Source organism: Neodiprion lecontei, chromosome 1 (assembly GCF_021901455.1).
Source record: "Neodiprion lecontei isolate iyNeoLeco1 chromosome 1, iyNeoLeco1.1, whole genome shotgun sequence".
NCBI classification, from domain to species: domain Eukaryota; kingdom Metazoa; phylum Arthropoda; class Insecta; order Hymenoptera; family Diprionidae; genus Neodiprion; species Neodiprion lecontei.
In genome coordinates, this window is record NC_060260.1 from 20,985,372 (window position 1) to 21,109,689 (window position 124,318).

At 39.0% G+C, this 124,318-nt stretch overlaps 2 protein-coding genes and 1 long non-coding RNA gene across 9 annotated transcripts; 1 reads left to right on the forward strand and 2 right to left on the reverse strand.

Moving 5' to 3' along the window:
• Positions 1-13,809: 13,809 nt before the first annotated feature.
• On the reverse strand, positions 13,810-89,327 carry LOC107223144 (SET and MYND domain-containing protein 4-like). 7 transcript variants are annotated; one of them, XM_046731717.1, is made up of 7 exons: positions 89,264-89,327; positions 86,246-86,522; positions 67,163-67,865; positions 62,659-62,945; positions 50,071-50,354; positions 45,684-46,161; positions 13,810-14,362 (listed from the first exon to the last, which is right to left on the reverse strand). In XM_046731717.1, exons 2-7 carry the CDS (start codon positions 86,430-86,432, stop codon positions 14,340-14,342), a joined length of 1,962 nt encoding a protein of 653 aa, XP_046587673.1. In that variant the 5' UTR covers positions 86,433-86,522; positions 89,264-89,327; the 3' UTR covers positions 13,810-14,339. The 7 variants fall into 7 exon arrangements, with proteins under 7 accessions (XP_046587673.1, XP_046587664.1, XP_046587683.1 ...); XM_046731708.1 differs by having other exon boundaries at positions 86,246-86,508; positions 89,264-89,320; XM_046731727.1 differs by lacking the exon at positions 89,264-89,327 and adding an exon at positions 88,430-88,628 and having other exon boundaries at positions 50,071-50,162; positions 86,246-86,508.
• Positions 23,671-24,585, forward strand: LOC124292956. Its single transcript, XR_006902913.1, has 3 exons — positions 23,671-23,872; positions 24,190-24,243; positions 24,328-24,585. It is a non-coding gene; the product is annotated as an uncharacterized LOC124292956 (long non-coding RNA).
• A 10,913-nt stretch (positions 89,328-100,240) lies between the features above and the next one.
• LOC107223146 (probable prefoldin subunit 4) lies at positions 100,241-105,624 on the reverse strand. Its single transcript, XM_015662742.2, has 4 exons — positions 105,449-105,624; positions 105,258-105,362; positions 104,801-104,917; positions 100,241-102,403 (listed from the first exon to the last, which is right to left on the reverse strand). The coding sequence occupies exons 1-4, from the start codon at positions 105,485-105,487 to the stop codon at positions 102,251-102,253; spliced, it is 414 nt and encodes a 137-aa protein (XP_015518228.1). The 5' UTR covers positions 105,488-105,624; the 3' UTR covers positions 100,241-102,250.
• Between the last annotated feature and the right edge of the window lie 18,694 nt (positions 105,625-124,318).

The window sequence follows — 124,318 nt, forward strand, 5'->3', positions numbered from 1 at the left end:
CTAAGCAAGTAAGAGCCATCAACAAGGACTCAATTAACCTTTCTAAGGGGGTTAAGACCACACGGAAGGTGACGAAAGGCTGACTGTGCAATGATGGGGGCACGGAGGCGGAGGGGGTCAACGAATTTTCATCGAGTGTAAATGAGGCGGCTCAAGCAGGTTTGGTTTCACTAATCTCATGGTCTGCCATGTGAATGCACAGTCCATCGTCTGCCATATTGACCAATCCAGGGTCTATTTTCAGGAAATTCAATATAGGGTGATAGGAGTTTCAGAAACGTGGCTGAGGTCAGAAATCCCAGATGCGATGGTCTCACTCCCCTCATACTCCTTACTTCGTCACGATCGGATGGGCCGGCGTCGTGGCGGAGTCGCGCTTTACGTGCACGAATCCTTGAGAGCTCGGATAATTGGACGTTCTATGTCGGCTGATTGCCGCGATGGTAATAAAGCGATTCCGGAATTTATTATGGTAGAGGTCTGGGCTGACAACCACGCTAAAGTCCTTGTCTCTGTGTTGTACCGTCCACCCTACGTAGACCTAATGTCTGACTTTGACGAGTTCAAGGAGTTGTACCAGTCGACTATGTTGAGATACAACCATGTCGTGACTATGGGCGACTTCAATGCTGACCTTCTGGCAACATCAGCCCGTACGATACAGGTGAGGAATATGCTAGAGAACGCCGGGCTTACCATCGTGGAACATGGTTCCACCCATCACCAAGGGACAGTCGACACTTGGTTGGACATTATCGCCATCGACGACACGGAAAGCGACACACGAAGCTGGCAGTTTCGTTCTTGTCGAATCATGATCTGCTCTTCATAGAATACTCGTACCAAGTCCCATCAGTGCTCAGTAAGACAATCAAGTATCGAGCCTGGGACTGTGTGGATGAACGTGTAGTTAGGGAGATATTACTCGAACAAGATTGGGCAAGATTTTTCGAAGCGGTCGACGTTAATGAGCGTCTCCGTATCTTGGAGGGTGCCATTCGACGTACCGTAAACCAGGCTGTGCCAGTTAGAACCAGGATTGTAACTGCTCCGCCAGCTCCGTGGATCACTGAAGAAATTCGCACAATCATGCGCACTCGGAATCGAGCCCATAGACGGTTCCTACAAACTAAAGATGAGAGAGATCGGATAACATCGAGAACGCTACATAACGCCACACAAATTGCTATTCGGGCGGCAGAGGCTTACTATTACGAGACTAGACTTGTTGGACTGCGTGGACGTCACGTCTGGAACGAGCTGTGGAAACTTGGTATGGTCAAGGGTCACGAAGAGTCCACTCTATGCTGCCCTATTGAACGAATCAATGACTACTTCGGATCAGTACAGCGCCGTCACCTCAACCGAGGTGCACCAACCATTGACGACATCTAGCAAGAGCCGCTTGAGTTCGACGACAGCCGATTGTACTTCTCGTATGTGTTGCCTGATGATCTAGCTAGTTGTCTGTCAGATGCATCATCTAATGCGAAGGGTTCGGACGGGATTTCACTTCGAGCTGTGAGGCTTTGCCTACCAGTGATCTTTCCGGCAATCTTGGACGTGACGAATCACTCTCTGGGGCACGGGGTATTTCCCGAGGAATGGAAAAGTTCCTTGATTCGGCCGATCAAAAAGGTACGCAGCCCAGTGACTGAGGCAGACTACAGGCCCATCTCCATCTTGCGTTGTCTATCCAAGGTGTCGGAGTTACTGGTCTTCCGTCAATTGAGACGATTCCTAACAGATGGAGACATGCTTAACCCACTGCAGATGGGATTCCGAGCGGGGTACAGTACTCAGACCGCGTTGCTCAAACTCACAGACGATTGTAGGAGAGTCATGGATCGGAGAGAAGTAACAGTGGCAGTCTTTTTCGACTTCTCAAAAGCATTCGACCTGGTTGATCATAGAAGACTTCTACTGAAGTTGAAGGGGCTGGGTCTGTCGTGGCATATCCTGTAATGCTTTGCCTCATATCTCTCGGGTCGAAGGCAATCTGTGATGGGTGCAGATGGCGAGAGATCATCGTGGCTCCAAATCGCATCGGGAGTACCTCAGGGTAGTATTTTGGGCCCGCTACTCTTCTCGCTCAACGTGAACGACCTGCCATCCGTGCTACACTCCTGCGGGCACATCTTCTATGCAGACGACCTTGTTCTGTACGCGCACGGGACCAGGGCCGATCTATGCGCAATCTTGCGGCGTGTAGCGGAGGACGTGGATGCGGTGTCTGATTGAGCTACAGGCAACTTACTAAGCCTGAACGAGTCTAAGACAAAGGGAATGGTCATTGAAAGTGCTTATTATGTTCGAGATATTGACTTGGTTTCTATTCAGGAGGTACGCGTCAACGGTGTGCCAGTGTACTTCGTTCAGTCGGTGCGTTACCTTGGGGCAACAATTGAGGATGAACTCAGGTGGAACGGGGATGTCACTTCGGTCGTTAAGTCGGCAAACTCTTCCCTGTACCTCCTCAGACTCAATAGTCGGCTCTTGACAGTGAACGTGCGTCGTTGGCTCGTGCGCGCCCTGGTCCATCCGCGCTTTGACTATTGTTGTGCTGTACTTGTCGACATCTCGGGAGTGCTAGATTCGCGCCTGCTCGTGGTTCTTGATAATACAGTGCGATTTGTGCTCAATCCTAGGAGACAAGATCCTGTAACCGCGTCACGCCGAGCGCTAGGGTGGCTTCCAGCTTCCCTCAGGTGACTGTACTTTGTAGGTTGTCTCGTGCACAAAATAATAAACCAGAACCAGCCCCCTTACCTTGTTGAAAGGGTTCGGCCTACAGCAAGAGTCAACCTGTGACTAGTGCGGGAACATACAAATTCACTGGCGCCCGTCCGTTGCCCTACAGACTTCTTGCAGAAATTATTCGTTGCTACTGGAGTTAACCTCTGGAATCGTCTACCGCCAGGAATTACTGGCTTGGTCTCACTCGCAGTCTTTAAGACGAGTCTCGCAGCCTGGTTGGCTGAGAGAGATGTACGAGGGGACATATGAGACATGTGATCCAAGTGTCGGCCTGATCGCCCCTGAACCTTATCCCACTGTTGCCCCTGATACAACCAATATTGGTATAAACATATTATAATTACCAACGTCAATCGTGCCTCAACACCTTCTCTTGACGTTATATATTGTTTGTGCGGCTGAATGTATACGTATATATGTATCTGGTTCACGTGTATAGGGGACTTGTCCCAGGAGCACAATTATAATTAGCGATAGTGATATCAATTGGCATTTACTTCTGAATAATAACCTTAACTACTTACAAACATCAAACAGGTACTACTCTGTGATATTTTCTCATTAGAGACTATATTTTTTCTAATTTTTTCTAATTTTTCTTATTCTTATTTTTATTTTTTAATTTTTAATTTATCCAATTTTGAATTGTTAAGTATAAGTGATATTTCTCTTGCTATACTATATTTTTCACGGCTGTATAGGGTTGTACCCCGTAGCCTTAATAATAAATTCAATCAATCAATCTCTCTCTCGCTCTCTCTCTCTCTGGAGAGATAGATAGATAGACAGATATAATATTTATTATTCAAATTTGAACAAATGTTACAGATCAGTTGTGACAAGAGTGGCAAATAAGACTCTCTAAATAAATGCACTCAATAAATGCACTCTCTCTCACATACTAGTTTACAGTTTACAATTAACGGTTAACTGGCAGTTAGGATGAAAATTCCAAAAGGATAATGACGAACATAGCATAGCTAGAGGCGGGCGACCCGGCACTCAGCGGCACATACCACAGACCAGACCCCAATCAAGCAGAATTAGCAGTCACGGCCTGCAGCGCAGCAAAGTGTTTTTTCAGTCGAGATTTGAAGGTTGTATAGGATGGAGACGATTTGACTGCCTCAGGTAGAGAATTCCAGATGCATGGTCCAGAGACTACAAAGGAGTGACTATTTGCATCCGTCCGATGTTTAGGGATACACAGCTGGGAGTATTGCTGACTTCTCAGCGAGCGTCCGGCTTCGTAGCTGACCAGCAAATCTTTTAGGAAGTACTGCGATTCATGATGGAGAAGCTTGTAGGCCAAGCAAGCCACCGCATGATTCCTGGAATCAGTGACAGACAGCCAGCCTAGCCCGCGTCGATAATAAGATATGACCCTTCATATAGGCGCGTCACGAGGGAGATTCTAAACGTACCTTATTCCTTTGTTGACGAGCCTCTGCAGCTTTATATCGTTGACCACGCCAGCTCCCAGGAGGACTGGCGAGCAGTGAAATACGAGAGGCAAGACGAGCGAACTGACCAGGTTTTTGCGAAAGTTAACGTCTGTGTAATTACGGAGTTGTTGTAGTTGGTAGAGGACTCTGTTGTCCTTGGAGGTGACTCCTGCGATATGATTGCGAATAATGAGTTTAGAATCCAAAGTAACACCAAGGTTTTTGACTAAAGACTCGCAGCGAATGCTGATGTTTCCATCTCCCAGAATGGGTAGATCGTCGAGGTTGATTTGGTTGATCAGCCGATTGTTCCCCAACAGAATTACCTTAGTTTTCAATAAATTGAGTCGCAGCTTGTTACTGGATGCCCAGTCCCGGATGGATTTGATGTCACTGTTCAGCTCCTAAATGCATTCGGCCAAATCAGCAGGCGGACAAGTGACATAGATTTGCAGGTCGTCGGCAAAAAGTAGGCGTTTGGCAAATCGTATAACCGACCCAAGGTCGTTGACGAACAGTGAGAACAGCAGTGGATCCAGTACCGATCCCTGCGGAACTCCCGTATTGGTCGAGGTCCAGCCGGTCAACGAACCGTCCTCACGCTTCACCGCCTGTCGCCGCGGCGCCGGCCGCCAAGATAGGACGCCATCCAGTCGCCAGCCCCTCCAGAGAATCCCAGATTACGCAGATTTCGGAGAAGTATGTCGCGCGGAACCGTGTCAAAAGCCTTTGAGAAATCGAAAATCACAAGGATAGTGACATGGCGCCTGTTCATACCAAGTCTAGTGTCGTTGAGGAGCTTTAAAAGAGCCATGGTCGTGTTATAGCCCGGTCGAAATCCACACTGCCACGGATCCAGGATTGAGTATCATTTGATGTAAAATGATATTTGGTCAAAGATGAGGCGTTCGAGAACCTTACTGATGCAAGAAAGTAGAGAAATTGGGCGACAGTTGCTTGAGGTTTTAGGTGAAGTAACTTTGTTAATTGGTACTATCACTGCCCTCTTCCACAGGGTGGGGAAATGGCAGTCCGCAACGGACCAGTTAAAGAGACAGAGAGAGAAAGAAAGTCGCATGGAGCGGGCATACCTCCCGTCCGCGCTACTCGCACGCACACGCACAAGAGAGACGCGATTTGTTGAGTGACATGTAACGATTTCTACTAATCATCATCACCATAACCTGTCAAAATACACTATCATTTTCCTAACCCAATTATTGCAATAAGCAGTGAATGTACATATCTGCAAGTAAATATTTCACTCCGAAAAATATGGATTCAGGGGTACCATTGTGACATACCTCCTTGTTCTGAGTTCATACAATCATTAACCGGCTTTAGTTCTGTTCCTTCCTTTCTCGTGAAAAAACCATCCAGCTTAGAAGTTTTAGATCATATTTCTTTCTCCTTTTTAGTTTTTCCAAAGCGCGCTTTCGATATGCGAATCCGCTTAACTTTCTCCGTCCGTCACTCATCTTTGTAAAATATTAAAATACTTATGCTCACGATCAGCCAAACGGAAATTATCTATAGGTTAGATTCGTATTAACGTCAAATGTAAATAGAACTATACAAAAAGAACTTTGCGAATCGGAATGCAGGTGGCAGCATGAGAAAACGTGGTCACGTGGAAGACAGTAACCTGAGCATTTTGCAGCGCGCAGTTTGAACTAAAATAATGATCATATCAAACAAGTTGTAATCGAGCCAAAAACTTTCGGCAACGCTATTGTGTTACGAGACGAAAATATACAAATATAAACAATCCAAGTCTCCATATCGAATTACATTCGGAGTTGAAGAAAAAGCGTAAGGAATTTCGTTCCTGACGGAAGTTCCCCGACCACACACGTTTATTATTAAAAATATGTGTAAGATTTTAAACACTGAAGCTATTTTCACAATTTTGTACATGAAACTGCAGTGTTTATAATTTTTAACAACTCTCAACAATAAAAAAAATCATTGTACTTATTTTTATTTATGAATACACGCTTTTTGAAGCATTTTTAATAACGCGAAAAAATTTTTTTTCCCTCAAGCCCCAAATTTTGCCGCCCTTGGAAATTTGCTGCCCTGGGCACTAGCCTCCTTTGTTCCTAATCCAAATCCAGCGCTGGGCATATTCGATTAATGAGTTTGGTTAGCTCCCAATACGCGTGGTGTAAATTCGAGAAGCTGACTAATAGAATCGTTAGGTTCAAAATTTATGATGTGGTTACATTTGATTTTGCTGCATAGAGTATTATTGCTGGGCCTTATTCTGATTTCAATTTCGTAGCTGCCAGTAGATATAGTGACTTCTTTATCGGCTATGTATTGTGACTACTTTATCGGCTATGTATTGTGACGTGGATTTTTCCCGTACCTCGATCACTCGGAGAAAATGACTGAGAACTTACCGCGTGCACAATAATTCGGCGTCCCGCGATGCAACTTGGATCTAAAACAATATCTCGAAATTCTGTTGGACACCTGGGGTGATTAACACGCCTCGAAATCGTTAATGCGCTATACCTCGGCAATTAACTCGGGAGCTCAGTACCGCGGAGAGAGCGAGAGACTCGACATCACCACATTATTTAACAAAATTAAAATAAAATAAAATAATATATTTCATGACAGCGATAATACAAAACAAAAGAAAAAATAATTCAAACTTCGCCCTTCGCGATTCAAAATCAAATACTTAGATCTAACAAAAAAAACAACGAACTTTAGAAAACATTCAAGCCTATGTGCGTTAGTCGCTGCCTTTAATAAGAAACAATAACACAAAAACCCAAAAAACAAAATCTGACCCGACGCGCTAACCGCGATCGTTTTTTAGTAAATACAGCGCTAATCGCTAAACTTAACAATAAACCACTAGACAAACACTAAAACCAGATCTCACTCGACGCACTAACCGCTATCGTCCTTGATTAAACTATAGCGCTAACCGCAACCTACTAATACGCTAACGGGCAAAATTTCAAAAACCAATTATAGCTCGACACGTTAACTGCAACTCTAATTATTATTTATAATTACATGCTTCTTAACGCTAATCGTATGACGCTGATGGTAACGCATCCGAGCTCAATTCGTATCCACAATCACCCAAAGTTAACAAGTCGCTCAGCTAAACCGAGCGCTCACGCACGACGATACGCGACCTACACGAGAGGTGACACTTTTACATAAGCTGACCCGACGAGACCCCCGTGCAGCGGAATTTGGCTACACTCAATTGAAAAACCGTGACTCTACTCTATACCATATATGAATCAAATTTACTCTACGCGTTATCGCGAGGCCATCAGACAAGGAGATCGGCAAACAAATTTCGAGTGCTCCACTAACTCAATCCTTAACTGGACAATTGTTGATCGGTGCGCCGATCTCAATAGCCTTCGAAATATGTTCGCGATGAATCAATAGCGCTTACCGCTTCGCAGCCTACCAGGAACTCTCCTACACCTGTATCAGCCATGACGCACACAATTGACTGTTTTATTATTTTCCTTTCAAAGACGCAACTGTCGCGTACTGTCGCCAGGACGCAAGTCTAAATTTCTGATCCTTGGTCGAGGAGTAACCGAGTTTCGAGATGCTCTCCGGAGCGAGAGACTACTTCGACGAGAGTAGTAACTAGCAAAACCGAAACGCGTAGCATCGCACATCCACGGATCGCGACACATCGACAGCAGTAATCCCAACTCCTAGCCAAAGCACGGAGGGAAATGCTTCTCAACAGGCTCTCATCAGCCAAGCAGCTTCCAGCAATGTCGCTCGCGCAGACAATGTTCATCGCGTCTCGGTCTTGCTAGCTACTGCTCTCGTCAAAGTAGTCTCTCGCTCCGGAGAGCATCTCGAAGCTCGGCTACTCCTCGACCAAGGGTCAGAAATGTCTCTCGTATCGGAATCTCTCGCACAACGCCTCCGACTCTCGCGTTCGCGTTCATCCATTTCGATCGTCGCAATCGGAGCAGCGGTTTCGCATTCAACGAATGGTGTAGTTACAATGACTCTAATCTCACGCATGAATTCAGCATTTTCGTGCATCGTAAACGCATCGGTATTGCCCAGACTCACTGGGTATTTACCATCCGCAGAAGTGTCCAATGAACAGTGGTCACACCTTCAAGGACTCGAACTAGCCGATCCAAACTTTGCGAGGCCAGGAAAAATAGAAATCGTTCTCGGCGCCGATGTCTACGGCTACCTCCTCGAAACAGGAGTACGCAAAGGGTCGATCAACACACCAGTCGCGCAAGAAACGAAGCTCGGTTGGATTCTCTCAGGGCCGATCTCAGCGGATATACAACATCCGACGACTCCAGCTCACAACTTTCAATGCTCACCTGACCGCGAACTTCTCCAGGTTCTGCAACGATTTTGGGTGCAAGAACAAGCATTCGCGGTATCACCAGATCAACTCGCGCCTGAGAACGTTCAATGTGAAGAGCATTTCGCCATGACTCATTCTCGTAATCTAATGGGCGGTACATCGTTCGATCACCTCTCAAAGCATCAACCTCAGACCTTGGCGACTCACGTGCTCCAGCTTACAAGACTCTCATGCGTATGGAAACACGTTTCTCCACCAACGCGGAACTGCATAACGCATATCACGAATTTCTCGATCAGTGTGAAAAACTCAGTCACATGTCTGGAGCGTCAGATAAGCCTCAAGACCCCCAAAGAGTGTTCCATCTTTCTCATCCTGGTGTCGTTCGCGAAACGAGCTCAACAACTGAACTCCGCGTAGTCTTCAACGGGTCTCGTGGAACGAGCAGTGGATTCTCTCTCAACGACTGTTTGCACGTAGGTCCGAAAGTACAGACAGATCTCGCAGACGTCATACTTCGCTAGCGACAGCACACGTACGTCTTTGACATTGAAAAAATGTACAGGCAGATTCGCATTAATCCAGATGACTGGGATCTGCAGCGCATCTTATGGAGACCTTCCTCGAACTCGCCGGTTGATTCGTATGACCTCTGCACGGTCACTTACGGTCTGGCCAGTGCACCATATCTCGCGTTAAGGACCCTTCGTCAAGTCGTCACGGACGAAGGTTATCGGTTTCCTCGCGCAATCAATGGAATTCTCTACGAAACCTACGTCCACGACGTCTTCTCAGGAGCTGACAGCATCGAAGAAGCTCAAGAGAAGATTCGCCAAGTAAACGCGCTCCTCCAGGTGGGCGGATTCCTTCTGCAAAAGTGGAACGCCAATCTCGAAGAAATCCTGGAAGAAATTCCGTCATCGCTGAAAAAAATAGTTTCATTTCTTTCATTTGAAAATTAGTCTCTATCGTGCTGTTGGGTTAACGTGGCAGCCGCGAAGTCAATCGCGACTAAAGGCACGGTATTGTCTCGAATCGCTCGATTGTACGATCCACTCGGATGGCTCGCATCGGTAGTAGTGCGTGTAAAAATCTTAATGCAGGAACTCTGAATCGCTCAGCTCGGATGGGATGATCCCCTCCCGAATCATCTGATCATCCGATGGAAAGACTTTTTCTCTCGACTCCAAAATATCCATGCGTTCTCGGTTCCTCGATGGATCGGACTCTTGTCAACCGCTTTCGCCGTCTAACTCCACGGTTTCTCGGACGCATCTCATCCTGCTCTCGGTGTGCTCGTGTATGTTCGGTTAATGAACGATTACGACGATATACGCGTCTCTCTCGTATCAGCGAAAACAAAGGTTGGTCCTTCGAAGCACGGTCCGGCATCAGCTGAACAATCTCGCTCCGCGCGCGTCACAACCCCTCGGGTCGAACTTGCCGCTGCAGTGTTGTTAGTGCGACATCTCTCTCACGTACGAAACGTTCTCCGTCTCACCTACGTTTCTGTACATCTTTGGACAGACTCAATAACAACAATGTATTGGATTAAAGAGAATCCATTGCAGTGGAACGACCTTGTTCGAAATCGCGTCGCGCTGATTCAAGAGTGCATCTTTGACGCCCAATGGCATCACGTAGCTGGTGAAGACAATCTCACAGATTGTGCTTATCGCAGACGCTCTTCTCAACAACTCAAAAACGATCATCTTTGGTGGAACGGTCTCGTGTGGACAAAACAACATTCGCGCTTTTGGCCATTAGCAACGCCTTCCGTCGACGATGGCATTGACCTTGAAGAAAGAAAAAAGGTCGTAGGAACGACACTTAAAGATCCATCGTCTCAGTTATGGGATCTCATCGAACGCTACTCCAGCTTAACTCGACTCATTCGAATCACTGCGCTCTGCAAACGTGTCAACGAACGATTCCGCAACAGAAAAGTAATATCGCTCTATCAAATTTTCGCGCCTCACAAACTCGATGCAACTCGTCTCTAATGGGTCAAAGCAACGCAACAAGCCTACTTGACCTCGGATATTTAGCTTATCAGCGCTAACGAAACGCTTGCTCGATCGAACCCACTCTCTCGACTCATCCCGTTCATTGATTCGTCTAGATTACTCGGCGTTTGCGAGCGGCTTCGCAACTCGCTTCTTGATCCAGACATGAAGCATCCACTGATTCGAATGAGTACTCACGATGCTGGTGATCAACCAAACTCATCTGGCAATATTACATGGATGAACTCAAGTAACTCTCGCAACAATCCGACGACCATACTGGATCATCGGTGGACGAACTCCGGTTCGCTCTTACATCTTGCGTTGCGTAAAATGCGCTCGTCAACGAAGCGTGACGGCTCAACAGCTGATGGGTCAGCTACTGGCATCACGAACTTTGCCATCTCGACCCTTTTCTCACTCTGGTGTAGACTACGCCGGGCCCATAACCTTGAAGATGCGGAAGGGGCGAGCAGCAAAGACCTACAAAGGTTACATTGTACTCTTCGTGTGCTTCGCCTCATCAGCTATACACCTCGAGCTAGTGACAGACGACTCCACAGAAGGCTTCCTTGCAGCCTTCAAACGACTTATCGGCCGCCGCGAAATCTGCTTATCACTCTCAAGTGACTGCAGCACAAATCTCGTCGGTTCGGACGCCGAACTTCGCAAACTCTTCAGCGCATCATCTCGCGAACTCGAACATCTAGCGAATCTCCTCACCAATGACGGCACAGAATGGAATTTCAACCTTGCATCCGCTCCTCAGTTCGGCGGAAATTGGGAAGCCGGCGTGAAGTCAGTGAAATTCCATTTGAAACGCGTAATCAGAGACGCAGTACTCACGTACGAAGAATACTCCACGCTTCTCGTGCAAATCGAAGCTGTTCTCAATTCGCGACCTCTATGTCCTCTCTCTGACGACTCAGCGAACATTGAAGCTCTGACTCCTAGGCATTTTCTCATCGGAACAGCTCTCAATACAGTGCCAAAGCCATCACTGAATCATCTGCCAGAATCAAGGTTATTGCGCTGGCAATTACTGCGACAGGTGCTCGAAAGATTTTGGCATCGATGGTCTACAGAGTATCTACAGCGACTCCAAAGCATCTCGAAGTGGCATCCGACCAATGACATTCAAACCGACACATTCGTTCTCGTCGCGGTCGAACGATACATGCCCTCAAAGTGGCCTCTCGCGCGCGTTACGGCAGTGCACCCAGGTGCAGACGGTCTCGTTCGGGTTGCAACTGTGCGCACTCAATCCTCTACGCTTGTCACGAACGCCGCATGTACATACACATAAATTTATTATTATGCATTCATCATTACTTATTAATATTCGCTTTTAAAGTAGACGAGGATGCATAGCCTTAATTTCATTATTAAATTCACATAATTTAACCATCTTATAATCCAGTTCGTGGCACGACGAAAGCGCAGCGGCGCAGTTGACCGCTACAACGTCAGCGTTCCCGCGCCCGCCAGATCCCGGGTGTAATCAACACCGGGATGAGACGAGCGCGAGATCACGCGCCTCGAGGATGAGCCTTTATTCAAAATTGTAAATTCAGCAAAAACCTCGCTCGCTGTCCGACGCTCCAAGGGGTGTCGGACGAGCGAGCGAAGGCAGTCCCCGTTAGAGACAGCTAAGAACGACATCTACGGAACCCGGCTCCTTCAAAGCTGTTGTGTGAAGAGTATCAGACTTAGAATCACCGACGATTAGAGTGGGAACCCCTCTGATTCTACAAGCGGTATTCCAAAGCATCTCGCGTCGCGGCGTTAGTCGTTGAAGTAGTAATAAGTGTTGAACCTCGAGCCACGAACTAAATAGAGCTGTGTAGTAATAAGAATAGTGATAATTGAGAGAGAGTGAGAATTCGGAGTAGAAACCACCAAACGAGTGACTAGATGTATGAACGAGAACAACTAGGTTAAGAACATTTATGTAAGCTTCCTCGTCTCAGATATTTCACCCGCTGCTTTCGCTTGCTATTTTCAGTTGCATTTGATTCATTAAAACTTGATCCCATAGTAAACATTCTATTACATTAATATCATTAAATCCTCCACCCCTATTCCCAAGGATCGCCTTGTAGAGGACGATCACCTCTTATCCACGCAAAAATAAATATAAACCTCTGCGTATAACTTAGAGGGTGAAGTCAGTCGCGTGCGAGACCGCTCCGCACGTGACACGCTCACCAGACCTATCGTCAAGGTCTTACCGTTATCTGTATGAATTTCTATCCTCTGTATAAATTTAACAAAATTTCTTGCAAATCCGATGCAGCTTTGTCTTTGTGAACTACTGTGCGTTGACAAGGCGAGCAGAATGTTTCGGTAAATGCCTCATGTACGAGTATGTCGCGATATAGGTATGTATCTGCAATGTATCTCTCACATGTTCTGAAATTTAAAGTCTCGTTCTCACACGTGTTGCAACATCTGTCTCGCTCTTTGTATTCTCTGCTTCTATCGTCTCTATGTTTACTTTTCTTATGTTCTCTTCTTCGCGATATTCTCGCATCAGCTGTAACCCTCAGTACTGCTCTAAGCGCGGAATGAAGTGAACCCGACAAAGTGAATATTTCTCTTTATTTCGATCTCCACGAATTCTCAAACCCCATTTCCGTTTCGCTAACCTTCTAGGATTAAAACTATTAAACTCTCGCTATCTCTAGACACATACTTATCATCTTATCAACGTATTCGTTCATATCTTCGCAGTCCGCCAGTCACGTGGATATTAATTGTTGTAACATACCTAATTTTTCAGCCGTATCTTGTTCTAATGTTTTTCCCCAGCTGTCCCACGCTGCTTTCGCTGTGCTTGCTGTTTTCAAATCACCGAATAGTTTCGGATCGACTGATAAACATGTTGTGGAGAGGGCTTGTCGATTCTTTTCTGTATTGTAGCTGTCGTCGTCGGCCTTAATGTCTCCACTCGCATATTTCCAAAGCTTTTCGTGATATAATAACATGCGAATGGCGAATTTCCACTCTTTGTAGTCCGCTGGTTGAGATAATTTCTTGATCAAGAAGATTGAACTCCTTGAATTGCTGGATTGCTAATCCATGGCTCGAAGAGTGCTCGAAGAACATGTGTTCGCTGAACCTCACTTCTATTTGATTCTTACTCTAAATGGAATCCACTAATTTCACTTTTACTGTTCTTGCGTTCCTAATTGTTTTTGTTTCTCGGGGCCCATAACCTGTTGGATGTGGGTGGTTCGGGTATAAACAAGGTAAAATAAGGGGATAAATGTTTGACACGATGCCGTTTATTTTTGGCGTGTACAGAGAACAGAATGGATACAGAAGAAAAAAAAACATAATGAACCGGTGTGGCGGTACGACATGACGTTATACATCCAGTTGGCGCCAATGAGCTTAAATTAAAATGACAATTTTTGCCATTCCAACACGTTGTCTAAATAAAAAAAACTCATTGCGCATTAGAATAAGTCATTCAAATACGATAAAAGTAAGTACCATTAAATGAAGTAACCTTAAAATCAGTATGAACACAGTTCTAGTAAATGCAGACATTGAAATAGGGATGTCAGTTACACATATATTTTTGAGGATAGGGATTAAATACGTCTTCAAGTTATAATATTGACTAAATAAGTGGACATTCAACCTTATTTAAAGTTTGCTATCCGATTTTCACCTGGGATGTTATTACGTATATGCATTGGTAGCCCAACATCATGTATCAAATAAATAAATACATCCACAAGTATGAAGAATAGTCCCTGACGACTCCACGTTTCTTCACTCCTTGTACTAGGCAGCAGTTAAGTCTACACCTGGAAAAAAGGATTTATATAATCTGTTTACTCTAATTCTGATTACACTAAAAAGTGCATGCGGCCCTAACGAAACATTAACCGTTGATAACAATATGTGCGGATTCGATTTTGTTAGTCCTACTCAGATTGGGAGACCTATATACTGGGTGGACCATTTTAATCTATTATGGGAAATATCTCAGATTCATGGTTGGATACAGAAAAATGTTTGAGACAAAAGTTGTTGAGGTCAAAGGGGGTCAACTTTTGGTGACAACTTTTACTTTGAACTTGTTTTTGAAGGTCATTTCAAGGTCACGGGGGGTCTTATGAAGGTTAAATTTACGAAAATTGTTAAATAATGTGTGTTAGCTAGGCATAACGGTTGGAAACATCAAAATGTTTTTAAAAAAAGTTGTCAAGGGTGGAGAGTTTCACATTCTGGTTGCAATAACCTTGACCTTGATTTTGGATCTCAAGCGCCCCAGTGAGAGGCAAGGGGATTCACGTTAAACAAACACCCCAGTGAGAGGCAAGGGGAACTCACTGTAATAAAGCACTCTATGACCTTGATTAGCATTTCCAACATGCATTCTCTTATTTTTACCAAATCGGAGATCAAAAGCAGGGGTTCTCGCTTGAAAAATCACTTTGACCGTGACATAACCTTGAGATCCAAATTATTTCACACAAATTCAAGGTCAAGGTTATTGCAACCAGAATGTGAAACTCTCCACCCTTGACAACTTTTTTTAAAAACATTTTGTGTTTCTAACCGTTATTCCGAGCTAACACACATTATTTAACAATTTTCGTAAATTTGACCGTCATATGACCTTCCATGACCTTGTTCGTAAAATTTTCTGCACTTTTCAAATCCGGAGTCAAAAGTAGGTCTTCTTATTTAAAAAAATTATCTTGACCTTGAAATGACTTTCAAAAACAAATTCAAGGTCAAAGTTGTTTGTACCAAAAGTTGACCCCCTTTGACCTCAACAACTTTTATCTGAAACATTTTTCTGTATCCAACCATAAGTCGGAGATATTTCCCATAATAGATTAAAATGATCCACCAGTATACTATATGTACATGCTTTGATAATGTCCATCGCACATAGCCAATGTTAATTTTTTAAAGGGGTTCTAACGCAAAAGAGTTATAAAACGTTAACAATTTCCAAAATTTTGTGGTTTGGAGGGTAGTAAAAGTCAAAATTTGCAAAATTGTCTTCGTTAGTATATTCCGAACGGAAGGACGCATTGAAAATTCGTTCCATAGAAAATTATTCCATAATCATATGAGAGCCGTATATTTATTGCAAGCTGATTGCACCAACTGTTCCAATGAAATCGTAGTCATCGTTATCGAAGATTGCTTGCAAGAAAAAGAGCTGTGAAGTTTCAGGAGGTTTTGTGCATGTTTTCAAACTGATACTAAAACTAAAAATATTGCTAGATACTAGAAGTAAAAGACAAAATATTAATTTTTATTGTCCCATACAAAAAATAACAAATGGCTGACACTCGAAAAAAGAAAGACAAATATGTGCCACTGCAACGTTGTTATTGCTCGTATGAATTGCAAGTTGTGGCAACCAGCTGGTGGCGGCAAAATGAGGTTCAATTTCGAAGTTCGCAACTAACCAAAATAAAGATAATGGAACAAACAGTAATATGTTATAGCCTAAGAATTGATAAATAGTATATTGTGTTACAAGTGCGTAGGGCTGTGCGGGTACCCGAAATTTCGGGTACTTGAACTCGGATTCGGGTCGGGTTTTTTGGCAAACCCGAAATCTTCGGGTAGTCCGAAAACTTCAGGTAATCCGAAAACTTCGAGTAATCCGATACATCGGGTAATCTGAAAACTTCGGGTAATCCGAAAACTTCGGGTAGTCCAAAAACTTCGGGTAATTCGAAAACTTCGGCTAGTCCGAAATTTTCGAAAATCTGTTTACTTTAGAAATCCCGGTATTTTTGGAGAAGCGAAAATAGTCGCGAACAAAATTTTCGAAAACTCAGCAATTTTAGGCAAACATAACATTTTTGAGGAACTCGGGAATTTTAGTAATACGAGTTTTTCGGGTAACCCGGAATTTTCGGGCCACTCGAGATTTTTGGGTACTCCAATATTTTCGGGTACCCGACACGAAAGTAATCCATTTTACCCGACCCGACCCGAAGGATTTCAGTACCCGTACACCCCTACTGAAGTGCGCAAAGTTGGTGATTTCTGACAAGTGTGAACGCAGTATAAGACAAACCTACCGAAAATATTTATGTGATAAATCATAAAATGTTATGGAAGAATGCAGCGTGTAATTTATTATATGTTTCATCTTCTAAATTCGATAAAATATGGGCCTTTTCCTCTTACATCAATTTTCTGACACAAATCGACACTGAATAATTTCATTGGTCGGATCTAACGGGATTGGACGATGAAATTACTCAATGTCGTGTTGTGTCAGAAAATAAACATAAAATAAAAGCAATCCACGTAAGAAATCAAATCTTAGTCAACTTTATGATTGATATGTGATTTATGATCTAGTAAATCTGATGTTTTGTGCTCTTGTAATTTATTCCACGATTTCTTATATATTCTATTTATAGTAATACCGTGATAGAGGAATAATATTTTATTTTGGAGCAGGGGACAAGTACAGTGCGTGTTAACAATACGAGATTTAGCTCAGGGCTAACTTGTTGTTAAGCAGATTCTTGCATACAGACACATGTTACTCATCACGCATACTTATCAGTAACACACTCCCTTAATGTGAACATGTTGAATGGTTACATTACATAAAGAATAGTTCATTGTAGTCTTACATTTTTTATGTATAAAACGTGTTTCGTAGAGAAACCAAGATCGTAAAGACACTGTCACAACTGAAATTAGCCTTTTTATATTTCACATACTGATCACAGGGTTAAATTCATATTTATTATTTGAGAAATTTATCCGATAATCCTGTGTTTTCTGTAAATTGTTGTATTTTTCTTGGGCCCACGGCTTTAGTGAGCATGTCAGCGATCATTTCATTGGTTTATACTGGGTTCAGTTTAATTTCTCGTTTATCGATTTTTTCTTTGATTGAGTGGTATCGGACATTGACGTGTTTTAGGTTGTGACTAAACCTTGCATTATCGGAAAATTCAATTGTACTTCTGTTGTCGCACATAATCATTGTTGGCCCTTCGTCTTCAAGTTCGAGTTCCTTGATATTTTTCTGTGCCATAAGGTTTCATCTACTGCATCCGAAAGGGATGGATGTTCTGCTTCAGTACTGAATTTGGCTATAATTGATTGTTTTATTAAGAGCCACCCTCACGGAAAAAAATCCCACTTGAGTGTAAATTCGTACCCCCAACTCATAGATAATGCTAATTTCCCATAAGGCAAAAGTTAGGGGTACGAATTTACACCCAATTTGGTTTTTTTTTTCCGTGAGGGCACCGTATTGCACTTCCCTGTATCGGGAACACATATACTGTGATCGACGTAAAGTCTTATAACAAAATAATGAGAAAAGATTCATAGTATCATCGAAAAAAAAAAACATTGAATTTTTTTGTAAGTTCAACTTTGACCTCGAATAACTTTTGAAGGAGTGTGACTATCGAAAACTTTGTAAGGACTTTTTTTGTAAAGCGTCAAATTTCTTACAAAAATATGCTTTGGTCCGCTAATTCAATGAGCCGTTACAAAAATACGAAATTGCAAAATTTTAAAAAATTTATTCCTGTGTTATTTGAACGGGAAATAGAAATTCCCGATGCGCGACCTCTTAATAATAATATTAAGGGCTCTGCTTTTTACAGGCGTCTTTTCACACCTTCTCGAAAGTTTTTATGTGAGGATTTTGAAAAAAAAAATTAGCCGTTTTTTTTTAATCAGCCTAATATATATATGTTTGTAATGCATTTGTTTTGTTTGCATTGTTTCAATTTTGTAATCCTATTTCGTGTATTGATTCAACAGATACAATTATATTATTTCATCTTGAGGAGGGCCCTCACCTTTGGCCGAAACGTCAACAAGTTTTTGTACTTCATTATCACGACCTTCATATCCAAGAATCAATCCCCGTACCAGTATTATTATAGTTCATACTAAGAGTAGTGCTATCTATCGGGCGTCCCTACCAACTTGTTCTGGAAGTCGAATGGTTCGTGTGCAGCTCTGATCGATGAAGACTAGGAGTGCGCGATATTGGAAATTAGATACCGATTTTCGCTACGGTTTTCGTATTCGGTAGTTTCGGTTAACCGAAATATCGAAATTTCCCTAAATACCGGAGTATCGAAATTTCGGTAGACTTTAATCTACAAATATCGTCTGAAAAAGACTAGGAAAAATCTGTATTGAACTGTACCAAATACTGGTAATATAAGTACTCACTAACGAAATAAACAGAGGGTCTTATCAACTGGACATTAAACCACCGGGGTATTTAATAAATCAAATTCATGCAAAAAAAATGCTGAATTATCTTTATTGTCACAACTAATTTAGACTATTATTACGTCTTACAATCTTATGATTTACAGTCTTATGTTTTAGAGTCTTATGTCTTATGTATACATTGATATGACATGTTTGTTCACCGCAAGGAAAACAAGTTGGTCTACATGCTCAGGTGTTAAACACGATCGGGTATCAGTGACTACGTTGCCTGAGCAACTGAAAACTCTTTCAGATGGTACACTACTTCCAGGAATGCACAGATACTTTCTAATAAGCAAACTGAGAATCGGAAAATCTGAAGCATGTGATCGCCACCACAAAAAGGGATTTTCATTTACAGTACTAGGCGAAACTTTTATGTATGCCTCTACCTCGTCAGTAATCATTCGCTGTTAATGAATAGTTTCGTTCTTTGGTTGGGACTTCTTCGGGTAACCGTGATTTTGGTTTCAATATAGCAGCTAATCCAGTTAGCTTAGCCCTTGCTAGCGGTACACTGTTCTCTACTTGAGCTATCAAAGAATCATCACGGGCTGTTGTGATAACGCAGGCTTCAGATTTTATCATGTCGATCACAAACTCCCGCCGCGTCGTATTCTCTAGTTTGAAACGTGGATTCAAAAAGGTGGCTTTTTGTAACAAATTTTGAGCTTCCGGTTTTTAGTATCGTTCGTGCAAGGGAGCCAGAATTATTGACTTTATATCGTTAAGAAGATTAGCCTCGTCATTATCATTATTATCCGCGTCAGTGTCTAGGTCTACTTCCTCAGTTGTTGAAAGACACCCCTCGTTCAAGATGTCTTTGAGTTTCGAAAATACTGGCCAGATTGTAGAGGATGTGACAAACGTTTCACCACATAAATGCTCACACAACCCTCAACATGCTCTACGACGTCAATCACACGCGTTAATAAATGTACTTCGTTTGCTGTTAATGAATAGTTTCGGGACTTGCTCTTCTCAGTTTCAGTGAAAAGTGTCACTACAGCCATGTGCTGACCAACGATTACTTTCAACATACGCAAAATAGACCACCAACGATTCTCGCAAATGGAAGGAATGTTGCGTTCTGGAAGGTTTAAACATTTTTGAATATCGCGAAGATTCCTTTCGAGCTGCCAGCTGTGTGATATAGAATTTTGCATTAAACGTGCTTTTTTTTATCGCGTCTTTGATGTGGTCCGACTTGAATACTTTGTCGATACCCATATTGAGGGTATGCCCGAAACAACTGATATGGTTCCATTTCAACAGATGCATACATTTCAAGATGTTGGACGCATTGTCCGTTGTGCATCCACTTATCTTATTCACGTCCATATTCCATTCGTTGACTATATCTAACAGCGCATCGCGCAAAACTTTGGCTGTGTGATCTGCACCCAAGTTACGGCACGCCAGACATAGTCGCGATATTTCCCAAGTATTGGTGTTGATAAAATGTATTGTAACAGTTATATATGGATCTATGACTGTTGATGTCCAGCAATCGGTCGTCAACGTTACATAATATTTTTCTTTCAGAATGAATGCAGCTTTTGCGCGTCTGTCACCATACAAACGAGGTACTCTACTCTCAGCAAAAGTTTTTTGACTTGGCAAGATGTAATTTAGTTGCACTTCTCGTATCATTTGCTTGAAGCCCTCGTTCGCCAGCAACGTTGCCGTACTAGTTGAGGGCTATGTTTGGTCTGACCGAGGATCGGTTTCGTCTGCGACAGATCCATCGGTCACTGAACTACAAACATAAAGCATATACCTATATTTTAGGTACAACGATAGTGATTCGTAAGAAAAAGTAAAATTTCGTAGTATTAATTTTATTTCTAGCAAACATGTTTTCAGTCATTAGCGACTAGCGAGTAGTTTGAACAATGAACTAAAAATAGGTTTCTTACCTTGAAGATATATTTCGTTCCATTCCACGCTTTTCGTTCTGCAATTCGTAATATTCTTTACAATGCTTGTGCGAGAGGTGAGTCGTCAAGTTCGTGGTGTTTCCATATTTAAGAGTGATCGCTTTGGTACAAAGTTTACAAACAGCGATGCTCTTTTTATGTTTAAAATATTTCCACACTAGACTACGCTTTTGCTTGGGTGGTTCACCAGACTCACCAAGGCCACACATGACTATTTCACTTGAACACAAATGAGCGAAACGTACTAATCGTAAGAATTATGATGTGTGCTTGGCGAGCACCGGCCGCTAACTACTGTGTGTCAAATACCCTTGTGAAAAATAGGACAGAACTACTCGCAAGTATGCACAAATCTATCCTGTCAAAACTTGCATCCTTTACGTAATAGGACGCCAGTAAAACTGGCAGGCGTCAGACAGCAGCACAATTAATATTACACTCTCTGCTTTGCTTTCTCACCTTCCAGTATGTATTGGAGCTTTATTGTGACTTACGGTATTCGGTATTCATATCCAGCGAATATCAGCTCAATATTAAGGGAGCTTTCCAGTGTGAAATTTTCAAAAAATCGATTTTTTTTTTTTTGCTTTATCGAATAGTATACACTCTTCCGAATATTCCCTGAAATTTTCATGCCGAAATTCAGATTATTTCGGTTACTGTACAGCATTTCTTGGAAGAAGGTAACGGAGCGCTACAGCTGCCGCGTCGGCCGTCTGCCCGTGCGACCGTCATTTCTATTGTCTCGTTACTACCTGCACGTACATGAACTTGGTTCGCCAATTGTCGAAAATGTGAATTCGGACTATTGCATAATTTGCCGTTAATTAGCCGTAAATTAGTCGCGCGACTGATTTTTTTGTCGCACTCGATTTTCAAAAAAAAAGCGGTGTACGGGCGCAAACACTCAAAACAATAACGAGAGCTTCAATCACTGTGTATGGCAACTAGCCCCAAAGCACGTATTCTGCGGCAAGCAGATAGTAGAAATCGCTACGCAGTGTGCTGTGTGCACCTTCAATGAAGGTTACGACCCAATTTTAAAAATTTTGGAGACGATGGGATGCACGATAGGGCCGAGCGCCGCAGATTTCGCCGCTAAATACAAGAATGCGCGCATCACCCAAGCAAACCGCCGGGCGTCCCTGGATAGCAAAGAGGCGAGGACAGCTCGTCGGATTGAACAATCCATTGAGCACGATCTTTTCGAAGAAGCAGAAGGGATATTGTATGGACCTGGCATCGCTGATTGACCGTAAGTAAACGATTTACCTAAAATTTCCTCACTTGAAACTTTGAACGCGTTTTTCTCGAAACAGCATTTTTCAAAACGGTGGCCAACTTGGAGGGCAGAGTTTTAAAGCTATCGAGTTGAATTTTTTACACAATATTCTTAACGTCATTGTTTATCGTGCTATGGAAGCTTTTTTTTTTTTTTTGACATCTTCCTATTTTTTTGTAAAAAAAACTGCCAAAAAAAAATGCTAAAATCGATACTTTTTGTTCAAACCGGCGCCATTTTTGCAAAAAAAAAAAAAAAGAAAAAAGCTTCCATAGCACGAAAGCCAATTATATACCGATCAATAATCTTTTTGTGTTTTTTGTCTCAGATCAAAATTGTGACCCCCAATGTGGCCACCACATCCAAGTGCATTTTCTGCAACAATTGTTTCATCATTTTTATAGATACTAATTAATAAATAAATCGATCTTTAAAAAATTGTTTTGTATTCTTCAATACCCAATTAATATACAAAAAAAAAACCAGACCGATTAGATTATTTTTTCTTTAAAAAAAAAAATCGCGAAAAACAGCGATTTTTCGGGCTGTCACACTGGAAAGCCCCCTTAACTGTCTACCGATTCTCGATATTCAGTATATACCGGTTTTTCGGCATTTCGGTATTGACCGATTTTATGATATTTCCGTATCAGTATTGACAGCCGATTCCCATACCGATAGATTTCGAGGAAGGAGATACCGAAAAAAATTCGGTATACCGAAATACCGCACACCCCTAATGAAAACACATGCCCCACACACGTACAAGGAAAGCCGTTATTGGTATTTGTTAGCCCTCCATGTAAGGATTCAGGGTACAGCGAGAGCCTGCATTATGAAGAAGACACAGTTTACACAGTACGTATCTTTTTCCCTAATAGTTTAGACTGTAAGCTACGTATTAACACTTGGGTCCGGTTGTTCACTTCACCGTAGCATGGTGAAGCCATATTTGTTTACAATCTGCACAATCTAGCAAGATGGAGAGCTTAAGAGTAGAGTAAAATGAGGATATCCGCACGCGTATATTTTTGCGCTATCAATGCTATGAACAAACAAAGCCGGGATGGATTATCCATTGATTTCAGATACCTAGTACGTACAAAAAGAAGTTGAACCGGCGGTCCTGGTCCCAAGATTGTTCTAGAGTTGACGACGATAGCACAGACTATGTTCTTGATTATTGCGATCAATAATAAATAACATTCCTGTAACTTTTACTTGAGGTCATGTGTAACTTTGATTTGTGCAATAAATAATTTCATTCCGACTTCAGATGAATAGCCATTTCAATCATTTTCCTATGGTCCTCATCTTACCCGCAATTTCGAACAAAATAAGAATTCCTGCACTCGACGATAAAATATATATTTTTTTTTATTTGGTCTGATAATGAAACATTAAAAATTGGCCTGTTAACGGTAGCCAGATAAAGGTTCGCAAGTGACTGGTACAGGTAGGCGATGACCCATCACGGAGCAATATACCAGGATAATATCTTGAAATTTGAAAATCAACTGCCTATGCGCCAAATAGTTCAATCTCATCTGTCGGCGAAATCTTCCCGCACCGATATTTTTGTCTACGAAGCAGGCGGCCAACGTATACAAAATGTGACGAGAGCTGTGAATCTCTCGCGCATAAAGTAGCGGTTAGAGGTTGTTATATTAATAGTATCGTTAAGCAATACCGTAGTCGATATTAGAAGATATTTGATCGACGCAATAAAGGAATTAATGGAAAAACAAACATCAAATGCTACAGAAATTGGGTTAGTTATTTATTAAAAGAAAAAATCTGAAGTTAAACGTGGAACGTCATTAACTAGTGGGAGTCTGCACAAACTAAGGCAGGTAAGTAAGAACAATGTTTATCGTAAAAAGATTCTTTGTTTACGTAAAATTAAAAATAAATGGATTGTTGAAACCCAGTAGAAGGTAAGTCAGGAGTAGATTTTTTACAGTGCAGTGCTCTGAAAGTCAGTAATCAGTTTCGATGAACATGAAATAAACAAATAAACTCAGTAACAAAGAATCAAAAAATTATTCATCTTAAATACGAAGCTTAGGAGTACAAAAAGTAGCAATTCACAACAGACGTACCTGACGCAATACTCTCTAAGACCCTCGTGAACTCCGTTGAACAGTTGATAGGTAGGAAATATTTTCAGGTAGGAAACAATCCATTCTCAAAGCGAGACTAAAGTTGTCAGGCATTGAAGTATGTAAGTAAATTTGTAATTCTGTGATCTTTGAGTATTACAATATTTTCACAAGTATTCAATGATAAAATTCGTTTCTCTTAGCAGGCTTGAAGTTTCAACTTTAGTTGACAAGAGGAAAATCATGCCTCACCTGATGCTCAAAACGTTTTGGTGGCAAAGACCCTGGCTTCTCGATAGGTGTTACCATTTCAACCATCGAACCTGGTTGTTGCGTCAGACAACAGGTGCCCGAGTGAATTTGTTCAGGCTATCACTGTCTTATTAGCATCGGTTGAGGCAAAGTTGAAGAGCGCGATACAATACAGATCACGTGGTCTGAATATTCGATCATTGTACTTTTATCGAGCCAACGGCAATAAATTTGTTATTTAACCGTTACTGCTAATTCATTCTACCGAGGAATCACTCCGTATAGTATTGTAATCCAAACAGTATTATTAGCCAGTATTTGTTTTTCAAATTTTTTACCATTTAATTTTGATATTTTATTTTGAAGCTTGCTTTTACTCTCTTTGGCATTTAATTCAAATGAATAGTGTTTCAAGTCTTGTATTAGATAGTAGAGATAAATTTTGCTAGGCAAAATGAACTGATCTAAATCTGTAAATGTTAAATAACTTCTGTTTGAAATGTCTTTACAGTCGGTCTCAGTTAACGGTGTCAGCTGAGTAGTTTATAGTTGCAGCCATAATACGTGCTTCAGCCTCATCCAACCCCAGCAAACTCTAAAGAATGCATTTGCTTACCAGTACACGTTGCCTTGCAAATAATCACTTGGTCTATAATAGCATTCACTTGCTCGCTAACTTTTTATTATGAATCTAGATCACGGAGTTATCCTGCATCTTAGCGAAAACTTAAAACCAGATTCAATTTCGCGCTCTTAAAGGGATCCTACGTTGAGACTGAAAGTTTAAGAATCTATTTATTGCAATTATTTCTGCATTTCATGTTAGCACTGTCTAAAATAGAAAAAATGTCATCCGGATGTTGGAAATGGAACCTGGAACACAGAAGTTATCCAGTGGCACGAGGTGGAAATCAAGAATTTTATAATGGTTCCTGCGACACAGGGATTCTTTTTGAATATCCATGTTACAAGGTGATGTTGGGAGCCCTGTGAAGTAGATATCGGATTGAATTGAGTCTATTGGTCCTAAATAACAGCAATTAGAAGATTATTTCAGAACATATTTTCATGACTTTGTTGAAAATTAGATATTCATTTGTTTTAAAGGAACAAGGGACACAATCTTGAATCCGATTAGTCAATATCCAATTAGTCATACCTAAGACGTGTATCATTTAAGGGTTAATAAATCAAATATTACTGAATATTCAATTTTAGTATTGGGTCCCCTTTACTTATTGAATCGGATATTGACGGAAATTTGTAAGATGAACTCTGGTAATCATTGGAAAATATTCAATATTAGTATCAATAATTTATTGATCGGAATGAATACATTGAGTATAAACTATTAGTAAATTTGGTTGAACTAAATGCCGAAGAGATTCACGGTTTTGTTCCAGATAGTAAAGTATTCCAATTTCTTAAAAGATGGGTTTGATGTCTTTCATTTTCAAAAGTCATAAAATTGAATGTTACCTCCTAAAATTATGAGAGAGCAAGAGTTAGTTAGAAGATACGTTTCACGTGATTTAAAATCGACAGAAACTCTGAAACTTACTACTTCTTTCGCCAATCAACAAAAGTGGCAATGATCTCTGTAGGTGTAATGAATTGGATGGAGGAGCAGATATCAAAGAATAGCAGATATGCAATTACTGTGGCTAATTTTCTGTTAATAGAAAAAAATTTCATTGATATTTTTAATGTATGAAATCATAAAAATGAATGAAAAAACTGATCCCACCTACCTACTTCGTTTCTTCCAAACGCCCAACATTTAAACAGATTTCTTATTTCAATCAAAGAAACGAATTTTCAAAAAGTATAAGCATTAAATTCCGACCGTTATTTGAAGAATCAACTTTCCGACCCAATAACAAATGCTTCTCAAACCTTTCCGAGTCACTACCTCAATTATTTAAGATTCTAACCTCAAAAATTCGTATCAACTACATCGCTGCCAGAAACGGAGTTTGTCAGCTGAAACTCGATGTGGCCAGCCTGTATGAACAGCCGATAAAACTCGCGCATACGCAGTTGATTTTCATGTTTCAAGATATTGTCCCGGTATATGGAGGACCAGCTTCTCCAATATAAACTGTCATTTGTTGCATTAATGTGCGGCCAAGGAATACAGTTGAATAGGCGGCCACCAGAGTACGCGACGAGCGGAATGGTGATAATCTTCAATCAAAAGCTATGCAACTCAATCGTTCAACGATACGATAAAAGTGTTTGATCGTACGTGTGGTCAATTTGGAGGGGTGCTGTATCCTTCGATACATCATCAGTAATGTCATGGTAATTTACTACCGTGGTAATCTTTACCACAAAAGCAAGGCTAGAACACCAGTTCTTTGATAATTGAATCGACCCATAATTTTTCTTAAAGATTTTAAGTACCGTTGATTTTAACAGGTAAGTGTATTGCTTTCATCGACTTTTTTGACCGAAGCTAGAGAAATATTCAATGGCTCAATGAGAGATTTGTTCTTGTTATTGATTGATGTTTCACTTCCATTGAATTTGCATAAAATGGCTCGCCGTGAAGACTGATTATAGGAAAATCAGTATAGCTAATTGTATTTTGTATACAGTGCATTCCATGACATCACGATCAAGATTCTGGGTCGATGTATCAGATTGGCTTTATAATATTTTGTAGGCAGGTAAACGACAAAAAACGCAATCGCAATTGTTTTTTAGAATTTTTCGTCCAGCGTATCGGAAGTATGATTGAAAAACTTAAAAAAAAAAACACTCTCTGAAATATGTAAAAATTCAAAAAAATCTTATAAAATATAACAAAATTTTTGAGACTGTTACGAACGACCCCTTTCAAACACGCGACACGCGCTAAACGTCAAGCTGCTTGCCTAGCGCTTTCCTGCGAGGGTCTCTTCCCCGTACACAACTGGATGAGTCAGGGAGTGCATAACCACCGACAAAGTGGCACAATAAGTACTCTGTAGAATAACGCCCCACCACCCACGAAACCGAGCCGTAATTTTGTCACCCATCGACACCTTCGAGTTAGTCAAAATTGAGGAGTGTGAGATCAACGAGATCACAGCCTGGAGATAAGAGAGTGGTGCACCCCACCGATCGAACTGGCCACTGGAAAGGACCTTCCATCACGCATAAAGGCTACATGGAAACTCAGGATTTCTTAACGGAACGGCTCGGCGAATCCGTGGTGTGTCCTAAGAGTCACCCTCGCGCTACCCAAGGTGGCCTACGCCTCGACTCACCTTTTCTAAACCGTAACGTGATACTTACAATTAGTTGTCCTGAATCTTTTTGTCATTTGTAATAGTTTAATTTATTACCCTAGTCGTCCTAAATCTCTGTTTGTCATTTACAATAGTTTACTTGATTTATTTCATTAAACAAAATATAAACCATTGTGCACAATTGGAGTTCTATCGATTCGTCTTGTCCGTACAACTGAGATCCTGTCACCCAGAATACTGTACTTTCATAACAGCAGGTGTGTTTACACTTTATAGAAGCGAAGCCCAAAGTAATCTATTTCTAACCGCTCGGCAATAGATTATATATTCTTTTAGGTATATTCTTTTAGATCACGCTGGACGAAATCCTTCAGATCATGGTCTGCACATGAGAAGACCTATTAGAAGATGGATATTTCATAACTTCAGAAAATAAACAGGAGAAATTAGAAAAAAAAATAATTAGGGGAAGGGGGGGGGGGGCAAAACGGGGTAGGTGAGCAAAATGGGGTACCCCAAAAATTTCGTAAACATTTTTTTTTTCGAAAACTTCGTAAGTGGTCAAAAATGTCTTCTAGCATCATTTTACACTATTAAAAGCAAAAAGAAAAACATTTGTATATAATTTTTGCGAAAAAATACAAATAAAAGAAATGGAAATAACAAGAAAAAACTTTTTTTAAATTATGTTGAGAGTAAATTTTATTACTAACGTTAATTTAAAAAGTAATTATTACACATATTTTATTTACTTGAAAAAAAAAAAATTACTTTTTTTAGGGGTACCCCATTTTGCCCGCAAAAATTAATTTTTTTTCTCACTGGAAATTGAAAATTGACATTATTTACGTTGTTTGCAACTAAAAAAAAGAAAATTTAATATGTTTACGTTCACAAAATTTTAGTATTTCCTTAAGTACCCCGTTTTGCCCCCCCCCCCCCCTCCCCCTTCCCCTATAATTATTATTGGATCGCTTTTCAGAAATAAGAATAAACTAAAAGCTCGTTAAAATACCTTTCTGAATAGATATTTTCCGACTCTTAATAGTTCATGGAAAAGAGGAACTCAGATGTACCTTAATTCAGCTTTCTCGGTAAAATGTATTTTCTACTCGGCATGAATGTCGAGTGACACGGTGCCAATCTTTTAAACGTTCTCAATCTACTACCAAATACCCTATAAAATTTACAGCGAAATTTAAGATGTCGCACTGAATGAAAAAAAAATTACATTTATTACCGCTGAAAATAGTCCTTTTGATGCCATCAAAGATATAACATACGAGTATATTGAATTAAATAGTTCATCATAAAACGTAACTTTTTTATGTTTAATTTCTTTTTGTCTGACTTCAATCGTCCATGATTTATGAGCTTAAACAGAAAAACCAATGCGCAACAAGTTAATTAACAAATCTGAAAAAATTCACAGAGCGTACCTTCAAGTAATACTACTACATAGCCCATTAGAGACCAGGTCCGAGAAGATAAAAAAATAGTGACTGTAGTAGGAAAGCGCAATACTCATCGCCAGTCAGCATGCGCATTTTTGCCTTTTTTTTATCCAATGAAATTATACACGTTTTTCTCGTCGCGTAAGATCAATTTTGTAGAAAGTATTATTTTTTTTGTGCTTTTCAACCGTCAGAAATGACATTTGAAATTTTTTCATGACTTGAAAAAGTCAATTGCGTAATTACTTTTCAGCATTCGCAATGTTTTTGACACTGAAATAGAATAACTACGCGAGAAAAGAGAAGTTTTTCTTGTAATGTTTAATACATCATCCTTAACCAGCAATACGTCTCAAATCATACTGCTCTAATTTCTTCCAAATTTTGAGATTCACGGCTTTTATGCACCTACTTACGAAGATAAAACTCATAATGGAAAATATTTCGAAATTTGGGGGATATCGTATGTAGTGACATCACGAATTAGTTTATTCGGGCAAATATTTGCAGTTACCCAATGGTGGCCTATGAGTGCGGCGACGATCTGTTCCTTCACCGGAAAGGGCTTGCAGTACGCACAGTAATTTTTAAAGCAAACACTTACCTTATATGAGAGCTAGCTCATCAGGAAGAACAAATCCAAAAAGTGACAAGTATTGAAAATTTTCCGCTGACAAATAAGTCGCGGTGAGTTCTACAACCACAATAAAGTGAAGCGCAATATTCCAGAAGCACTACCAAAAATTAATAAAACACTACCCAGAAGATTACTATTAGTACCAATTTTATGTAAGATGTTACAAAGCCACATTTAGCAATATCTGTCAATCTGTAATTAGTTAGCGAATAGTACAAAAAAGTGTCCCACGACTAGCTTTTTTAATATTAAGAATATAATCAGCAAATAGATTTTCAGCACTGTAAGCAACATTTCTTGTATGCTATTCAACACCGCATAATGCGCATCGCCAAGACGATCATCCCAAACTTGAGTTAGCTACAAGTGCCAAGCAATTGATGCGGAGGTTTTGCCGACATTAATAATATAAGATTCCAATCCAATTCAATACTTAAAAAAAAAAAATTCACATAACACACTATCTAAAAAAAATATATATTTACAATATTTTTATTTTATAAATTTTCAGAACTGACTGATCTTGACATGAAATAAGGGAGTTATACGTTATTCGAGGAAAACATTTAAAAAATTTATGTCTCCAGTCAATGCAAAATTATCAAGGGCACGTCAATTTTGCGAAACTGCATTTTTTCGGAGTTTGAAATTGCTTACTTTGTAAAGAAGGATATTGGGAAGAAAATAGTTTTTAGTAAATTTTACAAATACAAAATTAACCTCACTACTTTTATCGACTACAAAGCTAGACTTATTCTGAAAGTTGTTTTAAGGGGGCGCATTTACTGGAGGGGTTAAAAAAATCGAGTTTTATAACACTCTCTAACAGTTATATGTCTTAAGTATGTTCCCTGCAAATTTCACATTGATATCTACGAAATTGACATAGTCATGAAATTTTATATGAAACGTGTTCGACCCACTGAGATATGATAATACTAAAACGCTAACCGCACGGCTTGGTATACGATTGGCTTTCCAGAAAAAGATATAGCTCGGAGGTGAAGTGCTGTCCTTCTTGCACTGTACATTTATTCAAAAAGCTTGTACACCGGAGATCAGTACCCCTTTCGTACATGTTTTCTTTTGTAAATCAGTGACATTACATTTTTGCTTAGACTGTCCCACGCATGCGCAGTAGGTAGTAGAAAGAGACAGCACTGCACCTCTCAGCTATCTCTCACTGTAGAGCCCCCACCACCGCAGTGAGCGTTCCAATCATGGAGACTAGAGTTAAGGACGTTGCCTACTCCCGGCGGAACTGCTGCTTGCAGACGTTCACGCGATGCAAGTTTTCTCCGTCATTTATAAAGATATCGAACTTCTATTACAAGCATTTTGAGGGCGAAGGAGCAATCTGTGTCGTGTATTTTTCCGAATTTCAAATTTTTTTTTCAGAGTCGTAGAAAACAGCACTGAAAGTGAGCAAAGTTCCCGTTGTAATAAGACAAGAACGAATTTTTTTTTTTCACAATTCTACGAAATACTCGACACAGATAAATTCTTCACCTTTAATTCAGGACTAAGAGCAATAAAATCGAACTTAAGAGATGCGAGAAAACTTGCACGAGCTTGCTTGCTAGCGCCATCTCTGGCTTAAGCCGCCCGTCGTACGAACTAACGGCCGTAGCAGCAGTCTTCATTTAACACGTGCAAACCCGTAATTCAAACCGCGAGCCGTGAGCGTTATTCGGTGTGTTCTTCGTGAGTAAATATTAGTAAAGCATCTAAAATCCCTTGATAAGTGTTCATCGGTCATTCGCTATGACTAATATAAGGAAAGTGTTATGGAAAAGTAAGAAAAAGGGCCAGGGTTGGAAAAATTTGGCGGCTTATCAGCGGGAGAGGTTGAGATAAATATAATGGCATCAAGTTTGCTTACATACACTTGATGGTTTTCATTTTCAGACCGACTAACTAACATGCACGTTTTATTAATTCAGAGCACCGTATTTTCCTAACAATCTCTTCGAATTATTATTTACCGTCCCTTTCTCAATGTGTGTTTTGTCAATCTATTCTTCGGAAAATCATTTTCCATCTTTCGTCCACTCACGATTACAAACTTACCGATGACTTTTACCGCACACTGATCTATCTAACTGACTATTTGATTGTGATATTAAACATCTACTGGCCAAGGTCAATGAACAATACACTAATGAATTGAAAACATGACGTGCTATCGAAGACATTGTTGCAGCTTGAAGTTTCAGTGCCAGCCACGTTCGGTACGCTACATTCACGTTTCGAAATGAGCCAATTATTCAACTCGATGAGACCTGAGACTTGACTCCAGCACTGATTCAGCTTTATCAGTTATGTTCGGGTCTTCTCCACATTACGAAAAGGAAGTGGTGCTATTTCGTAGTTTGGATGCCGAAAGGACTGATCTTTGACAAAATTATTCGCGACGACAATTTTTGGAAATTGAAACTGTAAAATAAATTAGCTGACGTTTTTCATTTCTGCCTTTTGCCAGCAATAGTACACTCCAGACGTGCTCGACAACTTCCGATTCGCGACCCTCCTCAAATAAATGAAGCTAGAAATTCTGCGGTCGAATCAAAAAACTCAACGACTGATGTTTCCATCCGTAAGAAAAAGAAAATGACAACCGACAGTACTAACGAGTGACTATACAGAAGTTTTTACATATTTGTATATTTTTCCTTTCATTTATAGATAACTATTTCACAATAATGTCACACACAGAAAACTATTCTTGATTCAAGAATATTTTATTTCTTAGATCAAGAGTATGTTATTTTTTTTATAAAAATATCACATATTCTTGAATGAAGAATACTCAGCACTTGATTCAAGAATATTTTAATTCTTGATTCAAGGATTGTTTTCTTTGTGTGTAGGCCATTTCTTTAATTTTTTGTTTCACAAATTAACCCTCGCATGTATATCCTGCTTGTTAAATTTTCATTTTTCAGTTACAGCCCATTCGAAATTTTGCACGGATACAACGTGCTTTCACATTATGTTTTCAAGTTCAGAAATTAATGAATTTCTGAATAATGATCTTTCATATTCGCTTGGTGAATGTTTGCATCTTTCATTCCATAATATTTATTAAAACAGTTTATTTTGAAGATTCGTTGTATTTCTATAATAATTACTTGTTATACCAATGAAACGTTATAACGGAAAGCGAAAAGTATGGTATTCCACGCGATGGAATGTATATATTTTATTTATTGACGCGCCACTACTTTTGATTATGTTTTGTCCCATAGATTTTGCTGATTTTTCAATATGCCTTATGTATCAATTTCTAATATACTCCTGCATGTATAACTTAATTTTTTTGATTTACTAATTTTCTCTTGAATATCTATCGATGTATGTAACACTTTTGGTTTTTCCTGGCATGGTTGAGAGGTTGGGACGGGATAGAGTGGGTCTCTTCATCGCAGCGACTCCCACGTGGTGAGACCTGGGTCATTGATGGCAATGTATTTAGTAGGTATGCGCGATTCTAGATCGATCAACTCAAGAATCGAACTTTTGAGTCGAAAAATAGATCTTTTGTATTGATACTTTACTAATCGATTTTTTCTAGAATCGATTCCAAGTTTGCAAGGATCGGATTAGGTTCTTAAATCTTCAATTAAAAAAAGTTTTGAAAGTCTATTTTGGCGTTCCGTATTTTATGGATAATATAGGTTTGAGAATACAAAAGAATCGATCAATTTCTAGCGCTTAATAAATCTAATACCACAACTAATAAAAAAAGCTTCCCACCTAGTCGGCTGGGTTTGTGTAATATGTACATGAGAACTATTGCTGTGATAAACAAATATGACCCAAAGCAAACTATTGTTAAATATCAAAACTGTTGAATAAGTACTACATTTGTGTGACACGATTTTTAATCTCCAATATAGACACCGGTTTCCAGTTCAACTAAAAAGTAAAAATAACGATCAATCTTCTAAAGATCAATCTTTTGTATCCGATTTTTTGGATGAATCGGTTTTTCCAAAATCAATTCGAATCGATTCTGAGAATCGATCTTTTGCTTGAGATCGCCCATCCCTAGTATTTAGTCATGAATTAGCTAACTGCTGTTTCGGATAATTTCTCTCTTAATATTTTTCACTTTACTGCAACGAGTTATGCAATAGATCTCTTGAAAACACGAAGATTATTCAATGATTTCTGTAACTTATTATTATTTGCATAAGCAATAAATATTTGAAATAATATGTATACGTGCCAACCTCTCCTTGGATAAACGTATCATCAACCACGCCAAACTCATACGGGCTTCCAGTTATATTCCTCGCACGTCAGAACTTCAGAACGTTCAAGTGCAAGCGGCCTGGTCCCAACGGAGTGCAGAGTGGGGGGCCATAGCACGCGAGGGGCATAGACTTAAGTCCTGCCCACTCTTCCCCTTGGTCGCTTGGCTTGAGTCGCGCGTGAAGCCAAAGTTCCCGCGCGAGCTCGGTAGGCAACGACCGTAAGGAGGCCGAACGCAATGCTGGCAAAATGGATTGTGAAAGTGATGAACGATCCGCGGATTGTACCCGCCTGGCAGCGCTACCACTGCGGGCTCCGTCAGCGTAACCAGGCGCTGGTATCGCTTGCGGACACATCCTGAACTACAGGATCTTTCATCACTTTCACGATCCACTTTTCAACGATTCCGCCACATGCGTTCGGCCTCCTTACCTCGAGTCTCTATGGTTCCAATATTATTATAATTCAGTGGTTCGACAGTTTGAGTACTGGAGATCTTAAGACAATGGAAATTGATCACTCACGAAGCTGCGACTGCCACAGAGAGCCACAGAATCGACGACCGAAAGTAAAGTTATAAATCCCTCATTTTGAGGTAATTTTTAATTAAGAGTGGTTGCAGCCAGTCGCTGCTACCGTGCGGATGTGATTAATTACCTTCTATTGCAGACAGATTTTAATTCACTCTGAGACCAACAGCTGCCAACCCGGTTGAATGATTAAAAATCAACTATACACTTCACCGTCACGATAATGTTAGAACCACACTCAAAGCTTTGAACGCGTTTTTCTTGCAATACTGTTTTCGAAACCGGTGGACACGGTAACTCGAGAATCGCTCTACATATAGATCCTTATTAAATTTACACAAAATAAGCGAAGCTACACTTAGACGTCATTGATGATCTTGTTTTTTGGAAATTTTTTAGTAATTTTTGGTACTTAAATTTCAATTCGTCGCCACTATGTAAAAAAAAATGATTAAAAATATTGGTAATGGTCAACGACATGTGAAACCTAGTGACTTGAATAACTCGTTTCGATAATTGTTGACATAGATTGCTCATTGTCAGACTGGAAAGTGTCCACCGCCGAACACAACAAAAAATACCTTCCGGGGACTGGCTTGTATTTCTTCGTTGCTTATAGTTTCTGGGCTCTTTTTTTTCTACGCTGAAAATGTACGCTCTCATAGGTTATGAGAAAAAAATCTCAATTTTGACTCGTTTTTCGAGCCGCCAGGTAGATGTTTTCCCATAACAACATGGGATACCATAACTGGTTTCGTGAATTTTTACTGCTATACAAAATACAGGTATAGTTGGTAACTATGAAAAATCCACACATTTCCGGAAAACATTGGATTCTATACCTATGGCCATAAAAAGTATGCCTCGTACTGTTTGCAAGGTTGAAAAATTTTGAAACTCGGAGCCATAGCCGTCATTATCTGTTAAGTTTTTTACAAAAGAAATAATTTTGATCGAAGAGTTCTATTGCATTTTAATGTCAATTAAAATACTTTGATTGCCAAAAGTAAATTCAAGAGATACAAACCAGAACGACGTCAATTGTATCATTTCTTAATAGTTTCTTTTTTTCGGACTTTTTTTCGGACTTCACCCATTTTCTAACATCAAGTACGGTTTTTCTACAGAAAGAGAAATTCGAATTCCATTTACCATAAAACAATTTTGATTAAAAAAATTTGTTCCGTCTCCAAGAATTTGGAAACTTTTTTGTCGTATTCTACACACTATTTCACGTAGAATAACATCATTCCGGAAATCCGAAAAATAATATTTGATTGAAAAACATTACATAATTAATAAAATTTAGGTATTAGTCTTTCGACATATACATATTGACTGACAGATATACTTTGTATTGCGTCAGCTATTTCAAAGCTATACAACGGATTCCCGGATTGTTCATTAGTTCTGTTGTTTCTCCCTTAGATATCTAGTCATGACAGTAATGTCACGACGCAATCCTGAAGTTTGCTCTGCATTGATCCGATCGTACAGATGATGTTGGGGTAAATCAAGTAATCTAACTAAACCAATGCGTACTGCTACCCGTCTATTTCTCCTGCATGCTACATCTTCCACATTTCTTATATTAACGCTATAGTCTCTATCCTGTCCTTTTGTCCTCATCCAGCCTCACCCTAAGCTAATTCCGTTCCCCTGACTCTGAATTCTCACACCTTTTCTGCACCCATATACTTTGTCTGAAACACACTCGTATCCCAACTTTCAACAACCACACATCTCATTCAAATATCTACTCTTAATAAAAACTTATCTCCAGATTATACATATTTCATTACATTCGGCAAATTATCTTCAAATCCATTTTATTTAATAAACAACATTTCGATCAACATTAATCAATACACACCTCAGCAGAATCGCATACCGGTCACACGGGGTGAAATTAACCCAAAACGTAATATTTTGCTTCGAAAAGAAGTTCTAAAATTCTAAAAAAAATATCTATGTATTGTTTAACGATAGCGACAAAAGCTCTCTCAGTTTTTCTCGTCGAAATTAATTGTTTAAATATTGCAAAACATCAGCAAAGTTAAAGAAAGTACCAAAAATGTCGGAGAAATTATCTTTATTCCGCATGAAGAATGGGGCCACAAGGCCCATCTTTAAAAGAGGTTTTCCTACTGTTTTTGGAATTTGTTGTGGATATTTTCCAATTGAATATGAAAATTTAACTACTTATAAATTTAGCGACACGAATAAAAAGGAACCTTAGAATCCTTCAAGATATATGTTACGGCCTAGACAAAACTTTTTTTTTGATCTCTCACTTCATAAAATCATAGTTTTGAAGATATTATTGAACCTCGTGAAAGGAAATCGCCATGCGATTTTTTTAAGCGGTGCCGTATCAAAATTTTGTATTCCTTTTATAATAATAATTGTTCTATTATATAATAATTGTTGTACAGAAAATATATTATCTCCCTCCAACCGTTAGAATTGGATTTCTGACATGTTGATTAAATGGTATATACAAAAATACAATGCGTCAGCGCATGAAAAAATTACAAAGAGATTTCCTTTCACGAGGTTCTATAATACGTTATAAAACATGTTTTCATGAACTGGGAGATCGAAAAGAAATTAAAGTTTTTTCTTGAGACAGTCTAATGTTTATGTATGTATATTTATGTCAATGACTACTTCCCAGCGTAACTAGCGCCCGTCACTATTTATTGACTTATTGATTTAATTCAGTTATTGATGTTTAGTAAATTCATTGCATTTAACAGGATATAGGAATTTTTCGTGGGATAAGGGGGCATTGAGTAGAGTTTCACCCCTAAGTACCATGGTCAAGGGGTGTGGATACCTCAAAAAATGATAATCCTTGCAGAATAAAGAACCTTAATTACATCGCCACACAAAAAGAAAAATTTTCTGGTCTGTGTGTCGGACTATTTATTAAATGTTTTTGTGGTCACTGAAACCAAACTCGAAGTCCATTTTACCCTATCTCATCAGGTTTTTCACAAAATCTCAAAAAGTTTTCCCAACCACATAAAAATAAAAAATGATTATGGCCCGGGTGTCAAGCCATTTTGACTCTATAGTTTTGGGGTCGTTAAAACCGAATCCGAAGTCCATTTCACCCCGTCATGTCAGGTTTTATACATAACCCAAATAAATTTTACATTCGAAGCCCATAACCCCATAATCATTCGACCCCTTCGCCCCTTGACCTCATAACCTCTTTACCCTATAACCTAAAATTCCAATAACCACATAACCTTAAAAATAATATATAACGAATAACAAATGTCAAGTAGATAGGATTTCAATCAAACGTCAAGTTGGAAGGGCTCGAATGGTTATGGGGTGAAGAGATTATGAGGTTATATTAGGCCTAGGTTATACTCGTATATTAAGTATAACAGGCTAATTGGACACGGATTATAATTTTTTTTTTTTAAGTTTATAATGTCTTGATTTTGCGTCAACCGCAACTGTGTAGGACGTATGTCTTCTTTCCTTTCTGTAGAATTTATTTGTCTCGTTTAGATGCAAAAATGTCTCGACTTTGGTTGCGCGATTTACTGCTGTCGATTCGCAAGATGGGAGGATGACCCACCGATTCCAGCAGTTGGTCACGGGGTGCCTCAGGCCGGGGGTAGCGACTAGGCGTTTACCGCTTCTATCAAGGTATATCCGTGTCCCTTATCTATGAACTATTGCGTTGGTCGGGCTATACGGCTGTACCCCGAAATGTCGTACAGTCGCGCCTTGTGATTATGCATTCGTATACATATACTCTAACGTGATATTTTTGATGTCCGTTACGAACGACTCCCTGAAGCTTGGACGGAACTTAAATTAAAGGTTCTTCCGATATCCAGTAGGCCAGTATTGGCAAAAGAGCGCCAGAACTGGAATCACGCATCCGCAATTCCGAGATGGGACACTAGCGAGTCCCGAATAAGATATTTCATGCGTTTTGTTTCTTTTGTTTTTCGAGTTTCATCGACATTAAGCAAGAAGTCGGCAACGAAATCGAGGAAATTGCGGAATCGCGGAATAGCGACGATCTCGAAGGAAGGATGTCGAGGCTGCGGAGGGAGAGCCAACGAAGATCCCTGCATCGCGGGAATACAAGGCGGACGCGATTCCCGCTGGTGGCCGGCGCGCCGCAGCCTTCCCCGCTCACCCCGCCAACAGTTGACTGCCGAATTTGCGAAGGACCGACTAGCGACGGGGGAGCACCATCCCGCTCACCACCGAAGCATCATACAGCTGCGCGGAGGACGAAATTGCGATCCAGCGTCAAGTTCTGCGTCGCGATGCTCCGACAGGAGTGCGTGGAGTTGCACAATCTACGAAATTGATGACGGATCAATTGTTGCGTATTCTTGTGAAAATGACGTCACGTAGGAAGTAGCGTACCGGGATCGGTGTTGCGGTAGGTCGTCAATTTTGAGATCACTCTAGTTCTGGCGATCGTGCGAGATAGTCGCAGAATCATAAAGTTTCGATAGCGAGTTCGCTTTTTGGAGTCTTGCGAAAAATGAAACATTACCGTAAGAACACGAAGGGGTTGGAAAATTTTTTGCATGGATGTGGAACGATAAGCGCTGCTAATATTCTCGTGATCGAATTTCTAAGTTAATAAAGTAAAGGCCTGCGGGATAACGGATAGCTATTTTGGATTTGCGTTGTGGGAAAGTACTCGAAATTCGTTTGCCGATTCTTTTGCTTGGTGACTGTAGCCTGAGTTTCGCGTTATGGAGTTGGGTAGAATTTGCTGGGTTGAGAATGTTGAGTAGATTCACAGTTTTGAATTGAGTCTTTGTCGTTTTTGAATTTACGTACAGCCTGAATTCCGCTGTACAAGGTTGAGTCACGGTATCGTGTTTTTCAGTGTCGCCTGTCGTGTATGTCGCAAATTGCTGAAGTGAAATGCTCGAATTAGCGAATAGCGTTTTTGAGGACTTTGAGAAAGTTTTGAGTTCGGATACATTGCAATTGCAGTTAGTTGAGTTTACGTTCAGTTAAGAATGTGTTTGGTTGAGTTTGCGTTGAATTAAGATTGCGTTTAGTTCAGATTTGGTTTTCGTTTTGTCTACTTACATAGCGGTTGAGATGAGAAGTTCGTGTTATTGAGTTTTGGTTGCACTTGAATTACGATTGCGTTTAAGAATTTGATTAGTTGAATTTCGCATAATGTTGAGCTAAGTAAAGAATAAGGTTCATCTTAATTTAAGTTTTCAAGTTTAGATTTAAGTCATCTCGCGGTGGTGTCGAAGCTCCGAGTCAGGTGATATTGAGAACGCCGTCTGTTCGGTAGCCCGGCGGCGCACTGTCGAGAAATTATTTATAGTTTCAGTTTCGAGCAATTATTGCTGTAACGTGAATATGTCTAGATATCGAATTGAACGGTGCGCGTTTGAGATTTGTAAATATTGAGTTAGATTTTAGTTAGCGAGCGGCAAGCTCAATAGATTAAGAAATAGCGTAGGTTACGAACGATTTACTGTTATTTGATTTTGGATCGCGAAGAGCGAATTTTGAATCATTATTTTTTTTTTGTTGTATCGCCGCTATTACAAATTATATTATTTTATTTCATTTTTGTTAAATAGCGTGTTGTTGAGGAGTGTCTCGCTCTCTCTCCAAAATTACCCCTCCCATCTACGCGGTACTGAGCTACCGAGCTCATTAGCCGAGGTTTAGCGAAAGTAACGATTGTTAGGCGTGTTGACCACACCAGGGACTCAACAGAATCTCGTGATATCTTTTGTAAGATCTAATTTTTTTCCAGCTTACATCGCGGGCCGCCAAATTATTGTGCGCGCGGTGAATCCTGGGTCACTTCTCCGGGTGGCGGAGGTACAGTGAGGTACAGTAAAAATTGGCGCCACAGTACGTGTGAATGGTTGGTGTGCAATACCCGCACGAAACGCTGGCAAGGTTGCACTGACCGAACCAACGCTCTGTTGGAATTCACGGATCAACACGTGGAACGTGATGAGCCAATACCACCTCTCACGTACTTGCGTGTGTGTGGTGGCCCAAAGCAGCTCTCGTGATTTGATCGACGTATGCTTTACTCCAAACCTTCAGGTATCGCTAGTCCCGTCGCATTGACAGCCCTCAGCACCCGAATATGATTCGTTAAGCCGAGTGACCGAACCCGGTCAGTCAATACCAACCACCATGCCCCGATGGCAATACGATAACCGGCCTAGGTCTCTAGTGCGTGCGATTGGCGTCGAGCTCTCGATATCGCTAGCAAAGTCGCAAGTTGACGATGAGTCAACGTGGGGCGTGCCTTGTGTGGTATATGTTGCGGCGAAACGTCTGAGCACTACACACGGTGTAAGAATAAGAGGTGGTCCGACTGGCCCTCGGTCACTGTGATTATTTTGTCTTAGTACGTCGGAAATCCGCCAGGGGCCTCATGCGTCAGTGAGGATGAGGTAAACAATAATGGCGGCGATCTAACAGACAGTATTCACGAAAGTTTGACGTTTGCATGTGGAAAATCAAATCTGCTGCTGAAGATTACATGGGTACATTAATATTTGACAAAAGAAAATAATTGTATGATGAATGTGTGTGACTATAGCGACAATATATTAGTGAAAATGAAATGCATGATGAATCGAAAGACCAAAGATTGAATAAAATTCCATCGGTACGCTTTCTTGATAAAAAGAAAACGGTAATCACACTGAATCAATCATGCAAAGGATGCACAATAATAAATGTGTGGGGTAATAATAACGAAAGTTGACAGGCAATTCGGGATCAACGTTTGGGTTTCTGTCGTTTACTCAAAAGGTAAGAAAATGGTGAATTGTTGTTTGCCCGATTGTCGAAGCGGATGTCTAGGAGCTGTCGAAAGAGTCTCCTATATTTCAAAAGTGATCCAGTGCTGTGAAACAAATTAGCGTCGATCTTAAATTCAATCATTTTATTTGCGAAAAGCACTTCAACTATGGCGTACCTAATTTATATCAGGTGATAGTTGATGATGCTCTAATAAATTGTTAAGTTCTCGTTTCCATGTGATTTGCATAAGGAAGAAGTCATTGCGTACTGTCTACATTACTATACAGTTATGCGAATGCATCAAGCAACTAATACAAAAAGTCGGGAAATGGTAAAGACTAGTGGGGTAAAAAAGAAGCAAGCCAAACTATACTGTACATAACAAGAAACGTTAAATTTTTGAAATGTATTTTAATATGATAATAATAATATTATACATAATGCGTAACTATTTTATTATTACCCCACACATTTATTATTGTGCATCCTTTGCATGATTGATTCAATGTGATTACCGTTTTCTCTTTATCAAGGAAGCCTATCGATGGAATTTTATTTAATCCTTGGTCTTTCGATTCATCATGCATTTCATTTTCACTATAATATATTATCGCTATAGTCACATACATTCATCATACAATTATTTTATTTTGTTAAATATTAATGTATTCATGTAATCTACAGCAGCAGATTTGATTTTCCACATGCAAACGTCAAACTTTCGTGAATACTGTCTGCTAGATCGCCGCCATTATTGTTAACCTCATCCTCACCGACGCATGAGGTCCCTGGCGGATTTCCGTCGTACTAAGACATAATAATCACAGGACTCAACACAGGGATTATAGGGCAGTCGGACCACCTCATATTCTTATACCGTGGCACTACATAGCGTGCAGCCATGCATGCGTATATGAGTGATTGATGGCAGATCCCCTGGGAGCGTTAGTGGTACTATAATAGCAGCGCTGAACGTCAGGGCATAAATGATCCTGTATCGCGGTGATCTAAATGATTAGTCTCGTTGTTATGGAAGACTATAAGGACAGGTTATTTTTATTCCCAACACTATGGCTGTATCAGTACAGAAATAATAAAAAAGAAAGAAATGCGAAAGCAAATTAAAGAAATAATGACATACTAGATAATAAAAAAATATTTATATAAGGAAACAAAAATAAATAAATGTGGCCTCATATCGGCGCCAATTACCGAAATAATAAATCTTGATAGATTATAAAAGTAAATGTAGTTATAAATTACAAGTGATAATCCAATACTAAGTAGTTAGTATATTTCTAATTGATATTAACGAGAGAAGCATTAGGAAAGAATGAGAATCTCTAACGGGAATAAAAGAATTAAATTAGTTAAATCAAGTTTTCGATAACAAGATTGAATGTGAAACCAAATCAGCTAAAGAGCTAGCCTCAGCTGATTGCTTGGTTCGACGGATTTAGCGCTTCCGAAGGAGAGCGCGGAAAGAGAGTGCCGACCGTCGTGCCGGTACTTGTTTATACTTATACAGATTTGGCGGTTTCCCCCTCTTTGTCAGCACACCAACTCGAGCGCGAAGTATGCTATAGCTTTTCTTTTTCCCAACTTATTTCCGCCGATTTGGCTATATCTACAGTCAAGATTCTTTTTATGTTTCCAGCTTTCTCACTCTCCCTTATTTTAATCCTAATTGCTACGTTGGCCTATATGCTTTTTGATCAGTTTTACCGCGATTTAATCTACTTCATATCTAAGGCGTTGGTTCTGACTAGAGGAAGGCTATTATCATGGACGCGGGATGACGACTGGAAGGAATCGGCCAACATCGGTCCAGTTGTCGTTTGTTAGTCGACTGATTTGAGAGAATATGGATAATATACAAGTATTGTAATGCTCGATGCATTTCGGGCGTTAAAGGTTATGTCAAAAACCTGACATGATGGGATGAAATGAATTTCAAATTCGGTTTCAACAACTCCAAAATTATATAGTTAAAATGGTCCAACCCACAGGCCAGAATTATTTTTTATTTTTGTGTGGCTGTGAATACTTTTTGAGGTTTTGTCAAAAACCTGACGTGATGGGGTGAAATGGATTTCAGCTTCGGTTTCAGCGACCCCAAAAACAGATGATAAACACGGTTTGACCCTCAAGCCAAAAAATTTTTTTTGTCGTATCTATGTTGTGAAAGGGAGCCCCTCATGCTCTGAATGGTGAAGCGCTACTGCACTGTGGATCCTAGCCTAGCAACCTGTTAAATCTTGAATTATATTTTGTATGTGAATACTCCTATTACGTTAGTCCTGTAGTTCATTAACTTTAACAACGAACTTAGGACCTGAAAATTTCTTGGGGTTTCAAAAATTTATGCATTTTAGGAGCTCCATGGGATTCCTATAAAATTTCATAACACTTTGTTGAATTTTCAAAATTCTACGAAAATTCAAAATATTTTTCAAGCATCGCAGTTATGAAAATACGTCTATACCTAATAACATACTGCATGATGTATTTTTCTCATGTAAATTGAATATATCATGTCAAACTTGTTACACGATCGGGGAGTCTTACGGCTTGGCTGAAATGAATCCAAATACTAAGAGTATTAACAATTTCAGATGGAACACATATTAAAAATTGTCAGTTGAGCCATCACCCGTGCCGAAAAGCGTATCACTCTATATGAACTCTGCGAAGCAACTATATTATGTACCTACATATAAAGCATGTTAAAGTTATAAATAGACAGTTCCACGTGTGAAGATTTAATCAGGTCTCAAGAAAATTAATTATTATCAGCCAGATTATTATTAAAATATGATAATCCATGAAGACTTATATTAGTTTGCAAAGTATCGAACTAGTTATGTAAATTACAAGGATTAAGTTGAACTACTGGTGATGTGAATCCAAGCTATATGCTATTTTTCAATAGATCATAATACCCTTATATTAATACAACACATATATTTTTTTCTGTGAGCAAACAACAGTCACCCTTTCAGGATAGAAATTTGTAACTTCGAAAGCAATTTTTCAATGGTTGATTTACAAAACAAATTTCATTTTATTTTTAACTTCTACAGGACCGGAAGCCGATACATCGCCTCGAAAGTAGTGTTATTTTTTCCACCATCCAATTCCATGATATTGACAGCTAAGTCTAGATCTTCAAACTGAAAAGTAAAAAAAAATCCCAAGGTCCTGTAGGGGTTCAAATTTTTTTTTTTTTTGGTATATAAAAACTTCTAAATAAATCGCAATTATGTAAAGTTCGAATAAGAACAGGTTTGTTTTTTGTTTTCAAGAGAAAAAAGTCTTATGATTGAAATTCATAAAATTTTAGGTGTGTTTCCACATATCCTAACTCCTGTAAAAATTACAAGTGCTACCAAAACATCTCGAATCTTAATTAGAGATGTACAAATCTAATTGTTGAATTCTAAGTGTCGTGATTAATTAGAATAACGGTGTGTAAATCATTTGACAAAACGTAAGTAAAAGTAATTTACGTGTAACTTTTCTTGACTGTAGATACAATGAAGAGAAAGAAAACTTTGTGAATGTAGACGGTCAAAAACGATTTATTCCTGCCGCTAACGTTTCGGTAAATGCATGAGGTCGACAATCATCAGAGCCTATAAAAAAATTGTAGCAATGCAATTTTTAATATTTGAGGAGAAACTAAAATATAACTAGCAAATCATATAGTTGTCAAATTTTACCCAGTTATGATAGCAATCTACATTAACTCAAGGTAAAACAATATAATATAAACAATTTTATAACAATTTACAATCGAAGGAAAGACCGAAGTGAGTTAGAGGTTATGTCACCGCGTGGTTTTAAGTTATACGTACGAAGTCATATTATACAATTAGTAGAAGTAGATAAACAATGAATGACGAAATTATCTTTAAGTTTTTTTTATAATTTTTAATGTTTTGAATAGTATGTATAATTTAAAACCACGTAGCGACATAACCTCTAGTTCACTTCGGTATTTTCTTCGATTGTATTGTTTAACCTTGAGTTAACGTAGATTACTGTGATAACTTGTTAAAATTTGACAACTTTATGATTTTTTAGTTATAATAGTTTCCCCTAAAATATGAAAAATTGCATTTACCGAAATGTTACCTGCAAAAATGAATCGTTTTTGACCATCTACACCCATGAAGTTTTATTCTTCTTCGTTAGTGATTTACATCACGATTGGCTGGAAATAATTAATCAATGTTCGTGGACGAATAATGGGCACTTTAGGGAAAATACCTGAGACCTGATTGTTACTCATTGCGGGGAATTATCTACTTATATTCGCATTGAAGCAGGATCATATTGAACACCAAAATCAATTATCTATCACGCCACGTAAACAAGAAAAAATTCACTTCAATTTACCTAAGTAGTAGCTTTTCAAAAACTGAACTGCGTGGATCATTTCTTCGCACGGCTTTGTCGTTTCTTCGTGTAATATTTCTATAATACTTTTCACCGCATGAATGTCATACTTATTTTTCAATAGTTTCTTCTTAAACGGCTTCAGTTTTTGAACCAAATCCTTGTTCTTGGTTATTGATCCAATGTGATTCTCTAAAATTTCTTTGTATGTTGGCCAATCATTGTAACATGCTGGGCATTCACATTCAAAAAAGTATTCTTCCATGATCCTTTTTTTTCTCTCATTTCGTGGCATGCAGCCGTGAGCAGTGCCGTAGCAAGTAAAAATTTGTTCACCAACGGCAATAGGTTCTAATGCTCTGGTTATCATAGTCAAGCCCTCGAAGTGTCTAAATGTATTTGGTGCGCAAGAATGATTTTGTAGGCTGTGAAGCACATAAAGACCCGAGCCAGATTTGATTCCTGGGTCTTGCTGGATCTAAGAGAAAATATGTTCATTAGCTATGTGAGTCATTAATTGATTTATTTTTCAAGCTTTTATTGCAGAATCTTTCACAGGAGTTCGGAAAATGGAAGTATGCGGTATGTGGCTTTGTGGGAAAGTTGACATAAAAATAAAAGTACTTTTTCTATGGAATTTAGTTAGTATTAACTCGGAATGTTTTATTCCACATAGAGTACTCTTAATTTACTAGAGTTTATTGAGGAGGTTGGCTATTGCTTCTGATATTCACCACTGTAACTTCGGAAGTCACTGATTAAAGTTTGCTCCTATTAATGCATTATTTTCGAATGACAAACAAGTGATCATTACCAAGATGTTCAGCTGTGAAATAGAAATGTCAACTTCAGACTACAATGTAATTACTGTCGTAACAATACCCTTCACCACTTCACTATATCATGGCGCGGATTATGTGCCCCAATAGAATTCAGTCCACCGCGGAATACGGGTGGTCAACCGCTACGATTTTATAGACAAAGTCAACGTCGACAGATCCAAGAACTGCCCTGGGTGGGGGCGGGGCGTACGCCTATTGTCCCCGATTCAGTTAAATCGTATCGTTTATACCGTCACGGGGTATTGATATCAATATGAAGAAGATGTTAGAGAGATGAAGCGGTGGAGAGTGAATCTGTTTACCATGTTCTCTAGAGGATAACATAAAAAATTTTTGTTATATCTTGAAACATCGGTCATTTTTATAAGAAAAACTAGAGACCCCATCTAAAATACATAAGTAACTAAACCCTCACCTGTATTCGCTTTAACAGTGGCACGGTTATCTTTTCCATTAGTCTATGATTCCTAACACTTAACATGTACAGTAAGTGATTTCATTTCTCGAAACTGATCCACTTTACTATTTTTTTGGCGAATACTAGATTCTTTTTGAGTCTTCAACCTGTTCTCCTTAACTTGAAAGGTGTCACTTTCATTTTAATTCTACTCACATACAATATACTGCATTTCATCTGCCATTTCCACACCGAAAGTAAAAAAGTATAAGTAAAAGCATAAAATAACAACAAGCGTAAGGGAGACCGACGTCGGTTGAAACAACATTAATAATTTAAAAACTAAAAGAAATAACGGAGGAGATACAAGAAGAGAAAAGAGTGGCTTTCGTATCGGAACGTGCCCGTTTAAGTCAGGTGGCACTGCGAGTCCAACATACGCGGGCAAGAGGGGTCATTGTGTTTTTGTATACAAAACTTAGACTCCAGATCGGAAAAAATATGCCGAATGAATCTTTGAAATGCAGCTTAATGAATATGAAAATGTACCGGACAATAGTTCTATCAATAATGGAATGAATTTAATTTTAGAGAATCAGAGCAAATAATAAAACACTTTTATCAGATTGTGCTTCCACGCTAATATTGATTTAGATTTTCTAGCATAAATCAAACGTGGAATTTCGTAAGTACAATCCATGTCTTTTGTGCTTGTCAAAAATTGGCCAACTTTCCGCATCTATTGCTATGACAGTAAAGGTTAGATAGGACCTGGTTTCTAGAGAATTTTCACCACCTTCAATTTTGTATTGAACCATTTTTACCCCATAAGCTCAGAAAACGAGATATATGTAAAACTAATGGCTTGTTCCATTTAGCCATCGCAGAGTTCGGAGCGAATCTCGGCGAAAGGGGAAAATGTAAAGTCTTGTTAATGGTATTCAATGAAGCGTTAGAAACAATAAAATCTCGACCAACAGTTTTTTACACTTTCGGTTAATTTTTTCGCCCTGTGACTGGTCTAAAAGGAAACGATACAACAACTTGAAAATAATGTTCAGAAACGTGAACGTTGCAATAGATACAAACGAACTTACACAGGCATGAAAAGAAGAACATGACCAGAAAATGAGACAATAGTAAACATGCTTACGCAATAATAACATCCTTAAAAATAACAATAACAAATCATTACTACTCCCCCTTGATCAATAGGAGCGAAAAACAACAAGGAAATGTATCATCAAGGTTCGAACGTTTGCACGAAAAAAAGTGCATCCCGCAACATATGCGTTACAATTTATCGTACAAATATGCAATAAAATCTGCTTTTTTGAATCTCCTGCATGCGTAAGTAGTGGTTGTCCAAGGCTGTAAAAAACTGAAATGCTTTAACTATGGAGACAACCATCCAACGAATTGCATTGGCTGTACTATATTGGCAAATAACTACAACAGAAACTATTTTCCGTACTATCCATAAAAAAGTAAGTCTAAAAATAAATGAGCCTGTGGAGAATCGTAATTCAGCACTTTCAAACCAACTGGTCAAGAATTATTTCCAATACACCCAATCAATAGACAACAAACAAGAAGCTGGCACATCGGTATAGACGCAAACTAACATCATATTAGAAGGTATAACGCCATAAACAAATGTAGACAACGGACAATATACTGAATATGCTGATAGAATCGCAAAGATGTCATAATGTTTAGAAAAATAAAGTTTGTAATCTGGAAAATGAATGGCTTACTCCAATAGAACCAAAAATTCAAAGTATTTTTACACAGCTATAACATAAAAATAGACATTATGCCGATCTCCGAATCTAACTATTCCGATAAAATGAAGTTACTTAAAAGTACCAAAGTACTATCTATAATATCTAGCATCCAAACGAAATTACTCATGAAGGGATTGCTATAATTATCAAACGAACAACAGGAAATCGAAAAACAGTAATCAGATTTTCTACAAGAGATCACCGTAATGCAGCATTAGGATGGAAGAATGAAACGATGGGACATTTTTTCACAGCGATAGGCTACCACTGTCGAAGGAGGACGCGGAGGTGAGGATGGTGGTAACTATAATACAAAATACTGACAGTGGGGATCGTGATTTAACATAGACCAACCCTTACCAAGTCCCAGAGGCCGTCAATTGTATTCATACATATCCATAAATAATAAAAATCCGTATCATACCCTACACAGCCCAATGAAAACATTCTTCAATCGTTTATTTCTTATGAGTTGACAATTTGTAGCTTTATTCCTATCAAAAATATGTTAACGTAATAATGTAGGCGGGGAACTAAATATTTCCAGACAGTAAGAAAATGTATCTAAGGCATTTGGAAGGGGCTCTGCAGTGGGGTATTCACTTACAAATGTATTCATCTATGAGTGATTTTCAGTTCCTCAATTGGAATCGTTTAAACTAATTTACAGCTTGGGATTACGATTTAACTATTCGTGCTATGATATTGTTGAGGGACAAATAGTACTCAATTAAATAAAATTAATAAAAACATTGTATCCTCAAAACGTGATTCCCATGTGATTGCACTCGACGCGAACGACGGCCATGTTTATTGTGCCAATGTCATGCATTCGCATAGTAACTGCTCTGATTTTGAGCCTATTTCGTTAACATTTTACTGTACCTTCAATCTCGTTTGTGGCTACCTACGACTACTTCACGTACAACTGTGACCAAGGCACCAATCCCATTTAATGAATCAACGAATCATTTCTCAATTTTCAAGAATTTAGTGGGCGAATATCACTCGTAGGTATGAATCACCATGGGAACCCCTTTAACAGCTTTAATGAACTAGGGACACCGAGACCGAACAGCGACGTGTTTTTGAAACACCAGATTTGTAGTAATGACAGTAATTTGACATATTAAGAAAAACAATGTATAACTTGATAGGTTTTTACAAAAATAGTAAAAAATCTTTCTGAGTGTAGGGTAGAAATATCAGCAACGAATTTCAAACTCTCATAATAGTTGTCAACAAAGGTTATAAAAAACTAACTTATGTAATAAATTCCTAGCATTTCTCATGATGTTTAATCTATGTTCCAGCAGCCAACCTCCTTAAATTTAATAAGTACTCGAAAAAAATATACTCACCGAGAAACAGTTTGAAGACATGATAACACAGGCCCTTAGCATAATTGCACCGCAGAATGGGATGTCTGCATACATTGAGACGTCTTTTAATTCTGCAAGTGAGAATTTTTTTTTGAAAAAATCAGTTTCTACAGCAAGTAACAAAACCGCCAAAGAAGAAATGCAAGCAAAGGCGCTTATTCCAATTAACGGCCTTGATGTCATGTTCGTCGCAAGACTGAGTGCCGACCGGCTATTGAAGCTATCCAACTTTCCATCGTCTGTGAAACCAGCTGTCCTGCTATCTATGCATTCAAAAAAAGATAAATTTTTTTAATGTCAGTTAATGAGACCAATTCCACCAATCTGATGCTATATTGAACATGGCCAACAAACAAGGCGAACAATACTTTCTCTGTACTTCAACAAATGCTGATGAGAATGTGAACTTCAGGGTAAGTTCGATTGATTGTACAATTATGTTGCGTGGTCTTGTCCTCTAGATCAATAGGTAGATGTTCAAAGTTTAATACAATTTGTATTTGATACGAGCTTAATTATACCGTATATGATTACACCGTAGGCTCTACAATTGAAACAATTTTTTAACACCTGTTTTTTAGCAAACATTTAAGACATACTTTGTCTTTTAGTGTACACTTAATAAACAGAATTGATAATAGACCTAACTACGCTAGCCTTTTCAATCACAGGTTGGTTATAAAAACGAGGAAATACGCTTAATTTTGACGTCCAGCCTGCAGCTTCACGAATCGCCTCGATGTCCACAACTTTACGATAGCAGCGTGTCTTTTACTATGTGATCAAAAATTGGTAACTTCGATGCCACTTTCCGTCATTTTAGTCCGGTCAATTCAGACATTTCGAAAAACAATAATTCCGACAGATCTGAATTTTGGTAGAGACCTTGGATTTACTATTATAAAGAAAAAGAAAAAAGTCGCCATCGATACCATATGTGCTAAAAAAGTTATTCAAAGTCAAAGGTCAAAATTTTCGGTTTTTTCGATTTTTCTCGTTAACGGTTAATTTTATCAAAAAAATAGCTCAGACCAAAATTGTAGATCATAAAATTATCCAAAAAAATGGTGTCTATATTTTTTTTCCTAAGAATTATCATTTCTGAGATATCGCGATTCTAAAAATCGAACGAGTTACATTCTGCACGCATATTATATATGTCACGGATATACATAGTATATGTATAGTATATGTACTGTAACGTGGCATTTTTACTGCGCGTTCCACACGGCTCCCCGAACTCTAGACGGACCATAAACTTAGGGAGCACGCGGAGCAGACCGCGGCTCATTTCGAAAATCGCACGCACCCGAGACTCTAAGAGGGGACCATTGCCGGTTTAGCGAATAAGACTTTTCAGGATTTTTGTTTATTTTTTTTTGGGTGGCGAGTGAATGCGGCTTCAGACAGGGGATCGGCAGCAAAATCGAACGACGTTACTGGATGGCAATCGCGGCGGATCGCGACGAAAGGAGGGCCTCGCACGAGGCTACGGAGAGAGCGTCAACGGAGAGCTCTGCCGCGAGGGAATCCAAGGCGGACGAGATTCCCGTTGGTGGCCGGCGAGCCGTAGCCCCCCCCCCCCCCCCCGTCGCCCAACTGACGACAGGTACCCTCGCGAAGTCGTCACCACGCCACTGCCAAGCTACGGGGTACCCGAGACTGGCCAGCCAATCAACACCCCGCGACAGCGGAATTCAACGATAGCGATACGTTAGATTGTAAGAATTGCGTAACGAGAACCTCAATTCGATCGGGAAAATTTTGACTATGGATGGCGCCTATGTTCGGGGCATGTTCGAATTGCGGCTCCGATTTGCAGGACTCGTCACTTGAGTCCTGGCGACATTTCGCGACAGTCGAGTAGAATAGAAATTTAGAAAGAAAAAAAAAACCTCTTAAAAGTGTGTGTGCCATGGCCGAAACCGGAGTTGGCGAGTTCTTGGTGTGGTTGCGAAGCGGTAAGCGCTATTAATTCTTTGCGAACGCATTTCGAGTGCAAGTAGATCGGCGCACCGGCACCCGGTTGGCCTAGCCCTTGTTGAGTTAGAGTAGTACTCGAAATTCGTTTGCCGATCTCCTTGATGATGACCGTAGCCTGAGTTTTCGCGATAACGCGTAGAGTCAAGTAGATCTGTAAAGTCTCGCGTAGAGTCACAGTTTCGAGTGGGGAACAATTTCGGTTCGAAATTGAGTGTGGCCAAATTCCGCTGCACGGGGTCTCGTCGAGTCTGCGTACGTAGAAAGGGTCACCTCTCGGGGGGGGGGGGGGGGGGGGGGGTCGCGTGTTACCGTGCGTAAATGCTTGATTTAGCGGGAAGGGTTGTGAACTTTGGGGAAATAGGGACTACGACTGGAGCTCGGATGCGTCATAATACGCTACACACTCGCACGATCAGAAAAGCTTCCTAGAGTTATTAATTTGCTCGCGATTAGCGCGTCGAATGACGTCTTTTTGATTTAGTTTACGAATTTTTGTGCATCAGTAAGGTGGCGACTAGCGTCCGTAAAAATAAGATATCAGCTAGATGTAATCACGATTGCGATTAGCGCGTCGAGTATGATCTAGATCACGTTTTTGTTTAGCGGTTTATAATTAAGTGACGAGTAGCGTCGTAGTCGAGGACGATCGCGGGCAGCGCATCGAGTCCGATTTTGTTTTTGGTTTTTGCGAGTTAGGGTATTATTAAGACGGCGACTAGCGCACGTAGGCCGTAGAGGTTTCCTAGATTTATTCACCTTTTTTTTTATTATTTGGTTTGTTTCTCCCTTTCTTATTTCTTTTGGATTAAATTTAAACCTTTGTATTTGGAATCGTGAAGGACGACTTGCGCAGTCGTAGTATTATTTTTATTTTTATTTTTTTTTTGTAATATCGCTGACGAGAAATATATTATTGGAATTTTATAGTGATTTGGCCACATCACGCGTTGGCTTACTTGTGTTGCATTTCTCTCTACCCAGAAATTACCCCTCCCCTCTCCGCGGTACTGAGCTATCGAGTATATGGTCACGGTATTTCGCATTACCGATTTCGAGCCGTGTTAATCACGCCAGGCGCCCAACAAATTTCGCGATATTGTTTTAGGTCCAGGGTACATCGCGGACGCCGATTTATTGTGCACGAGATAAGTTCTCGGTCATTTTCTCCGAGTGACCGAAGAGCGGGAAAAATCCACATCACAGTACATAGTGTATATGTAGTATATATACTGACATACATAGTATATATGTCGCATCACCATATTGTGTCATTGTTACATTTTGATCACCGGTTGTATGACGTTGATGGATCTTCGAGTATCTAAAATATATATAGTATATATTAGACTGGCCCAAAAAAAAAAAAACTATTTTTTTTTCGATCTCCAGCTTCATGAAATCATTTATGCGGTAAGCATTAGGAATATTCATGAAAGTATTGCACGAATATGAATATCATTTCTGTGATATTTTCAGAAATGTTTCAAGTGACTTGAAAACGCGGAATTTATCATCATCTTTTTGATAATTCATAATAGTCAGTCAAAAAAATTAATGGGACGGGTTTACGTTCTTGTGGCAGTAAGGATGCAATTGTTATCCCCAAATATTTGACCAACTATCTATCATAGAAGAGTGTAAGCTTCTTTTTTTTATTTTAATTTCCCATGATACATTCTACTGACAACAGAGAAGTGATCGGAACCTGAGAAATGTAAAATTATTTAAACAAAAAATACGACCGACTTCAGAACAATTAATTAATATACCTTTCCTCTGAAGAAAAGATTTATTATTTGATATATTCTCGGTCCCCGCACCCCTCATGGGGCGAAGGGGTACAGGTTGAGCGCCAACCGAGCCGCGTCTCCGGGTGGTGGATGGGAAGACGGCCAGGGAAGACTCCGCACGCCCGTGCCCGAAACCGGGATGCTGGTTGGCATGAAAACCCGCCCAAGGAAACTAAAACCCCGGCCGCGGACCAATTTCCCAAGCCAAGGTGTAAGCTGTCGCGCCGAGGGCTAGATGGTACTCTGGTCACAAGTGTCGCGAACGATGCTCTTGGGGTACCGGGTGCCCCCCCCCCCCCCCCCCTCCCCCCGCCTCCTCATTGCATTAGCCTCATTCCCACAGAGCCTGCTATGGCAGCGGACCGTCCTTTCCTGCTCACTCGTGAGACACCGATGGAGTTAGACCAAAACAAAAACCCAGATTTAAGGACAACGCCCAACGAGGGGGTCTCTACGGAGACTAACTTGCCGATGACAACAATGAACAACGGAACCAGTGGGATGCAGGCGGACGAAGAGACTTTAATCTCTTTGACACGTAGCGTTCTGTCGGTCATGACGACCGCTGGGGCTGGGGGGTTGGAGGGATCGGCACAGCCTGGGACCGCCGCTCCTCCAGCAACAGCAACAGCCGGTAGGGCTCGCCGCAGTAGGGCGTTAAAGAGGAGGGCTAGGAAGGCCAGGCTAGCCTTTGGGACCTCCTTTGAGACGACCCCTGCGGGAGACCCTCCTTTTCCATACCCGCACACCCCAGGACGGGCGGCCCATCTTTTGGGCAGCTTGATACCGAGGTGCAACAAGAAGATAACCAGGCGCCATCGGAGGGAACGGGTCTAAAAAGATCCAGGCCCTCGGACGGCACGCCTCCAGAAGTCTACTGGGCCCCCAAAAGGGACCGAGAAGAGCTCAGACCCAGGAGTTATGTGGTGGCGGCCAGCGGGGGCCGGAGGGTGGTTATTACCTCCTCGGGCTACCCCGGGGTCACTCTAGATTCCAAGCAGGGTGACCTGGTGGTGCGAGCGCTGGAAGGAGGTTCCGCGCTTTGAACAGTGCCGGCATGACCAGGGCGTCCTGTGGGTCACATGCTCAGACGAGGGGGTGCTCACCTGGCTGCGCCAGACGGCCCCGACCTTGACGCTTCGGGCGAAAGCTTCCCTCGGTATTCTGGAAGGGAGCAACTGCCCAGGCTCACAAGAATGATGGTCTTCATCCCTAGTATACCAGTGGAAACGGAGACCATCATGAGGAGGCTGAAGCGCCGAACGCCGGTCTCCCGACCCATCCTTGGAGGGTCTGGGACAGGATGGACTGACTCAAGTCCGTCCATCTGGTGTTGGGCGTAGACGCCAAATCGAGAGAAGTGCACGGAAGGGGGGGGGGGGGGGGGGGGCAGTTCGGCTTGGGGCGTATCTCTTTCAAGAAAAGCCGCCCTATGACGGAGACGAGACCGGACGACCGCCCGCCAGGCAGCGAGGTCGGGAAAGCGCCGCGGGAAAGGGCACCAGCGCTGCGAAGGGCAACGAGGCCGTCACGCGCCGCTGCCTCGACGAAAGACGTGGATCCCTCGGGTTCGAGAACAAGGGGTGAGAGGTCCGCGATCCGAGGCACGAGGGATGCCACAAGAGGAGGTGGAGGAGGCGGAGGTGGCTGTGCCGCGAGGCCCAGGGGTTGTCCCCCTAAAGCTCACGAGCTTACAATCAGTAGAGCCTGGCGGAAGAGCGTGCAGGCAGGTTCGCAAAGGACATTGCCGGGTGCGACCTCCACACCGGCGGAGCTGCTACAAGGGCACCAGCCATCTGGCGACCCTGTGGACAAGGAGGGGGGGACTCGGTAACGGGATACCCTCATCCCCCGAAATAGCGAAGCTGACATCCCACGGCCCGATGACCGCGTGGAAGATCAAGTTTTCGCAGATTAACTTGCAACACTGCAAAGCGGCCTTGGCTATCCATACCCGAAGCCTGGCCGTGGAGCAAACAGACATATCAGTCATTCAAGAACCATGGATTAACGAGGGACTTGTTTGAGGACTAGATAGAAAAACCGGCATGCTAGTGTGCGAGAAAGGCGTTGCTGGACCCGGTGGCGGTCTTCATTAATGGCAGGCATCAGGAACTAAGGCTGAGCCTATTCTGCAGTAGAGACCTGGCAGCAGCCTTGCTCAAGCAAAACGGGAAAAGGGTGAAACCATCGACCTAGTCGTGTGCTCGGCCTAACTTCCCTACGACTCCGTGGAACCACCTCCCTCGAAAGAACTTAAAAGTTAGTCAGGTACTGCACCGACAAGGGGCTGCACCTCGTTGTGGGCTGCGATGCGAACTCATATTACACGGTCTGAGGCAGCTCTGACACTAGTCAGAGGGGTACACCTCTGCTGGAGTACCTATCATCAGTCGAGCTCGACATACTGAACAAGGGCTCAAGACCAACCTTCATCACTTCACACAGACAAGAAGTGATCGACCTTACACTCTGCAGCCCCATGCTTCTGGAACTCATCAGAGACTAGCGGGAGCAAGAAGAAGACACACTCTCAGACCACAGGTGCATCACGTTCTCCCTCGCGGCGAAACCCGAGTTGGATTCGGCGGGATGCGCAGGAATCCCAAGGCAACAGACTGGCACTCCTATAAAGAGGAACTGGGTTCGAGGCTCCAGGGATCCTGCGGCCATTTGAGCAGTGCTAGCTTGGTGGAGAGCAAGGTAATACACCTGCAATCCTCCATAATCCAGGCGTTTGAGGCAGCGTGTCCCGCAAAGCCCAAGGTAAATAGGTCCGAGGTCCCCTAGTGGAACAGAGAGCTGGGTAAATTTAGGTCGAGCTTCCGAGAACTCCTAAACCAGGCCCTTAAGACAAACAAGGACACGGACTGGGTGGCGTATAAGGCTGCCCAGAAAGAGTACATGCAAGAAACTGATCGAAAGATCAAAGACAGAGGCCTGGAAAGGGTTCTGTAGCGAGACCGAGGCCCTACCACTAGTGGCCAAGCTCCGCAGAGTCTTCTCGTCAGACCCATCAATCAAGCATATGCTTGAGGTCCACTTCTCGGGGTCGGGCCCGCCAGTTCAGGGACTGTGGAACTGGAAATCGTTGGGAGAGATCATCATGACGGCCAAGATCAGGTGGGCCATCCACACCTTTGACAGGTTTAAAAGTCCGGGGGCGGATGGGATCTTCCCAGCCCTCCTTCGAGAAGGTGGCGAAGCCGTGATCACCAGGCTGAACAAAATCTTTAGAACGTGCCTAGGAATACGCTACATACCCATGAGCTGTAGGGAGGTCAGGGTCAATGGACATTATGGACATTGAAGGGGCGTTCGACAACACCTCCTTCGATGCAATTTGTGAGGCTGCCACGAGTTCAGCATAAGTGCTATGCTAGTCGACTGGATCAGGCAGAAGCTATAGACCAGGACTGTCACCACCAATCATGGAGGTACCGAGGTCAGGACCCAAGTCGGCAGGGATTGCCCACAGGGGGGTGTACTCTACCCCCTGCTTTGGACCATGGTCATGGACGGACTACTTACGGGGCTCGACAAGATGATGGTGACAGCGGTGGGATATATCGCCGACGTGGCCTTAATCCTCACAGGCGCCCACCATCCTTCTATGACAAGCAAGGTGCAGAACACACTTGACTTTGTTCAGAACTGATGCACATCTCAGGGACTGAGGATCAATCCTAGAAAAACCAAGATGGTACTCTTCACTAGGCAGCGCAACCTCATGATGGGACACATCGAGATCTTTGAGTCGAGATTAACCCTGCGTACCGGGATGCGCTGGACGCAGACGTCGTAAGATCAATGCTGACTTGGGACTGCATCAGTCTTCTATCACGGCTGGCAAAGAATAACCGCATAAGCTTTAGGTATATGGGTGCCTGGGCACAGTGGCATCTAAGGCAACGAGCTGGCACACAATCTAGCCAGAGAGAGAGAGCCTCACGCCGAACAAGCGACGAGGGCTGCCTTGCTGGCCTATCACCGGGGCATGTAAAATGCCTATCTAAGCAATCGACAGAGACCTGCTTCACGGAACTCTGGAGTAGAGCATCGGGCATGGTTCATACGAGGGCCCTATTCCAAGGGGCATCGCACACACTAGCAGCCACGCTCATCAATCTAAAGAGGACCGAGCTGAGAACCGCGATGGGTCTCATTACTGGTCACTGGTACACGGGTACGCGCCTCGTACACTTGGGGGTCAGAACGGAGTCCCTGTGCCCGAGATGAGGGGAAGAGCAGGAGACTCCCCTCCACCTCATCACCCGGTGTGGTGGGCTCGAGGGACTGCGAAAGCAGGCCCTTGGAGCTAGCTACACCGGCGAGGAAAAAATTGCGGAAATAGAGGTGAGCAGGCTGCTTCAATTGCCAAACTGGCCGGCCTCACGTCGGTTCCTACATACTAGGGTGCCCCAACGGGCCTAAGCATAATGGTCCAGCAGGACTGAGCGCTCGATTACCTCCGTCTAACATAGAATACAATACAATACAAATTTGATATATTATTTGATAAACGAACAAAGACTTGCTGAGGCATAAAAATCCTCACGGAGTGGAAGGAAAAGCTCAAGCAAGCCAATAGATAATAGCAAATTTATTGATTCAAAAACTCAGGTAGAATCCGATTACATAAAAAGGTGAATAAACCATCACAAATCAGACACTTTATTTCCAAATTAATCTATCGTGGTTGGAATAATCATTCGCGTGATGAAGCTAACTATGAAAACTCTTTTTAACTATTGGAGAATACATCCGCCGCAATATTGTCGCAATACAAAATGTGCGCTTGATGCCGGAACCATGTTTTTTTCTTAGTCAGGTCGCCGAAAAAAGGATTCACAGGTGGCAAAAGCCCAACTTATTACAGGATTGCAATGTCTCGAGAATAAGGACAAGCCCTTGTCCCGTACACGCAGAGCCAGATCTAAGAAAAGACAGCGGGCGCTAAAGCCCCGAGGCCTCCACAATATGAATTTTGATGTATAAATTGTTAACAAATGGTATGCAAAAAGTGAAAGAAAAATAACTCATGAGAGATCCTAGGGCTTGGGGTTTTTTCCTAATCTCATGACAGAAACTGGCAATACCTAAGTTGTTCTTGTATTCTTATTGTAATAAGGTTTCGGTAACTTGGCGAATGTTTTTAACTTTCAAGATATTTTTGCTTGGATTCCTTCACTTTTTGTAAGTATGCGGCAATGATACTGCTGTACTGAAGTAACCAATCAACTGACTGTCAGTAAACCACAACTATTGTACCTGTTGAAATAACAATACTGCTGATCTTTTTTTCTAACAACTCGAAAGTGGAAAGTACATGATATGTCCGAGAAATTATAGTTCGATTTTGGGTGTACGATGCGTTCTGATAAATAAATCAAAAGGAGCATGTGTCAACTGTGACTGACGTTAGATTATTCATCAGATGTTTATGAACCTCATCGATTTACGATCACGTTGCTAGTGGATTAGAAATTTACACTAATCACTACGAAAATTGGACAGAATATAATTACAGATATGAGAAAGTAATTAACGTGATGTAACGTCAGCTTTTGTGTTAACGACGTTAAGTTTTTTTTAAATTCATATTATTTTTATACAATCAAATAGAGATTGATTCTCTTTTTTTCAAATGGTTTGGGGATGTATACATATTTTTCATTAGATGATAAATTTTTTCTGTCTGAGCTGACAGAAGGCTAGTAAATGAAATTAAGATTTATTTGCTATGCGTTTATTCATTTGTACAACGTAATATAATATAATACGCTTTATAGAAAACTGTTTTGCTAACGTTGATTCAACGTAATATTTGCCCAGTTTTGCTTGCTTTTCCAATTTTTCTGCCAACAGACATTGTAGATTACATTGTTGTTTTATTCGCAGCTGGAAGTAGTAATTTCATCTCCATTGATAATGCCGTTTTCTCATCTTATGCGTCAGGTAAGTGACTCCTTGTTTTATATGTTAACCCATACGTATAGTTGGCGGTGATTCCAGTTCATATTTTGTGTATTTTCACTGGTTCAAGTTGTGTATATTATTTCTTTTGAATTTTTCTGAAGTAGATGTCATCATATACAGCCTTGGAGTTTTCAGTGTTATTTGTCATAAATAGCCGTTTTCAAGTTGCACCCTGCATGTTAGTGATTTCTCGTAACGAGTTCGTAGTATATAATCCAAGACTGCGATCAAACTAACATGAAATTCATTTCCAGCATTGTTTTTGAGTGGTAAATATATGTAATAGTTCACTAATAATTGATGAAACACATGTCGTATAATTGTAAAATATTCGACATTGCATTGGAACCATTAGTATTAGAGTAAACAATAGATTGATTTAGATAATTACAATTGGTCAACATATCGCAATAGCAAGGAATTACATGTAATATTATATCAGCACATGCAGATCATGGTTGGAACTGCAGCAAAAGTTGTTTCATAAAGATACAGGCCAGTGTGCAAGGTTTCAAATGATTGGTCAGTGATATATGAATTGTAGCGTACGTTATTTGAATAATCTGATAGATAGTATATCTCACCAGGTATCAAACGATTTGATCAGATTTTACAAAATATCAAGTGATTGAATTGACTTCATAGATTTTAAAAGACTTAATATCACTCTGAATTATGTCAGCATTTACAAATTGATCTTACAACAAATCAACATACTTATTTTAAAATATTTCACTAGTTTACATAATATCAGAAAATTTCAATTGATTTGAACGATTTCGAGAGATTTTATTTCAAACGATTTAAAAGATTCTATAAGGTTTCTTATTACTTAAAGTATTTCACAGTATATTTATTTGGTTTACTCTTGCAATGAAAGCTACTATTTTTAATTGCGTTCTGTAGCATAGTCGAGTATTTTATTTTGCAATGAAACACTGAATAAATGTAATCTAATGAGAATCAAGATACGTAACATACCGTCTGATTTAAGGCATCATATCTATTCTTCTACTAGCTACGGTTTGCATTGATTTGTCAGGTTCATGGCGAACGAACAACCTTCTCCTGGACATATTTTTGCTAGCCATTTATGCGTGACGCAAATGTTTCTGATTGTTATTTGGGCTGTTTTGCAAATTCGTAACGATTGCAGAATATCGCATCATCGTTGGTTTAATTCTGTATCTACACGTAGCTCAAAGAATCTGTATTGTGCAATCACAAGAGCCCGTAATATAGATGTCAGTGATAATTAACATCAATCGGCATAAAACGATGGTCGTCGTACTTTTTCACTCACGACACTTGATCACTGTTTCACTCATTCACTTATTTTATAAAATAATGGGCTTCACCGACTTTTACCAAATTTACAAATTGATTTCAAGATTGAATAACATATAAAAAAAAAAAGAATTTACTATAAACATTTTTACGATCGGCAGAGTGACCGATCCGCGTGGAGGCTGGTGTCACTAAGAAGGACACTGGACAATGTCTCAAACTTTGTATTAGGGACCTGATAGAGAGGCACTCGAATGATGAAAAGTGAAAACATGGTCTACGCTCTTGTAGATAGGTTTGGAAACGAAAGGTGGTGGAGGATGCCCTCATTTTGAGAGCATGTTTTGTCGTTCATACTGTGGCCGTCGAAGGCGCTGATAGGTAGGGTTGTATAGAAAACAAACGTTCATAACCTTATTTTGAGTATCCGTCAATAAGCCGTTAACCACGGTTCCAGTCTGAGGTAAACAATAATACCGACAGTTGACCAATGATTGAGTAATTATTGAAAAGTAAATTTTGTTGAGCCAATTACATGTATTCATTCAGCCCCCATACCTTGGTAAAAATTATTGTACAGTTTTTGGGAAGATCGTTAGCAACGATCTAGTTTACAATTTACTCGATCGCTTTGAAACTCATATTTTGCATAGGATAGCAGTCGTCAATTCCAAATTCAGATTGTGGATCAACAAAGTACATGAATATAAAATACCACACACCTGCACACGCGGCAATCAGACTACCAATTTGGCCTCAAAACGAGGGCCTCCTATACCATCTGAAACTCGAGATCGTTGTCAGATCTGTATTCAAGACAGTGTTATGGCCTATCCAAATCTTGTGGTCTTAGTGACGTACGGGGTACTGGTACAGCACTCAGATGTTTTTTAAAAACATGTTACACGTTATTCTGAGTATTGCGCAGCTTGAAAAATTAGAATTCGTCCAGTCATGGTCAAAAAAAAAATTCTTAATTTGCTCGGTAATTTCACGTCGAGAAAATTTCTTCGCAGTGAAGTTATTGCGTCCTCAAGCAATACGGATGAGACTACGCACGCACTCAAATAAAGGTGTTCACGGACGGTAGTAGCGCTGACTGTGCATCGGCAGGTGTGATGATACTGCATCTAACGAATCAGGCCCATTCAAAACATTCGAAGTATTTCTGATGTTTTGAACACGAAATAATAATGTTAGCTTCCACTGAAAAAATATTTTTGAAATACCCAATTGGATTTTAGAATTTGAAATTTATAAAAAGCTGATAACATAACAAAACACAAATGAAAATTCTAATAATTATTATAAATCATAGCCGATTGCCTGAGCTATGAGAAAATTTGCTCTTAAAAAAAAGAACCTTATTTCTATTGAAATTTTTTCTGACTCTAATCTATAAATGACTTTCTTTTGTTATATTATGAAAACCTATAGATTGAAGTTTAATTTGTTTCTACTGTCAATAATCTATTGATAAGGCTTGGGAGTTTTACGAGTATATTCAATGCAGCTGGAATTCAAATACCTGAATTGGATTCTGCTATTTCCGTGTCCTTCCTCAGCTCGTCAATCAGCATACCATTTTGCGTAACCATGATCAGTAATCGCATAATTTTTGTCAGCATTCGTATTTTATCTTCGTCAACATTTAGTAAATTCGGCAGAAGAGATATGATCCGACATTCGATTTGATGTGCTGCAGCCCAAGCCAATTTTTGACAATGATTCGAACAGTACAAAGCCATTGGACAGTTCGGGCAAGCAATCAAATTGTAGCATTTAGAGAGGCAATGATTACAATGCGTATAGTACCTAAACAAATTTTTTAATATATAGTATAACAGGAAAATCATAAGTTTCGTTTTCCAACATCCGCTAGGAAAGTTCGCTTTGTGAAACCTATGTAGCGTGCGTGAAATGCCGCATTCTCAAAAAGTACGGTAAAATGTCATTGGTGCATGCGCACAACTAAAGTGCTCGATTTTACACACAATCTTCTTTCGCCAATGCGCAATTTCAAATATCTCAATTCGAGGCATTGTATCATTGAGCGCCAGAGTACCTTCATTGCTTCACAAACCAAACTTTCCTTCACAGGTGTTGAAAAAAAACGTGTGCAACATGTGCGGCGCGACGATATCTGACTAGTTTGATTACAGCGCTCGCCTTGGCTCATGCTGCATCCACACAACACTTGTGAAATTATAGAATTCCCTTCTGCTCGTACCATCAACTTCACACTCGCATTCATGCAAATGCTGTACTCGCCTTTGCGACTTGCGCTGCAAACTTCACACTCCTCGGAACCGCCCACTTTCCATATTTGTAACACGATATACTATTATTTATCCGCCATAAGTATGATTGGAAGTGTGCTAAATTTGAATAAAATGTGTGCATCATAAATTAGTTCACCAGGTTATTTCGTGCAATGGTTCTATAGAATTCATTCTACGTCAAACCAAATACTCTTAAAACATCATTATTTTTAATTTGCCTGATATTTTTTTCATGTACTCTACGACCGTAAAAAAGATTCTTGTTCTATGAAATAGACGTAATATCCGTATAGGGTGTTTTTTAGTAAACGCCACAGTATGTACATAGGGTTCTCAAGGAAGATCCGCGAAGTGTCCGCCTCTGATTTTGATAAAACTTGGTAGGTCGGTAAATTAGGTCCTATTATGCAATAGATTAGGAATTGTCAAAAATAACATTAGGGGGGGGGGTAGTTCACCCCCTTAAAATTAATTTCAGCCGATATAAAAAAATACGGATCTTTTATTTTAGCGTACTTAACATTACTACGAAGTTTTATCAAAATCGGAGGCGGACACTTCGCGGATGTTCCTTGTGAGTGAAGGCGTTAGAACCTGTTTTGTGAAGATCGCTATACGATTGCAGATGTCACGCGGTTCACGCCGCGCTCTCTTCCATATGATGTGACTCCGTTATTATTTTGAATTTTGGTCTTAAATTTGTACTTTCAAAATGTGAAAGAAAAAAAAAAGTTGATAATTTTTTATTCACCTATCGGAATACCCCCCCCCCCCCCCCCCCCCCCCCAGTGGTAGGCAACTCAATTTACTGCGGCGTTTACTCGGAAACACTCTGTATTTTCGATTTCAGATTATGATTTCAAGTTTCACATTTGAATGTATCGTGAGCAGCCGATGCATCAAGAGTTTACAATAATTTCCGGATTCAGTTCGGCTACTAATTGTGTCAGCTTCCTACGGGGCTTTCATAGGAAGCTGCCTGATTTAATGAGTTAGAAGTTAGCTTCAGAAAAAAAAAAAAACAAGATACAGATATCTTTCTTAAAAATTCTATCCGAGTACCTAATATTGATGTATATGATCTAATGATAAAAATATTTTCAAAGGTAGAACGTGCTGAAATTTATGGTTATATTTTCATTATTTTTATATATGATTTTGAAATGGTCATACGAAAATTCACTTCTTGGACATGAAAACCTTAAACAATCCTACAAAATTTAGAATGTGTTGTTGCAATTAGGACTTGTGTAAAAAAATACAAAAAAAATTATGACTAGTAGGTTAAGTTGAGTTCTGATAGCTTATCATACAATTGCATAAATAACAGATATATGTGGAAGAAATTGTTGTTGGATTAATTACAATCTCTGGCAAAATGAGGAACTGGCGCTGTTTGCTGTTACAGTTCCTAGATCGACAGTTTCATTTGCATGGGGAAAATTTAAAAATATAAAAATGGTAATAATGTCACCAACCTAAGCAACAACCCGCAAAGTAGTAAATGTAACGATAAATTTTTCCATGTAGAATACAAGCATTTAACCACTATAATCGGACAAAAATTAAAAGTATTCATGTTGAAATTATTCAAGTTTGGCTTTATGGAAAATCACTTGTGACCTTTACTAGTGAAATACTCTTTAATTGCAACATTATACTGCAGATGTCCATTGATGTCAAAGTGATGACGCCTCGTTCCTATTACTTCACATTACTTTACTAGTACTCTAGTTACGACAAAAATACGCCAACAGGTTAACTACTGCTGTACTCTGATAGCAACACTCCATTAAGGTATATATTTTCACACTTGACTTTGGTTTGGTACCAAAATTTTATAATTGAAAGCCATTATTGTTCTTCTTAGTGTTACGTCTGGCGTATTGCTCGGGCATACCTTTTTCGAAATCAGAATATAACTAGGACTCTCAATACGTGAAGTGTTTTTCAAAATTCCCTTTCAACGCTGTAACGAAAGCTACAGCCATACATAACATTAAAATATCGTATTGCCTAAACTGACGAGTTCCACCCCTCCTGGCAAAAGTCACGTAGAGACCAGCAACGATCCCTAGTCTAAGGTTCAACTTTGTTTCTTATAACTGGTACCAAGAACTGAGACGAGAGACTGCTGAATTAGCATCAGCAGCGCTCAGCCTAAAAATATCTCTCTTTTTAATTTAAACTTATCATCAATAATTAGGATAACCCACTAACTTTGGAACCACGAAATTAAAATGATTCTCTGTTAAGATGTATGGATTAATGCGTGAGAATTATCTTAAGATACTTTTTGTCAACATCTTACACGTGTAAGCGACGAAATTGAGAATCGTCGGAACACCGTCGAAGAGCGCGAAGTAACGCTGACCGTGTAGATTTGGGCACCAGGATGTCGCCCTCGCACATCATTGGCTAATTACCGTTGTAATTTATTGCAACTGCAGCTCTTTGAACGTGAAATATTAACAATGTTTTCTTAAACATACAATTCTTTACAATCAATATTTACAAGTCTACGTATTCTACGCTGTTCGCTCGAGTTCTTTTTATTGGCACCTCTGGTTCATCATCGCTCTCGTCACTTAAATCATCTTCGATCTCGTCCTTAAATTCTATTTGACTATCATTGCTGCTGTCATCAGATACAATTAATAGTTTAGGAGATCCTAGTAGAAAACCTGTTTTTCAAAACTTTAAACGCGTGTCAAAAATTTAGAAAGTCAAATCTTTGGTTGGAAAGTAGTAGGCGTTCATGTGGGCTATAATCGTTACCAGAATCCGCAGGTCTCATCCCTTCTGCACGCCGTGACATAAAACTGCCCTTTTTTCTACCCGTTTCTTGGACTAATTTAAAGATAAGTTAATTCGAGTAGTCTTCTAAAACATCATTCCAAATTTTGCATAACGTCGTATTAAACAAAAACAAGTGACCTAGCTGCAGATAATAACCTTGGCTATTCAGAGAGACACTCTCCTGTCTACAGCTCGGCCCCCAAATCATATTTTTGCCGGCTCAAATCGGAGCTAAGTAACGCATGTAATTCTGCGGATCGACTGATCCGTAGCGCAGGATTGGACTATTAACATAAGTTACATGTAATCTAAAAAGAGAGGTACCATATAATAATAACCGACCAGAAGTAGAAATAATAGTCGTTCAGGACAGATGTTTTTAGCAAGCATTATGTTTAGTTATATATTATTCATATATTATTAAAAGAACCCTACGTTTTGAAAGAAGCGTAAACGGTTGAATTCAATTAGTTCTACAGCTTCTCTGTATTATAATATGAATTCGTCCGTCGACGTTATCTATGTTTAAATTCAGACATTTTATGATTATACCTTTTTTGGTTTTTCTTTTATACCATTCATTCATTTCATAATAATCGTTTGCAGAATATACGTTATCTTCTAACAATCAAAATCATATTCAACCATGTATTTTGAACGATAACCTATCCCATTTCATTACAAATTAGCCTCAACCATTTAAACAATTCTCACAGACTTGTATAGGACTAGGCAACAACGTACCCACATTACCGGCTTATCGAGAGGTAAGTCTTTCTTAGTTTTAATTTTTATTCATTGTCGTTACGTGGGAGGATCTTTGATTATTAATTAATCATTAACTACCACCGCTCAGTACACTCTCACCCCCACGTAACATTAGTATGTGATTTTGAAAAATAATGCCGTCAAAGGAGACCTTGAATCACTCATACTCATTTATTCCCTCACCTTTCTGCATATATAACCGAAGCAAATGGTTTCTCTGCTGCAATAACATCCCCTGGCTTGAACGCTTTAGTAGCAATCAGGTGTCTTCCAAATTTTTCAGAATACGTAATTTGTACTCCGTCACTAGCCGATGGAGCCTCTTTACTTGGACCATATGCAAGTTGCGGCAGGCCTTCATTCGCAAGATATTCGGGTATTTCTATATCTCTTGAGGTTTTGCAATCCAGACTGTTTATGGAGCAGTTTTTTACGTCACACGTGATATTACTTTCAGTCAAAGATCGTTCTAAAGCAGCCATCTCAAATCCCATGTCTGGGATTAACGTGAATTTTTCGCATACATCATTTTCCACACTGCTGTCAGATGCACACTTCTCTTTAGGTTCGGTGTCCGAGCTGTGATTATTTTCTATCCTGTTCATACCATGTAATTTGCCATTTGATTTGCTCGTTCGTTTCATGACTGCTGACATAGCATTTTGGCCTCTTTCTTGTAATTTTTTTTTCTTACTCGCTGGGTAGTCCAAAGACAATGCTGCGTTAATATCTATTAGACACTCTTCGTACAATTGTTTTCTGTACAAGGCGGCGGAGCGGTTTGCATAGGCATAAGCCATTAGCTCAGGGCTATCTGCGTAGGCTAAGCTCTTAGTATAGCTCTCAATAGCTTCAATATCTTCTCCAGATACAAATCGTTGGTTCCCTAAGTATTTTAAAAACAAGTTTTTCTCAATACGAATACATGAGTATGTTATGCGGTAAATGTCAAAATTTTGGTGACTGAAAAATTAACGAGGGTACCAGGAATCGAATCCAGAATCTATGGATGCTTATAGTTCGCCTGAGATTTGCACTACTACTCCACCTAACCCTGGAGACTGTGCCCTTAATTTTTCTAATCACCTCAACTCTTGAACTTAATTCGTGTGCTGTATTACATTACATTTAATTAATTTTTCTTATTCTACAAGGATATTATATATTATAATTGTACTTATTCTACAATGATATTATGATTGTTAGATAAAAGTAGTATTATGATTATTAAATTATAACCGTATTGTCATTTAGTTGCGAACATAGATATATTATACGAGGTTCACTGCCAAATGACGATGCGAAAGATTGCTAGAAATTCCAGAAGGAATGTAACGTTAAGGTTGACGAACAATACCTCAATCGCTCGTGCTTGGTGATTTAAGGTATTGCTGGTGCTAAATTCATGGCTGGGCATGACAGATTGGACGGAGTAGTACATTGTGCACCGAGAGCAAAAACGAGCGGTTGATAAGCGCAAACGCTCGTTTTTTCTCGAGGTTTACATACTATTTTCTTAAGGACGTTGCCTACTCCCGGCGGAACTGCTGCTTGCAGAAGTTCACGTGATGCAAGTTTTCTCCGTCATTTATAAAGATATCGAACTTCTATTACAAGCATTATGAAGGCGAAGGAGCAATCTGTGTCGTGTATTTTTCCGAATTTCAAATTTTTTTTCAGAGTCGTAGAAAACAGCACTGAAAGTGAGCAAAGTTCCCGTTGTAATAAGACAAGAACGAATTTTTTTTCACAATTATACGAAATACACGACACAGATAAATTCTTCACCTTTGATTTAGGACTAAGAGCAATAAAATCGAACTTAAGAGTTGCGAGAAAACTTGCACGAGCTGAAGCATGAAACAGCGGATTTTCGCCGCGAATAGCGATTGCTTGCTGGCGCCATCTCTGGCTTAAGCCGCCCGTCGTACGAACTAACGGCCGTAGCAGCAGTCTTCATTTAACACGTGCAAACCCGTAATTCAAACCGCGAGGCGTGAGCGTTATTCGGTGTGTTCTTCGTGAGTAAATATTAGTAAAGCATCTAAAATCCCTTGATAAGTGTTCATCGGTCATTCGCTACGACTAAGATAAGGAAAGTGTTACGGAAAAGTAAGAAAAAGGGCCAGGGTTGGAAAAATTTGGCGGGTTATCAGCGGGAGAGGTTGAGATAAATAGAATGGCATCAAGTTTGCTTACATAGACTTGATAGTTTTCATTTTCAGACCGACTAACTAACATGCACGTTTTATTAATTCAGAACACCGTATTTTCCTAACAATCTCTTCGAATTATTATTTACCGTCCCTTTCTCAATGTGTGTTTTGTCAACCTATTCTTCGGAAAATCATTTTCCATCTTTCGTCCACTCACGATTACAAACTTACCGATGACTATTACCGCACACTGATCTACCTAATTGACTATTTGATTGTGATATTTGACATCTACTGGACAAGGTCAATGCACAATACACTAATGAATTGAAAACATGACGTGCTATCGAAGACATTGTTGCAGCTTGAAGTTTCAGTGCCAGCCACGTTCGGTACGCTACATTCACGTTTCGAAATGAGCCAATTATTCAACTCGATGAGACCTGAGACTTGACTCCAGCACTGATTCAGCTTTATCAGTTATGTTCGGGTCTTCTCCACATTACGAAAAGGAAGTGGTGCTATTTCGTAGTTTGGATGCCGAAAGGACTGATCTTTGACAAAATTATTCGCGACGACAATTTTTGGAAATTGAAACTGTAAAATAAATTAGCTGACGTTTTTCATTTCTGCCTTTTGCCAGCAATAGTACACTCCAGACGTGCTCGACAACTTCCGATTCGCGACCCTCCTCAAATAAATGAAGCTAGAAATTCTGCGGTCGAATCAAAAAACTCAACGACTGATGTTTCCATCCGTAAGAAAAAGAAAATGACAACCGACAGTACTAACGAGTGACTATACAGAAGTTTTTACATATTTGTATATTTTTCCTTTCATTTATAGATAACTATTTCACAATAATGTCACACACAGAAAACTATTCTTGATTCAAGAATATTTCAATTCTTCATTCAAGGATTGTTTTCTTTGTGTGTAGGCCATTTTTTTATTTTTTGTGTTACAAATCAACCCTCGCATGTATATCCTGCTTGTTAAATTTTCATTTTTCAATTACAGTCTATTCGAAATTTTGCACGGATACAACGTGCTTTCACATTATGTTTTCAAGTTCAGAAATTAATGAATTTCTGAATAATGATCTCTCATATTCGCTTGGTGAATGATTGCATCTTTCATTCCATAATATTTATTGAAACAGTTTATTTTTAAGATTCGTTGTATTTCTATAATAATTACTTGTTATACCAATGAAACGTCATAACGGAAAGCGAAAAGTATGGTATTCCACGCGATCGAATGTATATATTTTATTTATTGACGCGCCATTACTTTTGATTATATTTTGTACCATAGATTTTGCTGATTTTTCAATACGCCTTATCTATCAATTTCTAATATACTCCTGCATGTATAACTCAATTTTTTTGATTTACTAATTTTCTCTTGAATATCTATCGATGTATGTGACACTTTTGGTTTTTCCTGACATGGTTGAGAGGTTGGGACGGGATAGAGTGGGTCTCTTCATCGCAGCGACTCCCACATGGTGAGACCTGGGTCATTGATGGCAATGCATTTAGTAGGTATGCGCGATTCTAGATCGATCAACTCAAGAATCGAACTTTTGGGTCGAGAAAATAGATCTTTTGTATTGATACTTTACTAATCGATTTTTTCTAGAATCGATTCCAAGTTTGCAAGGATCGGATTAGGTTCTTAAATCTTCAATTAAAAAAAGTTTTGAAAGTCTATTTTGGCGTTCCGTATTTTATGAATAATATAGGTTTGAGAATACAAAAGAATTGACCAATTTCTAGCGCTTAATAAATCTAATATCACAACTAATAAAAAATGCTTCCCACCTAGTCGGCTTGGGTTGTGTAATATGTATATGAGAACTATTGCTGTGATGAACAAATATGACCCAAAGCAAACTATTGTTAAATATTAAAACTGTTGAATAAGTACTACATTTGTGTGACACGATTTTTAATCTCCAATATAGACACCGGTTTCCAGTTCAACTAAAAAGTAAAAATAACGATCATTCTTCTAAAGATCAATCTTTTGTATCCGATTTTTTGGATGAATCGGTTTTTCCAAAATTAATTCGAATCGATTCTGAGAATCGATCTTTTGCTTGAGATCGCCCATCCCTAGTATTTAATCATGAATTAGCTAACTGCTGTTTCGGGTAATTTCTCTTGTAATATTTTTCATTTTACTGCAACGAGTTATGCAATAGATCTCTTGAAAACACGAAGATTATTCAATAATTTCTGTAACTTATTATTATTTGCAAAAGCAATAAATATTTGAAATAATATGTATACGTGCCAACCTCTCCTTGGATAAACGTATCATCAACCACGCCAAACTCATACGGGCTTCCAGTTATATTCCTCGCACGTCAGAACTTCAGAACGTTCAAGTGCAAGCGGCCTGGTCCCAACGGAGTGCAGAGTGGGGGGCCATAGCACGCGAGGGGCATAGACTTAAGTCCTGCCCACTCTTCCCCTTGGCCGCTTGGCTTGAGTCGCGCGGGAAGCCAAAGTTCCCGCGCGAGCTCGGTAGGCAACGTCCTTAACACTGAAATTTGCCGGGCCAGCAAATTATTTTATATAACCCGAGCATGTTTTACGCGGTTTTACAAATCTAATTGGGATCGACTTTTCTTCTAATTACGAATTGTGAATATCATTAAAATCCTTGTTTCTTCTAATTACAAATTATAAATGTTATTAGAATTGGTTTTTCTTCCAGTGACAAATTACGAATGTCATTAGCATCGGTTTTTCTGTTAATTACAACTTACGAATGTAATTAGAATTGGATTTCTTCGACTAATTAAATTCTTTATTTGTAATTATAATGTAATTATTTAAAAAAGCGCCTAAAACTGTAATTATGTAACATTCTTAAACATCGATTCTTATTGCATGTTGAGAAATTTTGAATTTTATATTCTCATTAATCAAGCCCTATGGTATAGAAAAAAAATTCGAGATTCTTGTACTAAGATACTTCAAAACCGCAAGTTATTACTTCAGACTTTCTTCCCCATACTTTTTGACGATGCTCCTATACCGGCAAATATTTTTTAGAAGTAAGATATTTTTCCAGAAGAAGCAATTTGCAAGTTTCAATTTGCAGCCTGTTTTAAACTTACACTTACTTTCGCGTAAGCTCCGTATTGTTTCTTACAAAATTTTACAAAGCCAATCAAACAGTAATGTAATGTTCGGAAAATTGAAGTCTCATAACTTATATTTTGTAAACACAGATTTTTCACATAGCTCAAGTTGAATGCACATTCTCGAAGTTACTCGTATGTCCTTGGAATGATCTATGAATGTCTAAAGTATGATTTCAAGTAGTTCGAAAAATGATATCAAATACGTTCAGAAAATATTATTACGATCCTAATGATAATTGTACTTTTTAATTAGAAGAAAAAATTAGTTTCATTACATTCGTAATTTTTAATTACAATAAAAACCGATAGCAATCACATTCGTAATTTGTAAATAAATTGTGATGAATTAAAAAAACGCCCAACACTGATAGCAGTTCATACTTTTTCGCAAGAGTGTGTGTAAAATTTGATTTTACACTCACGGGCGTAACAGGAAAAATTCAGTTCTTTGCGTTTCTATACCACTATGTACTATAGAAATGCCCTAATAATATATCCTTTACGATATTTATGACACATAGGTAATATATGTATACGACATATAATAGAAGACACAGTTTCATTTTCTTCCATTTTCATGCAGGTACAAGTGTGTAACCTATGACTCTTCTCCGTGCCGCACCATATAGTCAGTGCCGCTTTGACGATCGACAACACAAAGCGTGCTCCGTCCTTTTGTACGTATTTGTACATTATCTACATTTTAACCATATCAAATTAAAAAAAATGTGATGATACTCAAATTATTGTGTGAATCAATGTTTGTTTAATTAAATAACCGTGACGATATTTTTAAGAACTATCCCATTCAACTGTGCATTTGTTAGCATAAATATTTTTTCGTATGCATGTTTAATATTAATTTTTTTTTCATGTATATGTTAGTATTTCTCAGTATTCATAGCATTCATAGTATTTCATAGGTGGAGTGGGGCCAACCCCCCGCGGAAGCCCCCCCCCCCTCCTCGCCCCCCTTATATTGCAACCACGGCTGGCACCTCCAGGCACAATTTCCTGATGTAACGCAATATAATTTACTATACATATGACAATTTTTCGCGTACTATTACAAAAAATAGCTCATCTAACATGGGCATAAGACCGTCATTGACGCCCGTGTGGCATAACATATTATTTATGTACAATATATAGCATATTTTAGTCGATTGAAACAAAAAGTAATACGATCGGTATGTGCAAACGACAGATAGCATCGTCAAAAAAATGGAATTCATATTACCATTGAGATAAATAAATGATAGAGATTTTATGCCCACGGAGAACTATTCACAGGCGATAACCCAATATTCAGTTATCATTGTATCATAATTGTTCATCAGTAACGAAGATTGAATTCATTCGGTTTCGGGTGACATTTGATAATTTATTTTTAAAATACTAGCCGCAAAGTACGCAATTAGGTATCGTTGCGTTTTCCGGCCGTAAAGCTGAACTTTATGGACACGTGTCCAACTGAACACAAGTGCCATGTGATGGCCGGATAACATAACCATAATGATATACTTTGAGACTACTATGTCAAAAAATAATGTTCGCACTACGGCCGTACAACTTTCCAGCTTGGCACGAAAGCTAGTATTTTCAGATTTAAAAAAAAATCGACGTGATTGTCAATGTGCCACCTAAACCACTGTTCTTCCACTTAAAACCCGTACTAAAATATTGTCTTGTAATACAAAAATGTGTACCAAAGAGTGACCGCAAAATTCGCCCCTTTTTGCGTAGTGTGTAGCAAGCACGGGGAAGGTCGTACAGAGGTCTCCGTGGGCTTAAGTTAATCGTCATCGAAAATGTAGGTGAGCACATTTCGATTTTTTTCGATTTTGCGCGACTTACCCCTATTTTGGGGGTAAAGTATGTCAGAACTTTGCATTTTTGAACTACCACGAAGCAAACTCAAATCACTATTATTACCCTAAGGATTATACACCTAACTTCAAAAAATGGATCATTTGACTTTCTGTATTCATATGGAGATGATTTGAACCATTTTTATTTCAGAACTACCCTTCCCAGGGGGTGAAAACCACCCCCAGTACAAGAAAAATCAAAAATGGTTGACATAATCTGGGGAAAAATTGGCGGAATTCCACATGGCAGGAGTAATATCAAGAATATTCTTCCAAATATCTTCAAAGGGAAAAACACCCCTAGCGTTGGGGTGAAACATACTTCACCCCCAAAATAGGGGTAAGTCGCGCAAAATCGAAGAAAATCGAAATATGCGCACCTACATTTTCGATGACGATTAATTTAAGCCCACGGAGGCCTCTGTACGACCTTCCCCGTTTTTGCTGCACACTACGCAAAAAGGGGCGAAAAAAGGGTGTTTTCGCGGTTACTCTTTCAAGTGAAAAAAAAAATAGAAAATAGTTTATTATGTAACAAGGGGATTGTGGGTGACAAGGACAAGGACACAAACGGATGAAGATAGAAAATGATGTTTTATTTGTTTTTACAACTGTCGATGTTCTGTTATCTCTATACAAGGAACAAGTACGATCAACGCACAGCCCAAACCCCTTGACCTAGAAACTTGAAATTTAGAATGCATATTCCCCTCGGAACGTAAGTACTGACTAAGAAGCGATTTTTAGAAATTCAAACTCTAAGAGGGTGAAAAGTGATTAAAAGTGATTTTTACGGTTTCGACGATCTTTCCGCACACAGATGAGACATCGACTTGGTTTTTGATTCAAACAGTTCATAATATAAATACCTAAAAAGTGCTTTCTGCGTTTTTAGAAATTTAGACAATAAGGGGTTGAAAAGCGGTTGATCGTGAGGCACGAAGCGCTGACCCGGGGTTGGCGCGCGAAGCGCGCAGGGCCGAAGCCCCTAATATTTAATATGGGTATAATTCGTCACTTATGATATGTGGTCTCTTCCACAATTGTCGGAATTCTGACGATCCGCTGGCGCACATTCGCTTAAGTAGTCGTTGGTCCCACTCTGATAAGCGGCACGTGAGGGGTGGGGGGCCGCGGCAACACGCGCGAGCGCCGCCGATAACGTCGTACACCGCACCTCGGAAGCTGCTCTTCTGATTTACCAGTACGCTGGGCTGGCTTACAACTTCCCGGCGTTCTCTGTGTCCACGCGGTGTCGGTCGTGTTTTTCAAATAATTTTAATTTTGATCGCCGCCTTCATCGTGTCGCACGTTAGCTATTCGGCTCCGGGCGATACAATGCCTTCCCAGACACGAAAGGGATGACCCAACCAAACTCAGAAGTAACTTCCGCAAAGGGGTCTAGCGTCCCCAGAGTGACCCGAAAGTCTCTCTGGTCGTCGGCTAACACGGCGACGGGTCCACCTTGCGGTGCCTGCGCACGTCGACTTCATTTACGATGGAGGCGGCAACATTGTCCACTTATAAAATATGAATTTTCCTGTAGACAACGCCTACGTGATTGTGGCGGATCCCGGAAAATTCCCTCTTTGCGGGCTCTCTTTACGGGCTGTTCACATGACTAAACTGAAATACTTTCCCGGGAAGAATTAACCGTGGTGTGAAACGTAAATCGAAAATGGCAGAAACGAAAAATACCACAAATGAAAGATACCATAATCGCACAATGGCGGACGCTGTTTCTTTTTATTTATTTCTTTCTGTTTTGCAAATCTTTTTTTTTCTATTATTGTATATTTTCTTTTTTTTCATTTTTCCTTCCAGTTTATAATAGGGGTAATCCACTTTAGTCCTGTATTACATATAAGACTTTATTGCCCACTCAACTCTGGGAACATTATTAACTTAAAAATACGAACTTGATATATCTTTCGTTATATTAGGTATAAAAAACTGAGAACGTAGATTAATAATGAAAAAATTATTTCTCAAAAATGCATACAATTACTATTATTTGGGTGTGGGTCGGCGAGAGGTAGGGTGAAGGAGCGGATCTAGGGCTGCAAGTCTTGGTTGGGCATGTAGGGGCCGAAGCCGCTACGGGGAGGTCACGAGGCACAGCCCCTCCGTCTAAAAGCAAACTTTTTTGAAAGCGAAATTAGCTTAAGGTAGTAGCCCGGTGTGACGGGTTCAAAAAATCGATTTTTTTTTTTTTACATTTTTCGGAAGAAAAACATCTTAAAAATATGCTATAAAAATTTCAGACATAAATTTTAATTATTCTTAAAGTTATAGCTAAAATAAGAGAGCGCGCCGTAGTGTGTATGAAAGCGTGTGTATGAAAGCGTCGCTGTCAAATCTGTTGCTAATATTGTGCTTAAAAAGCCAACTCCAAAGAAGCCAGAACTTTACGTAGAGCTCTAAAAGCTGCTGAAAATGACAACTTTGAGGAAACGGAAGGACTGCTCTATGCACCAGGCATAGCTGATTAATGTAAGTATAATTTTATTGAAAAAAATCTGTTGTCAAAACTTTAAAAGCGTTTTTCTCGAAACCATGTTTTCGAAAGTTCGGGGAATCACTGACTCAAAACTATTCAACCGATTTAGCTTAAAATTTAACCCGTTATTCTAGACACACATATCTAGATGCCGAAGCTTTAAAACATTTAATTTTTTAATTATAAACTATTTTATTTAAACAATTTATGAAGAAAAAAAATTAGATTTTGAGAACTTTTTTCACAAGTCCGCCATTTTGTTTTTGTTTTTTTATTTTTATGTATATTTAAGGTTCGGGGCCTAAAATGAAGTCTACAGAATAATAATCTCTTTGAATTTTTTATTTCAGATGACTTTGGAAGGCTGTGTGTTTCCCCGAACCAACTCATCTTTTCTTTGAGGACTCCATATTGACGTCAAAAATTTTAAACAAATTAATGTAAAATTAACTTTAAAAAATTTTTTTTATATACTTCAAAACACCAATAAAAACATGTAAAAACTTTAAAACGATAGCATTTTATTTACTTTTTAAAAAAAAATCATGAAAAAACGTCTAAATTTCGGTCGTCACACCGGACTACTACCTTAACAAAAAAACTGAGAAATACAATAAAAATAATTGTATGGCACTTATAGAAGAAGCGGTTGACAGCTGTGTATTCTCTGTATCTCTTTCTCTTTCTCTCTCTCTCGAGAGATGTTTATGTGTGCTCTCAGTTTCTTAAACTTTTCGGTGAGTTACGTACGGGATACTGTGCAAGTTTGTCTCCAGTACATTTCTTGAGGCGTACTCCTGCACCTCCCCCGGAGAAGTTGTGTTTTTTTTTTTTGTCTTTGACTCTGTATGCACGTTACTGCTCTGCCTTAGTGCTACATGCCAGCTCATCTTTACGTGCTATTTGTACTATTCACCTGTCCAATTCGATAGGTTGTGTTATTTTCGACACATTGTGATAGTAGAGGTGTGTGTAGCCTCTACTACTTCAGCTTAGTGCGTGCTTGTGTTCCTGATGTGTGTATCTATTTGTTTGGACTTTAAACTCGTCTCTTCTCAGCTAACCTACCTACTCTGATCTGAACTTATCTAATAATGCCTGATGATATTGCCCATACTCAGGTGAAATCGGTTGTGAGAACTTGCAAAGGCTGTAAGAAGGACGTTAAATCTTCTGTACGTTGCTTCAAATGCGGTGGGCATTATCATCCCAGCTGCACCCAGATGATAAAGGCGGCCAAACCAAATGCCAGGTCAGGCACCCAATGTAAAGGTCCTGTACCTCTGCGTCTGTAGCGGCTCCGTTCTTTCGTGCCCTCTTTGGTGTTCGTAGCACTGCCTTCCCGGAAGTAACGCATGTCGTTCTGACAGCAGTAATACTAGTTTGCTGCCCTTGCATCCTATATCTGGTGAAGCGAGTTCTCGTTCGGTGGGCATCCACCAACCGCCTTTGCAGCCTCCTACTCTGGACACTGTGCTTGCAGCGGTTCAAGCTAGCTCGACGTTGCTGAATGGAGAGATACATGGACTCCCAACGCTCCCTGCCATGATGGATGCTCTGTCTTCCAAGGTCGATGAACTCGCTAGATCTACCACAGAACTCGACGATGAGCTCTCTGGAAAGGTTGATGCACTCACTGCTCAGAACCACCAACTCTTGGATAAAACTGATGCCTTCAAGGCAGCCCGTGCTGACCACGTTGCTGAGATCGCTCAACTCATGGATAGGATAAAGACGTTGGAACGCAATGCAGTAAGTCGTAACCTATTGCTGGCGGGTGTTTCCTAGCTAGAAGCAGATGATCTACCTACTATCTTCCAATCTGCTATAGCGCTTCTTTCAGTTACTGTCCCGGACTTGTAGATTGTCGAGACCACTCACTTTGAAAGCACGAGGGTTACTGATAAACAGTCTTTAATATTGGGACGACTCCACTTGACGGATATCCGAAATCGTGTTCTGGCTGCCAAACGTTCCCGGCCCCATGTGTATGTTGACGAACTTGATGTTATAGGGGAGCATCCTCACACCCCGGTGTTCGCGTGGCAGGGAGTGTCGCTTTAGGTACATCTGGATCAAGAATGGGGAGTTTTTGGCGAAACGTGATGCAGCGTCTGAGCCTATCATCATTCAATCCGAGACTCATCTGGCTCTCCTGACTGTTGGCGACTGACTACCAGCGAATGCATCGAGTGCTACCTCTCTGGGATTCTGAAGCTTCCTGGATTCTGTTTCGTCGGTTACCTCCCTCAACATGTTGAACGCTAGGCTGTTTGCGCATCTGCTATTGTCAAAGGCAAATCCTTAGTTGGTGTTGTATTGTTGATACAGCTCGCCGATTAGGACTGTTACTAGATGTAGATCCCTAGTTATAAGCTGTAAGGTATCTGGATTGTTGATAATTTACTTTATCTATTTCTCTTAGTATTGTGATGCTCATTAACCCTTATGTGCGCACCCGGGTACCCGGGTACCCACGTCGTCACATTGTTGCTTGTAATTTTTTGAAAAAAATGTTTTTTCGATCTGAGCCTCCGGATCTAGGAAGTTTAACTCTTCACGAAGAGATTCCCATAACTATATTTCTAAAAAAAAATTTTTTTGCAATAAAAATATGAACTTGAAGTACAGTTAGTACCAGGGGGCACCCAGGGTACCCGAGTACACACTAGAGAAAAATTTGATATATTCATCTGCAAATCAATGTTAATGTTAATCAATGTTCTTAACTGAGCAAATGCGTCACTGCTGGGCCCTTGTATACTTGAAAAGGAATCTTGTTACGTGCCAGCCGGTATCCACGGCGGCGCTCTCTCTGCGCTCTACCTGACCAGCGTGCAGTTACCATAAGAGAGCCCTACGTGCTCTTACCGATAGTCGTAGATTAATACCAACGCACTTAGTTACCATCACAACGTCCAAATTCTTATATCAACAGTCCTCACACGCTAGATTAACCGTTATTTCATCAGTCAAATTCATAACATACATGTTATATATATATTTTTTCCCATTCACCCGTAATAACCCAAAATAATAAACTTGCAACAGTTAAGATAACCAAAAAGACAAAACACCGGAAACGTGGGAAGAGAAATCACGGATAGCTCACAGAGAAAGAAACCCCTATTCCCAGAATTCAGGATAGCGCCCTTATTTTAACGAAAACAAGACCAGTCAGCGCTTCGCCGCTTGCTTCTCTTAACCAACCACCTCGCGCCAATCCACCACCTAGATCCCATGCACGAACCAGAAACCTTACCCCCAATTTTTTCATCATCCTCAACCAATCATCCGAGACCCGCGAGAAACCGCGACTCCTTTTGAACTCCTCCTATTTTCCCTCTAAGTCGACCTTCCCAAAAACAGAATAATCAGAAGAACTTCAGACATCATAGAGAACAGATCAGATCTCTACCGAAATCCTAGAATAAAATCATTATAAGTCATTCAGAACCTTCGAGACTTGTTATCAGTTTGTCACTGCGATAGTGATTAACACCAATCTGTACCACGATTGTAAACCTACCATCGAGAACCAGAAGGAGACCGTTAATAAATGTGTAATTAACCCAAGTGTTGTCATAAATAATTATTTCAATCACGCATAGTGATGGTTGGCACGAGCCCTACCTAACAAACTCTCAGAATTGTAGGCGAGTTGAACGAGAAGATCTGAGGAGCTGATCAGCGGATTCCCGAGATTTACATACACCAACTACGTAAGTCAGGAGAACAATTTAAATCACGCGGCGAATCAGAGTCGACTCGAAACGTTCCTCTCGGAACGTAACAATCTAACTATCTAACTGCTACTTCCACAAACGTTTGGAACATCTGCTGCTCGATAAAGCCAATAATTGGCTGTAGAGCGCTCGAGATCCCCTCCTTCGATCTCTCTTTGTGGCAAATACACGCTACTTTTAAACGTAAATATAGCTTAATTATTTTTTAATTATGTTTACTCAATTAAGTAAATCGATTTATAATTATTCTGTTCACATCTGAACTCAAAAAGTAATTAAAACTGGAGGTGGGTATCCGGGTTCCCCGGGTGCGCATCAACGTAGGAGAAGTTTGGTGCGCACATAAGGGTGCACGATCTTCTTTAAATAAATTAATCAATTCCTGTACTATTTTATATCTTTCTTTCCGTATTTTCTAATTCATTTGTACTCTATCTCTTGATATGTTGATATGTTGTTATGTTGCGTGATCTGAACTGCTTTCTGAAATAACCGCGGAAACTGCTTGCATCTGCGTATTGGTGTGGTGCAATGTGGTGTCATCTGTACTTTGAAACGTATGCTCGACATTGAATGATTCAACAATTGATCATTATATGAAAGTATTATCTTCGTAGTCGATTATAGTGGCCTTGATCATTTTTGGGTTAGGCGCTGGAGTTGTCATTATATATCGGTCCCCCGCTTCACAATTGTGGTTACACTGATTAGCACGTCGTGACGGTATCTATTTTGGAACTATAAACCTGTATACATGTATACTGCTGTCAAACTCGATCGGACGCATCTCGTGTACTGCCCAGGTGGTAATGGTTAGCGCTGGCTCTTGGGGGGGCGGGGGGGGGGAGTAAGCTGGGCTATGGCACAGGGCGCCGCGTTTAGGGGGGCGCCGAACAGGCGGCTCGAGGCGGTTTTTTTTTCTCTCATCCAAATGTAAATTATGTCGATTGTCATTAAGAGCGTTTGCCTACATTAAAGCAAGGCGAGTGAATTTTCATTTAAGTTATCAGTTTGAAAATTTCGGTCAAAAAGCGGTTGGGAGACGTGGGGCGAAAATATTCTTGTTTGCCCGGGGCGGAAAATGTCTTGCAGCCGGCGCTGGTAATGGTTGTTGTCATTGCGTGTACAGTATGATTACTTATCTCCAACCAACCATGTCAAGCCACTATGTGAACTTCGCTTCATAGAAGTAGAGATAGTTGATGCTGTGATTGATGTCTGTTGCCTCAACCTGTTGGTGAGGTTCATGAATTCTTCCGGCGTAGCCCTTAGCATATAATTGCAGTTGCCAAACGCTGGCTCAATGAACGCATCATGGATGCGCAAGTCAGACTTCTAACGCATAACATTTTTCGAGACGATTACTGAGGACGTCATGGTGGTGGCGTTGCACTGTATTTGCACAAAGGACTGTGTGGGCAGCTTGTGGCTTCCGCTTCGTCGTTGGAAAGGGATGGTGTTCCGAGGTTCATTTTAGTAGAGGTGTGGGGTACTTCGCAGCCGAAGTTCTGAGTAGCTGTTTCGTACCGACCGCCAAATATGGCGTGTCTGTAATGTTACAATTTTGCTTTTCTCCTTGGGGACTTTAATGCAGACTTACTTAATTTCACCTATGACTCTTCCCGTTTCAAGGACTTTCTTACATCGCAAAGATTGCAGTTGGTACCTCTTTAGTCCACCCAGCACACCCAAATACCGGACTCCTGGCTGGATGTTTGTATTGTCAGTGATTTGGGCTCTCCAACAACTTGGAGCAGTCTTCCCAAACTTTTTTCTCTGGGCATGATTTGATTTGATTCACGTCTCCTTCAGGTATGGCATTGATTATCCAACGCCAAGAAGTTCCAGTATCGCCCTTGGAATGACATTGACCTGGCAGTCGTAACTGATGTGGTATCATCGTTTGATTGTTCGCTGCTTCATAATCAGCCGAGTATGAACTGTAAGATTTCTGTGTTCAACAGGTTGGTAAATCAGATCCTGGATCGGGCAGTCCCGCTATAAAAGGTGTTGGTCACACGCCCCCCCCCCCCCCCCCCTCCCTCCGTGCCGTGGATTACATGAAAAGTGCGTGAGCTTATGCGCCAGAGGGATACGTGTTATCGTGCACCCAAGCGGTCAGGTTCGGAGACAGTTTTCCAAAAATATATTGATCTTCGTAGGAAGGTGAAGACAATGCTACATATTTAGTGCAAAATCTGACCATGTTCAGACGAAGTTTGATACAACGGACAGCATACAGTAATTTTGGAAGGTGATTGATGATTTGGGAGTCATGAAACCTGCCTACCGTGAACTTTCGGCGCATCTGCAGCTGCAGCCGCTTAATGAGCAATTAGCATCAATCTCCTCGGGTGATCCCTTACCGGAGCTCTTGGAATGTATTGATATTGAATATGATGTAGGTGTGATGAATGATAAACAATTTTTCCTGGCGAATGTTGACTTGATGAGTGTGGAAGCTGCGATGGCACGGGTGACTATGCGAATACAGGGGCCGGACGGCCTGGCCATTCAAGCCTTCATAGTTTTTTGGGTGTTGCTAATACCTATTATTGTCATGTTGTTCAATAGCTCACTTAGAGATGAAGTATTCACTGAGTTATGGAAGTTCTCGTTTGTGAATCTACTGCCAAAGTCACGCTGTCTAACGCAGTGCTCGGGTTTCCGATCTATCTCGTGGCTCTGTGCCATTGCTAAGGTACTGGAGTGTTTATAATTTGATCAGGTCATGTCGTACCTGTCGTCACGCAATTTATTTGACGGGCAGCAGACTGATTTTTGGTAAGTGTTGGGGACTCAGACTGCTGTCGTAAAGCTTGTGGATGATATTCGTCAAGGGATTGATGACCATGACGTCACTATAGCTGTCTTCTTTGACTTTACGAAGGCTTTCGATGAGGTTAAGTATTGTCTCTTATTGCAGAAGATTCAGAGGTTGGGTTTCTCCATGGGGGCACTTCACTCTTACCTACGCGGCCGCATGCAAGCGGTCCATGGGGGTGGGGGTAAGCTGTCAGACTGGCTTTATTCACAAACTGGCGTTCCTCAGGGTAGTGTTCTGGGTCCTCTGTTCTTTTCAATCTTCATTAATGATCTACCGTTGTACTTGTGCAGTTGTTCTCACTTGCTTTAAGCCGATGACTTGGTAATATACCTCAAATGCCGGCTGGACGAGATTGCTGAATACAGCCATCTGCTTAATAGGAACATTAAGCGCATAATGCAATGGTCTCTTCAAAATCAATTGGACCTTAATGACGAGAAGACAAAGGCATGATTGTTGGCAGTTCGCGATATGTCAATGGACTCCTCAACGCAAGTTTCCTACTGGTAACAATAGGGGATAAGGTCATAGAGTTTGTGCCCACCTTTAAATATCTGGGGGTTGTCCTTAATAATACCTTGTCGTGGCCGCAACACGTTGTGCTTGTGAGCAAAAAGGCGGCAGCATCTATGTATAGAATCCGGATAAATGACAGTTTATTAAGCGTAGCATTAGAACGTCGGCCGATCGTCACCTTCCTGTTTCCATCTTTTCACTACTAGGCTCCAGTGTTTACAACTTTGTCAGGGGAATTAGAGCGTTCGATTCGGGTGGCGCTCAATAACTGTATGCGCTGCTTAATGCGTCTTCCACGTGATGCGAGCATATCCAGTCATAGGCGACGCTGCGGTTGGCTGCAGCCATGTAATCGTCGGTTGTTTCTAGTTGGCTGTATTTTTTACAAGGTTATATACCTGGCAGAGCCATGGCTTTTTGATAGCCAACTGTGTTTGCGCATGAACCTTGCGTTACAGCGCAATCAAACTCGTACGGATACGTTTCAGGTTCATCTGCTCGCACTGTCATGTATCAGAAATCTTTTTTTGTTACTGGTGTGCATTTCTGGAATTCGTTACCGCTTGAAATCATGCTAACACCCACTCTACCAGTTTTTCCATCGCGCTGCTGTGGATAATTGATTGCGGCGGAGGAGCGTGAAGCGAACCCGAGGAACTAGACATAGGGTATGATTTGACGATGTGTAAAATTAATCAGATCGTGTGTATGGCGCCTGTATGAATGTATGATTTTTATTTTGTCTCTGCTTGAGTGTCTGTAGTGGTTACAATTATTATTTTATTTTATTACTTCTCTACTTTTGAATTTTCTTCCTGTTAATTCTTCGCTTGTTATGTTATTTTGATTAAGCTTTAGGTTTAAAATTAATTAGTCTCAGGTTGTCATTGGTATTTTGTAATATATGCCTGTGGTCTTTAGGGAGTAACACTCCAGGATCAAATAAATATGCTTTCTCTCTCTTTCTTTCCCTCTCTGCCTCTCCCTCCCCCTCTCTCCTTCTCGCCCTCCCGCCACACCAATTTGGAACATTTTCTATCATATCTGCTGTGAATCTAATTTTTTGCACAAATTCCAAAAAGTTGGTTTTTCCCCATAAAAGTTGGGAGAAAAAAATATACCACTTTCGTCTCGCTTTTCAGGTTAAAAAGGTTAACATTATAATAAAATCGGGAATAAATATCTTTCCAACCCTAGGAATACACGTATTTTTTTTCTACCTTATAACTCGTGAGTGGGGTAGTTAACGACGCCATGCGTTTCTCGTTCCTACGTTTGTTCCGCAAGCAATAATGGGACTCGTGAATGCATCAATCTTTTCATTTTTTAGTAAAAAAAACGTATGGTGGAGATCAAATCCAATTTTATTGAAGTTTAGTTGGTGAAAAATTTAGTTAACTACCAATAGTGCTAAGGAACGGCAAAAACCTTATTTTTTCAACAAAATCTCATATCATTCTTCGTAATGAACTGATTTTCAAACTTCAAACGCGATTTTGAAGAGGATACTTTAGACTAGCAGGAAAGAACTACTATCTCTATATCCCGTTGGAAAAAATTTTTTATTTTGGAATATGAATATGGGAAACATACGGAAACATGAAAAAAGTCAATCAAAACGTAACAAAAAAAGTGTTTGTACGGGGTTTTCGTATATTTTCAACTTCTTTTATTTGAAAACTAGTATGCGATTAGTAAGCCTGCCAAGTTCAAGTGAAGAAAATAAAGTAGCGCACATTTTGTACAAAGCGTCCGAGTTTACGGAGAAAATTGCTTCGGTGTGTGAAGTACATGGCTTCAGATAATATACGTGACTATTGACGCTTACAGTACATAACAAAAAAACATATGTTTCGGTTTGAGTAAAAAAGTGAAATTTGCTCAGGTACTTCCATGAAACACTAACAGTAGGTACAGAGTGGGAGTCGTTAGCGATCCCAGCTGCTCTTTAAAATTGTTTTGTGCAATGACCAGCGAGTAACTAATGCACTGCCGGCCTAACCTCACGGCCAGATAGTGAAACTGAATTATAGTTACGGTCCCCAGCCGATCATGTCAATTTCTGGCTTAAGGTTATGAAGTACTCCTACCCTTATCGACCGAGTAAACTTGCCCTTTTTCTTCCTATATTACATAAACAAATGCATGGAAAGAGTTTAACTACCAAAATGTGGGAATAGTAAAACGTGTAAGAAAACCATTCATTTTCTTAAGATTTTCGGGATATGAGTAATTTGCCTGAATTCCGCTTCAAAAGAGCAATGTACCGTCGAAATTGGAACCCTTTTCATTCGTTTGTTCATTTAATATAGGAAAAAAAGGTGAGTTTGCTCGATCAGTAAAAGTAGCAGTACTTCATGACCTTAAAAGTGCAGTTTGAAAGATGGCTGGGGTCGTTCACGACCCCGTACATTAGTTCTACGGTTAAAGTTTGTATGAATAGTTACCTAATAAATCTAATTACTTGTAATTAAAGGAACCCGTATTTACCTTCTTCGCGATACCTCATAGAATCTTTCGAATTTTTCATTTTAGGCTTGAAACGTGGAAGGCTTGATTTTACCATATTTTGGAGAATGTGACTAACAAGTGCTTCACTTTCTTGCTGCAAGCCATACCCAACGTGCGATTTGTTGTTTTGTTTCAAAGCCAACACCAATTGTTTAGCTTGATCCATGTTATTTTGAACTGCGATATTATTTTTATTGAACCTTCGGATTCTATACGGCAAAGGTCGTCACATCGAAGTTATTCTGCAATCAATTATCTAATAAATGTGAAAATTACTATCACAAAACTGTAATTAACATTAACATATTCTAGGATTATTGATTTCTATATAGTAGGTCAAAGAATGTTTATCAACTTGTGTAAAAATATCAAAGATCAATAAAAATACTGGAATTACCTTTCGATAAACAGGAAGACGCACAGAACAATAGGTAAATCCAACTTGTTACACTGACAAGATGCAGTACGGTTACAAATATGCATTAAATATGATATCAGTATTTTATGAAGAATCTTCACATTGCCATTCAATTAGAACACGTTATTAATGTTGCTGCTTTGAGAATCGTGTTAAAATTATTCAGATACTTTGTACGATGAAAAGGCAGAAATGGCGAAATAGGTTTAGAGTTCTCGTATTCTGTGTCGTAAATTATGTGAACGATCAACTTGTTGTTTCATATATATTTTGTAATAGGAAACTTGCTATGTGTGAATTGAATCTAGCCAATCCTTAACGGAGTTTGTACTAACAACACTAAGGTGAGACTAAAATTACCACCCGAAGGAAGCGGAGGCTACTGAGTGTCTGAATTGATTAACGACATTCGCGGAGTTCATGAAATAATTACGCCTAAAAATACTTCTGCCAGGGGATAAAGTGGCAGACAAGATGGTAGTAATGTGATCTGCACTGTACAACCCAAGTAACTGAGCGTAAATTTCGTTATAAGGAATTTGTAACTACTAAGTAAGGTGACACTGATTGTTTTAAACATATTTTAAGTGTGCAAAGTCTTATGGAACATATGTATGTCCTATTGAGGTGTTTGAGGAAAACATAATAATATAATAATATGCGACTTTGCACCATGGCACCCCTTAAAAAGTTTGTTTAGGTTCAAAGAAATATTTCAGGAAAATATTAGCATTCTGCGTTATGTGGAAAATGGTCCGCAATTCATCGATCATTTTCATTTAAAATTTTTGAATTTATGAACAATAATGGTGTTTTAAAAAAATGTTTTGCGTATATCGATCAAAATATCAATTTACCTCATGCATAAGTCTCACATTAGTAATATTAAGTCTCCAGTTGATGTTTGAGCAGAGTATCTAACGGCTTTTTGATTATTAATTCAATTAACTCATGAAATAGTACAAATTGGATACAAACGTTTAATTTAAACAAATGCAATTCCCGTTCGCTATATCGTTATGTTACGGTACGTAATTTTTGGGCTCAATATAAATTTTAGACTAGAAAAAATAATTGTAGTTCTACATGTCTCAGTGAGAATTTCCTCACTTTATTTCCCCGTTTTTATTTTTCATTACTTTTTTATAACTTGATAAAGATCAATGATACAACAACGAATAAGTACAGTTTTCTAAGGTTTTCAATTTCCTACAAAAATAACAGTCAATCGTTACCACGTACCATGCATACTTCCATGATTTTGTCAGTCGTTTCGCAATAAGTCTGAATACCCATGAATTGTGAGAAAGTATCGAAATACTATTTCGTAATTTTAATGCCTTTTAAAATGCAAAATTACAATTTCTTCGTAAATCTTCTTGCTTACTATCTCAGATATTTTAATTTAATTTTGAATTCAAGAAATTGCAAGTCAAAATGCGATTTACATTTTTCATCGTTACTCTGCACAATCTCAATGTGCTATTTTATAAGAATAGATTTTTTCACTATTATTCTTCATAAAGTCAAAAAATGTAAACAAAAATGAAAAATCAAATGCGGACAATCTTCTACATAACGTAAAACGCCCATCCTTGCCGAGAATCTTTATTTTAACCAATGAAAACCTTTTAGGGGGTGACATGCTGGCAAATAGCAAATTTTTTCTCTTCCTAATGTCTTATTCATAAGTGTACTGATGTTGATTTAGAAGCTAATTTAATCATTTAAAAATGTATTCTTACCAGCTCGTACTTGACGAACGAGATCTTGTGCATATATTATATTCACTAATACGTAAAATAAAACGCCTCCATTTCACTTTGGGCTTCACACATGAAAATATATAAATAAATAAATAAATATTTGATTTGACGTACAATCTATCAGCGTTGTATGGTACAGCACGAATTTCTAACATGTACTAAGCAGCAGCTACTAAACCAAGCGTCCTTGAATACCATGTTATTTTAAAAGGTGTTCGTGATTGACATTTTATTTTTATTCTAGATGACTCATTGGTCAACCTATTTTTACAATCCAACACTACCAGTTTCGAGAAAGTGAGGTAAGATAATGTTGTACTTATATGTCTTGCTTTCTAAAAACTGATTTACACTGATAAGTGTAAAAGAATTCATATGTTTAAAAATGATAGATCATACGACTCATTATCCCTTTGGTAATTGCCAGATCTATAATCTGCAAAGCTGAAATTCTGAGCATTATACCAGTAACGTAACATTGTTGTCTGGTAGTCTTTATGCACTAATGAATTTTAGTGTGTTCTAATGATGCCTATAATAACGTTATATTATTTCCAATTGCTTCTTAGAAGGACTTGAATTCGGTTGATGTGAAGATTTTGTAAACAAACGGACAGAGAAGAAAAGAAAAACAACTATTTCGATTAAATTAATGCAATTCAAACTAGTTTTATTCAGGAGGATGAAAATATGCTCGTCGTCAAGTACTTACTATCCGCGTTATATTGTTACTTAGTACCAGAATTATTTTTACACAAGCATATAACTTTTCCGTGCTCTTTTGTTTTCTATTATAACAATTTTTTAACTTACCCGTAACACGAGAACACGGCTATTCTATGTCAGAGATTTTTGTACCCGAGATCCACGTTCTCCGCGGTGGTGTATATAAGTACGAACTAGTAACATCGTTCAACTCAAAGCAGACCTATTAACACAACACTATGCAACGTAACTTATGTATAACCATTTATGTCAGTGTGAGTATTCGTATATATGAGACGTTCTCCACCAACTCGGCCACTTTTTTTCATCCCCTCGTATTTGTTCCATAATTGGTTATAATGTACTACTACTACTGAAAGGTACTCTCCGTGAATTTTTACACATTTTTTAATTTTTCCTAAACATGTATGTAAACCTAAGAATGAAGTCAGGCAAAAAAAACTTTTACGTAAAAAATTTATGTTTTTCCATGAACTATTTAATGCAACATATGTTATGTTCTTTAATTGCATCAAAGAGACTATGTTAAGCAAAAAAAGAAAATGGATCTTTTTTTCTTTCACTGCGACACCTTTAATTTCATTGTAAGTTTTACAGGGTATTTGGCCGTGTATTGGGGATGTATAAAAAAATTGGCATCGTAGAACTCGATATTCTTGCAGAATAGAACGAATATTTTACCAAGAAAGATGCATTAAGGTGCACCTGAGTTCCTCTTGACCACATACTATTTAATGAGATGCATCTTATATTCTTGATGCCATGTATAACCATGCCAGAATATAACATGTATCGCATTAAATAGTATATGGAAAAGAAGAAATCAGATGTACTTTAATATACCTTTCAAAGTAAAATATTTTTTTCTAATCAGCAAGAATGTCGAGTTCCACGATGCCAATTTTTTAAACGTCCCTAATACACTGCTAAATACCCTGTAAAATTCACAGCGATGCCATCAAAAATATAACATATACTGCAATAGTTGATAGGCAATATAACTTTTTTATTTTAATATTTTTTTTTGCCCGACTTCAATCTTCCATGACATACAGATTTAATAAAAAGCCGTTTCCTAACGAGTAAATTAAAAAATGTACACAAATTCAAAGAGAGTACCTTTAACCTCTTGACTGTTAGTGACACACATGTGAATAGAAATAAGTCGTGCCACTTGTGTGTCATGACACATATGTGGGCATTTAAAAAGAAAACATGTTTTTACTTCATCGGTTTGACTGTAATTTAATAAATCATCATTTTGAGTTCGCTGAATTATTGGATAAATCTGTGAAATTTTTTTTCCAGCACAAAAGTGGCCCGAAAGTCTCCTTTTCGCCTGACTGCTGAGCGGTTTAGTAGTACTACTATATAACCAATTAATAATATAAAATAAGTGTGGCTTAGTTGGAAAAAGTCGTGCCATATCTGATTATACTGTAAATGGCCATGAATAGTTATGAACTTTGTGCACAATTGTATAAATTGGAATAGAATAAGGCTGTGCGATTACTCATAGATTTCAATTGATTGCTCTTTCAATTGATCGCAAAACTCTAATGTAGGCATACACATTCGTACATATCATGAGATCATACATTACAATTAATAATTCATTTTTATACATAAAAATATTTTAAATATATCTGTAACAAAGTGAGGGTGATAAAATCCGGTCAAATGAAACGATACCATTTTATCATCTTAAAAACTTGTCGGTTATCATGAAACTCGATACATGCGCTGGTGAGAAATTTTTAAATGGATTGGCATACGTTCAGATGCGGCAAAGCAGAGTCAGTGACCGTGTTGTATGCGATGTATCTATTTCTGTATTCAGACTAACGAATCCGAAAATAGAGAGCAGTACCGCAAGACAGAAATAAAAAACAAATATGCTTGTCAATTTCAAATGCGTTCAAAATTTTTCCAAGCATACAGTTCTTCATCCAGACAACAATTTTCCTAAGCATGCTACACAATATCACTAGGATGAAAAAGTCAACGCCCGATAAAAAAATGTTTGCTTTTGTGATGCGTGTAAAAGTTATGCAAATCCGTAATAATCTCATACAGCACGAAATATGTCAGAAATATTTCAGATATGTTGCAACATATTAGATTCAAATTAAATAATTTCAGGACTATTTCTGAAAATAGTTTGAAATATGTCAATTGCAAGCTAACATTACCGATATTTCAAAAATATTTCAAATGCAATATAACATTTCCAATATTTCAGAAATCTGTCAATCGCAACGTATCATTTTGGGTGTTTCTGAAAAGTTTCGAAAATATGTCAACTGCAACATAAAATTCGGATATTTCGGAAAAAATTCAAGAATGTGTTATTTGAAATGAAACAGTTTCATTATTTCAAAAATAGTTTAAATATTTGACGATGCAAATATGCTGTATCCAATATTTCTGAAATATATTTTATTTTGAACATATTTAACATGCCACCTAACATTGTCACTACTTTGTAAGACTTCACTATTATCGATTTAATATATTGTTCAAATAATTAGCCATTTTATTATTTCTCAATTTCATTATTGCTACGGCAAAAATAATAGAGGAAAAATTAGATAAGTTTTGTAATCGGTAATATAGCGTAGTGGTTAAGACGTGCAACCAGTAATGTGAAGATCTCGGTTCGATTCCAACTCGGATAGTACAATACGAAGTATTACAGCGGACTTTAAATAAGCATTTAAATCGACATTCGGGACCAGAGAGGATAGGTTAAGGTAACTTACAAATCCTGCTGTCACTTCAAAAATGCGTTTTTATTTTGCATATTAATCACCCACGTGGCACGAAATATATTAGAAATGTTTCGTTTGTAGCATGAAATGTTTCTGCAACGTGTCAAAAATGTGTCAGAAATGTGTCTGTGTCTGTATTTGCAACTTGGGAAATATTTATGGGAAGTATTTTGCAAGTTATATGTACACACATGGACGTAATTCTGATATATTTCTGGAATGTTGCTATTATATTTTTGCGTGGGGTCAAGGTACTTTCAATGATTGACTGCCCAGAGAAGTGTTACTTCTTTCTTTGTTTACTCGCCTTTTTATTAGCTTGCATAGTGTGTTTTCCACTTTATAGTTCCGGGGTGTTTTCGCAGCTATGTGAATAATTTGATACATCAATTATATATAAATTTGTTGCATTTATATAATCTCTGACTTCATCTAACTAGTTTTATAAGATACAGTTATACTATCTGTGTGAAACGTACTTCATCTTGTGAAAGAAATTTTTTTCCATTCTCATAACTGCAATTTTTTACGATTTTCAGCCATTTACCTAAAAAAAAAATTGGTTGTCTGTAAAGACGGTTTACGGACGATAGTTTTACGTGATAACGTCATAAAGAAACATTGATGAAAAATTGCATACTTTTATGAATTGAATTGAATTATTATCACTGAATTATCATTATTTTGTATAATCAAATTTTTTTTACGTAAAATTATGCCGCTGTTTTGAGAAAAACAGTTAATTGAGGTGATCAAAATGAAATCCGACTGAAAATTATGAAGAAAATCAATTGAATCTTATTAAATTTTAGAAATAAACCCCAAACACGTAAGTTCTCGAAGAAGCTTGCGTGGCAGCGTTCAAGTAGCAGAACTATTCGAATTGCTAGCTCTGACGTCACGCGAGAAGAGAGATAAATGTGTACAAGCCGACGCTTGAGCCGTTCGTGCCTCTCTATCGCTTGTTCCGCGCTCTCGCTTGCACGCTCAGACGCAGGCGGAACGTGACACTTTTTCGTCCGTGCAGCCGGTGTTCATCGATTTATAAGACGTTATCACGTCAAAATAGATCTCCTACGAAAGCAGTAGCAAATGCAACACCAGCAGAAGTATGGTAGAGCAACAAAGTAAATCTCTGTCACTTGGAAGTGTTTGGCTGCAGACCATATGCACATATACCGAAAGAAAAGTGAGTAAAATTAGACAACCAATCGGAGGAATATGTCATGATCGGCTACAGTGAAGAGACTAAGGGCTTTCGGTTGGCTAACTCTAGAACTCCAGGCAAAGTAATAGAAACACGTGATGTGATCTTCATTGAAGAAGAGCATAAAGTTGCTAACCCTGTAAATAAAGAAAGTCATCAAATTAATGAAGATATACCAAAGATTATTGAAGTGCAAACCCAAGTTTTGCCAGATGAAACTTTAGAAGAAGAAGAAATTTCAGAAACAGAAGATCAAACTGTAATGCAGGAAATTCCAGAAGCAGAAGGAACAAGACCTGGAAGAATTCGAAACAAACCGACTCGGATGAATGATTACACTACTTACCAGACTTTTGTTCAAGGATCCGAGAGCAAACCTAAAACGGCTAAAGAAGCTTTAGAGTGACCAAACGCGAAGGCATGGCATAAGGCCATGGATGTTGAACTTCACTCACTTCACGACAATAATGTCTGGGAATTAGTAGACTGACCCAAGAATAAAAATGTGAAATGTAAGTGGATTTTTAAAAGTAAAAAGAACAGCTGACGGAGATGTTGAGAGGCATGAAGCAAGATTGGTGGCAAGAGGTTTCAGCCAGCAATATGGAGTAGATTATGATGAAACATTTGCTCCAGTAATTAGACACTCCACAATAAGGTTATTATTCTCGCCTTGGCAACCGAAACGAATCTAGACATAAATCACTTGGACATAACAACGCCTTTTTTTCACGGGGAACTCCATGAAAAGATTTGTATGGAGCAACCGGAGAGGCTTGTAGAAGTAAATACAGAAAAAGTTTGTCGACTAAGGAAAACAATTTACGGTCTAAAACAGGAAAGCAAAGCTTGAAATCAAAAAACTAATGTCACGTTAGAACAAGCTGGCTACATTAGATCTAAAAGTGAACCATGTGTTTATATTAAAAGGAAAGATAATATGTTAGCAATAGTTGCGTTGTATGTCGACGATTTCTTTCTATTTAATAATAACAAACAGGAGAAAAAGGATTTTGTAAAGCTATTAGATAGTAGATATAATGTTAAGAATCTAGGTGAGATTTCTAAGTGTTTAGGCATGAAAGTATTAAGAGATAAAAAAGCAGGAACATTAACTCTCAGTCAGAGAGAATACACAAAAAAGATATTGAGACGCTTCGACATGTCTCAAGCAAAACCAGTCACTACAAAAACAGTCATACTTAGCAGTATGCAATCGACCGGACATAGCTCACAGTGTTTGCGTACTCAGCCAATACAATGCTAAGTATGCTGAAAAAGATTGGATAGCCGCAAAACGAGTTCTAAGGTATTTGGCAGGTACTGTTGATTATAGCTTATCTTACAAGAAAAGTAATAGCAATATAAAAGTATACGCTGATGCTGATTGGGCAGGTGATGTACAGGATAGGAAATCATATACGGGATATCATATGTTTGCAAATGCAGCTATCGGTTGGAAATCACGTAAGCAAAAAACGGTAGTCTTATCAAGCACCCAGGCTCAATACTTAGCAATAAGTGATGCGACAAAAGAAGTATTATTTGTAAAAGGTCTGTTCAAAGAGATTGTTTTGGTCGTTTGACCAGAGTTCTTCTCTAACTTCAATCGGGATGGGATGAGTGAGTGAGAGGGTGAATAAATAAATAACACAATTTCGCGGGAAAGACAAGACGCTTGCTTCGGCATAAAAACCCTCACGATGCAGAGGGAAAAGCCGAAGCAAGACCAGTGTTTATTAACTGCCAATCAGATCATCATAAAACAGGATAATACAGCCGCTGGTGCGTTCCGTGTCAACTATATTGAATGATCATTCAATGATCTTAAGCCAACTTATCTAAGTCTCCATGAGAAACCGTGCTCCGCAACTTCCACGCACTCGTGGAAGCAGGGAGTGGGGAGCGTCAAGGTGGCCCAATGCCGTGCAAACAGCGGTCCCGACGTCTCGGGAACCAACGCTGAAGCAATGACGCTCGCCCAGGGAGACGCGACACCCCCGGCCCAACCGGAGGGTGAAACACGTCTCCCCCGACCGTGTTAAACGGATAAATCTTAAAACTACGCGAGACGAAATAATCGACGCGCGTGTCTGAGGAAAACCTAACGCGTCCTACCTATTCGAGCGCTCGAGACTAACTAACTTGCGCTGCGCCCTCACCGGCCAAGCGAACGTACGTAACTGCCGATTCGAGTATCGGCCCACGAATTTCTGACGTGGGCAATAAGTACATAATTTGAATTACTATAACGTTGAACTACTCGTCATGTGGAATAAGAAAGTAAATCTACTGTATGTGACTCCTTAGTCACCTTATACGTGGTAAATAGGTGTAACATACAAATATAACGAAACTAAAGTATTTGCTGTGATAAGTTTACAAACTAATATAATAATAGTAAAGTGGCGCGAACAGAGATAATGGATACAAAGGAACCGGTAGTAGTTTATAATGATAATCAAAGCATCCAAAGATTTTGTCAAATCCAATATTTCATAGAAGAACAGAGCACATTGATGTGAGGCATCATTTTGTCAGGGGCCAAGTTGAACAACAAAATTTCGATCTCTGTTTGTGGCAACTACACGCTATTTTTAAACGTAAACATAGCTTAACTACTTTTTAATTATGTTTACTCTGTTCACATCTGAACTCAAAGAGTAATTAAAACTGGAGGTGGGTACCCGGGTACCCCGGGTGCGCATCGACGTAGGAGAAGTTAGATGCGCACATAAGGGTTAAGCCTGCTATAGTCTAAGAGTTAATGGCCACTCTAGTTACGTCATTTCATAAAGAAAATTTTCCATCTTATACTCTCTTAACATCGCTGATAATTGATATGGAAATCTGCCTGGCCTCCAGTACGGAAGAGCGCAACGGTACGGGCGCAAAGGATTAAAAAAATCAATTGAAAAACGTACTCTTATAAGCGCTAGTTTTTAGCGTGGCAGCAGGAAATGATATTTTGAGTTACTATATACATAACAGATACTTTGGTAGCTGGAAAAATAGCGGTAGACACCAATAACGACACATGAAAATGTATCTACCTTACGTCATACCATAAGGGCTGGATCAAAAATAAATATTTGCAAAAAGTTATCCAAATTCTATGGACAAAAGAGCAGATAACATCTTGACCTGAACACCCTGGAGGACAACGACAAGGAGCGTAAATCTGCGCAGATGGGAGAATGGGGGCTATAGTTATTTTCGATTGCCAGAATTTTATTTTGTTATATTTTTACACAGCAGAGAGAGCTTATGTATTATTATTAATTATTCTTCACTATTTGTTCATCTCCATTATCCCATAGGAGAACTGAAAACGCCTATTTGCACCAGGTTCCACCAGATAACGTCATCTACAGGTAAAATCACTGAGGTTGGAAGAGGGGATGAGTCCATAAACTTAAAGTGGCCGTGTCCGGTTAAATGCCCAAGTTTCATTTATTAGAAATAATACTTTTTTTCGTAGTTTTTCTTGCACAAAGGAATACTGGATATAGAATGAACGTTTTTATAGCGCCGAAACTAGTCATACGGGAGGGTCGTGGCCGTGGAGATTTTTGTTTACAATGCCAAGATCTGCAGCATATAGGTAAATAGTCCAGATGATTTCACTAAAACCCAATTCCCATAAGATTATTGCGGGGTTTGTTCCATAGTCATACAGTTTTTGATCAAGATATGGTAATAATAGAATTGAATAAAACAAACATTAAGCTAAGCAAACCATTATAAACAGATTTCTTCATCTTAAACCTTTCAAAACTAATATTTGCGATTTTCGCTAAAATTACGTGGAAAGCAATGTTGAATACCAATCAAAATTGATGTACACTGATACCGACATCCTTATGTACCAATTTAGCGTTCCTGACATATGAGAATGCATGAAACAGAACTTCAATAAATTTGAACATTCCGATTATCCGCCAGGTAATGTTTACGAAATGTTGTTCATAAATAACAAAAAGTATTTTGTTTAATGAAAGATGAGTGTAAATGAAAAAATGTCAGAATTTGTAGCGTTGAGATCAAAATTATATTCGTTTAAATTGTTAGGTGATGATGAACGATACGAAAAAACGTGTCAAGGTTGTTGAAACGATAGCATTAAACTAGCTTGCATTGAATAACTCGGATTTTGATTTCCTACTTTGCAGCGACTATAATTTACCTGGATTGACATAGGACGAATCCGCCTCCATCATCTCTGACTTTTTCAATGCTCTGGGCACTGTCTAGTTTAATAATGTCTGTAATTCTGCCACTAAAGCACTCGATCTTGTCTTTTCTACGTCCAAGAATTTTTAGGTTTCTCAGTTTATCTATTCTCATGTCAAGTGTGATAAATTCCATGCGCCACTTGATATCTGAGTAGTCTGTAAGTTCAAGCCCGCTATAGATTTCAGGAAACTCGTTTTTGATTTCGCCAAGTGATTATTTCAAGATCTGCTCTGAACTCGTCGGCAGTATGGAAGAGCATGACATCTCAGATTGTGCTACAAGAACGTGACATTTCAGATCGTGCCAGAAGAACGTGACATCTCAGATTGTGACACAAGAAGTGGGATCTCAAATTGTGAAAGAAGAACGTGACATCACGACTAAAATTTAAACTCGGTCGTCACGTTCTTCTTTCTCAATGTGAGATGTCACGTACTTCTGGCATAATCTGAGATGTCACGTTCTTCTAGCACAATTTGAAATGTCACGTTCTTCCATATTGCCGTTGAACTGTCCAAGGTGGTCTGGTCAGACGTCTTCTCTGGAATATTGGATGCCGACACCATAAGCGACTGCTTCTATAGTATGCTCTTTGAGCTGTTTCTCTGCTACATTCCTGGTAAATATCTGAGACGTCCGTCCTTCCCACTGTGGTATAGTAAGAGCTGAGACAGACTACATGTATCTTGGACAAGTCCTATGCATGCCAAGTTCACAAGCTCTCTTGATCTTAATGACTGTAGCCAATTTAAAGACCTGACGGCACAGTGCAAACATCTCACCTTTCGTGATTTTAACACCTATTTTATCCGAGTTGCAGATAGTATCCTTAACAATGTAAACAGCTTTTGGAATTTTGTTTAATGCTAAGCAGGGTCACTGTGCCCTTCCTCTTTATCGATTAAATGTATCTTACAATAATTTTTTTTCCAATATAATAGAGTAGTACTTACTTTCAACTAATTTGCATGAAAAAAGTGAATTTATTAGTAGAGAATTAATTTATTCAGATAGTAATCAGTTAGATTGAAATGAGTCCTAGAAAATGTCTATTTACATCTGGAAAACCTAGAAATGTCAGGGAATTTGATATATCATTGACACTAGACACCCTACTTACGATTAGACCATCAATATGAATAAAACAAAATGCATAGCTTCTCAAATCAACCGAACGAACACAAAAAAAGAATGGATTGAAAAACACTCAATACACAGCCACATCTGCAACCATGAAACAAGAATGCAAGATGTAAAAAATTCAAACATCTCGAAATATAAAACGACATAAACTTAAAATGGCATTACCACGTCCAAGACACTGCCAATAAAATGAGAAAAGAAATACACGCCTTTTTCTACATAAAATTTTTTGTAAACACCGAAACAAGGAAGGCAATATATGCCACCCCCGTTAATTCGGTTATAGATTACGGAATGATACGTTGGCGAAGAATTTACAAAAGAAATCTGAAAGCGCTAATTCAAGCACAGAAAGTTATACCAACAATAAGAATTGCTTTCAAAAAACCAAGAGACTGCTCGATACACATTTTGATCAAAGAATTAAATACACTAGATATCAGGTAAACATTTATAAAAACAATGTCCTGATCACAGTACACGCAGCAACAGAAAGAAAGACACACGAAGAAAAATTCACGAACCCCATACTAGATCAACCACCAATGAAGGTGTAACAATCAAGTTGATCCAGACTGCCAAAATACAACAAGAAATATAAATAGCAGCTGAATTATGGAACCATATTATACTAATAGATATTAGTAAGAAGAGTAAGGTGGTGTTTAAGAAAGAATTAAAAACATAGGTAGCGGAGAGGTAGAAAATTCTACGAAACACTATTTTACTGATAAAATTGGACTGGAAATAAAATAAAAGACTATTACACAAACCTACAAAAACAATATAAAGTCAATACCTATATAATCAAACCCTTGACACATGCTACAGTTTAAAAGGTGTATTTTAGTCTAGAGGCCTAGAGGGTATAGCCGCGTACCAAAAATGCCCCCGCTCGGAATGGATTCTGCAAGTGACTTTCTGTTTTCTATTGGAGAATGATTGACCCATACCAAATTTTAGCCTTCTAACTCCATTTCGTACGAAGTTATCGTAAAAAAACGCGATTTTCAGTCTTTTTGCGTTAAATCCGCCATTTTAACTCCGAAAATTATGAAGAAAATTACAAATCTAGCAGACATCTGTACACATGTCAAGGATTTTTTTCAGGTTTTTCAGTAGCAAACTCGAGCGTCTAAAAATTCTTGAACATTTAGATTGCTGATTTCCGGTGGTTTCTAGCTAGTGACCACCTTCTCTTTTCGACAGCTTGAATGTCTGGTTTTGTGTAATTTTCTATGATTTTTTCTGAAAGTGCGTCATTGTTAAAAAAATTAAAAACCGATATTTGTCATTCTTTTATGGGCACGATCTCAAGATAATTTTTTCCACATACAGAAATAACACTGGTCACTGTAATGCATAACCAGTTTGGAAAAACGTTTCCGATTTAACGTTAGTTTCGACGTCTTTGACCATATTATTCTGAAATTAATATATTCTTCACAAGTTAAACTTGTGTATCGATTGTCATTAGCAGCTACTTCCGATCGCAAGTTCGAACGCCGTTTTACATCGATATGATATTTCCAATCTTCGATCTGTTATTTCCCAAATAAATACCGAAGCCTCATGATGCAGTCTCATGTAAGGTCGGATCGTCGGAATCCGCAAAAGGGTGAAACATTTGTGAGTTGGTATGGCAAGCCCCCATTTACAGAGTATGGGTAGCTGTTAGCAATGTGCCTCGGGGTGCCGTAAAGTTAATTTATTTATACAAATTCAAGCTATTTATTGGGTACAAATTAGTTGACTTAATTTTCTGTCGGCAATAATCATAATATGGGTTGAATGTGTGTTACTTACGATTAGGTATAAAGTTTGCCGCTTTGAATTTCCCATTTCTGATATAGGATACGGAATCTTGCAACTTTGAAAATCCTCGAGTAAGGAGTTTCGTAGACACCCTTCAACATTTGGCGATTTGTACTCCCATGACAAAATTTTCTGATAAGCCCATATGTAGTCTGATATAGCTTAATATGACGTGATGTAAATTTATATGTAATGTTATATCAGAAAATATTTTACCGGAATATACATAATCATATGCGAACATATCTGACCATATCAGGCTGCATGTATTAAAACTTGATTTCCTTATTGACATATCAATCTATATATGGTCGTATCAGGTTACATAAGGCTATATCAGGTAATGAAATCTAAGCATTTACAGCTATATCCGGCTACATATGGCTACAATAGCTTTTTTTATCTCGGCAGCAAGTCTTCTGATATGGTCATATTCATATATGAGCTGATATTTCAATATATGTCCATATCAGAGAATATCAATGAAAAATCAAGTTTTAATACATACAGCCGGATATGTCTGCATATGATTTTGTATATTTTGGTGAAATATTTTCTAATATAGAAATGTATAACAATATCAGATTATATATGTCCATTAGAATATGTCCATGTCAGATCATATAGTCATCCTTGTTGAAAAGAAACTGTTTTTCCATGTTCCAATTAATAAAGAATACAAAAAATTCAATTGAAATTTTTTTCTAGTCTCTATAATTTCGATTTTTAAAAATCAAATCCATTTTTTAAACGCAGTTATACAGAAAAATTGTTTTTTAACGGGTTATTCACAATCTTAACATGACAGCCTTTCTCGTAGATGATAAAATATTTCAAATTTAGTATATATAGAAGTTTCCAAAAACTTCTCAGGTATTTCTACATTTTAGTTATAAATGTATCGCAGATCTGTATAATTTATTGTACTAAATTGAAGTTTTAAGTGTATTGTATTCCGTGATATTGTTGTGGAAGGTGTATGTCTGTGTTCCATGAGTATGAGAAATACTTAGATATAACCATATATAATCTAATCGATCCATGTAAGACCAGATCTGGCCAATTTTTATAACAGGCTATATATAAACTGATGTAGTTTGATCTGTCCGTCTATGTTCAGATCTGCCTAATTTTCATATCAGGCCTGATATGGACATTTCATATCTAGTTATATCTGGGCTTATTAGAAAATTTTTTCACAGGCTATTATATTTGAAATTTTATTCTTGACATCGAATCTATAGTTCAGCAACCATACGAAAAACTGTTCATGTCAATCAGCGATTCTTAGGTAAATTTGTTCAAATATTTCAATTCTGGCAATAGTTTGTGATCCATATCTAACACACTAGAGTAACGGATACTTTCACCGACTTGCCATGGTACGTCTACCATGTGACTACTTGGTGTACTCGAGAAAGACTTTGATTTTATTATTATGGCCTTGCTATACTTACTGCTAGTTGATAGTGTAAGCAGATGTTTATTGTGTTGTTCGTATAGATACAAGCTTCTATTAAAGAATAATCAATATCAAATAAATAGCCAAACTAATACTTCTAAAACAAATGGAATTTAATAAAGATTACGTATCTTTACCTTATGAATACAATTAACTTATATGTTTATATGCCAGAAATAGTGTTCAATTAATATATTTCAGTACAGAGCTAATTACTGAAAAACTACATTTTGATATTACCTAGTTTCCTTCACTGTGACAATTGTTTATGCAGCAGTGAAATTTTTTTATTTTTGAAATTGTAAAAATTGATGAGTACTGAGAACAATGATAACGGTGAGGGTTATTAATAAGCAGTACGTATGAAAATAATTGAAACCATATCTTCAACTGCTTGAATAACTAAAAATTAGACCTTAATTATAATTGCATTATATAAACTATTCATCTTCCGCTTCCAAGTTGATGTGTGTGCCAAACTTAGCGTAGAGTTGTGCTTTCAAATCGCTCATTACTACCTTGAGTTCTGAGGATTTACTTTCCAGCTCTGCAATTTCTGCTTGCTTCTTTGCTTTTGCTTCCTCCAATGATTTCTGACACAAACAAAACATATAGACGTGTTAGTTGTGATAAATAAATGTAACATATATTGGCAGTATGAAGACCCATCAAATAATAAGATGGTTCTTTGAAACTAGTCGATACATGGCGGATTCGTGGTGATGTTCAAATGCAAGAAGTAAGATGGAAGGAGATGGAACAACAGCCTGCTTACCAGCAAAAAGTGGGCCTAATTCTGGATCCACTATTATAGTAACAATTTCCTCAATTTGTTGTACTCGTCATCTTGGCTTGTTTACGTGTCAGTTTTCACCCCCATCACCCCCTCCTGTTTTACTACTCACAAGTAAATTCGTGGAATTCACTATTCGTGATGTCACAACAAAATCCAATTTGACTCCCTTTTTTCAGATTCAAGTTAGAAAATATCGATTGTAGACGAAAAATTTTTGCAATCAAAGTTGTGGAAAATTGAATTTTCTACAAGTGTAGTTACTGCCATTTCTACTCGAAAGTTGAAAATAAACGAATCATTTAACAACAACAAGTTGCCGTTTGAGTCAGGCAGTACTTTGGTCCTTACCCAAGTGTCTAGCATTATTAATTTTGTAAATAAAACATCATTAGCTATTAGAAAAAAACAAGTTCAGCCTTGGTCATTTCACATTCTTGCATCTCTTTTTTTTACCCGTTTTAGGCCCACTTCCAAGCCAAAGACTACACCACAAGGTAACCAGACTTCAAAATTCCGTATAAACTATGTTTGAAGAATATATTAGGATAGAAAATATGTATGGTCAAAAAACGTGATTTTTTTTGTCACTGGCTCTCCATCTATTACAAATGAAATTAGGATGAATTTGAAACTAGTTACCGCAAACACTAAATTTGTTATACTTAGAATAATGCAGTCCAATTTCAGGCATAAGATTCTATACATCTACTAGCTACCTATTTTTGAGAATCGTAAAGCATTGACTCTTGAATTTCACTGCCTTATTTTAATCAACGTTAGAGTATTTTACCTTCACCTCTAATTGCTAGAGGCAGCTTCACACAATTATATATTACAAATTTTCATTACCTAGTCAAAGGTACGATTATAATCCACCTTACCTTCATTCTATTTGGTATAGAAAACAACTTGATAATTAGAAAATACTAGAAATTTTGATCTTGCAGTTCAAATAGTTACATTGTAATTATAACAATATGATAAGAATAGTAGTAATAGTAATAGTAATAACAATCACTACCTATCCTGCCACACCCAGCAGGGTATATACCCAGAAGCTATTGTTAGGTTATGTTGGATAAGGGATGAATGGCCAGTAACCATCATTATACGTCTGCAACTACTTTGAAAGGTTCATTGTAAATACCAATATGTGCATGATAAAGGAGCACAGCTGGAGAAAACCTGGCATAAATGTACTTAGAGTGGGTTCAAACTTCAGCATTTTAATTCTGTGTCTGAGCAATGTGACAACTCTTAGATTTTTTGGAGGCTCAGGTACTCCTCGACTTGCTGCAGTTTTCAACCCAAGTCCTCTCATTCCAAGGTTTTGCAAGCGGATGGGTTTTGCAATTTTGTAATTTTATTTCGATATATAATTATTTCCAGCACTTACGAGTTAACAAGTATTATCATATTGTAAACAGAATAATAGCAAGGATGGATCATTCAAGTTTCAATTATTCACAATTAATTTGAAACGGTTAATATCAAGTATCGGAGCAATGCCATTCAATGATCTCAGCAAAATAACGTAAATTATCTCTGGACCAGTTTGGAAATTTTATAGAATTTTCATAAAACTTTGAAAATGTGTAATAGAAAGTCTTAACATAATCAGATTCACTGAGGTATATTCAAACATGGGTTGAACTTGATGTTTTTTATACAGGGTATTTAAAAAAGGTGGATACACCTGGATAGCACGAAAACGACGTAACTTAGAGATAAACTGATAATAGATTCCCGAATAATTTTTCCCTGGGAATCCAATGGTAATATTAGTTTTTGGACCAGATGGGCCCAGGGGGGCCTTATGAGGCCCAGCTTTGAAATTTCAAATGGAAAACCCAATTTTTTCGTTCGAATTTGGATTCAGCGGGAAATTTTACGTCCGAATACGTATTAACCATCGCTGGGGTCATAAGCCCCTTCCTAGTGACGTAGGGTCAATTTCGATACTAAAGAATTCTGGATACACCTGGATAGCCTGAAAACGAAGTAACTTAGAGATAAACTGGGAATCCCATGGTAATATTAGTGTTTGGGCCCGAGATTCGGAAATCTATCATCAGTTTATCTCTAAGTTACGTCGTTTTCGTGCTATCCAGGTGTATCCACCTTTTTTCAACACCCTGTATATCCATATTTGCCAATTAAATTGTAAGAACTAGTGATAATAAAGTTGGATAACCTGGGTTTTTTCAAAATCCTGATCTACAAATACTTCTCCAATGAGGTACGGTATTTTCACATCGTCATCAAAGAGGGAGAGTTCATCGCAGGCATCTTCAAGATTTTTTATGTCATTCTGAAAGTCGAAAATTTAAGAGATGAGTTTTTCGAATGCTGCCATGACCAAATAATGCATAACATTCATCACCGAAGACAAACACCTATAGATATTCGTTGGAAACTATCATGATGTAGACTCAATGGCAATATCCTATATTTTTTACGGTTTCACTTTTGGGATTAAAACGTTAGTCGAGTTGGTAAAAGTAAGAATTTTTTATACCAAAGCTTCCTGGCCAATCCCAAACTTGGCTATGCCAAGCTTCATAAAGCTTCATTTGGATGAGTAGTTTTAACAACACTCAAAAATCAGGTATATTATTGTTGGTTTAGAAACCATATACAAATATAAATACCTGCTTCGATTTTAATTCATCTTTGTAATCTTCTAGCTTTGCGTTGTGCCTGGCGAATTTGTTAATCTTTTGCTGATCCTCGTAAGTAATGTGGACATCAGAATCCTAGCAATTAAAAATTTAAGTCAGGTTATAATAGGATGAACTACGTTGAGTGAGCTAATGTTGGAATTTCTAAGTCTAATACTAACCGGTTGGAATCCTCCCTGAGAGTTTTTACCACCTGCCATATTTTTTGGCCGGGAAGAATCAGTTTTTAAAGTTATCAAAAGTATGTCCAAGTGGACCACAATCTTGCATAAAGGTTAGGAACGCTGATCCTTGCCAAGCTCCGTAAATGGAGAACCGCTAGAATAGGATAGTTAGGGTGGGTTCATATAGAAGCGCAGTGGCGTAGAGCGCGGTTGAACGCCAACAAATCAAAGTATGTACCTGAAATATAGTGTTCACTAGGGCCGTGTTCGAAAATTGACTGACAGTACTGTCCAGTGTTCCCAACCCGTCCGTGGGGGGCTATGTGACCAGGGCCGTAGCATTATAGTACCGAACAAAAAATTATAGTACTTTTTTGAAAATGTTAATAATGCAATAAAATCACGGAATATTATTTTCATAAGTATATTATCCCTATCCATTACAATACGCGTGCGTACTTACATTTAATTGTACGAATGACCAGAAGGTACTTATTTGAATTATTTTTGTACACACTAGGAATGACGGCAGGAACTGGCGGGAAGCGGGAAACGGGGCGCTCAAATCAACACCAACGCGCCTGAGCCCGAACCGTGCATGTCAGCGCCCTCCGCAATAATGTGGTTAAAATTAAAAACCACATTATGGTGAATGGCGCTGACAATTTTTTGCCTAGCGCGAAAAGATTTGAATACGTTTCTTTTGAAAAGTATTAAAAATCTTTTTTTTTCGAAAAGTATTAAAGAATTTTGTCCCGCCAATTTTTGTATTACAAAAAAAAACTTCTTTTTATACAAATTTCTAAATTATAGTAGATTTCCGTCACATAATGAAAGTTCTATGTTATATAGTACGAAGTTCATATTTATGTGACATCTACTATAATTATGTGACGGTTAGGAACACTGGTACTGTCAGCAATCTTTTATCTCCTTTGCGCTTCCAAGTTCGTGGATAGCTCTGACTCTGTCCTAAGGAATTTTCAGTACTGTCAGCCAATTTACGAACACGGACTAGTATTAAAATTCTCAGTGAAATTAATGAAAAAATATCGTAATTTTACCGTAAATTGACGACATTTTCTACCCTCTAATCTTGTGTTATGAAATTATGGTTACAATTTTGTTCGGTAATTTTTTTATACCCAGGTAGTATTCTGTCGCAAGTTTGTGATGTGACCGTCACATGCGTGCACGCATGACCCTGCCGGCAGGCAACTATCTGTGAGTTACACCCGTATTTATAGAGGTTTCTCTCTGTTTATAGTCCTTCTGTAACATCCGACCGAAACGTCCGTATGTTTTATCGACTGTTATTACTGCATGTTACTTTTATCAACTAACCAAACTCGAAGTACGAGAATCTTGTAACCATAAGGAATTAAAACAACTGTCTAACTATTTGGAATATCCCTAGATGGAAATAACTATGACATTCACTAACCAAAGCTTAAAAACCAAGTTACGAGATCTTCGCACTACAAAGAGCTATAATATTATTATACGTTATTATATATCACTATCATATTAACACCATAATTAACTAACACGATTACATCCAATTATTATATAGCACTCGACAATGCCATTTGTGCATTCGGAGCTGAGAGCTATACTATAAGCAACTTACGCTATACCATATAGCCTGGAGTATAGAAGACTGTAAAAACATAGATAAATGTATAACCATTATGATGTAAAGATAGCACTGCTGCAATAATCCATAAAACTAGAGACTGCAAAACCTTCAAAACCGTGAATACTAATTATTCAGCATGAACTATACTCTTCTCCGTAACGCCGTGTTGTAGGCAACACGCGCAACGTTTTGAAGGCAATACAGATCCCCAATGTGGAGCCATACAGAGCTTCATCTAGAGAACACATTAGGAAACTTACCGACGAAACGATTGAAGGTAAATCAACTCGCAATAAACTCAAAGATGCATACGTGGCAACGCCCAATAACAGGCAACCGACAAACATAAGAGAAACGTTCTGGAAGCTTCTAAGCCGATTTATATCAATATAAGAATTAATAATTACAGAAGAGAATTATATACGAAAGCACACATGTAAACCTGCTCTAAGACTATGAATTATCAAATTGTTAAATACCCTAAATCTGTTATGATAGTTATAACACAAACAACTAAGAATATTCGCAGCAGCGCGATTCTAATAATGTCAAGCAAATAGCAACTATGTCTCATAAACAATCGCTATTGTACTCCAGGTGAATAACGACAGTAATCAATTATAATACATACGCAATTTTATATAGTTACACGCTGTGAAACTAACAAACGACGAGTAACCAATATGACAATCTTAATATATAGACTTTGTAACGAACAGGATAGTAGGAATATTTAAGAAGTAAACAGGAACTGGAATTCAGCGCATTGTGACCCCGAAAATGCACACGGCACTCACATACACCACGAAACATGGGTCACCACTAGCGCATACGCACTGCGATTACCATATTAGGAAATAGCTGCTGAAAGCACGCCACAGCCGTGAAGAAGCACGGCAGCCGAGGGGCCAAGGGGGGCTTGCGCCCCAACAACAAGCCCACGCAGAATGGAAAATTACAGAACAACGACCCCGCACCTACACCACCACACCAGCGCAGCGTTATACCATATGTAAAAGCTTGCAATATAGTAATAGCAAAAGAACTAAGATCACAGGCGGGTATGCGGCGAAGATATCGTGCCCTTATTATAATTCCTAGAAAAAGGGGGAGGTGCGCAAAAGTTGACAAAATCTAAAGAAGGGGATCATTCTGCGCAACGATCGACACCTATAAAAACGGCGACCGATCATCGGATCGTCCTCTTGGTTTCTACCACCAGATTCGTCATCTTGTTCCGGTACAGTCTCGCAGTAGAATCCTTTTGCCTTTTGCATTTAAACTTTTTATGCAACGTTACTCTGCCCAAAAGTCCAGCGAGCTTTCAGCTCCATTTTGTCATATTAATTCAAGATCTTACACTAAGTAACTCCGTTTTTGTGACTTGAAATATTGAACTTATAAAATAAATCCAAGTTAATCAAAGTATCCAAATATATTAAAATCAGTCATTCCGTTAAATCCTCTCACCAATCTACGCTGCAAGTCATCATATCCAGATTATTCTCAAAAGGTAAGCCAATTAATCAAATCCTTTATCCAATAATTACTCCTTCCTCGGTTCGTTCGATTAGAGTGACAGAATGCCCGTTGTCCGGTATATTTCAATACTTTATCGGTAATTGGTGACCCAAACTACTGATGTGAGTCTAACTGTACTTGTGTGAACGATTCCGGTGTCTAACATCTGGAAATTTCCACTAGGCACCGTTCCGACGTCACACTTTCATGAGGAACAAGGATTCCTTGTTCCTCATTTCACGTTTCATAGACCTTCCTCGACAGAATAAGGAGCCTTATTGGCCTCTTTCTTTCAAGGCAGGTCTCGAGCTTCCTCGAGGAAACCTTCGGCACTGCGATTGGCTGTTTCGTTTCATGTAGCCAATGCATGCGCTTGCGCTTGGCGTCTATGCACTTATGACCCGTATGACGCAGAGATCACAGCCAGTCTACAGGTAAATTTCTTTGAGGTTATACACTCTCATCAACCGACGCAACTTGACAATGAGAGCCAAGCGCACGGTCTTACATACAGGTCTGGAAACTCCGTATGTAAGACCGTGGCTAGGAGTGACTCACATATCGAATCAATCAGTTTACCGTTTCGGCACTGCGTCGCTATCGCTACTATCTAGTAGGGCCGGTTAGGCTGTAGCACGCTTGCGCCAACAAAGAGAAATTTTTTCTATCTCTGTCGCTCACAGGTGACACGGGCGGCGGAGACACGGGTGGGGGTGACCCTAGAAGGTTACACTGACCCTTGCGGCCAATCTGAGAATTATTAAAAGCGGACTCAATAAGTGAGTCGCCCCCCACCACCAGAGTTTCCAGACCTGTACGTAATTCGATCAGCAGTTCTACCACCATAAGCAATCACATATCCCTAAATATGTCTTCCTTCTAGAAGGGAGAGCTTAGTTGTGACTATGAAACAAGGACACCTCTGAGATTTAAGGAAGCCTTTATCAAGGCGTCCTTTATCCTTGAGACAAGGAGAGATTATGAATACGGGTGCAAAATAGAACGTAAACATGAGAATCCGTGCCACTTGCCGGTGAGTTACTAGGATTTTCTGGTGACTTACTAGTGATTTTTAGTAAATAACTAGTAGACTGAAGTTGTTCAGTATAAATAGAATACCAACTTACGAGTAAGCCCCCTTCATGAGATACGGATACGGCGCTTCCGCTTTGGTTACAAGATAACGATAACGTTTCATAACGACGTTTCGTTATCGCATTCTGTAACGTCAAAGCATCGCTATTCGTAGTTACAGAATCGCACCGTCGTTATAAGATTGTCGTTACACGCGGCGAAATTCGTTATCGTTACGATAGCGTTCCGAATCGTTATTCTTATAACGAGTTACAGAATCCCCCTGCAGGGCATAGTCACTTAGGGAGCTTTCCAGCAACGACACAGAGCGACACAGAGCGACACTGTGTCGAACATGGTGCTTTCCAACAACGACACAGAACGACAGTCGGACACAGCTGCGGAGCATGATTGGACACTATGTCGGATTCATTGCTGCTAATTTTTTAGTTAGAGATTTTATTTTCAACGCATGGTATTGTTTATATTTATTTATTAAATGCAATGATAATCTGCACGCGTTTCACAAATGTTTTTTTTTCCTGGAGCGCTCAATGATCCCAGATTTTTCGTATAATGCATGAGCGGACTCTAGTGACTGAATTAAGAACCTCAAAGCGTTCCAACAAGCACCAAGGCACAGTATTCGACCGTGTAACACAGTGTCACACTGTGTCTCCTTGCTGGAAAGCTTCGATTTACGGGACTTCGGCTGTCCGTCGCTTCAAACCTTGCAAAAAACTTCAGCTGTGTCTCTAACATGAGTCATGCATACAATACCCATCGCAATCTGTGCAGCACAAAACGTTTTATTACTTCAAAATTGGCTGCAAAATCATCATACTGTTCGGATGGCGAGGGTGTACGATTTGTGTTACTGCGCAGAAGCATCTACAAGAACGGTCCCGCATTCCTGGCGAAAATATCATCCTGGTTACGATACTGTTGAATAAAATTATTGTACTATCGTTGTGAAGTGATTGTCAACTGTACCCTAAAAATTGTACTCAATGAAACAGTTTTTTAAAGAATATTCGTGAATTAATTTTGCACCTTTACCTTGGCTCTTAAGAGAGAATTTTTTTTTTTCAATACGAAGCTTATGTAATATTCAACCTTGCTCTCCATCCTTGACCGATGATCCTTGTACTCAAACTGAGTTACATTTTGCATTCCTAGAGCGATAGTAACCCAACACCGCAGATCCATAGCTCTGAATGTATACTACCGCAGCTATCGGCCGACCTTGCACTCTGTCCATGACTGAACCCGTTTAAAATTCATCGTAGAGTTCACATTACAGTCACAAGCCAAAAAGAATGTCACGTGGATGATAACGTATCGAAATCCAAGTGGGTAAAAAACAAATCTCAGAACCATCAATTTTGGAATGTCGCGTGGTTGGTAACGTGGGAAAAGAATGTGAGGTGGCTGATGTTACACATCGGCATTCCTACCGTGGGAAAAGAATTTGAGGTGGTTGATGTTACACATCAGCCGTCCTATCGTGGGAAAAGAAAGCAGGACGGGTCACAGACATCCAGGTCGATAACAAAGTTCACGCCCTCCGCTGCACCCTCTACCGTCGGCAGACGAGCACAACATAGAGACTTTCGGTCGGTAAGATTGTCGATAAAGCAGCACGATTTTGACTTTCGACCGATAAGAATTGTCGGTAAAGCAGTGCGATTTTGACCGCCGACGGATGCAATTGTCGTTAAGGTTGCACGTTTCTGACCTCAAGTCGGTACTGCAGACTGTGACGCCATCGTGGAGAAGGGTTTGAGTCTAGGGAGGATGTCGGTAAGTGTCGGTAACAGGAATCTGTGAGTAGAACTTTCCTTGTATTACTACTGAAAATTGTCTTCCAAAACTGTTTCAAATCGTTCAAAAATAATATGCTACAAATTTTAACCCTCTACAGCAATGGAAACCTACGTACCACCAAGCTTGAATTTTCCTCATTTATGGTTGATTTTCAGGTGAAACTAAATTTTTGATCACCTTCAAATTTAAATTGATTATTGAAAAATGCTCACAAAATTTGCTATTCAATGTGCGGAAACTGAAAAATATGCTGAATCGCTATGTGTTTATATTTTCCAGTAAAAATGTAAAATTTCGCAATCCCAAAATATCAACCCTGGATAGGAAAAATCCAAGCTTGCTGGTGCTCTGATGACCATAATTGGTGTAGGGAGGTCAGATTTTAGACAGATTATCAACGACAATTGGGGAATAGTGTCAGGGTGCAGAACGATAAAAATTTCTCCGAATCCAAATCAAGAACCACTCTAATGCGAATAAATATACCGGTACAATCTCTTGAAACTTGAAAATCAACTGTGGATGCGCCACATAATTCAGTCTCATTGGTCGGCGAAATCTTCCCGTAGCGATATTCTCGTCTGCGATGCAGAGGGCCAACGTACACAAAATGTGTATGTTTGAATTTTCAAAGAATTTTCTGAGTCACTACCTCAATTATTTAAGATTCTAGCCTCAAAAATTCGTATCAACTATATCACCGTCAGAAACAATTTGATAGAATAGATTTGATGGAATTCGGGATGGCTAGCCTGCACGAACAGCCGACAAAACTCGCGCATGAGCAGTTAATTTTCAAGTTACAGGAGATTGTCCCAGTATATGTGCAAATGTCTCATTTGTAGACCAAAAGTTCGTAAAGTAATAATTGACTCCAAGCAGTCTGTGATTTGCAATTTATTTGAACCTGCGCAGAAATACCTCTTTCCAAAACTGTTGACTGGCTTCCGCTGCTCTTACACTCAGGTACCATAACATTCACGTCGCGAGTGAAAGGGCAATGCTTACCTTGACATCATCATCGGGATTAGACTCATCACTGCAACCAAAGCTTACCAGGAAATGTCTTTGATGGCTTCTGAACTAAAAATCCATCGGCTCCTGAAGAGATAGAATGCATCGATGTCATGCGCGATTCAGACAACCAATGGCAGATATACTTTGTAGTGAATTAAAAAAAAAAATATGTTACACCGTGGATTTCAATCCACGTTCATAAATGTATCTTTCGAATTCAAAGTACCTTAAAAAGAGAATGGCAGTTGTCTCAGTTATGAAGAAAAGTGATGAAAGATTTTTGCTGCATAGTTCACGTAATTTCCAAATATCTCAGTATTACGTTGTGATGCACGTTTCTTGGTTATAAGAGTCAAATGTCCAATCATCAGTGTTAACGACATTTCGAATTTCAATTCAATAAATTTTTCTCAAGTAACAGGAAACCTTATCATACGTAATGATAAGTTTGTAGTACCAACTATCTCCATCTATTGTCTTATAGTTCAATGTTTTTATATGGGTAATTTACGGTTACCTGAATCAAAAAAGATACCAAATTTCAGTATCAGATTTCAATTCAAAATTTATCAGAAGTTACGTTTTGAAATGAAAACTTCTTTAGAGCTGTTGCAGCGTTGGTGAAAACTTCTTCAGCACGGGAGTGATTTCAAACTCAGTGAAATGAAATGAAACGACTATCGATGTAACGGAAATATCGATAAAACGGAAATGCAAAACATGACTTCTTCAGCACGGTAGTGCTTTGAAACTCGATGAAACTCGATGAAACGACTATCGATGTAAAGAAATGAAACTACCATCGCTGGAACAAATAATTATTCCACTCCTGATACTGCATTCTCCTCATTCTCGCAGATTAGTTTCTGAAGGTTTCACTTCTACCACGTGTGAATTGCCCACGTTTTTTTTTATCGTGAAATCACACCACAAACCGTGTTTTACTTCCCCTCGTCCATGTTGACTACTCCACTAACAAATACCACAAATATTGTTAGTTAAAAAATTCTGATTTCTTGATTTCGCGTTTCTTTTTCAAAGCATGGATCGATCTACCAACTTAATTAAGGGGATGCATCGCCTCTTCCAATTGCCGCGGATGAGAAACAGAGAGGCACAGGATTGTTGTCCGGGCGACCGGTGCGAGAGAAAAATTTTGCGATGATAAGCAACGCAGCACACATGTAATATACGTTGTATACCATGTACCTTGCGTCTCTCCTCCGCTGCCACGATGTAAGAATAATAGGTGGTCCGGCTGCGGCTCGGCGGCTGTGAATTTTTGCATAATTCGGTATTTGGCCAGACCATTGTAAACAATAATGGCGGCACGTAGTGTTCGAAACAGAGGAGGTTGATTTTAGGTTAATCATGGGATGAACGTGTCATATTTATGAAAATATGAGCAGAATCTGTAGTTGAAAACATAAAATACCAAAAATTACAATTCTGCCCAACGACAATCAGCTGATACGAAATTAGCGTAATTGTCGCGCAACATGAGAAGTACGTCATTAGTTTCGGCTACGTTAGGTGTTGGGAATATGTCATTTTGATTTTGTACGAAGTAATCTAAGCAACAAAAGTTATCATTGTCAATATGGGGCGGTCCGGATTTCGCTCTTCGGGAGTGTCGCGACGTTGTGAGCATGAAGGTGGTAGCGTTGCTATAGGTACAACAGAGTCATCGCTATTCGTGTCTTCAACAGCTGACTCCAAATCATGTGTCACGGAATCACTCTCCGAGATATCAGTTGGGTAGCGCGAGAGAGCAGAAACGGGAGCATGTCTTGGAGCCGACCTAGGGCCGGTCTGACGTGTCGGCCGACGAGTCGGAGGAGGAGCAGGGATTCTGGGTATTGATGTTTTTGCTTCAGATTCAAAAGATGTCGAGTCATAAGCCGGATTGGTATAATCACAAATGGTGATCGTTATATCGCAGTCTTTGAATATGTAACGGATCATCCGATTAACAAGGTTCCAGTCCAACTCATCTAAGCCGCAGCCTAGTCTTAGAATCGAGAGCGATTTGACTTTATCTTGTTTTAAGCAGTTCTTTAGGTTTACTAGGGTGTTGAATAGTGTTTCTTCAATCGGTTTCTGGTAGCGGGACTTCTTGGTGACTAGATTGTAAATGACGCGGGTACCATGTGGTAGTGTCAATACGCTCGATACTTCAGGATCTAGCTGTTGTAGTTGATCTCGGGTGATTATTTTCCTATTAATTAGTTGTGCCGCGACTCCTCGTGATGTTTTGCAGTCTGCTGAGATGCAATGGGCTAGGTTATCTTGTCTTACGAGGAGATTGACGCGTATTTTTCGAATAAATTTACTATGCGTTAATGGTAGGTGGTTACGTCTGTTAGGAATTCCGTGAATCGAGCGGCGCAATTTCGGCCTTTGCTGGTAGTGGCTTCGGATGTCCGTTGATTCAGTGTGTTAGACTGTTTTTTACGTATTTTAATAGTACGGCTCTGGAGTTTACCGGAATTTTGGTTTGGTTTAGATGAGGTAAGTGGTTAAACTCGTTCCGTAGTTTGCTTGATCGGTTTACCTCTTACAATCAGTGGCTCCATTGCGCTGCTATTGTCAGTCATACTGGCACTTAAGTCGGAGGTAACAGCAGAATTGGACGTGTCTTGTAATGTTTTGGTTCGTCTCCGTTGGGAAGGGTTAGTGTACTCGTGTGCAGACCCACGTGTTCGTGTCGGGTACTACTCCATATGTTTCATGCGTTTGTGAGCGCCAGTGGACAAAGATAGCGTACCTGGTTCGCGAGCACGTGTTGGGTGTTGGTGAGCCAATTTGGCGCACTTGCGGGCGTCAGTACATGAGCATTCCATTCCGTATCGGGTTGTGCCCGTTTTGAGGTAATAAGCAGAATTCGGAAAGAATCGACAGGTGGATTTCTGGCAAGTGCGTCTGCGTTGGAGTTCGCTATTCCTTTTTCATGTTTTGTGACGTACGAATATTCTTCCAATTTCAGTCTCCAGAGCATTACACGAGAAGTCGGGTCTTCCACGTGTTTGATCCACTTTAGTGATTCGTGGTCTGTTACCAAGGTGAAGGGTTCACCGTAGAGGTAAGGGCGGAAATGTTTCACGATATAAACGACCGCTAAGAATTCCTTCTCTGACTCTGGGAGGTGTTGTTTAGATAAGTAGGCCTGTCTTAGGCAGTCTTGCAAATCTCGAAGAGAATCTCGTTTATCTGACTCAACATATTTACTCGCGTCGCCTTCGATTTTTGTGCGAATGAGTGTGGAGAATAAATTTAGTTCTCTGGCTAAGACAGCTTGTTCTGCGCATTCTACTTTAATTACGAATTCGGATACGGGCATATTAGTGCCATTAAACGTGGGAATCAGAGCCAATGCATCTGTAAGAGGCAGGTGCGGAAAAATACTTTCGGTAGCTATGTTGTAAATTTTAACCTAGGAGTTGCGACTTACAAAGTGAAGATGAAGAGAAGCAATGGAAGAAGATGTTGCATTCTTCCGTGAAAATGTTGGTATAGCGATTTCGTGTCTGCAAGAATGAAGATGTTCTCGTAGTAGCAGCAGGAAACGGTTATGCAGAAATATCAATTTGGAGATACGGATTTGTTTGTGATGTTCGTGTGAATCAGACATCGTTGATTGCATTAGACGTAGAATATGACTTTCAGAGTGTCCTCAACACTATCACACAGTGGTATTACTTTTGTATTAACATCACTGAGCTTGTACAATTTGGAACTGGTCTATCAGATGGTACTTCATGCGTAGCACACATGTATAATTGTATCACTGAATTTCCGGAAAGCGAAGACTACTGCTGCCATCAATGTTACGTCCGTGAATGGAGTATACTCCCGAGCGGTAGGAATAAACCGGTTCGGCTTCACTTTTACGTACTAGGTCAACCGGAAATCAGTATGAGGATTAAATAACGTAGGGTTTATTTGAGATATTACTTATATATTTATTTCCAAGAAGCTGAGATGGCGGTAAAAACGAAGTGTGCTGTACGAAGCTATGTAAAAAGTCTAGATGTGACGTTGTTGAGTTTTAGAATAGGAGTGTCGCTAGAGACTAGAAACGTACGGGTGCAGAAAAGACGTGAAGATGCTGAAGGGAATAGAATTAGATGAGTAAGTACGATAATGAGTAGCGTGAGACTAGGTAGAGATAAGAGGACAGGGCAGAGACCATGTTATTATTATAAGAACTGTGGGAGAGTTAGCGAGTAGGAAAAATAGAGAGAGATGATACGCCGGACGTAACAGACAGATTAGGTGGGATTCTATTTGATAGCACACATCTTTTGAAGTTTTTTATCATCACTTAACCATAATTAACAGCCGTCTTAAGAAGGCTAACTTGACTCTATAAGATATAAGTAAGTATACGGTAGCGCAACAACGTACTTCAAATACAAATTATCAACGTGCCATAATATCGACTCATTATTCTTTAACACTTCCCCATAATATTGCGCTTCAACATAAGTTTTGTTTTTTCTTTTTTCTGTTAACATGAAACAGAATAGTTTGATAGTAAATTCTTAGGTATAAACTTACATGCATTCTTTCAAACCAATGCTACTTCTTAACTTAACAAATAGTTCCTTACTTAATGATTTACTGAATATATCTGATTTTTGTTGTTCAGATGGGATATATTCAATAATGATACAGTAGCGCTCAAAAGTATTTTGACAAAGATAGTAATTGAGTTAATTATATGCAAGAATAAATTACAAAAATCAATAATATTATTTGTTGAAACAAATTCGATGTTGTACACAATTGTTGAAAATGAACTCTCGATTACTCGAAAATTAAGATAAATTAAGAAAAGTAAGACAAACGATTAATCAAAGTAATAACGAAGTTCATATTATCAAAATACATTTGAGCGGTACTGTATCTCTGCTTTCTGTAGTATTTCTGATAAAATGGTGTTTCATGTCAATATGTTTAACTCTATAGCTGTTATCTCTATTTTTCGCAATGTGTATGCAACTCCAGTTATCCTCAAATATTAATACATGTGAGCAATTTAGTTTCAAGTCGTTCAAGAGGCCTTTAAACCATAAGGATTCAGTGACGAGAAAGCTGAGCGCGACGTGTTCAGCTTCTGCCATTGAAATAGATACAGTTTTCTGTTTACGAGTTGCCCACAAAACTTGGTTACCATATAAGGTTAAACACAAAAATTAAGACGCTCATCCTAACAATACAATCTCCAGCCCAATCTGAGTCTGTATATCCTATTACATGGTCATTTGTATAGATTAACCCTAGGTCTTTAGTTCCCTTTAAGTATCTCAGTACTCGTTTCAAGTACATTCAGTAGGTATCACTTGCACAGTCTTGGAATCTGCTAAATAAGTTAATAGCGTAGCATAGATCTGGTCTCGTTCCAATAACAAGATATATTAAACATCCTACTAATTCTCGTTAGGGATATTTTTTGTATATTGTTCTATGTTTGTTTCCTGTTGAAGTCTTAATCCCTTCTCTACTGATATAGATATACTTTTACAGTCTGCCATGTTAAACTTATCTAGTAATTTTTGTATATATGATTTTTGGCAAATTTTTAAAGTGTTACTTTTGTAGTCTCTTTCTATTTCTAGTCCTAGAAATATTTCCGCATTTCCCATTATACCATGTCGAATTGGGATATCAACTTGCTCTGAAGATCACTAATAATATTTTGATCGTTATGAAATATTAAAATATCGTCTACATACAAAAATATCTATAGCTTTGAATTATCGTCTTTGGTATACAAGCACATATCATGTGGAGAACATTGAAATCTGTTATCTATCATAAAGCTATGAAATGCTTTGTTCCAGCATCTGGGACTCTGTTTGAGTCTGTAAAGAGATTTGTTTAACTTACATAAATATTTATCATTCTTCATCTCTTCAGGTAGGTGCATGTAAATTTCCTCTTCCAATGTTCCATGAAGAAACGCAGTCTTCACATCCATCGCAGCAATAAACATCCTTTCCTTATTTGCGATGACTAGTAGATTTCTCAGCGTAGATAGCTTACCGACTGGGGCGTATGTTTCCTTATAGTTAGTAGTTTCATAACCTTTTGCTACGAGTCTCGCTTTGTAAATATCTCCCTTCACTTGGAAAACCCAGCGGCTGTTGATTATTTTCTTGTTCTTTGGTTTTTCTACAATAGTCCATGTAGAATGTTTTTGATGTGACTCAAGCTCTTTATTTATTGCTTCAACCCATTTATCGCTATCGATTGTTTCCAAAGCTTCCCTGATTGTTTTGGGTTCGTTTTGTATAAAATTCTCTGCACTCCAACCTGCAAATTCGCAATCCTGATATTCGTGGCAATCATGGTCTTGTAGCCATAACGGCTTCTTCTTCATTCTTTTCCCCGTTCCGTGTGTTTCTGTATTGTTTTGTTTTTCCTTTGATACATTTTCTGTTTCCTTTTGTTCTTGATCTCTGGTCTGTTCTGTATTCTGATTTTCAGTTTCTTCATTCTTTTGTATTTCTGGATTAATATACATATATTACCTTCTTCTGTTATAGTATATCTTCTTCATTAAAAATTACATCTCTTGCTCTAATAACTTTTCTTTCTTCGGAGTCCCACAGCCTGTAGCCATTATCACAGTATCCAATCATGAATAGTTTTTTTGATTTTTCGGTCATCTTTCCTTCTCTTTCTTCTTTTCTGATATAGATGTAGGCATCTGATTCAAATATTTTCAACTTTCCATAGTCTGGTGTTTTTTTGTTCCATATTTCGGCTGGTATCTCTCCATTTACTGTTGGTAGTCTGTTGATTATGTAAGCAGAGGTATATATCGCTTCACCCCACATATCCTTTTCAAGTGATGAATCTGCTAATAGTGTCCTTGCTTTGTGTAGGAGTGTGCGATTTAGCCTCTCAGCTTTACCATTTTGTTGCAGTGAATAGGGGATTGTTTGTTCCATTAGAATTCCTTTCTTGCTGCAGTATCCTCGAAACTCGTTATTTGTATGTTCAGTTCCATTATCGCTTCTGAGTCTCGATATTCTGGAATTGAATTTTGCTTCGGCCATTTCCACGTATTCTTGAAAACATTTTAATACCTCTGTCTTACTTTCTTTCAAGTACACCACTACGAAGTGACTGAAATCATCTAGGAAGGTAAGTATGTATTTTTTATTATTATGAGAGGATGGTTTTACCGGACCGCGGAGGTCTGTATTAATCAATTCTAGTTTCCTTCCTGTGGTGTTTCCTGACTTGTTGAATGGTAGTTTCGTTTGTCTTCCTTTCAGGCATGGTTCACATAATATTTCTCTGTTTGAAATTTTGTACTTTATCAGGTTTATTTTCGTTAGCTCTTTCATTTTTTTCGCTGATGTATATCCAAGACGTCTGTGCCATGTTTCATGCTACTTGAGTATCGAGTATGCTTTCTGCGACGATTTTTCTTTAACGTGAAATTCTATCTTGTATAGGTTATTCTTTTTATGTCCGACTTTAATTACTTCTTTGTTTTTATAAATCGTTACTTTGTTATTCTTGAATTTTACTTCAAATCCTGCTTGTTCTATTCGGTTGATTGATAGTAAGTTACTTCTTAGGCTTGGGACAAATAGTACATTCTTTAGTCTGCAATCTTTTGTCGACATTGTTCCAATTTTGGTCGCTATTACAGCTTTCTCTTTTTTAGCAACTTTGATTCTTATTGGATTTTTCAAAGCAATATATTGTTCAAAGTATTCGCCGGAATTTATTAGACGATCTGTGGCACCGGAATCAGCATAGAAATGTAAATTCTGACCTGGTTTTCTCTCTTGAGTATTGTTGCATGTTAGAAAACAGACTTCTTTTTCTTGTTCTGTTGAGTTTCCTTGGGCTTCTTTCCTCTAAATCTATACTCTGATTGCCTATGTCCTCACTTGCCGCATTTGTAGCACTCAAAGGGGAATCTGGATTTCGAATCGTTCTTATATATTCGTATATTCGTGTTTGTCGAAAATACTTGCCCTTTTTTGTCATTGGTTTTTTAAAGGCCTTTTTGGATTTCTTCACAAAGTCTATTGAAAGATCTTTGTTCGCCATCATTTCTATTGCTGTGACCGCACTATCGTAAGTATTGTGCACAGCTAACAGTGAATGACATATTATTTTGTTCTCACTTGGCTTAGCATATGATCCCTTCAGTTCTCTGGTAATCTTATCGAAAGTTATCAAGAAGGTTTCTAGGCTCTCATTTTCGTTATGTTTAAGAGTCAACAGTTTCTTTCTTAACAGTAGTTGTGATGCTATACCTGTTCTTTGAAAGTTTTTGATGAGCTTCTGGATGATTTCTCGTGCTGTGTTACATTCTTTTATCAGTTCAAGATGATTATCGGCGATACATTGGACGACTATATTCTTCGCCTTGGCGTCCCTACATAAAAAATCCGACAGCCTCGGTTCTTCTTTCTGGAATTTTCTTCCTCCATGTTGAATCCTTCATTGTGCGTGCCATTGAGATCATTTTCTTCTAACACAAGTTTTATTCTATATAGCCAATTTCGAAACTCAGAACTGTTGAATGGCGCAATACCGTATCTATTTATTTTATATTGTACTTTCATTTTTCGTTTCTGGACCCATAACCTGAACAGATTAGGTGGGATTCTATTCGATGGCACACATCTTTTAAAGTCCTTCATTATCACTTGACCATAATTAACAGCCGTTTCAAGAAGGCTAACTCGACTTTATGAGATACAAGTAAGTATACAGTAGCGCCACCACGTACCTCAAATACGAATTATGGATACGCCATATTATCGACTGATTATTCTTTAACATTTCTCTTCTCACGGCTCTGCTTTAGAACGTCCCGAGTATTAATTTTCGCCCATTGTCGCATTCTCATAGTTATGTCGTAGTGCATCATATGTGATACAATTAAATCCTTGTATCGTTCGCAAGGAAATGAAAAACTGTAATTCTGTATCATATCAGACACAGTAGATTCATATACAGATCGATTTTCAGATTCTATGTGCTTAGAGAAGTATTTCTCGATCGCTGATAGAAGAGAGAACAAAAATATATTGCTACGAATTAAACCACTTCTGGTTTTCATATTAATCAATTCTGCCTCGCTGAGAGTATAATTTTCTTTAACTGACTGAAAGGCTTTCTGACATACTTGACACTTATTTTGCTTTCTTAATTTGCGGTACAAAAACCCAGTCACGTAATATATTATGTAATTGACCACTAAAGCTGACACATAATCATGGTCCAACCTGATAATATCTTCGCATTCCCATTCCGTTGTTTGGATAATAGAGCCTAACTTCGTCTTTAATTCTTGCAAGTAGCAAGTAACGGTTGAATTAGTGTTACACAAATTTTTGGATAATCTGTATGAAACTCAGTCCACTATAGGATAAAGGATAATCGACGGTAATTTCTCAGAATTGAAGACTTCTTTTGAACATCAAAAAAAATCACGCTTAAATACTAGTTTTTCGTCAAATTAGTAAATAACCTTTTACATCATATAATTGTAAATAATAATATACTGTAACGTTTTAAGACGTTGCAAAATAAATATGGCTTCGCAAGCTTATTTAGTGAATCAATTAAAGGCGCAAATAAAATGTTATGGAAAGACTTTAATAGCAGAGAATGTGTTTCTAGTTTAAAGTCTGAAACAAGACTGTTTTACAGTAATGTTGGTTGACGAAGCAACCTTATTCTTTTAATCCTTTCAGTCATAGTGGGACCGCTACGGTCCCACCTTTTAAAAAATCACCTCAGAGCTCTAGTATTGAACCAAAGCCTCTGAAAATACGTATCTAGGGGTTTTTTGAGTCGCTGATCACGAATATGAGGTCAGATTTTGAAAATTCAAAATGGTGGATCCGCTATAGTCGATCCAATTGGGCAATGTGACAATAAAAATTTCAATCACGTAAAATCTTACTTCATCAAGAATATTCCTTCAAATATACATTAGAAATAAATATTTCAGTTAATTTGAGATGAAATTTGAGATAATTAAAATCCGTGGTTTCTTATCATTATCATTGATATATATATGTATATGTGCGTACGTGCATCATAATAGGGATATTGAAAAAAAACAATAAAAAAACACAAAAAACAAAAGAAAAAACAGAAAAAAACAACAAAAAACACACAGAAAACACAAAAAAAACAGAAAAAAAAACAAACAAAAAGTGGAACTAGATGCTCTCCACGTCCTCGTCGTTAGTTTCGAGTAGGGCTAAGAGAGAGACACGAATATAGACAAAGAAAGATAAGCTTAGATTTAGAAATTATGAAGTTATGACTTTAGATTCGTGATCAGCCATTCCAAAATCCCCTAAATGACTAAATTCAGGCCAAAATATTGAGCAGAAAGATATAAAATATAAAACTTGACGTCCACCACATCGGATCCGCCATTTTGAATTTTGAAAATCTAATGCCAGATTCGTAATTAGCGACCCCGAAAACCCCTGAATACAAAGTTTTAGAAGAATTAATAAGTATTTGGAATTTCACGTCCGCCATATTGGATCCGCCATTTTGAATTTTGAAAATCTAATGCCACATTCGTAATCAGCGACCCCGAAAACCCCTGAATACAAAGTTTTAGAAGAATTAATAAGTATTTGGAATTTCACGTCCGCCATATTGGATCCGCTATTTTGAATTTTGAAAATCTAATGCCGGATTCGTAATCAGCGACCCCGAAAACCCCCGGGTTCCAATTTTCATCGAAATCGGTGCAGATGAAAAATGCATGACTGAAAGGGTTAAAAGACATAAGAGGTTTATAAAATTCTTTTATCTATGATGACTACTAAATCATTAAAAGGGGGTAAAACGGGTGATTTCACTTTTTGTAACAATACTTTAACGTACGTACAGTAACTCTTATCCTTATTTCCTTACCTCATAAGCGAATATAGCAAATATGGCACCACCCATTTATTGTCTATTTCAACTTCATTTTCACTACATATTTCTCATTTTCAATAAACATGTATGCCTTCCGCTTTCTGGTTTTCTACAACGGTACAATTGGTAGCCATTGACTGCATTTATTGTATATAGTAAAAATAATTTTGGAACTTACCTTACCTTATCTTACCGAATGAAAAATTAAATCGTCACAACATGTACAAGGTGTCTCATTTTAATCAATCCAATTAAATATCTCGAAAACTAAAAGTGAAAGTGAAAAATGTTCCAAACAAAAGTTGTAAGGTTTGAAGGGGGAAAGAAAATGAAAGTGTCCGATTTTTCGTAAGCGAACCCGCCAAGGTGTGATGAAGGTCAATTTGGTTTTTTTCAAATGGGACAGTATATTTTTTTCACCGGCATCTGAAAGGGCACCAAATGCTGCATCAAAAAGTACTACATATTTACCACTTAAGCTTGACTGGTGCTGAGATACGAGGCGGTCAAGTCTCTCAGAGGCCACAAGGGGAACGCTGCCGCTGTGGCTCCCTTTTATTTTTTTTTCTAACTGTTTATATTTTTTTTTCTAGTTTTATCTTCAAAAAAAAGGTAAAAGAGGGCCAAGCGGGTGTGTTCACGTCATGGCCCCTGTCAGAAGCTCGCCTCTGCGAATCCTGCTTAACGTGCAAAACTCATGAACTAGACACGATGGGAACTTTCCGTCCAACTTGACCAACTCGTATCTTATCACCAGTCGAGTTTAATTGGTAAGTATTTGTATACTTTTTGTTGCAGAATTTCATGGTTTTTAGATCCCGACAAAAAAAATATCGAAAAAATCCAAGTTGACCTTT

Excerpts from the sequence above, each read along its gene's own strand:
- LOC107223144 (XM_046731717.1), bottom strand. The coding sequence starts at position 86,432 with ATGGATCAAGCTAAACAATTGGTGTTGGCTTTGAAACAAAACAACAAA. Across the intron at positions 67,866-86,245 it reads TATGAGGTATCGCGAAGAAG|GGAACCAACGATTTGTATCT; the intron begins GTAAATACGGGT and ends TAAAATACTTAG. Across the intron at positions 46,162-50,070 it reads TGTCTTCAAACTGTTTCTCG|ATCCAGCAAGACCCAGGAAT; the intron begins GTGAGTATATTT and ends ATTTTCTCTTAG.
- LOC107223146 (XM_015662742.2), bottom strand. The coding sequence starts at position 105,487 with ATGGCAGGTGGTAAAAACTCTCAGGGAGGATTCCAACCG. Across the intron at positions 105,363-105,448 it reads CTCAGGGAGGATTCCAACCG|GATTCTGATGTCCACATTAC; the intron begins GTTAGTATTAGA and ends TTTAATTGCTAG. Across the intron at positions 102,404-104,800 it reads AGGATTTTGAAAAAACCCAG|AAATCATTGGAGGAAGCAAA; the intron begins GTTATCCAACTT and ends TGTTTGTGTCAG.